Source organism: Suncus etruscus, chromosome X (genome assembly GCF_024139225.1).
Source record: "Suncus etruscus isolate mSunEtr1 chromosome X, mSunEtr1.pri.cur, whole genome shotgun sequence".
Taxonomy (NCBI): domain Eukaryota; kingdom Metazoa; phylum Chordata; class Mammalia; order Eulipotyphla; family Soricidae; genus Suncus; species Suncus etruscus.
Window position 1 is genome coordinate 101,544,822 of NC_064868.1, and position 144,179 is coordinate 101,689,000.

At 38.3% G+C, this 144,179-nt stretch overlaps 2 protein-coding genes and 1 non-coding gene across 3 annotated transcripts; 2 read left to right on the forward strand and 1 right to left on the reverse strand.

The window, feature by feature from the left end:
- Positions 1-8,961: 8,961 nt before the first annotated feature.
- On the forward strand, positions 8,962-63,765 carry FRMD7 (FERM domain containing 7). The gene is made up of 12 exons (XM_049766993.1): positions 8,962-9,045; positions 29,646-29,750; positions 30,657-30,699; positions 32,673-32,751; positions 36,293-36,390; positions 54,268-54,382; positions 54,956-55,103; positions 57,573-57,668; positions 58,997-59,160; positions 60,930-60,998; positions 61,103-61,178; positions 62,680-63,765. Exons 1-12 carry the CDS (start codon positions 8,962-8,964, stop codon positions 63,763-63,765), a joined length of 2,163 nt encoding a protein of 720 aa, XP_049622950.1.
- A 4,627-nt stretch (positions 63,766-68,392) lies between these two features.
- STK26 (serine/threonine kinase 26) lies at positions 68,393-100,864 on the reverse strand. Its single transcript, XM_049766994.1, has 11 exons — positions 100,682-100,864; positions 92,764-92,994; positions 83,300-83,356; positions 77,234-77,342; positions 76,980-77,137; positions 74,517-74,702; positions 72,666-72,814; positions 70,909-71,002; positions 70,173-70,235; positions 69,954-70,090; positions 68,393-68,508 (listed from the first exon to the last, which is right to left on the reverse strand). Exons 1-11 carry the CDS (start codon positions 100,862-100,864, stop codon positions 68,484-68,486), a joined length of 1,392 nt encoding a protein of 463 aa, XP_049622951.1. The 3' UTR covers positions 68,393-68,483.
- Positions 79,606-79,736, forward strand: LOC125999788 (small nucleolar RNA SNORA51). The gene has a single exon (XR_007492258.1). It is a non-coding gene; the product is annotated as a small nucleolar RNA SNORA51 (small nucleolar RNA).
- Positions 100,865-144,179: the final 43,315 nt, after the last annotated feature.

A 144,179-nucleotide genomic window follows, 5' to 3' on the forward strand; every position in this document is an offset into this window, starting at 1 on the left:
AACACTCTGCAAATAAAGAAATATGTTCATTTTTCCATCCATGCAGACCTTTTCCCCCCTACACTTTGCAAACCAACAAAGAATGGTCTTTCAGCTAGAGTTTTTATAGGCATTTCATTTTTTTTGTTTGTTTCAGCTAGAGTTTCTATAGGCATTTCATTTTTTTGTTTGCTTTCTCTACCTTAATGAACAAGGTTACCATCCAACCAGTCACCAAAGCCAGAAGTTTGAAGGTTACCTGTAGTCTTTCTCAGTCATCTCCTTCATCCAGACCAGCATCAAAAACAAGAGCAAAAAGGAACTGGAAGCTTGTGGAGATAGCTCGTGTTGTAGCATAAGCACACCAGATGATGCTTATAGGTTACTCATGGCTCTGCACTCAGAATCGCTCCTAGAGATGCTCAGGGGACCATATAGGATGTCAGGGATCAAATCCAGGTCAGCTATGTGCAAGGCAAGTGACCTACCCACTGAATTATCTCTCCAACCACTAGACATATAATTTTGCAGCCCACTTCCACATACTAGCTGTGTTTCTCAAAATCTGTCCTTCCTCTGGGTGTTGAGGGTTAATTTTCCCTGCTTTTCTGAACAGTTGTCCCTTTGCTTAGTCAGCATCCAAAGGGACTTGCTCTTCTCCTTGGAGTCATTAGTCCTGTGAGACCCCATTATAACTGTCTAAAGTTACCTAAAATAATGGAGAGCTTCCTTTACAAAAACAGATAGAAATAGCAAAACCCTTGCAATTACTCTGTAGCAAGTAATCCTCATATGTTAACATAATTAAGGATAACAATAGATACAGATTTATAGTAATTTTCCCCAGCCTATATTCTAGGTATATTTTGCAATCTCTGATATAATGTTCATACAGATAAAACAAATGATGGTCACTGTCTAGGCTAATTAAACTTTCTTGTGCCTTGGTTTCTCATGTATAAAGTGGGAATAATATCAGTAACCATTGTACAGGGTTGTTATTAATAAAATACTGAATGAATTAGGAATTAAACTATGTAAAATTTATAGAGTAGTGTCACAAAGCTCTGCTATAAAAGTATTTGTTACTAAAGTTTCATGTGATTCCGAATTTAATTATTGACTTCACATTATGATACTTAGGTTCAAATATAACAACACAGCTTTTAAGGCTATATTTTACTATCTATCTTATTTTATTATTGTTTGCCACAAGTAAGAGTGCACAGAGCTTACTCCTAGCTCTAGATTCAGAGATCATTCCTAGTGGTGCATAGATGACCCTACTTGATGCCAGGGATAGAATCTGGATCGGCCATGACAAAGACAAGAGCCCTACCTACTGTACTATTTCTCTAGGCCCCTGACATCTTATTTTTCTTTCCATTTTGCAGATAGCTAGACTTAAGGCCAGAGACATTGACAAACCAAAGGTCAGATTTCTATTTCAAATAAGAGGGAGGGGGTTTCAGTTCAGGGTTTGTCTAAATTGAAAACCAATGGTAATTGATTGGTTACAGGATAAGTTTCTGACTCATGCTGGGATGCTGTATGTGTTGAGAAGCTTCCTGGTTTTCAAGGAATTTGTGGTGTATCCTCTATTCTCCAGCAGCTTGCCCCACAAAGTGTTCCATCATGGTTTGTTGGCTTAACTCAAAAGGTTGACCATATGTAACTGGGCATCACGGCATGCCTATAAAGAACTCCAAGCTCTGCCAGAAAAATAGTACAAGAGGGAAATACACTTGCCTTGCAGGCAGCTGATCCCAACTGTGTCTCTGTCTTGTTCCCCAGCACAGCGCAGGACTGCATTTGGTCACACAGCAAGGTCAAGGCTCATTCCTGAGCACAAAGCCAGGAATAAACCCAAACACCATTGCTAGGTGTGGGCCCCGAACTCAAAATAATAATATAGTAAGGAACTCAAAGCCAACGAGCTTCTAAGCTAGCTTTGAAAAAATCATCCTGGAGTCATAAAGCTTCAGCCTAGCCAACACTGGCCATGTCTTCGCCAGGGATTTATTTGTCATGGAGTGTGTGTGGTGGTGGTAGGGCTGCCTGATGGATGCTTTTGTTTAAGCTTCTGTAGTTTGCTTGGCTCCTCTTTGCTTAAGATTTGTTAATCTAGAGACTAAATTGAACTATAAAAAAGAAAGAAGGTGCCTGTACTTTGTCTGGCTGGGGGCCAGGCTCTGCTGAGGGCCAAGTGTGGTTGAGGTGCTGCCTGTGTCCTTTCTCCAGGGCCAACTTGTCTTCTGCTGTTACCTGGAGATCCAAGAAGAGGCCTGGACTGAAGTCTTCTCCCACCACTTCCCTTCACTTTCTTGCCCCCACCCCAAACATTCCCCAGCTGAGAAGGAGGGGTAAATGCAAGAAACATTTGAAAGGCTGGGGGTGGGGCAAGTGCCTTTAGAGCTGAGTGGGTGGCACTAGGGTGTTTGTTCAAGTCTGCACCCGTCGGAATTTCTGTGAAGAGTTTCAGTGAGTTGGGGCCTTGCCACCCCTTCAGCTTTCATCACAGGGCAGGGCCCTTCTGCTGCCAGAGCACTGCAGAAGGCATGCTTTGGGCTCCAGGCTCTGTCTTCCACGGAGCTTCTCCCTTTGTTCAGAGCTTTCTATAAGGCAAGATGCCACTGGATTGTCTGGGCATTTCTCACTCTCCTTTAAAGACCATTTCCCCTGAATTTGCATAATTTTTTTCATCTGTCTCAACTCCAGATAGATGGCACTGATAGGAACTTGGCCTTCACCTTAAGACAAAGTTGTCATTGCAACCTGAGCGAGAAATTCTTGGAACAGACTGAGCTGTGTCCAATGTTTTGAGGTCAGTAAGGTATGGCCTGAGGGGCAGAACTTCCTGGCTGCTGGCCAGACTGGCCCAGGAGTTTCCTCAAAGGACTGCGATCCTGCCATATGGGCAGCAGAGAGCAGTGCTGGCCGCCTTGTCACTAGGTGTCAACAAACAGTTCTGTGCCAGACTGTCAGAACTGGAAAAACATTTAGTTAGACCAGTTCTACTGCTGAGAGAAGCCACTGTGAACAGATCTTTTGCACCCTAAGAGGTAATAAGAAATTGGCCAATGAGGTGGCCATGGGAAGGCACCACAGGGAAGATATTCTGAAGTCTGTGAAGCTCAGAAAGAATCGAAGGTCACAGGCATTTGGGAGGGCCCTTCTCTGGGGGTTGTGGAAATCTGTGATGTATAGCTTGTCTAGTTCTAAACACAGCTGCTGTGCAAAAGCTACAATTATTACCCCCACAGAATCTTATTCCAGTTCCCCTTTCTTTATTCCCTCCCTTCTTGCCTACTTCCTTTTTCTCTTCTGGGTTCAAGGTGTGGGGCCAAAGAAGGGAGGTCTGTCTGGGTGAACTGACCCCAGGCCCTGGAAATACTTAGGCATGGCGCCTTACCACTAATCGCTGGCCTTCCTTGCCTCAAACAAGAGGTCCTTTGTCCTCTCAGATTCTGTCTATGATGACGAAATTCACCTTTAAACAGACTGAAACAAAAGACAAAGGTTTTAGAGTATTTCATGCTCAGCATATCTTATGTGATGACAAGAGATCTACCGGAGAGTTATTGTCCATTACCTTTAAAACCATAGGCTACAATTTCCTGACCTCTGTTTTAGGAATTGACTCTCACACTGTTTTAATACAATTATTGTGCTATGAACTTTCTTCAATAGTTATGGTAATACCACTTCATTCATTCACCACTCATGTAACAGGCTCTTAGGAACTTAGTGCTTTAGTATTGAATGGTGAGGATGAAGGAATAAGTAGGAAATAATACCTAAGATTAAAAACCTCACAGTAGAGAAAGAAAAAAATTTTATTTATTATTTTATTGTATTTTTAATCTCTTATCTTTTTAAAATAATAGCTTTATTTAAACACCGTGATTACAAACATGATTATAGTTGGGTTTTAGTCATAAAAAAATACCTCCCTTCACCAATGCAACATACCCATCACCAATGCCCATATTTCCCTCCTCCCCTCCCCCTGCCTGTACTTGAGACAGGCTTTCTACTTCCCTTACTCATTGACATTGTTATGATAGTTCTCAGTGTAGTTATTTCTCTAACTGCATTCACCACTCTTTGTGGTGAGCTTCATATTGTGAGCTGGTCCTTCCGGCTCTCATCTCTGGGAATTATTTTAAACAGGTGATATAAACAAATGGCAGTAGCAGCTATCCTTTAGAAATTTTGAGTAACACTAGCAATACTCAAAGCTAACCCATGGCTCTATGCACAAGGATCACTCCTGGCAGTGCTCCGGGGACTATCTATGTTGTCAGGTATTAAAACCAGGTTGGCTGTATGGAAGACAAGAGTCCTACCCACTGCACTTTCGATCTTCAACCCTGCAAAGATAGATTTAAAAGGTACAACAGAAGATCTCCCTACCCAGAGTGAAATAGAGTGTGTGTGTGTCTGTGTGTGTGTGTCTGTGGTGTGTGTCTGTGTGTGTGTGTGTGTGTTCATGTAGGAAACAAAACAACTGTTCTGGGAGGGAGATGATGTCTAGCCAGAGCCTTAAATGATTAGCACTAATTATTTAGGTATTTGTTGGGGAGTTGGGAGAAGAGGAGGGAGCAGAGTTGAATCTGAGTCCAGACAAAGGTAGATATGAAAGGAAAGGTCTGTGGAAAATGCAATCTGATTGGATCTTAAAATGGAGCGCAGCGACTGCTAAGACAGTGATGAGAGACCTAGAGATGAGATAGGAGAGACAAGCATGGGCCAAGTAGTAAATGGGATTTTGTCAGATGAAGAAATTAAGGTTCACCAAAGTTAACTATGTGCTCAAGGTCATGCAACTACAAGTAAATACATGTAGTAAATTCTTGTAGTAAATACTTGACTCTGGCAATCCAACTCTTTCCCTTACAACCTGTGGCCTGCTAACTTGAATATCAGGATTTTGGGCACATAAATCCATTTGCTACTTTGCTAAGCAAGGGCAATAATGTAATGAATGCTTTTCAGAAGTTGTATTGAATTTCAATATTCAATGACAGTATTACACACAAATGGAAGAATTTTAGTATTTGAGCAGATAAAAAGTTTCATCAAAAATTTCAAAAATTGGGACCAGAGCAATAGCACAGCAGTAAGGCATTGCACGTGCCAACACAGGATGGATCCCCGTTCGAATTCTGGTATCCCATATGGTCCCCCGAGCCTGCCAGGAGTGATTTCTGAGCACAGAGTCAGGAGTAAACCCTGAGCGCTGCCGTGTGTGACCCAAAAACCAAAAAAAATTTTTTTTCAGAAACTATTGGGACTGGAGAGATAGCATAGTGATAGGACTTTTGCCTTGCATGCAGCAACTCAGAACAGACCTGGGTTCGGATCCCAACACTCCATATGGTCCCCCGAGCCAGGAGCGATTTCTGACTAGAGAGCCAGGAGTGCAGCTGGGTGTGTCCCCACCAAAAAATTTCAGAAATTCAAAGGGTAATTTCTTGTAAATGGCTAACCTGATTTTATCACCAGTATCCCATGTGGTCTCTTGAGCATCTAGGTGCAGAGTCAGGAATAACTGCTAAGCACCAATATGTGTGGCCCCAAAACAAATGCCCACAAAGTTTCAGAAATTTACTCTCAAACAAAACTAAGACAACCAATCAACAAATCAGCATACGTAAAATCGGGGATTTAATAACTGGGAAAAAAAAACCACTATTTCTAAGAAAATAATCTTGACTGTCACTTAAGATGGATATACATTTTTGTAAAAAATTTTATGATAGTGTAGTTTATTAAGGAGAACTATTCAAAAAGTTGATTTTTATGTACATTTTTAAAAAGCATCTACCACAAAGCATTATTATATTACAGGCATTGAGATGCCCTTGTCCTAAAGTCTTTTGGGTACTATTGATGTCTTCTTTGTGTTTTTCTGCTTCTTTTTAAGCCTATTAATTTGTATATTTTATTTTAGTTTATTTGAAGAGGGATTTGGGCACACCTGGAAATGGTGAAGAACTACTCTTGACTGCACTCTTAGGGTTATGCCCAGCTGTACTCAGGGGACCATGTAGTGCCCTGGATTAATCCTGGGCATGTACACATGCAAAGCATATGCTCAGCATTTTGAGTTACCTCTTTGTCCCTGACCTGGATTTGTGATTGGGGCCAATCTAGTGGTTCTCCAGGAGTTCCCAGGGAGTGACCCTCTGTATAATTCTTGACCAGTCTGGCATTGAGGGCCTGATGATTGCGGATTCAGTACTGATCTGGGGCACTGAGAGCCACCAACATCATACCCCTCATTGCTCAATGCCAGGCGAGGAATCAAACTGAGAATCTCACAGATGCTAAACATGTATTCTCCTGCTCATGCTACCTCTTGAGCTCCTTAGACTGGCATTTATTGTTAAATTTTACTTGAGGAAGGGTGTTTGGGGTCACAACCAGGGATCACTCCTGGCTCTGTGCTCAGGGAACTCCTTGCAGTGCTGGTTATCTAACTGAGGTCATCTGCATGAAAAGTAAGTAAGTACTTTGCCTGCTGTATAATTTCACCAGTCTCTCGTCCTGATTTTTAAATGAACACAGTTTGTTTTCTGATTGAGGGGGTCAGGTCTCAAGAAATAAAACAATAAAGGAAAGTTCATTTAAAATATGGCTGCTGAGTTAAGTTCCATTTCTTGCATAAGCAATCAAAAAGGAGACTCTTCTCTGAATGGCGGGGCCAAAGATTCTGATCTGCACACAATTAATTCCTCTGATAGGAGGAAGCTTAAGGCACTTGTATCTGATTATCAGCTCTATGGTCCACTAACTCAAAATTACCACTCAATTTCTGTCTGAATGAAATAGTGATAGAGCAAAAATTATTTTGTCTTATAAGCAAGGAAATATTGTAAGATTTGTCTCATTGGACTCATCAATAAAAAAGGTGGTATCAGGGGCCTGAACCGTGGCACAGTGGTAGGCATCCTAGGCTGACCTAGGATGGACTGTGGTTCGATCCCCCGGTGTCTCAAATGGTTCCCCAAGCCAGGATAGATTTCTGAATGCATAGCCACAAGTAATACATGAGCGTCACTGAGTGTGGCCCCAAAACAAAAACAAACAAAAAATGGGGAAAAAAGAAGGTGCTATCAATATCCCCATTTGACAGATGATCAAACCTGCCTGAGAGGTAAAAATAAGTTGGCCCAAATCACAGAATGTAAAGAAATAAAAAAAAATAGGTATGAAATGGATCAGCCTGAGTTATCATGGTCTTCATTCTCAAAGGTTTATCTTTCAAGAGCTGCTATGTGGAAGTTATCTTGGCAGCTTAAACAGAGAGAGAGAGAGAGAGAGAGAGAGAGAGAGAGAGAGAGAGAGATGAGAGAGGTGATGCAGAAAATAGGGTCTGCAGTTTCAAGGGAAGACTGATTTTGAATAAGCAGAAACTGCATGTGCTGTTACAGAGCTTGCATAGGCCAGAAAAAATAAGTAGAAACCATTCAGAGGAATAAACGGGAGTATATAAAGATAAGGTATAATGTGACTGAAGATTGCAAAAAAGAAAGCTCATTCTTTGGGGCTTAATGGGAGAAGTTATACATCCAAAAGGAGAGAGTGGATTCTGTTAATGAAGTGAAACCAATGATCAACGTTAGTATGGGCAACAGTTAATCTGAAATAATGTAGATACAAAGCCTCTTTTGCATCAATGGATAATTTTACCTTTTGTTGAGGATCAAAATCAGACCCTCACATATGCAAAATCTACCACTTAGTTACATTTCAGAACTCTGAAGCAATTAAAAGAACAAATTCTCTTTTTCCTTCCTCTTTCCCAGGTAGCTAATTCCCGATCCAGTGAGTAAGTTGATGTAATGCAATGTTCAATAGTGAAACAAAAGTCGTTTTAAGTCATGGGGAATGTGGCACAAATATTTCATATATTACATTAATGCATTTTCCCTATATCAGGCTTGCACCTAAGTAAAAATAATAAACAGCCAGAGCTGTGGCGCAAGCGGTAGGACATCTGCCTTGCCAGAGCTAGGCTAGGACGGACTGTGGTTTGATCCCCTACGTCCCATATGGTCCCCCAAGCCAGGAGCATTTTCTGAGTGCATAGTCAGGAGTAACCCCTGAGCGTCACCAGGTGTGGCCCCAAAACAAAACAAACAACAACAAAAAGTTCAACAAAGTATCCTCTATGGATACTCTACGGATTCCACTAGGAACATGTTTTATTCTGCATTTGGAGCAATATGGATTAGATCCCTCTAAGCTAGAACAAGACCATGTGAAATTTGGTGTTCAGAAGGGAAGAATATCTTTGGTTTTGGTTTATAAATAGCGATGAGTCAGCTTAACCATATCCTTCTGCACAAATAGTTCCACCTAAGCAATTAAAGGAGAAAGGTATTGGGAAAAATGCATTGGGAGTATGTAACTAATTTTAAGATGCAAAGGTTAGCGTCTCAGGAGACCCAGTTTCCCACTGAAGATTACTAAGAAGTAATCATTCTGCCACTAACCCCTTCTCAGGTTACCTCCATTTTTCAAGTTAAACTTTGCTTTCTCTGTCTTTCTTGGATCTTAGAATTTCAAATGCCTAGCATTTGGAAACAGATGAATTACATTTTTCTGGGCTTGACTATGCTTGTCCCTGAGTTTAGTTACTGAATTCCTGGCAACTGTTTTGAGTTATATTGCACAACTGAACATCTGCCATCATGAACTATCCTTGAGGAGGTGAGGATAGCAGAGGTCAGCAGACTCAGGGTCATCCCCAGAGTAAGCTAGACTGAAAAAAAAAAGATATAAGTCATAGGCTTTGAGGTGTAGACCCCACTTCAGCCCGTGGAGTGAGTACTTAGGTCTACCTGTTAGGGGTAAGCTAGGAAAAAAAGGATAGAAAGCTACCAGCAAGATCAGGAATTTTACCTACAAACTCAGCAAATCTTCATCAAGCACTTACTGTGTGCACAGCAGTGGCAGAGACCAGTTAAGAGAATGGATTTTGGTGAAGGCCTGCAAGCTGTCATTGCAGATCTGAGATCTCCTCCGACAGCAAGCGAAGAGATGGCAAGAGCAATGGTCAGGATCTTAGGCAAATGCCTGGGTAGGGCAAGAGGAATGAAAAAACTTGTTTGGGTGACTTCTGCAAGGGTGTAACTTGATAAGAAGCCAAGTAGAGACTGAGACGGGGCCCCTTCCAGTCTTTATGCTTCAGGTGTGGTCCACAGGCATTGGCAGCAAAGCATACCTGAGGCATCCTGGAGCTGTTGAGCGCTTGTGTGCAGGGGGGTGGAGGGAGATGCTCCATGACAGGGAAATGAACCTGAACGTTGGTGATAATTCACACAACCTTCTCCCTTTCCTAATTGCTTAGAAACCCTGAGGGTTTGTGTTTTTTTTTCAATTTTCCAAATGCACTTTGAAGCGTAACTGAAACAGAAATTCATTCTGCAAAGCCCAAAAAGTTCTGCGAGATGAAGAGAGGGAAATAAAATGCACATAGAACCTCATCATGCAGACTTCTTCATTGTGGTGGATATTTTATGTTTGGAAATAATGTATTGTTTTTGTGTCTTGTTTTTGTGGGTGTCAGGGATCACTACCGGGGATTCCCTTGTGCAAGGCAAATACCCTCTACTGCTGAGCCACATACCGGACTGGAATCATTGCTTTTGTGTGGATTCTTAAACTGCACATGCACCTTCTATTTCATTTTGTTGACAGCGTTCTTTTAATTTATTTTTAAAAGTTTTTCTGTTCATTCAGCACAGAAGGCCTAATTTATTAAGTTTCAGAGCTTCATTTGAAGGTATATGATTTTTTAAATATGTTTTATTTTATTGAAACAATTGTGATCTAGAGAGTCCTTTATAGTTGAGTTTCAGATATACAATGAGTGAGGGTCCATCTCCTCACCAGTGTCAACCTCCCTTCACCAATAGATCCAGAATGCACCCTACACCACCATCCTTTGCCACCTGGCCGGCCAGTATAACAGGCCACTTTGCGTTTAGATTGTTAAAGTTTAGGTTCCTTGATTCTATTATTGTTAATTTTGAATTGGATATTTAGTTCTGTCCTTATTTATTTCCTCACTGATGCATCCCAAACCACTTGGCCTCTGGCCCCAGCCTTTCTTTATTCCTTTTCTCTTAGTTTTATAGAAAAATGTGGAAATACGTGACAAAATAAAGTAATATGTGTTCTAAGGTTTTATGAAAATGGTGGGACCCCAATTTAAAAGATAAGAGATTAAAAAATTTACATAGATGTGTGGCAGAGTAATGTACCCTAATGCCCTTTTACCTAAGCTTTCTTCTGAGATGTTAATCCCATCTGGATGATCAGACCTGTCCATACTTGGGATAGGGTGGGCCATTTTAAAATAAAGAATAAAACGGGGGGCCAGAGAGATAGCATGGAGGTAAGGTATTTGCCCTGCATGCAGAAAGTCGGTGGTTCAAATCCTGGCATCCCATATGGTCCCCTGAGCCTGCGAGGAGTGATTTCTGAGCATAGAGCCAGGAGTAACCCCTGAGCGCTGCCGGGTGTGACCCCCAACCCCCCAAGAGAATAAAAATGTGCTGTCTTTTGGGGGAGACAGAGTTCATGAGGAGACAGGTGGGCTAGGCAGCACAGGGAGAGCTCGGCAAAAATGAGCACATGGCAGAGAGACTCATGGTGGAGAAAAAGCCTTGAGAAATAAAGAGAGCTAACTCTGATGAAACTTTAACTGACTGCTTGTGAATTATTTTTCTGATTCTACCCTTGTTTATCAGACCTGTCTGCCTAAGGCAGGGGTCTTCAAACTTTTTAAAGTGGGGGCCGGATTACGGTCCCTTAGAGAGCTGGAGGGCCGGACTATATGAGCTACTAATTCCTACTCACACTGCACATATCTTATATAAATAAAATGAAAACCATTTATAAATAAACAGATCACGCACCAGTATTTCAATGGGAACTGTGGGCCTGCTTTTGGCTAAAGAGAAGGTCAATGTCCGGTTCCATGTTTGTCACTGCCAGCCGTAACAAGTGATGCAAGTGGATATCAGTTAATCTTGATCTGGTTGGAGATTTCAGATGTTTCATTCTTGAAAAAGTCTGTTCACAGGCATAAGTGCTACCAAAGATTGTTACCATTTTGAGTGCATGGTTCCTGATATTTGGATATACACTGAGTGTATATGCTGGCAGGTATCTTGGCAACCAAACAGCGCTCACTGCCGGCGGCCGGATCAGACTCCTCTGCTGGCTGTATGTGGCCCGCGGGCCGTAGTTTGAAGACCCCTGGCCTAAGGGGTTAGAAAAAGTGCCTGGAGCTGCCTCACCCAATTCGTGGACTCATTATTTTATATTTTAAATCAACACGGCAGGTTTTTTTCTCTTTCTTTCTTTCTTTCTTTCTTTCTTTCTGTCTTTCTTTCTTTCTGTCTTGCTTTCTTTCTTTCTTTGTTTCTTTCTTTCTTTCTTTCTTTCTTTCTTTCTTTCTTTCTTTCTCTCTTTCTCTCTTTCTTTCTTTCTTTTTCTTTCTTTCTTTCTTTCTTTCTTTCTTTCTTTCTTTCTTTCTTTCTTTCTTTCTTTCTTTCTTTCTTTCTTTCTCTCTCTCTTTCTTTCTTTCTTTCTTTCTTTCTTTCTTTCTTTCTTTCTTTCTTTCTTTCTTTCTTTCTTTCTTTCTTTCTTTCTTTCTTTCTTTCTTTCTTTCTTTCTTTCTTTCTTTCTTTCTTTCTTTCTTTCTTTCTTTTTTTTTGCATAGGCACAGCAAATACAGGGAAAATAGAAGGAAAAAACCTTTGGTCTAAAAACAGGGAGACCTTAACCATGAAGCATCCTGGCAGAAGACCAACTACAGGCTCCGGAAATACTAAGTTGTCTAAACCCAAAGTCTTTCTCTGTGGTCCTAGTAATAGCTCTACGTTTTAAAGGAATTTATTCTTGATTAGTTACTCTCTCCGATTTCTATGAAAGTCAAAACCAGTCAGAGCAGGGTGCCTTCCATCCTCACAGGTCCACAGGGTGACATACTTCATATTCTTTAAAAGAGAAGTAAGACTGATTATCAGAAAGAAGAGACAGTTTTACAGAGCAAGTGAAGAAAAAAGAAAAAAGTGAGAGACAATTGAGTTTATGAGTCAAGGGATATTCAAATTTTTTTCCTTTTATTTAAATACTGTGGTTACAGAATTGTTCATGATTGAGTGTTAGTAAATGTAAATGTAAAGTGTAAAATGTACAACACCCTTCACCCACGAACATTTTTCACCACCAATATCTTCAGTTCCTCTCCACCCTCACCACTGTCTGCCTCTTGGGCACGTATTTTATTTTCCCCTCCCCTTGTCCTTTTAGAAAGTGTGGTTTGCACAATTATTAATGAAAGGATACCATGCATATCATTTTATCTCTGTTTCACACCCAATTATTGTCCAGATTGATCAGTTCCAACTATTCTTTACATAGTGGTCCCACTTCTACCCTAAAAGCATTGCTCCACTATTTGTGGCAAACTTTGTACCATGAACTGGTACTCCTGACTTCCTCTTTATTGTCACTGGATATTGTTAATCATACTATTTTTTATTATATCCTACAAATAAGTGAGATTATTTTATGTTTATCCCTCTCCTTCTGGTTCATTTAGCTCAGCATAATACTTTCTATAACCATTCATATATAAGCAAATTTCTTTGCTTTAGTTTTTCTAACAGCTACATAAAATTAAAAATTTTAATTAAATTAAATGCAGTTAAAATTTGAGAATAAAACTTAAAAGCTGAGTACTAGTACATTAAATAGGGCACTTGACTTGCATGTAGTCAATCCTGTTTGATCCCTGGCACCAAATATGGGCCTCTGAACCCACCAGGAGCAATCCCTGAGTACTGAGCCAAGAGCAACACTAAGCACTGGCAGGATTTAGTTTAAAAACATAGAAAAATGTTAAAGTTGGGAAACAAAATAGTGATTGCGGTAGAATAGAGAGAATCAAAGGAACATCTTTGATGTTGTTAGCTCTTTCTTTTCCTGTACTAGGGTTTTCTTCATATTTAAGAACAACTTGATGGCTGAAGATGAAGAACAGGGGTTAAGGAACTGGCCTTGCATATAGCTGAACCTGGTTTGATCCCCAGCACCAGATATGGTTCCCTGAGTCCCACCAGGAGTGACCATGGTACTCAAAGTAGGATCTGAGTAATTTCAGATGTGAGGTCAATTCCCCATCTAAAGGGACAATCTGATATAAGAAATAGAAAGCCCTCACTGGATTTCAAAAGATCTTGTTCTCCCATTAATCTCCTAATAATCTTGGCCAAGTTTTTTTCTAAACTCTGCACCTGAATGTTTCTGTGCATGGGAAGTAATACCCAAACTTCATGGTACCTAATGATCTCTTCTGTATTCCGAATGACTTATAGTTCAAGATATCTAGAGAATGCTTTTCCAACTTCCAGTTTAAAAGAAAATTCCAACAACCATTTTGAATCTAGCTGTGCATCACGCACACCATGGTTTTAGTGCTAAAGCATTACGTGGAAACAAACAATTATAATTGTTTTAATTACCCAGAGTAGCTAGTAATTTTAACAAGAGTTAGGAGCACTGTCTTGAGAATGCTATTATTACACTGTCACTTTTCAACAGCTTTTCCAATATAGGCATGGTAATTTCAGTGTCCCAGGAGTGGGGGCAAGATTGCTGTTAGGGTGATGAACGTGTTGGTTTTTATTTGCCTTTACACACACACCCTTGTATTAAGGGTGACTCTGAGCAATGAGAGACTCTTAGGTACCATCCTGCAAAGGAATGACTCAGAAGCCAATTGTCCAGATCCTTGCAAGACCTACAGAAAGCCTCACACAAGAGGTGTCTGGCAGAGAGTTTTATCTGGCACATACTACACTAGCTCTCTGATTGTGAACTGACTTTAGTCTCCTCTATCACGACAATTACGACAGAGAGGCTGGAGAGAACGGGGCTTTGTTGGATTTATCCCCTTCAGACCCTTTCTAGGACAACCACAGAGGCCAAAAATTATTTAGCGAAATTGATGCTAACCAACTCAAACCCTGCCATTTGTCATACAAGCAGTACTTTGAACTGCTTTCTATTTTCAGAAATAGAATCAAAACCATTTGCCATTTGGTGTGAATCTCACATGGATCCAGCAACCTAAGAGTTGTTCTCTCTGTAAACTTCCAGGAGAAAAGCTTCAGCTCTCACCCAGTTAAATCTTTCTCTTGCAGGGTCAACTATTTTGTGTTTCAGGGTTTATTGCTGAGGCCTCTGAGTTGGCGTGGGGGAGGGGGCGGCAAGGGCCTTGGTTGACGACCGACTTCTTTGTTCTTTGATGTGTAGAACTGCACCTCTCTAGCTAGCTCGCTCTCCACCAGATGCTGTAAGACTAGACTGCCTGCAGAGAGGGCTCCATTTGAGAAGCAACTGCTGCAACCTGGCAATTAGCCTCTCATCACTCAGCACTTCACTTTTCCTCAGGAGTTCAACCCTCCAAAAAGGTGACAGCTTCGCCAATGATTTCTTTAGCCCTGATGAAAAATATCCCTTGCCTTGCTTCCTGGGTTATATACTCAGCTTGATCTTTGAAATTAGGATTCAAGCTTTTGCTTGGAAAACTGGTTGCCTCCGTCGATGTTGGTAAATATGGAGATGTGTGCTGCTATTATGACTATTATCTATAATATCAGGCTTTCTGTGATTTCTTCCTCTTGGGGGTACTGCTCTGCACTGCTCAGGGGCTATTTCTGACTCTGCTCACACGTGACCTCTGGCGAGATCTCAAACTCCGGTAAGACGTGTGCCAGAGAAACACCTTCCTCTCTATTGTCTTTCTGCGTCCAGAGTAGTTGCATTGTTTGTGTTTTTGCATCACACCAGTGGTGCTCATGGCTTATTCCTGGCTGCACTCAAAGATAACTCCTAGAGTGGCTCAGGAGACCATATGGAGTGCTGAGATCAAACGCAGGCTGACGGTGTGTAGGGTAATACCAGCTTCACTATCTCTCCAGCCTCATATTTGTATTTAAATAAGAAGTAAAGTAACCTTTTAAAAGATCAGCCCAGATCAGAAAGATTGATATTCCTGGTGTAAAAAGGTGGATGATAAACAAAAATAAAAGGACTTGTCTTCAGAGAAAGTCCAAACTCTTTGTGAAAGGTAACAATATTTCAGGCATGACCAAAATTAAACCAGGGTCATCAAAAACATGCTTAGCTTGGAACTGAACCAAAAGTACCAACAGATATATCTAAGTTTCCTATTCTCCCTAGAAAACTAGATTCTTTTGCTAGAGTTCTCTGGTTCTGGGTTTGAAAATGATACCATTCAAAGTAAAAGGAGAGATAGAAATTAGCCAAACAGGATGACTAAGGGGACTAGTTTATAATAATTTCCATATAGATTCTAGGTACGAATGTCATTATACTGTTCAGGGTTGAACTAATTTCTGGGCTAATGATAGAGGTGGTGATTGGGCCACAATACAAAAGGTATAATACATGGGGAAGCTCTAAAAAGCACAGTATAAGGCCAGAAAGAAAATGCCACATGATACAGTGACTTTTTTAAAATCTTTATCCATGTACTGTTTATTACTAGTTGAAATGATAGACCCACGAGAAAAGAATCTGAGATACAAGACAATTTGATGATAAAAGTTAGAACTTGATTTTAACAATAAAATAAAAGTGTTGAAATGGATGTTTATATATATCATATAGATTTGCATGAGCTGATATTTTAAATAGTTAATGAATTTTATTCTCATCTGAATTAAGGTAAATAGGCCAACTCAGCTTCTTAACAGGTAAAGGCAAAAATTAACACATTTTTCTATACCCTCTCTTTAACATTTCTCAATGTCCTTATATATAATAAATAAAAATATGATCATTTTTAACAAAAGAGGTAGATTTGTATTAGCAACACAGTGATTAGAACTTATTATCTTAATCGCTGTAAGCATGTTGCTAATGATGTCAGACTCACATGTTTGATTACCAAAGTGAATATTTTTTTTAATTTTTTATTTTTAATTATGAGATCAAAGATGCAAAGAAAGAGGACAAGGTAAAGCTACAGTGGAAGGAAATCACCCCTTGCTGATATCTGAACTTTGAACTTTCAGCCAAAGAACATTAAGAAAAATAAAACAGAACCCATGTACAATTACTTTGTCCCTCAAGTCCCCAGATTGTAATACATAATATTTCTTAGCAGCACACAAAGCAATGTAAAGCCATAAAACTTATGTAACTCCTTAAATATTGAAGGCAAAGTACTTTTTTACACTTTCATGCACATGCATATTAGTTTAAGTTAACCTCAAAAGTTTAAGTGGGTTGTTTTTCTTAGGAATTAGAGTCAAAGGAGCACAGTAAAAACGGTGTTAGAGTGGCAATTATTGTTTGCAGAGGCCCACCAAAATATGAGGGACATGGAAAGGAAATGCTTTGGCCTAAATACAAGGAGACCCTACCCCTGATGTTTCCTGGCATAAGACCAACTCTAGGCTCCAGGCAAACTAGTTTGTCCAATCCAAGTCATTGTCTGTAGTGCCATTACACTTCTATTTTTCACACAGTCTCTGTCGTTGGTATCATGTTTCTGTATTAAAGATCCTGGAATCTGCATATCCTACATTGCAGTCAGAATGGTGCAGAGCGTCCTCTCATTTCACCTCACAACTAAAGGGCAATGCAGAGAGCCCTGTCCTGTAAGCAGGTCGTTGTTGTTGTCAAGTCTTCTGAGTTTTAAGGGAAGTCTCTTTTGATCAGGTCAATGTCAGAGCCATGGTAGTGTCTTCCCTGGTAGAGGATTGCTTCCAGGTGTTGTTATAAAAAACCTTTGATGTTTCATGGATGTCTTCCCTGGTTCAGGGGTGAATGGAGAATGCCCATTCTTCTGAGGCCTGTGCCACGTCATTTTGTCAATATTCAGGATGTAAGGTCCTGTTGCACTACAAGATTTGTGTATTCCAATCTCTATTAGATAAAATCTTATTTGTATGTATAGTATTTTCCCATTTTAATGTGCCTATGCAAACAAGGAACAATGCCAAGTGGCGTTATTGGCACATATGGGGGCCATAAGAACAAGTCCAACAATCACCAGGCCATGGTTCAATCATAAGCATTAAACTGAGGGACTCTTCCACCAAAATTCCTATTGAACAGCTCACAAAGAGAAGAAAAGATAAAAAGTGGGTAGAATCATCACTGTAAAAGAATATTTAGTAAGAGTATAACTGTCAAAGAAAATACACATAAAATATTCAAAAGACATATGTGTCCATTTTATGTCTTTTGAAATAGTTGGGGGTTGTTAAATCCAATGCACGACTTTGGTCTGTGAATAGGACTGTGCAGTACTGAAGTTAAAAAGAGTAAATGTGGGGCACTGATGGTTGGGGGTGAGAGAGTTAAGGAGTAATAATGAGCTGAGGGTAAAGAGGGTTAATTAAGGTGAAGATAACAAATCCGGATTGGGAGATGAGGGAGTAGAAGGGGCTCTGTGTGGAGGAGGGGAAATATATCAGAGGGGATATATACATTGTATAGATGAATTGTTTATAAATTGGCTTGGTAGTCAGAGAGGACCACTGTATAGGAAGTCATGTTTACATATACACTGATTTTAGAGACCTATTTGAATGTTATCCTCCAAATCTAGGGCATTCCATTTTTTTTTCTTAGAAACAGTCGCATTTGTGCCTGCGCGCTTTTGAAAATGAATATTAGTAAGAAAAGAATCCCTGAATGGGGGAGTTTCTCTCCCCCACCCTCCCCCAGGGCCTGATTTAGCAGGCCTGGCCCTGAAGACCAGTCTGGCGTGGGGGGATCTCAGTCCCCTGGACTAAATGGTCAGCCCAGGGGCTCTATGGCTAGCTGTCCTGCCCAGAGCCCCCAACATACCAGTCAAAGAGAATCAGAAGTCCTGGCATGTTGAGTCTTCTGAGCCCAGCCCCTGCCTTTGTAGTTTGTGTATGCATTGGGGAGGAGTTTCTCTCCCCCACCCTACCCCCAGGGCCCAATTCACCAGGCCTGGCCCTGAAGACCAGTCTGGTGGGGATCTCAGTCCCCTGGATTAAGTGGTCAGCCCAGGGGTCCTGTGGCTAGCTGTCCTGCCCAAAGCCCCCAACTACAGTGACTTTTTAAATATATATATATATATATGTTTTGGGGGCCACAGCTGGCATTGCTCAGGTGTTACTCCTGGTTCTGCACTCAGAAGTCACTCCTGTCAGGCTCAGGGGACCATATGGGATCAGGGAATTGAACTGGGGTCTGTCCAGGGTTGGCCTCATGCAGGACAAATACCCTTCTGCTGTGCTATTGCTTCAGTCCCTTTTTATTATATTTTTATTTCATTTGAGTTACACTCAGTGGTGCTCAGGACTTACTCTTGGCTCTATGCTCTGGGATCACACCTGATGGGGCTCAGGGGACCATATAGAATGCTGGGAATCAAACCCAGATCAACTGCATGCAAGATAAGCACATTACCCATTGTACTGTCATGGTGTCAGTCCTCATGGCATGGTGACTTCAAAAAAATCAATGGCCACAAGTGAATTGGATTTTGAGAAAGATTTTTCAGTTTATGTCAGCAGAAAGCTTTAGCTATGACAAGCTATGATTGTCTTTCCAGACAGGTACATAACACAGAGACATGCAGACATTGCTGTGGAATGTTCCAAGAATCCCCACTCCCCACTCCCAGATAGATAGGTATGGGAAGAATTCAGAAATAAGAAGTGGTGGAAAGGAAGTAGACAAGTTTCTTGGGTCATTGGGCCAAGTAAAAAATGTTAGTGTTGAGCAACATGATGCATAAAGGTAAATAAAAGGCAGAAACAAAGCTTAACCTCAACTCTGGTATATGAATTTAAGAAAAATATAAATTCTCAGGCCCCACTCACTTTCTCTGGAATTTGAACCTGCATTTTAGCAAGATTGTCAAGTGATTCATTTGCACTTTGCACTTTGAGAATCTCTGCCTTAGCTTTTCTGCCAGGATAGTGTTTTCTGTCGGACAATGTAGGTAACTTGATTTATAGCAAGACGGATGTCAGAGAAATACTAGTCATAGGGCTCGTGTGATTGTATAGTGGTTGCTTTGTACAGTACAAACTTGGTTCATATTCTAGCATGTCATTGGGATCTTGAACCCACCAGAAGTGATTTCTATGTGGAGAGCCAGGAATAACCTTTAAGCATTGCCAGGTGTGATATTACACACACACACACACACACACACACACACACACACACACACACACAAGTAGTAACTGGTTCACAGTCTTCAAATATGTGTTACCTTACTATAACCTCCAGAAAAATACCAATAACCCTCTTCTGCAATACTTTAGGTCTCCTGTTCCCTTTAATCTTAACCACTCAGACCTCAGTTCTATAGTCAGAATCCAAGGCTTGCCTTAACTTTGGATTTGCCAGTTCCTCTGCTTTATTTAGTTTTGACCTCCATATGAATGAATTTATCCAGTATTTGTCTTAATATTTCTGGAAAATGAACTACTTCTAGTCCTAGCCATGTTGAAGCAGGAGGCAACTTATTATCTTCTCATCACTGAGTTATTTTACATTGTGTTGTGTACCACCTAACTTTTTTATCCACTCATCTGTTATTGGGCCTTTGGGTATTTTCCAGAGCTTGGCTATTATAAATAGTGCTGTGATTAACATAGGTGGTTCACAGACCTTTTCAGATTTGTGTTTTTATGTTCTTGGAATAGAGATGAAAGAGTGGATTTGTATACGGTAGTTCTATTTTCAATTTCTAGTCACCTTGCAGATTTCCCTAAAGGGTAGAAGCTAAAAACAGCAGTTTACATCCCTTTCCACAGTGAGAAGGGGTTCATTTTATTCTACATTTACTCCAACACTTGTTTACAGCTTTTGTAATATAGAACATCCTCAGTGGTGTGTGGTGAGATCTCATTGTTGTTTTGATTTGCATTTCCGGGTAAATTGTTAGTGATGAACATTTCTTCATTGGCCTTCTTTAAAAGGCTTCTTTCTATTCAGTTATTTTTTTTTGCCTATTTTGACTTTTGTGTGTTATTTATACATTTTGGCTATCAATGTCTTGTTGGAAGTATGATGCAAAATATATATATTTTCTGTTCCAGTGAAATATCTTTACATGAAAATGGTAGTTTCTTTCACCACAAAAATTGGTGTTAGAACATTGTATGCCTAAAATTGCTATTAACAGAATTGTAAATTACTATGTCTCAATAAAAATTAGAGAAAAAAGAAATGTATATTACTATGTGAGACTTTTAAAATACACACCTGTATTTATAGCCACACTCAACACAATAGCCAATATGGGGAAATAACCCAAAATGCTAAACTTCAGATGGATAAAGAAGTCATGGTATATAAAGACAATGGAATCCAATGAAGCTCTAAGCAATAACAAAATCGAGCAATTTGCAGCAACCTGGATAGGATTAGAGAACATCATGCTGAGTGAAATCAATCAGAATGATGTCTCTCATATAGGAACGTAAAGATACACAGCAAGGCATCAACAAAGTTCCAAAGGCAACAAAAGGAGAGAATTGATTAAACAATTGAGTTGGAGTAATTTGGAGTTTTTATGGTCTTGGGAAAGGGACGCATTGATGAATGGGTATGATGTTGAAATTATGTGCATGAGAACCAATTATTAATAACATTATAAACCACTGAATATCAATAACAAAGTAAAATTAAAAAATTATACAAGGATGGCTACAAATTTGCCAGAAATTTTAGTTTTATTTAAGCCTATTCATCTTTTTTGGTTTCCTTTAAAACAACATGTTATCAGCTGGAGCAGTGGTGTGAGCAGTAGGGCATCTGCCTTGCACTCGCTAACCTAGGTCAGATAGTGGTTCGATCCCCTGGCATCCCATATGGTCCCCCAAGCCAGGAGTGATTTCTGAGTGCATAGCCAGGAGTAACCCCTGAGCATCACCGGGTGTGGCCAAAAACCAAAAACAAACAAAAAGGCCCAGCATGATATTTCTAAACTATAACTCTGACCATATCCATTCCCTGTTTAAAATCATTCAGCTGCCTTAAAGTTTCACTTGATACAAAAGCCCACTTGCCAAGGCATCAGCACACTTTTCTGGTTACTGCATGTCACTTGTGACTAGGAGTACCACATTGGTTTCAGTTTTATTGTTCATACCAAGTTTTCTCAACTCTTTTGCCTCTTACATCCTTCTCCAATTCTTTTCTTCATTAAAATAATTTCAACATTTGCTTTTTGTTTGTTATAAATCCATGTTCTATGCATTTGTTCATCTTCCTGGGCCAGGTGAACTATACTTTAGATCAGGGGTCTTCAAACTTTTTAAAGTGGGGGCCAGATTACGGTTCCTTAGAGAGCTGGAGGGCCGGACTATATGAGCTACTAATTCCTACTCACACTGCACATATCTTATATAAATAAAGTGAAAACCATTTATAAATAAACAGATCACGCACCAGTATTTCAATGGGAACTGTGGGCCTGCTTTTGGCTAATGAGATGGTCAATGTCGGGTTCCATACTTGTCACTGCCAGCCGTAACAAGTGATGCAAGTGGGCATCAGTTAATCTTGATCTGGTTGGAGATTTCAGATGTTTCATTCTTGAAAAAGTTTGTTCACAGGCATAAGTACTACCAAAGATTGTTACCATTTTGAGTGCATGGTTCCTGATATTTGGATATACACTGAGTGTATATGCTGGCAGGTATCTTGGCAACCAAACAGCATTCACTGCTGGCAGGCTGGATCAGACTCCTCTGCGGGCCACATGTGGCCCGCGGGCTGTAGTTTGAAGACCCCTGCTTTAGATAGTATCTCACATTATCTCATGCATATATGTTTCCACAAGAGCAAATAGCTCCATCTACTGCTATCTGGCCTCCCAGCCTTTTGATGTGTCTCCCAGCCTATGTATTCCTTGGTGGTATGGTAAGACATCCTGTGTTTTGTGGATATAGGAATCTCACTGTCCTTGGACACCAGGAATACACCTGACACAGAATAGATGCTCATTACTGTGGACTGAATAAAGGGAACAGTGAATGGGACCATTAAAGTGTAAAGGCATCGTAAGAAGGCCAAAAGTCAGCTGACAATTTGAGCAAGGAGAAATTTCAACAGAAAAAAATTTCATTGGAAAATGAGACCAAATAATAAGGGAAACATCCTAAAGAAGAGGTGAGAGGTTAGAGTCTAAAATGTGTATTAAGAGGTTTAGAGAGATGATACAGGTAGAAATGATCTTTGCCTTGCATGCAATTGACCTGGGTTTGATCACAGACACCACATATAGACCCCTGAACACTGCCAGGGGTCACACATAGCCAAAAATTACCTTGGAGCATTGCTGGATGTAACTTTTGTTCCCCAATAATCAAATTAAATATTTATTAAAGAGATTGATGAAGCCTTTCTCTGACCCTGTCTTTTTGTGTAGCTGGTGTAGTTGAGACTTTCCTATAAAAATGTCAACTCAGATATTAGCACAACTTCAAGATCACCAGACACTAGTTCTATCAGGGAAGATGTATATGTGTTTTCTTTAATTTTTTTAATGTTTGAATATTTAAATATACCTTTGTCTAAAGAGAATCTTTGAATGATCGTTATTGCAAAGCACTAGATAGTGATATACTAGGAGAATGCTTTTTAACAAATATGACAATATAATAAAGGATCCCAGAGAATCCTTAATAGTATTACAGTTTGGATGATAATTAATATTATCACCCTACATTCAGTACTTCATAAGCATTTTCTGTGGTCCACTGTATAAATAACTTGACATAAAGATACCAATTAGATAAATATGACCCTTTTTGAAAAGGAGATTAAAATGAGATAGTCACATGCCACCAGATTCATCTCTGTATAGTGTACATTTCAGAGGACAGAGATTAAATTGTTTTCCTTGCATAAGCTGACTCCAGTTCAATCTCCATTATTGCATATTGTTTGCCTAGCATCACAAAGAGTGACACCTGAGCAGAGTCAGAAGTAGCTCCCGAGCACCATGGGGTATGACTCTCTTCCTCCAAATAAGAATAAACTGTACAAATAAATGATTTTAGTATAACTTCTGTATTGTACAACCAACATAGCTATTCAACACCAGACTAATTTTAGTCTCCTTCAAAGAATGTGATTATTCATCTTTATTCCCCATCTCCTCTCTGCCCCTGCTCCTCAACTAATCCTATTTGCCTGTTTGGGACATTTAATATAAATGGAATTATGTGATACATGACCTCTGCACTTGGCTTCCAACAATCCTATTTTATAGTTGAGGAAATGAAATCTCAGAGAGATTGAACAGTTTATCCAATACCAAGCCTCTAGCCTGTTGAATAATGAGAAAGAGGAGCCATTGTGCCTGGTCCCATGCTCTAAACCATCTTGATGATCAGTCTGCACCTAATTTGTTGCAGGTACCCAGCACATTACTGAAACACTTTTTGGCTTTATGTAACTGGTAACATTTTTCCCCAAAATACCTCATCTATGATGATGTGAGAGTGGAGTTAATATTTAGAAAAATCAAAAAGCCTTAAAACCAAATATGGAAACTTAAGTGAACTATTACACTGGGTTCATGTTATTATTGATTTAATTGTGTGTCCACCAAATTCATATGTTGAATCTCTTGTGTGAACAGTATTTGGACATACATTTTAGGAAGCAATTAGGAATGGCCTTGATATGGTAGAGGGGGTGGCCTTATTAGACAAGGAAGAGAAAGACATAACTTTTTCTTCACCATCAGAGGACTCAATAGGAAGTGATTGCATAAGGCAATCCAATAAAAAAGGACTTAAAGGAGTCTACCCAATCTCTGTTTTTATTATGGAAATCTGAAATAATACCATCCTACTTAGATTAAATGATTAACCATCCAAAGTCAGGAGAATGAGCAATTGCTGGCTGTAACTACAAGAACAAATTCCTGTCATGGGAACAACTATAGGCTCTGGACATGTTCATTATCGAACCCTAATGTCTTTTTATGGTGCCACGAAACATTCTGTTTGGTTGTGGTTGACAAAATCATTCCTCTGTAATTAGAGATCTTGGTACTTGCACAGGTCATAGGAGATGAAGTCTAGGATAGTCTTTCCTTATGGTTCCAGAGGTTCGGCTCAGTCTCAGTTGTCAAAGTCAGAACTCTGGAATAGAAATCTTAGTTTTTGTATAAATCCTAGAGCCAAGTCTAGGCTAGGGTCTTTCTTATTGGTCCCAGGAAGAGTTCTGCCCAGTCATTGTTGTCAAAGTCAGTCTTCTGTAGTTAGCAGATTTTGATTTTTGCACAGATCAAAGGATGATGTGTCTTCTGGTTTCATCTTATTGTTAGGTGATGAGGTAGGGCAACCTGCTCTTAGATCAAATTATTGCTGTTTCCTCATCGATGTCAGGATGTCATATCAACTTGGCATAAGTTGGTGTCAGAGCGATATTAGGAACCCTGCTGGGAAATTTTGATTCCTGGTGCTGTTGCAGGGAACTATGTCAATTCTACGAGTTAGGATCTAGGGTTCGAGGTTGGATGGTCACTGCCCAATCACAAGGAGTCTATGTCGAGTCCCCATGTTACATGTCCAGGGTGGAAGGTGCCCCTATATTATAAAACTTATGGGTTCTTATCCTTAATAGATAAGAGCTTGTTTCTATACATAAGAGTTTCCCTTTTTTAGTATGCCTATGCAAAAGGGAATGGTGCCATGTTATATTGCTGGTGCATTTGGGGGTAAGAATGACAGGATATATAATCTCTATGACCTGGTTTTGACCTGAGCTTTTATCCCAAGCAAGACTTTTCTTCTAGAATTTCATAACAAGCAGAACCCAAACAAGCGAAATTAAAACTTATAGAGAGAGAAATTTAAAAAAATGAAAAAAAATTTAAAAAGGGATAGAGGAGGCTACTTTTACATTTAGAAATAAACACAGTAAGAGGTGTAACTATTAAAGCACAAAACCTTGCCACTTCAGCCTACCTTCCTTTTAAATTTTGTTCATTTTTTATTTTTTAAATTTCTCTCTATATAATGCTGGGAACAGGGGCAGAGGGGGGACAACACTGGTGGGCAGAATGGCCCTAATTTACTGTCACTATGTACCTTATATATAACTGTGAAAGACTTGTTATTCACATTGGTCACAATAAAAATTTAAAAAACCCGACTCAGACATAGATTCTGAAATATAAGTTCAAATGAAAAAATAAAACAAATTATGAGGCAAACATGAAAATGTTTTGAATGTAGGAATCACTATTGAAAATGGGAGAATTATCTATAAGTCTTTATTTTGTGGCTGGCGGTAGGAGGGAACAAAGGCCCCTAAGCTGTGGTCAGGGGGGTTTGGGGCTCAATTCAGGTGCTACTCAATAGCCAGAATGGATAGTTCAATGCCAGGGGAGGAAGTAGAGGAGGAAAAAGTAGAGGAGGAGGTGGAGGAGGAGTTGAAAGACTGTTAGTCATCAGTTTTCATGGTGATTTAGGTACTGGCAATGTCGTATTTATTTTTAAGAATACTTTTAATTAAGGTCCAATTGATTTACAAGATTGACTTATAACCACTTTAAATGTTTATACATTTTAGGAGTACATTACCACACTATGCTCAACACCAGAGTACCAATATACCTTCCACCACAGTCCATTGGAACAAAGAGAAAAAAAATTATGTACAATAGTGAGTGGAAAATTGGTTCAGATAGTTTCTCTACCTTAGCCATTTTTTTAAAAAGCCAGATATGTACTGAATAAAAAGTTCAAATTCTCTTTGATCTTTGTGCTTTTAGCTGTACACCCTTCCAAGCTCTCCTCTGCACTTATCTCTACAGGTGGATTGCTTAAATCATTGGATATGTTGGACACTGTACAAAAGCTTTGATGTGAATCATCCTGTTTAGTCTTCACAGTAAATATATGTGAATTCTATTATTTCCATTTTACAAATGATTAAAGTGAGGCTTAGGAAAGTCCAGTAATTTTCCCTGTGACACCATGGATAATTTGTTCTTCCTTCTCAGAGGACTATCTTACAAATAATATTCATGATTCATGGTAAATATTTATATCTGTTCATCTATGTGTTCTGTAAACAGTTGTTGAATTTCCACTCCATACCAGCAACTCTATAGAACTCCAGGTATCCAGACACATGGTTTCTGTCTTCAGATCACTGGAAAAGACAAGCCCATTTGAGAGCAGAGTGATATTACAAAGGTAGGGTGCTTGCCTTGCATGTGGCCCGTGGGTTAAATTCCCAGCACCACAAATCTTCCCAGGATTGATCCCTGAGCACAGAGTCAGGAGTAAGCCCTGAGTATCATTGAGTGTAGCCAAAAAATAATGTAACTAACTAACTAAATAAATAAAACAAACATTAAAAAAGATAGACAAGACTATATGTGAGCTAAGAAATTTATTCCAAATCAACCAGTTATTAAGTGCATACCATGAGTACAATATAGGATTGTTTGGACAAATTGTCATGTCTGGGGCATGAACGTTTTGGTGGGTTGATTTTTTTTCAGGTTGAATATTCTGAGAAGTGATGTGTTTGTAGTCTTTAGAAAGCAATAGCCAGTTTCTAAACTGGAGAGTCACACATTCGCATAAATACAAGGTCTGAAAAGATTAAAATAATATGCACAATATGTATAATATTGCATGTCTTTTTAGGCCCACACTACATTACCCTAGTGCACATGAGATGAATAAACATTAAATAGGTTCAGGTTGGAATTCCAATTTCTTGAACTCATAGTAAAGAATTTAGGTAGATGAACAAGCTTCATTAGTGTTGAAAATGTCAGCTTAAATAAGAACAAGCAGTTAGAGTGGATCACATGTATAGAAAAAGTTGTGTATAAGAAAATACAAGAAAAATAGTCAAAGATTTTATTGAGGATTTGGGGGAGCTAGAGGCAATACAGGGATTAAAGGGGCTTGCCTTGCAGGTTGCAGACCTGGATTCAACCCAAAAATGCCTACAATTTTCTGAGCAAGTCCGAGAGTGACTCTTGAGCACAAAACAAAGAGTAAACCCTGAGCATTCCTGGGTGTGCCCCCAAAACCAAAATAAAAATAAATATAATTGAGAACTTGGATCATAAGAGTTGAAAAATATGTAAGGCTATATGTAGAAATAAAACCTTACCTATTATCCAACACTTTCTACAAGGCTGGCCAAGTTCAATGTTCACAATGGAGGACTAAAGGGAAATGCTTCTCCCAGAGACTGGAGTGGAGCATGTGAGCGCCTCCAAATGCATGAATGCCAAGACATTTAAAGCCAAGTTGGCAACATTAATAGGGATAGAAGAATCAAGGGTTTATTCTTATAAACCTGGTATGGAATCTCATAGCAGAGTGCAAACGGGAAGCCTTGGTTGGAAGTCTTACAACAATGGTTATAATCTTTGTGACTGCAGACACATTTAAATATTCAAACCCATGGAATGTGGCAGTGACGATGGGAGGATTAAGCTCCAATGGAAAAAATAAAAGAGGAAAAAAGGGGGAGAGGAGCGAAAGAAAATCTTGAATTTCTAAAATTGTTTGCAAAGAAACTGAATTCGATGATGGAATTTGGTCCTCATGTCTAGGATGTTTCTTTGGTGTTGGAAAAAGTACTGCTGTCTTCTCTCTCTTCTCTCTTTGCTTCTCTCTCTCTCTTTCCTTTCTTTTCCTTTTTTCTTTTCTCTAGCTCAAAAAAAAAATCCCATGGCAGCTCCTTGTCTGGAGACTTTAAAAATAGTAGCGATTTCATCTGTCTGGAATGGTCTGTGTCAGCACTTGCCCTAGGCAAGATTGCCACATAGGCAAAAACTCCCCTTCCTTCCTTCCTTCCTATCAGACGCCCCTCTCCCAGAGGCCCCCAGTGACCTTCATGGCCCCTGGACAACCTCCACCTTCCCCCTGGCTCCCAAGAGGCTGGCCCTCTTCTAGGACCACAGCTCCAATGTGACCTCCCACAGAAAAGCAAACTCCCCTTTTCCTCCACTCTCCTTCCAGGTGTTAGGGATGCAGGAAATTTCACCCTTTGCAGCTAATTTGCATTTAAAAATAGGAGCCTGGTAAAGGCACCAGAAGCTTCCATCAGTGGAGCTTTGAACAGTGGAACTAAGTGGAGCTCAGGCTAGGGAGTATTTGTTGGAGGTTGGGGGAAGGAGGTGGGCTTGCCTGCCTTCCTGGAAGCTATTAAATGCCAGATGTGGGCTCTGTTCATTGTGGCACTGCCTGGAGGGGGAGGGCAGGTCCGCAGGAGGTGGGTGACTGGACACTCTGACCTCTCAGGGTTGCTTTGAATTCTATGGGTCGGTGACTTCCAACGACAATGCCTTGAACAGGGCTTCCTTTGCACAGCTCTAGACACCTCATGACTTGGATTTAACTAGGGGTTTTCAGGCGTGTCTTTGTGCCTAGCAGTCAGGGCCCAATTTTCCCATCACACTGCTCCCTGCAGCCAGAAGTCCTGGGCTTCAGCGATGGTGGCTGCAGAAGGCTCTTCCTAGCCATCCTTAGCTCAGAGATTTTTTTTTCCAGGCAGCTCCTTAAAGGTCCCTTCTCTGAGAAGCCAAAGAAAGGCTTTCTCTGGAGTTCACTGTGTGTGGGCTTTATGAAGAAATAAAATATTCTTTATGTGAATAGAGTCGACAAAATGTCGATTATGTGTGGGGGAGAGTGAGGTGAAAGTTGCAAAATTAAATCCATTCAAGCAGCTCCTATGAGTGATGTGATAAATCTCACAGGGGAATCAACCAAGTTTCAAGCACCCACACTCTAGGCCAGACTCTGAATGGAACCCAGTGAGTTGCCAGAAATATAAAGCAAGATCCTTCTAGAAAGGAATTCAGCCTCATAGAAAGAGACAGACAGCTGTCAGTTGTGGCCTGTTTGAGGTAAGGAAGGATTACTCTAGTCTCTTGCTAGGGATCAGAGACATATCTTCTGGAAGATGACATCTGAGAGGAAAGGGACCAGAAAAGGTGGGAATTGTAATGTAGTCTGTGTTGCAGGAATGACATTAGCAGAGGCTTCGATGCTTGACACTACTTGAGGCATGTGGGGTGCTACCAAACAGGTTGAGATGACTAGAGAGGAAAATGTCAGGAAGAGGGAGAAGCAAGCTGGGGGGGCTGGGGCAGTGTCCTGTGAAGGAAAGCAGGGCCCTGCCCCCAGAGCTGAGGAGAATAGATTTTCTCCTGAGGGAAGCCACTGGAGGACTTTATGCAGGTCAGATTTGCATCTTGATTAAACTATCTGTCAATTTGGGGAAAATCATTCAAATTGCTTCTGGGATGAATTGATTATACGATTCTATTGAAAGGGTACATTTGCAGATTGAGCCATAGTTAAGTGCTTGATGTGCTCTCTCTCTTTTTCCCCAAGGTTTGTCATTAGTTAGAGGCATTTGAAGGGGTGCCCCTAAACCAATCCACCTAGAGATGCTTACCCTTATCTGTGAAACGACATCATTTAGGGTGATCTCCATTTTTGAAGGAAATAATATGGTGTCGAGTCTTATGACTTCTACCTTTTGCTCTACATGGTAGTGAAGTATAAGGTTAAGTGTACAAACTGTGCTCTGATCTCTGTTTTGTTCAGCAAAAGTCATCGGGGAAGGCTCTGTTCAACCTGAGTTGCAGCCACCTAAATCTTGCTGAAAAGGAATATTTTGGATTAGAATTCTGTAGCCATTCTGGAAATAATGTAAGTTGGTTTTATTATAAGTTTCTTTGTGTCTCAAATTGCCTCTAAATGCAGTTTACAGCTGGATATATAGGACTCAAATACCTCACTGGAAAATAAAAATGCTTTGAAACCTTGCAAAGAGACTGCATTCAACAATTTTTTCTCTTCTCCCTTCATAAAAGTCACCTCAAATTTTCAAACACAAACTCTAAGTCTGTGCCCCTCTATTGTACTATGCGAATGATTATCTTTTCACTTCCTTTAGCTGAATTTTTAATATATAATTTTACTATGCCTTCAAGTTATCATCTTTATCTTAATTTTCAGTTGTGACTGGATCTTGGCTTCGGAAATTAAAACTCCTAAAGTCACCAACCAAAATTTTTCCCTCTTCCCTCCTTCAGAGACCTTCATTGTTGATGTTCTTCCTACAATGTCCTACCTTAGCATATCTGTAATTCAGCACTTATCCACAAAAGTCACTATGTCTATTAAGTGGAATATAGGGGCTGCAGGATTCAAATACGTAACCAAGTAATTTCATTCTATTTTATAGCAACTAATAAGTCTTTCATGTGGCACCTCTGTCATCCTACTTGTGTAGGGTACAGAGATTCCAATGTTAACACTGAAGATTAACAATAGTCATTGTCATTGGGAAAATAGATGTAGATTGAGTGAGTCAGTATCTCCTTGTCTTGTTGCTATGTCTCTGTTTAGAAGTCAAATCACCCTAGTATTCATTTCATATTGACTTTTACTCTAGAAAGAAAGAAAAAAGAAAAAGAAAAGACAAAGGGGTTGTTCAATTTATGACTAAAACCCAACTAAAATCATGCTTGTAATCATGATGCTTAAATAAATATTTTCTAAAAAAAATCTTCAAGGAAAACTTCACTCAGTGTCATATTAATGTTGTTCCAGGTCTGGTTGGAACTTCTGAAGTCTATTACAAAGCAAGTTAAAAGTAAGTATGGAAAATCATTTATAAAATGGAGTTCCCAGTTACAGTTTGAAAATATTATAACATCATACTATCCCTCACTTCAATGTAAGGCAGGAGAAAGTTGAACGAATCATAATATATATTATTTCATACACTTGCTGAATTGGACAATTAAAAATCATATTAATTTTACCCGAGACGAAGACAAGCATGCTGCTGGCTATTTGAGTATTATTAGAAAAATTTTGTTCATTCTTTAGATTTGAATCAAGCTCACTTTTCAGCACTGTAGATCAGAGCTTTACCCTTCTATGAAGTGAGTCTGCAGTGCCCTTCACCATCTGCCCAAAGATACCTTATCCTGTCATAAGCCTGGTTGATTTGCCTGATCTCATATGTGATTGCCTGTTATGTATTGCCATCTCCTCCCTATGCTTCATATTCTAATAATCTGCTTCTCAAATTTCTGTGTTGTATTTGTATCACTTCTGTTAAGTAAATTCCTGGGACTTGATTGCTAGGTTGGGGCCCAGGAATCTACATACTACGTAAGTTCCACAGTTGTATCAGAGGCAGGTAGTTTTCAAGCAATAGTCAAGAGAAATGTAGTTTTAGTGTTTTTTTTTTAATTTGGGGACCTTACACAAAGGTTCTCAGGGGTTACGCCTCACTCTGTGTGTAGGGATACTCCTGACAGTGCTCAGAGGACCATGTTGGCTCCCAGAGATTGAACCTGGGTTGGCCAGATGCAAGACAAGCACTCAACATACTGTACTATCTCTCCAGTCTCTGTTTCAGTGTTTCTCCTCTTACCTCTCTTTATGTCTTGGTACTTTGCACAGTTTGGTCTGTTTCCACCACAAAATATTCCACAAGTTTTCTAACAAAACCCCTTTCCTTCCCAATTCATGATGCATACTACTCCCAAGGGGAACTATTCAAGATATTAACCTGACCACATCACTTTTTCTGCTTCCAATGCAGCCATGGCTCCATTTCCCAATAGAATAAAGTCTAAACTCATTCACCTGACTCACAAAGCGCTTGATTCTGCCTTTCAGTCTTGGCTCTACCACTCAGTGCTCTACCACTTAGTATTCCTTTTGCTCCTGACTGTGACAAAACCTGCACTTCAGACTTCTGAGAAGAAAGAGGCTGCCCAACTAAATGGAAGTTTCAGATAAGCAAGAATAATTTCTTTGTATTATAGTGCCCTGAGCAATCACGGCTTTATCTGAAAATTAAAATTCAAGTGGGAATCTTGTATTTTTATTTGTGAACTCAGTTGACAACTCCTCTAGGAAATCTCTCTTGACCTCTTCCAAACACTTTTCTCCTTCTGTGCATTTTAATGCTCAGCTTGTAGCACTTCGTTGTATTATAAGAGTTTGTCTCTGTTTATACTGTCTCTTCCTGTAGACTATAAGCCCTTAATTGTTTACTCCCAATACCTGCCCAGTCCAATATTTGGCAGATAATAAGCACTCAATATTTACTGAAGAAATAATGTTAACAATACAAGTACATGTTTGCTTTGATGCAAAACTTTTTATATGCAAGTAGAAGTGAAGACATTATCTTAATGCCTAGACATCCATCTACACTGTTTCCAGTTTCTTTAATGACATCTTGGGCCAGGTGGTATTTATGCACCCCTAAAGCTAAGCCTATTTCTCAGTGAGACATAAAGGAGAAAATGACTTATTTTTCTAAACAGGAAGCTTCTTAAGAAAGACCACATTAGGCCCCATTAGGGTACATCCTTATAAAAGGAAAAATCAGAGGAACAGCAGGTAGGAAGAAAAGCGAGAAGTTTCTCTCTCTTTTATTTTAAATTACTTTATATCAGCACTGCGGTTACAGGGTGATGGGGAAAGGAGAAAAATAAAGAAGGGGAGTGTCTGTGTTTCTGTGTGTTTGTGTGTGAAATTAGAGCCCAGTAACTTTTGTAATGGAAATTTAAATAAAACTTATGAAGATAATTGTGTTTTAAGATCCTAAGGAGGTTGTTTTCAAATTTATGGTGAAATTTTTCCCAGTGGACCCTGGGCATCTGCGGGAAGAACTTACAAGGTATAGTATTCAACTATATGCATGCTTTTTTTTTAATCTATATTTAAGGACCATGATTACAATCATGTTTGTAGTTGGGTTTTAGTCATATATAAAAGAACACCCTATGTGCACGCTTTTTGTTAAGAATAATTTTTCTTCATTTTCAGTTAATGGGGTTTTAACCTTCTTTGAAAGGCTTGATTCTCATTCTCTCCTCTGATGGCTGTAAAAGCTGAAAAGAGAGCCCAACTTGTTTTCAACGTGATAATCTTCCCAAAAGGAGGCATTTCAGGGAGAAAAAGGTGGCAGTAGCTAGCCTGGACAATCACTTGGTGATTATGCCACGAATTGCTATGTCTCTAAGCAAATACTTGTGTTCTAATCTAAACACAATTTCATAGTCCAAGCATACTTCTACCGATATTGAAAAAACATTGTGTAGGTAGAAAGTGAAATATGAAGTATTGATAATTTGTAAAAGTAAAAGCTATAAAAATGTCTTTCACATATTATAAGGGATTGTAATAGTAGAGAATTTCATTACATAATTAATAATTTCATTAAGAGTGGGAACTTACTAATAATTCTCTATAAAATAAAATATTTTTCTCCCTGTAAACTTTTCATACAAAAACAAGACATTTTAGAAAATATTTTGAGAAAAATGCCTTTTAAAATTACATCCTGGGAGCTAGAGAGCACAGGGGTTAGGCTCTTGTCTTGGTTTTTATTTTGCTTTGTTTTGTTTTGGCCACACCCAGCGGTGCTCAGGGGTTACTCCTGGCTCTGTGCTCAGAAATTGCTTTTGGCAGGCTCGGGGACCATATGGAATGCCCGGGATCAAACCCTGGTCTGTCCCGGGTATTCAGCATGTAAGGCAAATGTCCTACCACTGAGGTACTTGTCTTTGAGGTGGACAATTTTTTTTGTTTTTATTTTTGGGGGCCACACCCATTTGAGGCTTAGGGGTTACTCCTGGCTAAGCACTCAGAAATTGCCCCTGGCTTGGGGGGATCATATGAGACACCGGGGGATCGAACCGCGGTCCTTCCTTGGCTAGCGCTTGCAAGGCAGACACCTTACCTCTACCGTGAGGTCCACAATTTTAGTTCAATTCCCCAGCACCACTTTCCTTAATATTGTTGGGTGTGGCCCAACCTCACAAAAATTACAATGTACACATAATCTACTTCTTACAAAATGTACTACCAACAAATCCTTTTCTTGCTTTGTAGATTTTACAGTCTAATTTGGAGATGGGCTAAAGAGAGAGGATTTAATCTATTTTTCAGATGAGGAGACAGATCAGGGAAGCAAAAGTGACTCAGTCAGATCACAATATTGAACAACTGTTCCCCTGAAGTTTTTCTCCTGACATGTTTGATGGCTAGTTATTCATGCATTTTGTTCAAGGGAATTTTTATTGAGGGCTTTTGACAGAAGTCACTTTTCACAAATCTGTCTTTCTCCCTCATTCCATCCACACATAAGAGATAATGGGCCAATTTCCCAAATAACTTGATATATTGGTGTCCATATAACTTCATTTATGTTAACCCACTTCAGCTGAGTCTCAAATTGTGACCAAGTTTGATAGAGATATATTTTCTCAAAAAAAGAGAAGAAGAAAATCAATGCAATGATAAATGATTCATCAGCTGTTCAGAGGAGGGATTTGGTATTTGTAGTGGGCAGCTGCCTTCTTTAAAGCAAGGGACGTGTCAAATGACAAGAGGCTTCCTTTCCTTCTTGCAATGAGTGAGCAAAATGAAATTCACTTTCCCTTGAGCAACCGACTAACTGTTCTCATTTACGTAGATGTTTGAAAGCAGGCACTGAATGCAAAGATTAGATTTCCTTTATGTTTTCACCACTGGTTCATTTAAGAATTGTTGACTGTTGATTTTGACCAAGATTCTGTTTGGAACTAATATATGAATTTCTGAGAGTGGTGTGCAAATATAATTTTTGTAATTTAATCACTTCTAATCCATTAGGGGAGCCCACAATTGATAGGATTATAGTGATTATTGCTTTTGCAAATTGAATAATTACCTACTAATTTATGTGGTTTCTTTTCTAATCTGGATTTTCATCTATCACCTGCAGTTCATTTTCTATCAAAACATGGCCTTCAAGACTTAACTGTATTTTAAAAATTACACAGAACTTTATGAGAAAAATTACAGCTTATGAAAAGAAATGCACACATGTAAATATTTAATATACAATACTCAGAGGTTTATTGTATAAAATAAAATATTGGGATCTATTTGGAACATGGGAGAAAGTAGTCATTGATTAAGCCTTTATTCTACATGTGATCAAAAGTTGTTCATTCTTTGCTAAGGTTTTTTTTGTTTGTTTGTTATTGATCATGCCCTGTGGCGCTCAGGGTTTACTCCTGACTCTGCTCAGAAACTACTCCTGGCAGGCTTGGGGGACCATACATGGGATGCCAGGGATCGAACCCACCTGTGTGCAATGCAAGTGCCCTACTTGCTATGCTATCACTCTAGACCCTTTGCTAAGGTGGGGTTTTTTGTTTGTTTGTTTGTTTGGTTTTTGGGTCAGATCCAGCAGTGCTCAGGGGTTACTCCTGGCTCTATACTCAGAAATCGCCCCTGGCAGGCACAGGGGATCATATGGGATGCCTGGATTCAAACCACCTTCCTGTATGAAAGGCAAATGCCTTACCTCCATACTATCTCTCTGGCCCCTTGCTAAAGTTTTTAAAGTGAGGGCCAAATGCTGTCTCTTGACAGTCTCTGGATACAAACTTAAACTTTATGGATCTCTAATGAGCCATTTTAACCTCATGGGTAAATTCTTTTCCCCATGCAATAATTCTCTCCCTGCTATGCAAATCCCTGGTCTGTCAGAAATATAGAGACAGTGCATGTGAAAGAAATAATATGAGCACAGAAGCCAGGTCTCAGTGCTCTAGATCTGAAGCACCATCTACTTAGGCAGCTTGGATTCAGTGCTGAGTTTGGGCCAGTTTCACTAGTTTGGGTTGACACGACTTTGCCCCAATCACCTAACTTCTGTCATTCCCTAACTGTAAAATAGGGTGATTGTTCCTGTCCTGCCAACTTTCTAAGTTGTTATGTTAGTGAGAACTTGATAGTATTTTGTAAACACAACCTGACAGTCTTCCTAACAGACTCATTCTTGCTGAATCTTCCTTTCTCTCTGGCTGAATGTGTGGCTCTGCTATGTGGCAGAAACCGCCAGAGGATGATTGGCCAACTCCTTCCAGTTGGCAAGAGGATTTGGCAATGATGTTTGCTAATGTCTGTAAGGCCTGCCAAAGTGCTGGGTCAGTCTAGTTGTGGTCTAGTGCTGGTTGAAGGGCTGAAACAAAACCTATGCGTTACTCAAACATAACCTACGAGTAACTCTCCATCCCTCAAAGGCATTTACTAACTGGGGACAGCATTTCTTTTATTTTTTTTTTTGGTTATTATCTTGAATCATCATAGATCTAGGAGAAGAGAAATGTTTTTTTTTCCTTGTCCCTCTTTGTATCTCAAGAGATACTCCAACTTCTCTGCAGGTATCTTTTTACTCTTCAAATAAAGAAAGATCTGGCTCAAGGAAGACTTCCATGCAGTGAGAACTGCACAGCATTGATTGTCTCTCACATCTTACAATGTAAGTAGCAATTATTGCCTTTGGATCTGTCAGCCAGGTAGAGCACCATGTAAGGGAGCTTGAGGACAGTTCACATTCCCATTCATTCTTCGGACTTAAAGAGGAAAATGTGCTTGGATAAGTGACATACAGACAACATGACCTACCTATAACAGAGAAGCTGTTATTGCATTTATCATATTTTATTTTCTTATATTATGTATTACTTATGTATTATTTATTGTATATTATTGTCATTGCAATTATTGGGGTTAGGATTCAGATCCCATTCTGCTTCATTTAAAAAAAAAGAATTATTGGGGCTGGAGAGATAGCATGGAGGTAAGGTTTTTGCCTTGCATGCGGAAGGATGGTGGTTCAAGTCTCCAGAGCACTGCCGGGTGTGACCTAAAAACCAAAAAAATAAAAAAAAGATTTATTTTTGGTTTGGTGGCCACAATTAGCAATGCTCAGGGGTTACTCATGGCTTTTTATTCAGGAATTATACCTGAAAGACCATTTGGGATGCAGGGAATTGAACCCAAGTTGTCTAGAAGCAAAGCAAGCATCTTATCCACTGTACTTCACTCCAGCCCTTATACTGCTTTTTAACTTTTAAAGGGTCTCTGAGTTTTCTTATTTTAAAATAGTGATGAGAAGACCTTCTTGGAGATATGAAAAGTAAATGTTGATTTTCTTCTATTGGTCTGACCTTGCTCTTCTGCTGTCTTGGGCTTTCTGTCCAGGAGCTGGCTTGGTCTAATCAGGGCATGGTTTGTCCAACCAGGCTCCCACTCTCTTTGTTGCCCCCAGGATATCCTTCTGTCGCATGTACATTTCTGTGCTTTGATGTGATTTCCATGTTGCTCTTTATCATATTCCAGAGAACAAAGCAGGGACCACAGCAGGTGGAGAGAAGCTAAGAGGGAAAAAGGCCCCGGGCCTTCATTAGCATTTCCCATAACCTAGCAGCCAGTAGTTGGACCAGGTTGAATAATGAAGGCAGGAAGAAGAAATTGGGAACAGTGGGACTGTGCCTGAGTGGAAGTAAAGCCAGGCAGGACAGCCGGCTACTGAATCCCTGAGTGTAGAATCTAGATAGCTGAATGAAGATAGTATCTGTTCTTCTAGGGACAGCTGGACTTTGTCTTCTAGACTAGGCCTTCCAGGAATAGACTGTTTCTTCCCATTCCTAAAGGAGAGTCAAGAATTTGGGGTTGTTTCATAAGTTTACTTCGGGCATTTATTCCTTACCTTCTCAACAGTGCAAAAATGGTAGACTTTAAAAATAAACAGTTTTTTCATTGAGGGTCTGTTATTTACAATACTGTTAATGATACTTTCAGGTGTGCATCATTTCAACAACACCACTTTCCTTCACCAACTTCCCAGAGGCCCCTCCTGTTCCTACTTCCCAGCCCCCTTCAGCTCAGTTTTGTGGACCAGCTCTCTAGTTTTGCTGCCTTTGGTCATTTGTTGCTCCTTTATTGTATTTTGTTTTGTTTTATTTGGGGGGGTCACATCGAGTGATGCTTTGGGGTTACTCCTGGCTATGCACTCAGAAATTGCTCCTGGCTTGGGGGACCATATGGGACGCTGGGATATCGAACCACAGTTTGTCCTGGATCAGCTGTGTGCAAGGCAAACGCCCTACTGTGTTATTACTCCAGCCCCTCCCTTATTATATTTTTAAAATTCCACATACGAGAGAGATCATTCTGTATTTATCTCCTTAAGGCTGGTGTCACTTAGCATAATATCCTCTTTAGCTTTATTCAAGTAGTGGAACATAGCATGATTATGTCCGTTCTTCTAGCTTCATAGCATCCTACTCTGTCTGTATAGCATAACTATTTGATTCATCTACTGTGGGCCATTTGGGTTGTTTCCATACTTAGCTACTATACTAAGCACTGCAGTCAGCATAGGTATGTTAAAGTTTTCATAATTCATGTCTTTGTGTTGGGGAGGGTTGGCCAAGTGTTACCACTAGGTTTTGGGGAATTCTATTCCTACTTATATTTGAGAAATCTCCATATTGCATCCGTAGAGGTTGAACCAGAATTTACTACTAACAGTAAATGAGGATTTCTTTCTCACCACATTCTCACCAGCTTGTTATTTCTTGGCTTTTTGATTCATGCCATTCTCACTAATGTGAGATGATATCTCATTGTTCCGATTAAAGTTTCCCTGAACAAAGTGACAAACAGGGATGAGTTTAGTTAGAGAAATAACTACGTTTTGAACTATCCTAATAATGAGAATGTACGAGGGAAATAGAAAGCCTGTCTAGAGTACAGGCGGGGTTGGGTGGGGAGGAGAAAGATTTGGGACATTGGTGATGGGAATGTTGCACTGGTGATGGGTGGTGTTCTTTACATGACTAAAACCCAAACACAATCATGTATGTAATAAAGTTGTTTAAATAAAAAAAGAATAGATTTAAAAAAAGAATAGATTTATTCTCCATATGCCTATAAATGTGTATGCATGTAATGTATGTATCCTTACATATATGTGTGTTTACCTATGTTTCTATGTATGTGAAAGTTATAGTATATTGATTAAAAATAAGAGAAGGACTAAAAAAAGTGACAATGAACACTTTTTCAGATGCCTATTCTATTGGTCAGATGTTTTCTTGGGGGAAAATGTTTACTGATTGCTTTTCCCCACTTTTGGTAGTGGTTGGATTTTTTGGGAGTTCTTTATACATCTTGGATATTAGTCCTTTATGTGATATGTTTTTCTATTTTTCTCCTATTCAGCAGGGTATCTTGATTTTAGCTTGTGTTTCTTTGGCTGTGCAGAAAGTTTGTAATTCAATATAGTCCCATTTGAGTTTTTTTTTGTTTTGTTATCTTTGCCTCTGTGATCATCTCATTAAAGATACCAATAAGATCCTTTAATGGTAGGATTCTGATCTCAGTGAGAACTCCAGAAGAAAGTGCTTAAATAGAGGCACTGTTTAAATTAATGTTCATGAAATGATTCCTAGCTGGGAGAGATGATGAGATTCCCAATATTTCAGAAAGGTCATAGACATTGAGGTGGTAGTAATCAAGGAAGGCTTATGGAGGAGGTAACATTTGTACTGTGAGCCTTAAAGGAGCACATAGGAAATGGATAAGCAGTGATAGGCAGAGGAAAGATCATACATAAAATGATGATGAAACAAGAATATATAAGGATACAATTTATGTCTATAGGGTCTGCATATAAGATGTGACAGAAAATAACATCAAGTTGAAGGATCTTGAATATAAAACACCCAAAGCCTATGTCCAGTACTGTGCTAGATTTGAGTGGGGGCCTAGTGTAAGACGTACAGAGAAACAATGTTGGAAGATTTATATTGCTCCACTAAACCCTGTCAAGCAACAATTAGGGACTTGGGGCTCTCCAAACAGCCTTTGAGAGGGGAGCCCAAGTTTTTCCTTCATGCTCATCAACATGGATTTGGGCATTCCCTAGTGGCCATTTCTAGCATAACACAGAGCCCTTCAGCTTTTCAGGAAGGTATGCTGTTTGCCAATAATATATATCTCGAATGCAGGCGGGGGCGGGGGAGGGGGAGATGGGGGCATTGGTGCTGCAAAAGTTTCACTGGTAAAGGGTTATTTTTTAATAACTGATACCCAACGACAAACATTGTTTGTAATCATGGTACTTAAATAGAGGTATTATTAAAAAATAACTATTTTCATAGCGAAAACACTAAAAGATTTCCCTAAGTACTCATAATCCATCTGGGTGATATGATTTCAGCAGAGGCAAAAGCTGTATGTAGAACACAACCAGGCTGCTCCTTCTTATTCCCTCATTCACTATTTAAATACTAAGTACTATCAATCTCCACATCCAAACTTTTCTCATTGGCTTAAATCTCCTATACACAGCCTTCTGCTTAAGCAGATATTCCCTCCTCCCTGCAAATGTGTACATTCCAAATGGGCCTCCCTCTTATGAATGCCCTCAGTAACTCTACTTTGGCATTCATTCAACAATTTTTTTGTATCCTCACACATGCCAAGTGCTACTGTGAGCACTGAGAAACAGCATTGCACTAAACAAAATTCCATGCTCATATTTTTTCCACAGGAGTAGAAGCAGTGATCCAAATCAGAAAATATATAGCCTAAGTTGGAAGAGTGTTCGAGTAATTAAAGAGTCTTCTAAGAATATTCATGACCCAGAAGATTATTTTTATTGTTTTCTTTCTTAACATGTAGCCCTCAAGATTCTAATTAATGTTTGGATTTAAGGACAAGCCTGATAGTACTCAGAGCTTACTCCTGACTCTAGGTTCAGGGAACAATCCTGGATCCTTAGACAGGGAACCATATTCAATGCATGAAATGGAACTGAGGTTGGTCAGTGCAAGGAAAGTGTCTTATCTCTATACTATCTCTCTGGACTCAATCACATTTCTTTTATTTTCCACATCATAAACGTTTAGTATGCTTTTCTAATTTTCAACTTTTTAAAACATAAAAACCATTTTCCCTCACAAACTGTACAAAAACAGGCAACAAACAGTTTCTGCCTGAAGTCTAACTCGCTGAGCTGAGCTAGATATAATAAGAAGCTTAGTGTTTACTAATATGCTTGCTTCCCCTTGGTAAAATAGGTTTATATTTCGTTCATCCTTGTATTGAATGTAAGGTTCTTTGAGCACAGTTCTTTATAACCTTTATCGGTTTAACAAGCTGTAGTTTCCCACCCTCAGTTGCCTGTTGTACAAAAATATCAGGGTTCAAATATTTTTTCACAAATTCTTAATGTGAAAAGCATGTTGAGTACTACTTAGTCTAGGTTTCCTTATTTATTTTGCTTCAGGCCCTTGAGTTTGCCAATTTTATTAATCATATGTTACCATTTCACTCTTAATTTTTTAATTTCTAAATGGGATGCTGCCTGAATTATGACTTGTTTTATGAAGTCAACTATAACTTTACATTTATTCAGTTGAACTTTTGCCTGTATTGCTTTTTTTAAACATCATGGTTTACATAAGTGCCCATAATACATGTTTCTCGCATTTCATGTTCCAACACCGGTCCCACTACCAGTGTTACATTTCCTCTATCAATGTCCCCAGATTTCCACCTACGCCCAAGCCTGCCGACTTGGCAGGCATTAAATAATTTACTACAAACTGTTAATGGAATTATTTAAAAAATTCGGCAAAATGCAACTTGGAAAATTTGTTATAGTTTATAATTGGGTCATGCAGTCATTGTTTGAAGCTGTTAGTTACTAAGCTATTTGTTGCTAGCTGATCAATATGTGTTATTGGTTTTGTTAACCTTATGTAACTTCTATGCTACTGTGACATCTAATTTGGTGCATTGCTTCTGAGGTGTCAGTATTGAAAAATTTGGAGGTGTCGCCTGGCTGCATATATGGCCGTACGCCCCATGAATTCCAAGTATGGTGGCTGATATGGCCTGACTATGTGGTTTTTAATATCATAACAATTCCTAAACTGCATGGTTTACATTATTTGTCATGAAATGGAGAGTCACTGAAACATTTTAAGCAAAGGAGTGAGATCATCTGAATTAGTGTCTAATGGTATCGTGTCATCAAGGTATAGGATAAAATCCAAATTTAGGTCCAGACTTACAAAATTTCTATCATTTGAAATGAGTTTTTTATGCCCAATTACAGATAGTCTCTGTTCCTTTTCACAGCTCCAATGACCACAAATTTATTTTCTCTCTTTATATATTTGTCTTCTCTGGATAGTTACCAGAATAGATAAAAACCGGTAATCTTTTATATTTATTTTCACTCAGAACAATGTTCTGAAATGGCTTAATATCCCATTATTAATCACAACAGTTTGGTCCTTTATAATGATCATTAATATTTCATTTTATAGGTATTCTATATTTGGTTGACTCTGTTTTCTGCTTTAGTATTTGGGCAACACCCAACTGTGATGATCTGGACATACTCATGGCTCTGCACCCAGGGATCATTTTCAGCAGTGCCTAGAACCATATAGGGTGCTGGGGATCAAATCCTGATCAGTTGCATGCAGGGTAAATACTTTACCTGCTCAGACAAATAAATAATATTTTTATATATTATCCTATACCTTGATGACATGATACCATTAGACACTCAGTAAATACTTTATCTCAGACCATGGATGGATTTATTTATCTGATCATCAACATTTGGATTATTTCCAGTTTAGCTGTATGAATAATGTTATGAGCATCCATGCATAAGTTTTTATGTTGATGCCTATTCATTTTCTTTGCCAGGCTTCCGATATTGTAATGGCATCAACTTAAGATAAATTTATATAAGTTTACCTTTTATTTTTTGTTTGTTTATTAATGCCTTTATTTAAGAACCATGGTAACAAACATGCTCATAGTTGGCTTTCAGTCATTAAAATGTACCTTTTAAATATTTTAAGAAACTTTTAAACTTTTGCAAATTTAACAAAATAACAGGGACTGGAGAGATAACACAGAGGGTAGGACATTTGCCCAATACATGGCCAATCTGAGTTTAATACTTGTCAATCTATATGATCCTCTTAGCCTACCACAGATGGAATAAACCTGAGCAGTGCCAGGTGTGGTCCACAAAACCAAACCAAACCAAAACATAAATATATTAAGTTTTACATTTTCCTCAACTTCAAGAGATGTCATTGTATTTATTATGGCCAAAATTTTGTTTACTACTATGATTCATAGAACATTCATAAACTTAAAAACAGGTTGAGTAAAATAAGTCATATACCATATGTCTTTCTACTGGGTATGAGGCAGTATGACACTGAAATTTTAATTAGTCCTCCATTTAACTTCATGCACAAAGGTAAAATTCAAATGGATTAAAGAAATTGATATCAGACTCGAACCATCAGGTATATAGAAGAACATGCAAGGTAGAACACTTCATGACATTAAGTCTAATGGCATCTTCAAGGAGGAAACACCACTGTCCAAACGAGTGGAAGCAGACATAAACTATTGGGACTATACTAAACTAAGAAGCTTCTGCATCTCAAAGTAAACAGTGACTAGGACACAAAGGCCACCCACAGAATGGGAGAGATTTCACATAATTTTATTGTATATCAAATACAGTATCAAATATTCAATATATCAAATATATTTCCACCCAATTATATCAGATAAGGGGATAATATCTAAGACTTACTAGGTACTGATAGAACTTAACAAAAAAGAAGTAAAACCCCATGAAAAAATGGGGAGAAGAAATGAACATATAGTTCCCAAAGAAGAAATACAAATGGCCAAAAGGCACATAAAAATGCTCCACATCACTAATCATCAGGGAGATGCAAATGAAAACAATGAGGTACCATCTTACGCCACAGAGACTGGCACACATCTCAAAGAACAAGAACAATCAGTGCTGGCAGGAATGTGGGGAGAAAGAAACTCTCATTCACTGCTGGTGGGAATGCCATCTAGTCCAGCCTTTATGGAAAGCAATCTAGAGATTTCTAAAAAAACTGGAAATTAAGCTCCCATATAATCCAGAAATAACACTCCTAGGGATATGCCCCAGGAACACAAAAACACAATACAAAGATGTCCTCTGTACTCCTAGATTCATTTACAATAGCTCGAATCTGGAAACAACCCAGTTACCCAATAACAAATGAGTGGCTAAAGAAATTGTGGTACATATACAGAATGAAATACTATGCAGCTGTCAAGGAAGATGAAGCCATGAAATTTCCTATACATGGAACTTGATATCAGACCCGGAATCATAGGGTATATAGAAGAACATGCAGGTAAAGCATTCCATGATATTGAGACTAAAGGAATCTTCAAGGAGGAAACACCAGTGTCCAATCAAGTGGAAGCAGAGATAAACATATGGGACTACATTAAACTGACTACATTAAACTCATCTTGAAATTGTAACAAACTTTTGTGGTTTAAAGATTGTACAACTCATCTTGAAATTCATCTTGACTGAAGTAAGTCAGAGGAAGAGAGATAGACACAGGATAGCCTCACTCAACTGTTAGATTTAAGAAAAATAAAAGACAGTATAGTAATAACATCCAGAGACTATAGAGAGAAGGATGAAACAACCAGCCCATGATATGAAGCTTACCACAATGAGTGGTGAATGCAGTTAGAGAAATAACCACACTGATAACTATCACGACAATAGTAGTGAATGAGAGAAATAGAATGCTTGTACCAAATACAGGCAGGGAGTGGGGGAGGAGATAAATGGGGCATTTGTGGCAGGAAGGTTGCATTGGTGAAGGGGGGGGTGTACTTTGTATGACTGAAAGCCAACTACAAGCATGTATGTAATAATTCTGCTTAAATAAAGATGCTATTTTAAAAATGGACATACCTCTATGTTCATTGCACCACTGTTAATAATATTTGAGACACGGAAATAACCATTTCAGATGTAAAAAGAAATTGTAATTAGCATTTTCTAATAACTAAGGATTTCAGTAACTTAATCTGCTTATTCACAATTCTCAAGTTTTCTTTGGTAAATGATGACTCAAATATTTTGCCCAGTTTTAAATGAGTTAGCATCTTCTTCCGGAATTTTAAGAGATTTTGATATATTCTGCCTTGAAATCTTTAAACACAACAACTCCCTTCTCCACAACTGTCACTTTACTTTGAAGCACTGTCTTTTGACTGGCAAAATTTTATGTGTTGGGGAAAGGAAACTGGGTAGGAAGAGAGGCTTATGGGTTTTTAAAGATACTGCTGGTTCCTTCCTGTGGATTATTACCAGAAGTACTCAGAGGACACTGAATGCTGGGGACTGAGCCGCCTACACTCAAAGGGTGCAGTCATCCTGTTGAACTATCCCTCCAGCCTTGAAGGCAATGATTTTAAATTCTAATGGAATTTCACTTTCTAAACTTCTTTTAGTGAAATATTCCTTTGATATTGGTTTTATCTAAAATATTTTCCTAGCCTTAGGTCACAAAGATTGTTTTTTTTAACCCCAAAGAGAATAATTTTATGAATTTTTTAATTTATTTTTTTATTTTTTACAAGTTTTTTATAGTTGTATTTAAGGTACATAGTGACAGTGAATCAGGGCCATTCCCACCACCACTATTGACCTCCCACCAACATAGTTCCCAGCATGCCTTCCATGTGCCTTTACCCTTAGCCCCCTGGACTGCTAGTGTAACAGGTCCTATTTGTATATAGCTTGCTGCAGTTTGGTTCTCTTGATTCTATTGTGATTGACTTTCAGTTGGGTATTTAGGTCTCAACATTTTTTATTTCCACCCAGTGCTCCTGAGACCGCTTGGCCCCTGGGTCCCATCCACTTTTTTTTCTCAATCTGTAGGATGAGGCAGAACAAGATGATTTATGTTCTATGTTTTTGTAAAAAAAAAAAAAGTGGGCAGGAGCCCTTGTCTAGAATCTATAAATATAAATAAAATTAGAAGAAGAAAAAGAAAAATAGGGGGTATAAATGGCAAAGGTCTTATAATATGAGTGTCCGAGTGTTCTCCCAAACTCACATTTTTAATTCCACAATTGGTTTGTAAGGCCAATAGCGATGCTTCTTTTGATCAAATTTGATTTTGGGAAAGATGGCAAGTCCTTAGTAATCATTTATCTGATCAAATCGAATTGTGGTCTCCAATTTCTCAAGCTGTTTATGGTAGTCTTCAATAGTGGCCTTTGAGAGAGAAAATAACTCAGCAAAACTTTCCATATCTTCTTTTTCTTTGGTATCCACCTGGCCAGTAAATTTACTTTCTGGCACAGGAAACTACAATGCATAAAAATTCTTCTCAAAATCATTCTTCGCCATGTTGGCCTTGTAGGAAAATTTGAAGTCTTCAAAGAACTAGTTTTTCCCAACTCTTTTCTTCTTTGTATAGATTGTTTTACTTATTTCTTGTAGTTACATATACACACATACCTTCTCCCATCCCTTCCCTTTGTTGTTTTTTGACATTATTGCAATATCTTGAAGTTACACACTTGTGGTCCTGGGCGCATATGCATTTGTGACACTGAAGGGTTACCACAGCAGTTTGGGGGATGATGTAGTAATGCTGGAATTGAATTCATGGCTTTACACTTGTAAGACATGTGCTCTGCTGCTGACACAAATCTTCTGCCCTCTCTGTAAACTTTGAGATTATTTTAAAATTTGTTTTTCTGCTTTGGTAGGGTACCTCCAAAGAGGTACTTCGTGGTGGAATATCCTGGAGCCTGGAGCCTCAGTGGTGATCATTGGCCAATTCAGGGGCTTTTCAATAGCAGGGCCAGTGGATGTTTTGCTGATTAGACTTTGTGGTGCTGAGGATGGCCTGGGCCACACTGTTGATGCTGGGGACTTCTAATATCACATCTGGTGGTAGTCAGAGACTCTAAATATACATTTGGTGATGTGCAGGGACCATGTAGTGCCTGTGTCAGTTGCATTTTAGGTATGTTCCTTCATTGCTATACGATCTCTAGGCCCAAAATATTAATTTCTATAAAAATGTCTATGGCATTTTTCTGAATTCACTTACAGGTTTTTTTCTTATTTGGGGGTCCAAGTCAGCTGTGGTCACATATTACTTCTCTGTGTGTCCTTGGTAAGTGCTGGAGAGACCAAATCTACTGCCAGGGATCAAACCTAGGTTGACCACAGGCAAGGCATATGCCCATCCCACTGTACATTCTCTCTAGCCCCCAGAATTACAATCTTAATAATCTGGAGTTCTTTAATTCTCACAAATAAAATGCCTCTGTATTTCTACATATATTAACTACTTTCAGCAATGTTTCTAAATTTTCAGTATAATAACCTTCCTTTATTATTTTTCCCTGTATCTTTTTAATTTGTAGAAACTTATGAATAAGTTTTTTTGCATTTATAAGAATAAACTAATTGTAAACTGTAAATTCACATTTGTTACTTACTGGTAATTATAAACTGTAAATTCACATTTGTTACTTACTGTAAATTAAAAATGTGATTATTTTTTGCAGGGGTGGGTGGGTGAGGATTTAGATCACACCCAGCAGTGCTCAAGGATTACTCCTGACTCTGTGCTCAGTGATCACTGCTACAGGTGGTTAGGAGTTCATATGTGGTGCTCAGCATTGAACCCAGGTTGGCTCACATTCAAGACAACTGCTAATCAATTGTGCCATTTTTCCAGCCTGTAGTTACTTTTAACATATTCTTCTGTCTTGCTATTTTGCTCAACACTTATATTAGTTCCAATAGCATTTTATGAATTGAACTATATTGACTACAAGTCATGAAAATTTCATCTTTTTTTTTGGAAAACAAGTTTATATTACTTGTATGTAGCCTTATTGCGCTGACTAGCACCACTAGTACAGTATTGGTCAGAAGTGGTAAGGAGAATGTGCCCTTTTCCCAGTCTTAAAGGAAAAACATGGTTTTTAACCAGTTAGCAGGTTTTGATTTTTGTCAAAATAGGTTTTTCAAAAACAGGCTTTAGCAGGTTTAAGCATTCTTTGTTCTTTTTTATTTCTTGTTATTTTATTGTAAATTGGCATTGGACTTGCCCATTTTTCTGCATTCATCAGGTCAATAGATGTTTTGTCCTTTATTCTATTAACATAGTGTATTACAGTAATTGATTTTCACATATGGAACTCATTTTGTAATCCTGAGATAAGTCCCACTTGTTCATAAGATATGATCCGTTAGGTAGATTTGGTTCACTAGTGTTTTGTTGAGGATTTTCCCCTCTGTATTCATGAACTATTTTGACCTTAAATTTTCTTTTTTTCTGTCTTGCTTTTAGTGATGTTCACCCCAGTTCAGTGCTTGGAGGGAGTGCGGGGGTGGAGTTGTGGGTGGGGCATGTATCACTCCTTGTGGCACTCCAGAGAGCCTGTGATGCTGAAAAGCAAACCTAGGCTAATGCATGCAGAGTATAAGCTCCAGCTTAGGATTTTCCTTTCTTGTCATCTTTCTCTTTCTTTGGTTTTAGTATTCAAGTAATAACAGTCTTCTTGAGTGAATTGGTAAATATTCAATTTTTTTTCTGAATGAGTTTGTGAAGAATTGGTATTATATCCTTTTTGAGTATTTGACAGATTTAATGAATAAAGCCATCTGGACCTGGTTGAGTTTTAATGAGATTTGTACATTTAACAGTTTGGGAAAGAAATAAATAAAAGAGCCATCACTTTCTTCTTTTAAAAGTTTGTGAAATGGGGTTGGAGAGATAGCATGGAGGTAAGGTCTCTGCCTTGCATGCAGAAGGTTGGTGGTTCGAATCCCGGCATCCCATATGGTCCCCCAGGCCTGCCAGGAGCAATTTCCGAGGATAGAGCCAGGAGTACCTCCTGAGCACTGCTGGTGTGACCCAAAAACCAAACCCAAAAACTCTCAAGGCCAGAAGACAGTGGTGAGATATTGTGACAAGACTGAATGAAATGAACGCCTCACCAGGAATATTGCACCCAGCCTGACTCATGTTCAGGTTTCAAGGAAGAATACATAGCTTTATGGATAAACAACAGCTCAGAAACATCACAGATGAAAAACCAGCCTTAAAGGAAAAACTGACAGGTCTACTCTAAGACAAGAGAGACCAACAAACACAGCAAACTTATCTACAAAGATGACATTAAATCCTATGACAATCATCTCCCTCAATGTCAATGGATTAAATTTACCAATTAAAAGACACAAAGTGGCAAAATGGGTCAAAAAGATGAATCCAACCTTCTGCTGCCTACAAGAAACACATCTGAATAGTCAGAACAAACATAGACTCAAAATCAAAGGCTGGAGGAAAATCATCCAAGCAAACAACACCCTCAAACAAGCTGGGGTGGCCATATTAATATGATGACACCAAGTTTATACTAAGAAAAGTGGTAAGGGACAAAGATGGACACTATGTACTAATCAAGGGATATATGCAACAGGAAGAAATCAGACTATTAAACATATATGCACCCAATGAGAGACCAGAAAATTATCTAACACAGTTACTGACAATTCTGAAAGAAGAAATCAATAATAACATAATAATTGTGGGAGACCTCAACACGGCCCTATCAAAACTTGATAGGTCAACCAGACTAAAACCCAACAAAAACATACTAGCCCTGAAAAGAGTAATGGAAGATATATATATATATATATATATATATATATATATATATATATATATATATGAGACACTCCATCCCAAAAAACCTGGATACACATTCTTCTCCAGTGGACACGGCTCGTTCTCTAGGATAAACTACATGCTAACACATAAAACATACCTCCATAAAATCAAGAGGATAGAAATCTTGCAGGAAATTGAAACTGTAATCAAACATCTGCCCAAAAAGAAAAGCCCAGGCCCAGATGGATTTCCTAATGAATTTTTTCAAATCTTTCAAGAGGAGCTACTACCAATCCTAGCCTGGCTTTTCCATGAAATTGAAAAAACGGGAACACTCCCAAACAGCTTTTATGAAGCCAACATCATCTTGCTACCAAAACCAGACAGAGATGTTGCCAAAAAAGAAAATTACAGACCAATATCCCTGATGAATGCTGATGCAAAGATCTTCAACAAAATCTTGGCAAATAGGATCCAATGCATCGTTAAGAAGATCATACACTACGACCAAGTAGGTTTCATCCCAGAAATGCAAGGATGGTTTAACATCCGTAAATCTATCAACATCATACACAACATCAACAACAAGAAAAATAAAAACCACATGATCATATCAATAGACTCAGAGAAAGCATTTGATAAGGTCCAACACCCATTCTTGATCAAAACTCTCAGCAAGATGGGAATAGAAGGAAACTTTCTCAATCTAGTTGAAGCCATCTACCACAAGCCAATGGCAAATATTATCCTCAATGGAGAAAAACTAAAAGCCTTTCCTCTAAACTCTGGTAGAAGACAAGGCTGTCCACTCTCACCACTCCTCTTCAACATAGTACTGGAAATTCTTGCTATAGTGATCAGGCAAGAAAAAGATATCAAGGGAATCTCGATAGGAAAGGAAGAAGTCAAGCTCTCATTGTTTGCAGATGACATGATACTCTACTTAGAAAACCCTAAAGACTCTACCAAAAAGCTTCTAGAAACAATAGACTCATATAGCAAGGTGGCAGGTACAAAATTAACACACAGAAATCAATGACCTTTTTATACACCAATAATGATAGGGAAGAGAAGGAAGTCAAGAACGCAATCCCATTCACATTAGTGCCACACAAACTCAAATATCTTGGAGTCAACTTGACCAAAGACGTGAAGGACCTATACAAAGAAAACTATAAAGCCCTGCTCCAAGAAATAAGAGAGGACACACGGAAATGGAAACACATACCCTGCTCATGGATTGGCAGGATTAACATCATTAAAATGGCAATACTCCCCAAAGCATTATACAGATTTAATGCGACCTCCTTAAAAATACCCATGACATTTTTCAAAGAAGTGGATCAAACACTTATGAAGTTCATCTGGAACAATAAACACCCTCGAATAGCTAAAGTACTCCTAGGGAAAAGGAAAATGGGAGGCATTACTTTTCCCAACTTTAAACTGTACTACAAAGCAATAGTTATCAAAAAACAGCATGGTATTGGAATAAAGACAGACCCTCAGATCAGTGGAATAGGCTTGAGTTCTCAGACAATGTTCCCCAGGCATACAATTACCTAATTTTTGACAAAGGAGCAAGAAATCCTAAGTGGAGCAGGGAAAACCTCTTCAACAAGTGATGCTACCAGAACTGGTTAGCCACTTGCAAAAAAGCGAACATAGACCCCCAGTTAACATCATGTACAAAGGTAAAATTCAAATGGATTAAAGACCTTGATATCAGACCTGATTTCATAAAATATATAGAACAACACGTAGGTAAAACACTCCATGACATTGAGACTAAAGGCATCTTCAAGGAGGAAACTGCACTTTCCAAACAAGTGGAAGCAGAGATCAACAGATGGGAATACATTAAGCTGAGAAGCTTCTGCACCTCAATAGAAATAGTGCCCAGGATACAAAGCCACCCTCCGAGTGGGAGAAACTATTCACCCAACACCCATCACATAAGGGGCTTATATCCAAAATATACAGGGCACTGACAGAACTTTATAAAAAAAAAATCTAATCCCATCAAAAAATGGGGAGAAGAAATGAACAGATGCTTTGATAAAAAAGAAATACAAATGGCCAAAAGGCACATGAAAAAATGCCCCTTATCTCTAATCATCAGGAAGATGCAAATCAAAACAATGATGAGATACCATCTCACACCACAGAGATTGGCATACATCACAAAGAATGAGGGGATATGCAGAGAAAGGAACTCTTATCCACTGCTGGTGGGAATGCCATCTAGTCCAACCTCTATGGAAAGCGATATGAAGATTCCTCCAAAATCTGGAAAGTGAGCTCCCATTCGACCCAGCTATTCCACTCCTAGGGATATACCCTAAGAACACAAGAATACAATACAAAAACCCCTTCCTCACACTTCTATTTATTGCAGCACTATTCACAATAGCCAGGCTCTGGAAACAACCAACATGCCCTTCAACAGACGAATGGCTAAAGAAACTGTGGTACATATACACAATGGAATATTATGCAGACGTCAGGAGAGATGGAGTCATGAAATTTTCCTATACATGGATGTACATGGAATTTATCATGCTGAATGAAATAAGACAAAGGGAGAAAGAGAGATTCAGAATAGTCTCACTCATCTATGGGTTTTAAGAAAAATAAATGTCATTTTTGTAACAATCCTCAGAGACAATGAGAGGAGGCCTGGAACTTCCAGCTCACTTCATGAAGCTCACCACAAAGAGTGGTGAGTGCAGTTATAGAAATAACTACACAGAGAACTACCATAATCATGTGAATGAATGGGGGACCTGGAAAGCCTGTCTGGAGTACAGGTGGGGGTGGGGTGGAATGGAGGGAGATTTGGGACATTGGTGGTGGGAATGTTGCACTGGTGAAGGGGGTGTTCTTTACATTACTGAAACCTAATCACAATCATTTATGTAATCAAGATGTTTAAATAAAGGAAAAAAGTTTGTGAAATGGAGATTTTAATTATAAGTGATTTTTAAATACATTTATGTAATATATATTAATAATTAATATAATATGTATTATATTATTATATATGTAATATACTATATGTAACATATAATATGTATTAATATAATACATACATATCTAATGTCTACAAAGTAGTATGCTATCTATATAGAATACAATACCAAGAGAAACGAGCACTGAAAATGAGTCTCCAATATCCATGTATTTTACTCCCTAGAAGAGCACTACAGCATTCTGTGGAGCCTCTATTTTTCATTTCAGTATATAAAATTTTGACAGCTTTGAATATCTAGTTTCTGAGTTTATGGTAGGTCACAACAATCACAACTTAAAATGAAGAGGAGACTTCTATAGGGCAAGTCAGTGACCAAAAGTGTGATTTGTCACATTAGTCCAACAAAGAAGGAGATGACATCAAAATGTTAAATAAGTCACAAGAATTCAAAATAGTTTTTGGCAATTTCGTGATAGGTCAGTAATTCTGTTCACATTGAATGCCTTTGAAAGCAACGTGTATAATGAATGTTGAGATAGTTCAAAAGGAGTTAAGTAAGATCAGTCAAACTATCAGCAATTTGGAAAATTGAGAATAATTTCCAGAATTACTCATTTATTGAAGATTTCAGGTAACAGTGGTTTTGCTAGATTCCTAGTAAGCAGAGGATTGAATGGCTGTAACTAGTTTGCACTGTGGTTAACATTTATATTCTTCTTGGTTGGTAATGCACAATTAGGGTACAGTGAAGTGAGGGGAGTACACACACTTGCTATGACTGCCATAGCAAACAGTATATAGGGGGGCTGCAATATGATACATTAATTTATCACATGGTGAAGGTGATAATTCCAATACTAAGGTGTTCGTTTCATTTTGTCTGGGATCTCTCCCCCTTAGCTTGGAGACCTGTTGCATCCTTACTTGGTCTTTTTTTTTTTTTTCATGCACCTGCATTGCTAGAACTTCTGTGTATCCAAAGATTTACTTCTTTGTCTTATTTTTTCTTTTCTGGCTATATCTAATGGTGCTCAGGGCTTACTCCTAGCTCTGTGCTCAGGAATTGTTCCTAAAAGGCTCAAGGAGCCATATAGGGTGGCATGGATTGAACCTGGAATGGCTGTGTGCAAGGAAAATATCCTGCCCAATGTACTGTCACTCTAGATTCCCAAGTGTTCACTTCTTATAATTATTTTTATTGGGTGGCAGAAGAGATAGTAAAGATATTAAGATACAAACTATGCATGTGACCAACCCTGAGTCAAACCACGATACCACATATTGTCCTCTGAGTCAGGAATAGCCCATGAGCACTGTTGCGTGTGACCCCCAAACCAAAATAAAGACACCAGTCAGATAGGATGAAGGTATCTCCTGTTGCCTCAGTTTATTCACTCCTTTATGTACCCTTATATCCAAATACAGTCAGATTTTGAAGTTCTTGGAGTTAAGGTTTCAGCATATTAATTTAGGAGAGAGGCAGAATTCAACTCATATGAGGAAGTGGTCAGAAGCAGAAGAGATTATAAATAGAAGGTGGGAGAAAAATATCTGCCCATAATTCTAGAACCTTTAAGATCTAGACTGTATTTACTTCACTGAGACTTCATACCAATCAACTACTTCACATTTGACAAAACATGGTGTAAAATCTCTCTTTCCAAAATTGCAAAACAGAAGCCGGGAAGCCTAGGACTGCATTAGCTGCAAGGAAAGGGTTGTCTGAAAGCAGAGAATCTGTAAGGTACACCATCATCTCCCTCCCCCAGGGAAATGTGAAACATGTCACTTTTCTGTCATGCAGCAGAACTGGGAGATTTTCATGAAGAAACAGTTAGAAAACATCTGGCACAGACCAGGTACTTGCCAAACCAAGAATCTTTAGAGAACAAGATCACGCACTTTCATCAGAAGCACATGTAAGTATCTGATTGGCACCTACTCCCACCAGCAGGGAACACTAAAGCTGGGGAACCAACTCTTTTTGCCCCTTTTTCTGTTTTTGGACAACACCTGTCAGTGCTACTGCGTCTGTATTCAGGGAGTATTCCTGGCTGGCTCAGGGGACTATGAGGTGCTAGGGTTGAACCCAGGTCTGCTTCCTGCAAAACAAGCATCCTACCCACTGTAGTATCTCTACAATTCCTGAGGACAAAATTTTAAGCAGTTTTATTGATTGATTGATTGATTGGTTTTTGGGCCACACCTGGTGATGCTCAGGGGTTATCCCTGGCTCTGTGCTCAGAAATTGCTCCTGGCATGCTCATGGAAGCATATGGGATGCTGGGAATTGAACTGGGTCTGTCCCGGGTCGGCCACCTACAAGGCAAATGCCTTACCTCTGTGCTATCTCTCCAGCCCAGACTTAAAAGCAAGCTCTTAAGTCAGAGAAGCTTCTGGTCCAAAAAAGCATTGCATTTCTTGTGGAGCTCTTTGGGTGAAAATGCCATTTTTCTGCATTAATTAGACTTATGAATTATTTTGCTCTGCAGTGGCCGAAGCCCCGCTGAATCTGACATACTTCTACTGGACATAGCAAGAAAGTTGGATATGTATGGCATCCGGCCACACCCTGCCAGTGATGGGGAAGGGATGCAGATTCACTTGGCTGTCGCCCATATGGGAGTACTAGTGTTACGGGTAAAACTATTTTCTTTAACACCCTTCAGCTTAGGGCATTGAGATGCTACTTGGAAAGTTTCTGGGGAAGCTCAACCCTTCAACATGCTCTGCTTCCATTTGCAGGCTGCAGCTGACTGTTTTCTATGGAGTTCATGCATTAGTGTAGGCAGGCTTGGCAGAAAGAGAAGTCATGAGACTCTTTGGAAATTTCAAATTTTAAACAGGAATTTGAAACTTGGTACCTGAAAATGTAGGTAGTGACATAAGCTGCATTAGCCTGGTCCAGATGGACCAGAAAATGATGGAGGGCACAAAATATTGTGTCTTCCTGCAGTTACTGGTTTAAATGGAGGTTCCCAGTGCCAGTTGACAAGGATTTAGTAGCTATTACTGTTTACTATTGCATGCCTTTCTTTTAAAAACTTAATTTTCAGTTTAGAAAACAACCCAGGACTTTCTGACCCCTCCCCCATATTTAAGCTTACTTGAGGGAACATAACCAATTTTTTGCATTTTTTTCTTTTTTAAAAACTTTATTGATTGATTGATTGGTTTGGGGGCCACACCCATGCTCAGAGGTTACTCCTGGCTCTGCACTCAGAAATCACCCCTGGCTGGCTGGGGGACCATATGGGATGCCAGGAATCAAACCGGGTGCCTCCAGATTGGCCACAGGCAAGGCAAACGCCTTACTGCTGTGCTATCTCTCTGGCCCCTTGCAGTTTTTTCTTGGAATTTTTTTAATCTATCAGGTCTCCTCAAGTCTGTAAAGAGGTAACAAATTTGGGGGCTGGAATGGGCCACACTCTACTGTGCTCAGGGCTTATTTCTTGCTGTGGGTTTAGGGATCACTCCCGGTGGTGACCAGATTGGGTATAGGCAAGGCAAGTACTTTAACTACTGTAGTATCGTTTTGGCCTCCAGGCAATAAATCTGGAGTCAAGTTCAGGTTCAATAATACTTGACTAATATTCACAATGATAGGTAGTTTGGGAATGAATGAGTTGTGAGAAGGAAGTGGTGACCTCAAACCCACCTGGCCCCTAGGACTGAATTTGAGCTCAAAAATAAGTTGCAAAGTAAATAAGGTGCGGTGAAAGCAAGTCTGTTAAAGCAATATTGTGAGGTTATTTGATTGTTAACTTTATAGAATGAGAGAAAAATCAGGAGGCAAATGGCCTAATGGATCACTGTCATACCTGCTCTCCTAAGAGGAAATTTTCACCCATTCCACTTTGATGGCAGATCCTTGCCAATTCTCACTTCCTAGAAAAAGATGAGGTGGGTGAAGCGGAGTGAGGCTGTCATATTGGTTGTAATATTTTTTGATGTAAATAACTATGTGAACATTTGGGGACAATTTAACTGGTCTATTATCTCTTACACAAGTCTTATTTAGTAATACTGGGCTGTAGAGACAGTAAACTGGCAGTGTTTGCATAGCAGACCACTGACTCAGATTCAATCCCTGGCACCTCCAAGAGTGATCCCTGAGCACAGAACCAAGGTTTAAGTTCTGAGACTGCTGGGTGTGCCCCTACAAAACTCAAACTAGTATATTGAATATATTTTGTGTATACTTCATTGTATTATTTAAGAAAAACAACAGTATTGTTGAGAGATCATATGCAAACATTATAATTCATGCATGTAGTTTCAGGGATGTGATTCAGTGGTAGAGCACCAGTCTTGTATATGTGTGACCCTGCATTCTATTCCAGAAACTTTAATGATCTTCTGAGCAACATTAGGAACATCAATGACTACTGAGGCAGGAATAGATCTTAAGCCCCCAAACCAAGAAAATATTCCTACATTCTAATGGTCCAGTTCAATGAGAGTTAATATACTTTCAGAACTAGGCATCGGTCTATTCATATAGACATATACTAGTATATTTCTTGTGCATATACTTTGTACCAGGTAATAGAGGTAAATAGAAATTAAGAGGGGGAGGGAAGGAGAAATAAAGAGGAGTGATTTATATGGCTGCTGAGGTAAAGGGCAATGATCCTGACTTCAGAGAATTTAACTTCAAACTGGGAGAGACAATTAAACAAATAATTATGAACACTTGGGAAGTGCTTTGTGGCAGAGAAGATGCTAAAGTACTACATGAAAGGGGCTTATCTTATAAGCTAAGGTATAAGGAAGGATGATATCAATATCAAGATGATGAGGGTGATAAGGTGAGGGGCTGATTCCAAGAAATGGTGCACAGGCAACCATGTGTATATGCCATGGCATAAACAGATAAACAGGAAGCCAACATTGATCAGGAAATAGAGTTCCTGTCTTTCAGATATATTCCATCTGACTTATTTGACGGCACCGCCTGCCTAGTACAACAGGACCAAATAATACAGTGAACAAGATAGGTAAAAGACAGTCGCAAATTTATGACAGAAATTTTCTAGCAGGGTTGCCTTGTCTTATAAACTAGCCTGTGCTGACATTTATATCAAAACCTGCTGTGTTTTATTATAGGGAAATACAAAGATTAATACATTCAACTGGGCTAAAATTCGAAAGTTGAGTTTTAAGAGAAAGCATTTTCTTATCAAACTTCATGCCAACATCTTGGTAAGTCACTTTCTAATGAATTCTTTTACTTTCTGTTTGCTTGGAGTTTCTTGGTTGTTTCTGCAGATGGTATGAGAGGGTCATGTGATCTCTTTTCTGCCTATATACAAAAATCAAGATCTTTAGTTATGTTTTTCATAAAGGCAAATGACTAAGAACTCTCAGTGACAGTTTAGAATGAATGCATAAGTAAGTAGGGTGCTTGGCATGAAAGAAATGTCAGCTTAGCGGTTATTATTCTGAGAGTTGATGATTCAATTGGAAATGGCCTTATCTATGAGGGTGACAAATTTATTCCATGTAATGTAGCCCTTTTTATAAGTATTTTAGTTCTGTTTTCTTAAGCAAAAATAAATGAACACCTACTATATGCCAGAGCAGGATGTGGTGGGTGGATGGATATGGGATGTCAGCAAAAGAATCAATCACTGATCTAGGCTGCATTGTTCTTGGTGAGAAAAGATGCTGGAAAGGATTCTATAACTGAATACATAGAAGGCTATAGAGGTGGGTAGAAAGGAAATAAAATGTGTATTAGTAAGTTTTTCAATAGTTTTCAGCTTTGTTCTCTGGATGCTAACCCTATGAATGTGTTTGAGCAGTTCAGAATATGTATTCAGTGTGAAGCTTAAAGAGAGTCCCAGTGCTGCACTTAGAAGCCTACAGAAGAGTGAGAGAAAGGGAGGTTAACAGAGTCAATTAGTGGGAATTTTAAAAGCAGGGCTAAATAAATGACATGTAATCAAGGGGCTATTGGGGGTGGATATATAGTGATTGAAGAAGAGTTGGATTTAATGCCTGGAAGACTAAGCTCCTCTACATTCATGATGATATGCCAAGTGACGATAAAGTATATCATAAACTAACCAGCATAGAGAGGATGAAGAGTTCTAAAGGGTATATGAATTAGATTTATGTTCATGTAATTATCCCCCCGAAACTTGGCCATCTATCAGGAAGTCAATCTCCTCACTCCCCTTTCCTGTTGGTCACTTATAAATTATTATCACCTTGAAAAATGCCCTTTGATGTTCATTTTCATCAAATATACAACTTCATAAAAATGTTCTTGGCAGAGAAGGGGTAAAAAGTAAAACACTTAAGGAAAGTGTGCAAAGCAAGGATCGTTTCTTAGAGAGGGCTCCGCTCTTGAGCAGGGACAAGTTTGTTTCTCAGAAGGTGGCCAATCATTTGGTTTCAGTGTGTGTGGAACCTGCTGGGATTCAAGTGGATGAGAAGCTGTCTGGGCCCATGGATGGTAATTTACAATGCTCTAATATTTTAAGATCTTTGCTACTCACAAAGCATGTTTTACTTGGTTTATACAGGTATTGTGTAAAGATACTTTGGAGTTCACGATGGCCAGTCGAGATGCTTGCAAGGCTTTCTGGAAGACTTGCGTGGAGTATCATGCTTTCTTCAGACTTTCTGAAGAACCCAAATCAAAGCCCAAAACCCTACTCTGCAGCAAAGGTTCCAGTTTCCGCTATAGGTAATGAAATATTGTACACAGGCAGTTGATGCACACCAAATTTTCCATTTCATAGACAAGAGAAGGAAGAACTTGAGTTCTAGAAGCAATAAATAATCCACATTACCCACGTCAGAGAGTAAAGCCTTTCTGACCAGTTTTCTGTGTGACACATTGAAGAACTAGTTCCATCTGTAAGGCCTGGGAGAGGATTACCCTATTCAAGTAGTTCTATCAGAATCTCAAAAATAATGGGGAAAAAGAAGTGGCATATGCAGTTGGAGAAAAATGGCTCAGTGAGTCTGTTGTTTTCCTCAGATGAAAGTTGTAAAATAGTGCAAGAAGAGGCTTGGGCAGTGATGGCATTTGGTTAGGCAGAACCAGGTATTTTGAGAAAGTCTTGGAGGGACCTTTGAGATTTAAAGGGTTGAGCAATGTTGCAAGAGAGGCTCCTTAATACAGATTTGACTTTAGAGGACTGGAAGTTAGTTGCAAAAAGATCATTTTTTTAATTTAACTCATCAATTTAAGAGTTCTTTTGGAGAAGCTTTGAAACTCTTAGCTAAGATAAAAACAAAACATACTAATGTATCCATAAGAATCGAATTGAATGCTTCCCAGAAATGATTTTCTCCAAAGGTGGCAACCTGCCCCAGTTAGAACTAATATTTTTTTTCCTTTGTGTAATGTGTGTATTTTTATGGAAACTTTCCAAAATGTATTCTGCAAACCCTGTATTTAAAAAAATAGTTGTTTTGCCCTTTTCTTAATGACCCAAGTTATTGTAAACATCACTTAGCCTCTATAGGAAGCTGTAGAGTCGTGATGGCCTCAGGATGGGGGAGGTATGTCAATCTCTACATCTCAGTGATGAATAGTTTACATTTGGGGGGTTATTACTCTTCTGATTTCTATTTTCTCTTGTGTTTCTCCAAGCAGTCTGATGGCTTCTTTGCTAATGTATGGCTGACTGGAGGAACCCTCTTCTGTTTAGTTAGTTCTCCCTTCTGTACCTCTTTTCTCCCTCTCATTCTCTCCTTTCCCCCGTTTTCCCCTTTCCCTTCTCCATTGCCCACTCAGTCAGGAACTGGAAAACCAAATGAATAGCTTTCTTAGAAACTGTTTACAATAGGATGTGAAAAAGTCTTTAAAGGAGAGTATTAGCCTTCCAGACAAGAATTTTATGTTAAGATATAGCTATAGATAGAATACATATAATATATACAGACATTTGGACCACATACAGTTGTGTCCAGTGGTTAATCCTAACTCTGTTCTCAGGGATCACTTCTGGCAGGTCAAGAGACCAAATCGGGTTTGGGAATTGAACCTGAGTTAGCTGCAAACAAAGGAAGTGGCTTACCCTTGGTACTAATTCTCTGGCCCCTTGACTTCTAAGGGGCCAGAGAGATAGCACAGTGGTGAAGCACTTGCCTTGCATGCAGCCGATCTGGACGGACAATGGTTCGAATTTCGGCATCTCATGTGGTACCCTCAGTTTGCCAGGGGTATTTCTGAGTGCAGAGCCAGGAGTAGCCCCTGAGCACTACCAGATGTGACTCCAAAAACAAAACAAAACAAAACAAAACAAAACAAAACAAAACAAAAGTATGGGTTCTGAGTAGCTGAAGGTTCTCCATCCCTGACTCTTGGACCATTGTGAGCTTCAAAGATTCAAGGAACATATTATTCATCCAGATGCTTTTGATCTAAACAATACATGTTTTGAGGATTACTAGCAATTGGTGCATGACTAGCATTCTTATCATGTTGATCTTGTTTTAAAATAGTGGGAGAACCCAATGGCAACTTTTGGAATATGGGAAAAAGGGGAGGTTGAAGAGCTTGCCCTTTGAAAGGTACCGTTTCCTCTTTCTGTTTACTTTTTCTCCTAATGATTTTGAAGTTGAACTTAATGATTTTGATGTATTCTGCAACACTTTGTTCTGTTTGGAAATTTCAGGAAACATTACCCTTCTCAGTACCATGAACGACAGTGCAGGTCATCACCAGACATTCTCTCTGATGTGTCAAAACAAGTAAGGCTTCTGGAAATCCCTGTTCCTTTAGATAAATATGTAATATATCCATATTTTCAAATGCCTCCAAAAAGTGATTCTGGTGTGGGAAGAGGTTTATCAACATGTGTAGGTTAGTCTCCTTGAGAGGTCTCTCAGGTTTGTCTTTCTAGTCAATAGGAAGTCAATAGACTAGTGAACATCATTGGTGTGCATAATTTAAAGATTGCAAATAGGTAAGAGCAATAGCACAGTGGGTAAGCTGCTTGCCTTGCACAAGACCTATCCAGTTTTGATCTTTGACATCCCATATAACCCCCTGAGTTTTCTAGGAGTGATTCCTAAGTGCAGAGCCAGGAGTAAACCCTAAACATTGCCGGATGTGACCTCCCAAAGCAAAACAAGGCTAGAAATGAACTGACAGATCTACAAAGGCAAGTGCTATAGCTAAAGTCTTGCAAAACACAAATTCTAATTCCATTTTCTGATTTTGTACTTTTTATGAGTTCTATTTTTTTTACTTATTGAAATTTTAATTCTTAGAGAGACTCTAAAGTCTGGGACTAAGGTTTTAAAGTACTTTTGCTGAATAATTCTATAACTTAATTTAAGGACAAAGTGCAATTCTCTTGGAACTACGAGAGCTAACTTCATTGAAATTTTCTATTATGAAGTGTTATTTTTTGCACCCCCTAAAAGAAAAAAATAATCATTATGTCTTTGGTCAAACAACAGGTGGTTTTTACCTGAAACGCATTACAGATATATAAAGCTAAATGGTATCACCTAAAGTATGAACCTCTTGCTATTCAAAAGCCTTCTTGTTACCATTTTTAGATTCTTGTGCCACACCAAGTGGCCTTCAGGGTCTATTTCTGGCCATGTGCTTGGGAGACTCTATGCGGTGTTCAGGATGGAACCAGGCTGTATGCAAGGATGTCACCCTTAAAGTCTGTACTATCTCTCTGGCCATTTTCTACTGTCTTAAAGAAAATAGAGAGGAAACTGGAGCAGGAAGGTTGATAGACTTGTCAGGTCACACAGCAAAACCAAGGCAGAGCCAGAACCATAACCACATTTATGTAGCTGCTGCATTACACAGTGGGACATACACTACTGGATCAATACATAAAAGGACTCAGGTCTGGGACTGGGGTGACAGTGAGTGAAAGAGAAAGTTGTGTAGTGCAGGGAAAGGGGATTTAAGCCACACCTGCTGGTGCTCAGGGCTCATTCATGTTGCTGTTCATAGAACTGTCAGTACTATTGCAGATCAAATCAGAGTTAACTGCATGCAAAGCAATGTGTCCAGCCAGAGTTGTATATTTTTAAGTACATGAATTAGGGTATAATATCAATTATTATCCATTCAGTCAATCTTTGATCAACCCTGCGATAGAACATGGATTGAACTAGCTTGCAGGGAAAATTACCTTTGTAAAATTCAAGGCTACATTAAACCCTGCCCTCACCCAAACCAAATGTTTTTTTTTCTTTAGTTAATATGTTCTTTATTCTACAGGTAGAAGATTTGAGACTAACATATGGTGGCGGGTACTACCGCATGGTCAATGGAGTGCATGCGTCTGAGCCAGTGCTAGACAGCAGGAGGAGGAACTCTGCAGTGGAAGTGACATTTGCAGCAGAGCTGGAACGATCCAAACCAGAGGCAGATCCCCTATCATTCCATCAGTCCCAGAGCAGTTCCTCTTTCTCTTTTCTTTATACAGATCCTGTTTTTAACATTGACCCTGACCCTGATGTGGATCCCAGAGACTACTTTGAGGAAAGGAGTCCACTAAGCTCCTTTCAAACAAGCTATAAGTTTATGGATAGTCACATGAGCACATCTTCTGGCCTCCCAAAGAAAGTGAGCCCTGCAAGGCAACTAACATACACGGATGTGCCCTATATTCCTTGTACCAGTCAGCAGGTGGACATTATGCCTCCTCAAGTGTTTTTTTATGTGGATAGGCCCCCACAGGTCCCCAGACGTTCTCCAATCATGGCAGAGGAAAGGGAAAGGTCAGGCAGATGTCTAGAGCTTGTTGCCACGAAACCAGCCAAAAGAAGCCCAAGGAATAGCAGAATGCAGCGATTTCAGCCAGACTTTCAAGACCTCCAAGGAGCTACAGCTAGAACGAGTGGTAGGAGTATCAATGTAGATCAAAAAGAAGACACTAATTTAGAAGATGTCTTTGCATACAGCATTCAGGAGCAAACCCCTAAACGGTCTCAGAGTCAATCAGACATGAAAATGATTCGATTTCCTTTCGGGTCTGAATTTAGACCTTTGGGGCCTTGTCCTGCTTTAAGTCGGAAAGCTGACCTGTTTACATATATGTTTAATGAGCAGGAGTTTCCACCAGTTGTTATGGATCAGGGCCTAGCAGAGAGGTATGTAGATAGTGAATCCAGTGATTCTGAGTCAGAGATTCTTAAAACAGACTACTACTCTTTGTATAGCAAAGGAACAAGGTCACCCAGGACCCGAATTCGCTTGTCCTCTGGTAGTCTACAGCTAGAAGAGGAAGATGAAGATGTTTCTTTTAATACACCAGCTGAAGACAGGACTTTGTTAAAACCATGTAATTACTTTTTAGCTTAAACATGTTAACTTGGTGAACGTTTGGGACTAGTACCATATTGCCAACTTGGGTAAAAATAAGGAACATTTTTAGAGACATCATTTTTTTTTAGTTACCCCATACTGGTATTAAGATACCCTTCCAAATTTGAGCACCTTGTTTAAAAGAGTCAGCTGCCATCTTGCACACCAAGCTCCATTATTCTTCTCTTCTGAAATGTGTCTTCTTCTCACCAGAAATGTGGGGGGAGTGAAGTGGGTACTAACAAGGTCCATTATACATTTCTCCATAGAGACATTAACACAAATGCTTGGTTTAACACCGAAGATGGGGGACAGTATGCTTGGACATAGACTTGGCTTTTTTTTTTTTACCCCTACCCCGAGACTTGGCTTTTGATCTTATTTAGTGATTCAGTACATTGTGACCATGCTGGTAATTTTATTCTTGAACAATGCTATGAGTAAAGGTGTTGGTTTTTATAATTTTTGTGGGTTCATATCATGGATGCTAATTTTTGTCAGATGTAGTAAGGGCATGGACCTCAGGAACAAAATATATCCTCACGAAAGCAATTCATAGATGATATATCTAACACTTGGCCAAACCCTAAATCTGGGAAATATATAAATTAATCAATTTATAAATCTAGATTATGCCTCATGAGGATATAAAAATGTGAGATATTACCTGTCTGTTCTTAACTGTTATTACATTTAGTGAAAGATCAGTTAACACATGGTTTGCTTAATCTAGTATCTTCTTCGCGGTATTGTCATAGCTGATTGCATGTATAGACAAGGAAATGAAACAAATGGTATTTTAATAAAGAGTGATGGAAATCAATTTATTAAACAAAGCAAGTGGTACATCTGACCTTCCTTTTGTTTAAATCAATGGCAGAAGTGGTTGTTTCTGGCATAAGGGAAGAGACAGAGAAAAAGAAATAGGAGGAAGGTGAAAATGCAATCAGAGAGGAAGAAGTGTTAGTACTGAAGTAGCTAAGTAGAAAAAAGATATGGAACCAAAGTGACTTAATGGACCAAACCTTTTGTTTTGGGTGGGAAAGTGGGGGGTGGTGGGGACAAGGGACTCCCGAGTGGTACTCAGGAGGTCCAAGAATCACACCTGTGTTTCTTGGCCAACCAGGCAGTAAGTTCAATGCAAGGGCCCAAAGATGTGAGGCTGCTCAGGCCCTGGGTGTTATGAATACCTAGGTCATGGCTATGATTCTGGAGGCATCTAGTGCCATAGTCATTGGTTCTTATGGTGGTGCTCTAGGGTTACACTGGGTGATACTTGGTAATCATGTGGTGCTGGTAACCAACCCCAGGTCAAATACATGTACTATCTGCTATACTATCTCTTGACCCACAATTTCTACTGTTAGCCTCTTCTAATTTTCTCTACTGTTCTTACTGGAGAGTATAGCACTCCATTTGAGAAATTTGTTTCATTAATTAATTTTAAGATTAAGCACAATACATTTTAAACAATTTTAGGTACTAGCTTTAAAGAAATGATTAAGCAAGGTTTTTATTTTTATTTTTTTGGGGGGCACACCCAGTAATGCTTAGTACTCCTAGCTCTGTGCCCAGGGATTTTTTTTTGCCAGGGCTCAAGGAACCCTGGAGTGCTGGGGATCAAACCTGGGTTGGCTGGATGAAAGACAAATGCCCCACCCTGATGTATTATTATGTATTATGGCTCTGTCACCTACAAATTTTTTAAAATGACTTAGCCAAGAAATTGATTCCCTATTCGTCCTTACTCCTTATGTTATGAATGTTCTTATATCATAAAAATCCTTTGTAACTATTTTGCTTTGCCTCTTTCCCATGTTTTAATATTTTCTTCCTGCTCTTGGACTCATATCCAGTAACTCACTAATTTAGAATAGTTATTTAATAAGAATATATTTCAGTTCAATCACCTCTACAGTAATCCTATAGATCAATATTTCCCAATGGTTGATACTACCTTCATTTCCCCATTAGAGTTATAGAACAATGTGGGAGGTACTATTATAGCCTTACTGCAATTGAGGGGGCTGCTTTCTATTTGTTTAAAGAAGTTAAATTTCCAAAGGGAAACCTGAAAAGGGGTGATAAGCCAGGCACATTTGGGATTCTCTGGTAAAGATTCTCAAAGCTAAATTATGTTCATTTTTTATCTAGGAAAATCTAAAATTCCTCTCTGCAGTTTGCAGTGTTTTGCCTCTATTTCAAAACATCTCTGTGAAATTTGCTTTCCACCCGAGAATTAGGAGATGGAAATGTGCATGACAGTTCCTAATACAACTATATATAAATTATCTAATCCACAGTGTAATCTAGAACATTTTTGTTTGAAAGGAGACTTATTCACTTTATTGAGACAGGAGGCAGAATTGAAACTGATGTTCCGTAAAGCTCTAATTCATATGTTGTTTTAGTTTGAAGAGAGGGGTTGGTCCCTAGCACATTGAGAGTTAGTTTGGTGATACATGGCTTGACTTGGCTACACAGTTCAGTGGTTAGACCAGAAAATATGGTATTGATCGGACACCATGATGCGAAGGGGTCACCACCTAGCTGTGCATAGGAGACCATCTGGAGCTAGGACTGAACCCAGGGCTTCTGGGTACAAGGTATACAGTCTAGTTCTTTGAGAAATCTCTGTGGCTCTTAATCATCTTTAAGTGTAAACCTTACCTTTTAGTTTTCAATAAAAATATTGGTGGTAATGTCCCAATAATACAGAAAAGGTAAAGTGTAAAAAAACAAAATGAGACAATGAAATACCAGAGTATATTCCCACTCCTGCTCCCAAGAAATAAAAACACATTAAGGACCACAAAATTTAAATATTTATTTTACCCCCCCACAAACACTGCAGTATACTTTTTCTAGGAACTTTTCACAAGACTAATAACAATAACGAATAGCAATACAATTTCTATTTGTGATGTGGTTTGTTGTAGAAGCTTAGATATTCAATGTACAAATTTGTTGTCGTTTACGTTTACAAAAATATCCATTTCATCCATGGTATGTGCTGAAAAGTTAATTCCAGATCTCTATCCAATTAATTATAAACTAATTTAAATTTTGGTCACATAGCAGGTGAAAATTTTAACTGAATGATTACTTCAAAGCACAATGTGTTAGAATTGTTATGGTATAAACACCAATTTTTTTCTTTTTTCTTTTTTGGCCACACTTGGTGATGCTCAGGGGTTACTTCTGGCTATGCACTCAGAAATCGCTCCTGACTTGGGGTCCATATGGGACAGTGGGGATTGAACCGAGGTCCATCCTGGGTCAGCTACATGCAAGGCAAGTGCCCTACCGCTGTACTATCATTCCAGTCCCATAGGCACCAATACCTATAGCTTTCTTGACATATGGCACAACTGACTCAAGGGTCTTTCATATTAGAAAATAATAATATAATGGTCATTTTGATTAAAATGGTTTAAAGAACATCTTTAACATTTGGCAATTACTGATATTTTTAAAATGACTTTTGTGCAAAGACCAAACTGCAGATCCCAACAGCAAAATATTAGCTATCAAAACTAATATCAATAATTCTACAACTACATAAAGAGAGCCTCAGTTTAGAACTTAGGCAGGCATAATATATATACTAAGTTTAAGAGGGAACAAAAAGGGATTACCCACATAACAGTACCATAAATATAACTGTAAACCAATTGTACAGACTAACTCACCTTTCTACAGACAGAAGTCACCCTGTACTATGGTTATTTTCACATGAACTACAAAATACTCACTTAAATATCCTTGCAAAAATGAACAAATTATTATGTACTAATAATTATGAAGAACTGAAAGTCCATAAATAGTTTATAGGACATTTTACTACCATGACAAACATATGATGGCGTAAATTATACTCATACCTGCTAATCAGGTAATTAATCACATGATCAACTGTTTAGGCTTCTCAAATTTAATCATATAATACATAAATTGAATTGAAGATTTTAAAAATGAAGCCTGATATAGTTCTTGTCATATTACCAAAAATCCATCTTTGGATACGTGGTATTTAAGATAAAATTTCAACCATATTAGGCATAGGGTTAGTTGTCTCTTCTAAATACTTCACAGCAAGATGTATCTTTGTTGTTACATGGTCCTCAAAAATGCTTCAACCAAACACTAAGATCTCAAATGTCATCATCATTGAGATGCCAAGAATAAAATAGTAGAAGAGACATTACTTTTCCAGGTTTCATTTCCAAAAGCTTGTACAAATCTATTTTAAGAAGGTATGAATTGTTTCCATCTTCCCACCAATAGTCATTTAAAAATATGCTTGCTCTAAAACAAAAAAAAGCATTTTGAAGCATAGTGATTTATGAAAGTTGGAAATTTAGGATGGCTTTGAAAGACCTGTATGCTTTATGAATCTGCAGATAAGGAAAGGGCAAACATAAAAGGAACTCAATTCTAGTAATAATGATAATTTAAAAGCAAAATTGAACCTCAGCATTTTCTAGAATACAAGCAAAACTATAGTATTAAAAGATATTTCTTACAAAATAATTTCTTAAAAATAGAAAATGATAACACCATCACAAAATAGTTGAATAACTTTGTCCAAAACTTCAATGTTGCAGAGAGCTAAAAGGCACATGGAACTCATGAATTAAGCACTGTTAAGCTTGAAGTAGCTTTGGTGGGTTTCTCTCAAATCATATGAAACACAAGTGATGAATAAGACCTTCTTAAGAGGATTCATCTGCAGAACACCTATAAAATTCAGAAAAATTTACATCAATAAAATATGCATGCTTTTATTTCTCATGTATATAAACTGTCATAAAAACACTGGGCAAACAAGCCTACTTCTACTGAATCTCATTATAATGATGTTTCATAGAAATAAGTTCAGAAATACTTTCTGTATCCAATTCCACAACTTCCAATTGACTAATGTATACAGTGGAAAAGAGGGTAACGTTTTTCATTCACATCTAAGAGACATAGAAGCATTTTTGTTTATTAGCATAAGTAGATTTTATCTGATAGATCTATCAGTGGTTCTTCCTTCCTTCCTTCCTTCCTTCCTTCCTTCCTTCCTTCCTTCCTTCCTTCCTTCCTTCCTTCCTTCCTTCCTTCCTTCCTTCCTTCCTTCCTTCCTTCCTTCCTTCCTTCCTTCCTTCCTTCCTTCCTTCTTTCTTTCTTTCGTTTTCTTTTTGGGTCACACCTGGTGGCGGCACTCAGGGCTTACTCCTGGCTCTGCACAGAGAAATCGCTCGTGGAAGGCTCAGGGGACCATATGGGATACTGGGATTCGAACCACTGTCGGTCCTGGATTGACTTTGCACAGGCAAACGCCCTACGGCTGTGCTATCTCTCTGACCCCTCCATCAGTGTTTTTAATAGATTTTGTAGTTGCTCCAACTCCATTTCACACAAAGAAATAAAAAGATTCACTTCAAATAGTGAATAGGATTAAGATAAAAATTAGTATTGCCTTAAAAGTTGCTTTTGCTAAGGAGTTTTGTTTGAGAAAGTGTATGGATTCTCAAAGTTTTATTTAAGAACAAAATTATTAAAACAAATGTAATCATCGCATCGACTGACAAAAAATATAAACCTACATTTTATGAGACAGTATAGACACAAGTCAAACATACTGAATTCTGCTAATTTAAACTCTTTCCTTACATTTTAAATGGGGGTGAAACTTAGGAAGTTTAGCACTGGAAACTATGTGACTGGTGAATGGCGAGCATAGTGGCAAGAAAAAGCACTCATAAAAATAAGGATAGGCTCAGTGAACTTTTGCCTATACTTCTTATTCGCAGGAAAAAGAAATTAAAAGCCCATTTAATTTAGGACATACTATCTGGCAATGCATGAATATAATAGTTTCAAAATTAACGTTAAAGATGGGTACAAATGGGGGCCGGAGTGACAGCACAATGGGTAGGGCATTTGCCTTGCATGCAGGTGACTCGGGTTTGATCCCAGCATTCTGAGCTGGCCAGGAGTAATTTCTGAGTACAGAGACAGGAGTAACCTCAGTGCGACTGGGTGTGGCCCCAAAACAAAACAAAAAGATGGGCATATTTCAAGAAAAGTACTCTAGAGATAAGTTAAATGACCCAACAAAGAAATTACAGTTGATTCATAAATTAACATGCAACAGGAAATGATAGAGTACTTTTAAAATGACATTGCAAACTTACTTTTGGAATTTTTCAATTAATTTCTTCACCATTTTGTCAGTGATGCCAGGACAGGCAGCTTCGGCCACAGCAATACTTTTCTCAAGCTCTTCAATTGCCTGGTTCCTGCTAGCATTGTTCTCATCCTGCTGTTTAAGCTGAAAAAGATCAATAGCTATAGCATTGAAGATTACTACGTCCTTCGGAATAGCTATCCAAAGCTAATGAATCTGCACTTACTTCTGCAAATGCAGGTGTGATTATCATAGATAAGCAGCTCAGGGTTTGCACAAGATCTTTCTCCTTGAAGAAAACAATATAGATTACTTTACGCATGAAATGAGGATCATGGGTTTTCTTTTTAGCTCTTCTATGAGAAATTTGCACTGATGAATCTCCCCAAGACCAATTATAAAGTATTTCTTGTGATTTCTTCCTATCATTAATTTCTACCCATCACTCAGAAGGCTTCTCACTTCTAGGACTCCCATCAATATCCCTGATTCCACTGGGTTTAGATATCACCAGGTAAACAGACTTAAATATGTTATCAATGGCTTCTTAAGTAATGCCCTTGATACACACACACACACACACACACACACACACACACACACACACACACTTTTTTGTTTTGTTTGGGTCACACCTGGTGGTGCTCAGGGGTTACTCCTGGCTCTGCACTCAGAAATCACTCCTGGCTCAGGGGACCAGAGGGGATGCCAGGGATTGAACCCAAGTCCATCTTGCGTCAGCTGCATGGAAGGCAAATACCCTACCACTGTGCTACCACTCCGAACCCCATGATATAGTCTTAATGGACTCTAAGTGAAAGACAAACGTTGAGCATGCAATGGATGTAGTCTGGTAGACAGGCATCTGGAGGTAGCAAATTCTAACAATTCATGGCCATCCCAATCTTAGTATATAATGTGACAAAAAATCTCTCAAGAAGTGCTCATCTCTGTGTACATACTGCCCCATTCTGTAGTTTCTTCGGATCAGGCTTCTTCCTCACAGTTGTAAAGCTCCATTCAGGATGAGCATTATTCTCCCTGCTGGTGGATTCCCTAAAGAGATAGGCAAAGACACTTTGATAAGTTCCTAAATTATTCAGCCTGGTGAAAGTGCCAACTAATGCAGTCGGACTTCTGAAGAGACATTTGTCCCAATGTAGAATTAAAAAAAAACCTTACACTTTCCAAAAGCTATTGAATTCAGTGCCAAATAGGACAGTATACTGAATAGCTGTAATAGTTCTTAACTCTCAAGTATGCCTCAGAATCACATAGACAGTCCTTCTTCCCACTTCCCTCTGACTATCTCAAACTCTCCTCTACGTGGTTTTTGTGAAGATTTCACAGATCACTTTGATGGGCAACCAAGGCCAACAACCATTAGATTGAGGAAACAAAAACTATCCTACTGTATTTTTAATCATTTTCAAAGGTTGAGGAATTTCTCCTAAATGAAGAAATGCTAGAATATTATCAAAAGAAATCTGGTATTGCTTTTGTGCAAACATGCACATTAGTAAAGCACTAAAACCTGGTTAGTGTAGGCTAACATTTTCATCTAACTTGAGCTGCATACTTGAAGGCTAAAATATGCATGAAGGGTCAAAGTGGTAGTATATTAAATAGCATGCTTGTCATTCACACAGATGGCCCAGGTTGGAACCTTGGCACCACCTATGGTCCCTTGAGCTCCACTAAAAGTGATCCCTGAGCACAGATCCAAGAGTAAGCCCTGAGAACTGCCGAGGTATGCCTCCAGACCCCAAATTAAACAAAATAAAATGTTAATGTAAAAACTCCCAGTTAGAAAATGACATCTTTTAGAGGGGGTACAAATTGTATATAAAAAAATTCTTAAAGTTGATTCATGTTTTATGGTTCTGTTAAAAAAAATAGCGGGTGAGGAGCCCCTGTCAAGAAGCTATGAATATAAATTTAAAAGAAGAAAGAATAAGAAAAAAACAAAACAATATAAATTATCTTGTTCTGCCTCATAAATTAAGAAAAAAAAGTGGATAGTAGGTACCAGGGGCACAGAATCCCATGAACACTGAGTGAAAATAAAAAATGATCAGACCTAAATACCTAATCCAAAGTCAGAGGCAACGACAACAGAATCAAGAGACACAAACTACAAGCTATACAAAAAAGGAACCTGTTACACTAGCAGTTCAGGGGGCTATGGGTGGAGGTAGGGGAACAAGGGTGGAGGGAGATCAACACTGGTGGTGGGACTCGCCCTGATTTATTGTCATTATGAACCTTAAATATAACTGTGAGAAACTTGTAATACACATTGGTCTCAATAAAAATGAAAAAACAACAACAACAACAACTTAAATTTACTAATATGACCATGGTATGTATTTCTATTAGTTAGGAAAGGCCAGGAAGTCCGTTCTCCACCAAGATTTTGCACGTTTCAAAAAAAGTATGAGGACAAATTTCTACCACTTGCAGTGAACTATGTTGCATCATCAATCTAACCTAGTTCCCAAATTTTTGTAATATACTCTCGTATCCACTAGGGGTTAGACCAAGACCATTTAAAACTTGAGCAATCTACTTTTTTAGAATAATATGTTTCCCAATTCATTGTACTCCAAACTGCTATTTTTTTTCAAGATCCATTTCTAAAGTAAAGCCTTACACCGACTTACATGTGATGCTAGAAGAACCTGGCTATCTACAAGAAAACTAAGTCAACTGTACATACGAATCAGAGCCGTCAGAATCAGATTCATCATCGCTGTGTCCCTCTGCCTTCCATCTCTTGAATCGGTCTATCAGTTCCGTCAGATAAGAAGTCTTCTTCGAATTTTTTACAATGAATTTGTGTTTCAGAAGTTCCTTAGCTGTAGGACGCTAATAGATAAAAAAAAAAGGTACATGACTATTTCTAATCTCCTTAGGATGGTGCTTATGGTGGTAAGAAATCATTATGATTTTAAGTTGAAAGGTAGAAAAGCATATAGACATAAAGACAACTAAAATGTCGCAGATCACTGAAAACTATATTTTTGGAATGGACCTGAGAAACCAAATTAAATTGCCTATGTTCAGACCAATTTCATAAAGCCCAATGAATAAAAGACGACCAACCTACCAGAAAACTGGAAAGCTGGACCTTCTCAATGACAGAAAAAGACAAAGTAGAATTTAAAATATAAAGTGAAATTGTTTTAAGAGTCATATACTTTAATCACATTTAGCATAAGCTGAAAAAAATATGAAAGCTAGCAAGTGGCAATGTTTCTATTACCTATACATATATTGTGATGCTTCTCCCCCAGTTGAAACCATTAAATATCATTTCACACTTCATCCAAATACAAGTATGTGGTGTTTCTGAGGATATTTTCCCTTACAATTTTATTATATCAAAGTATTCATTGTTAATTTAAAAAATAGTCACGTGTACCACAAAGCACGGTAGCAACAAACATCAGAGGCAACATAATGGAAGAACTGATTCAAACAAATGAATTGGGGGGATGAGAGGGAGGGTTTTGAGGTCCCTGGGGGAAGGAGATAGGTACAAAGGTATATGAGTATATAGGTATAGATTTGGAATGTGTATGAAAATTATTATTAATAGTACTATATACCATAGTTTTAATTATAAATAAAATAAAAATATAAACGACAAAATATAGTTAAACTTAGTTCTTCTATAGTTTTAGTTTCTGAGAGTCACCAGTCAACTTTATTTTTAAAATACCAAAATTGTGATTACATTTGTCAAGTAAATGAGGGAGGTCTCACTAGTCGTCAGGAAAAGTCTGTAACTTCAAGTTGGTGTTTTAAACATTAAATTTAAAAAAGTGGGGTTCACATATTTCTTATGAAAAATTAAAATAGCTAAATAACACTCTCATGAGTACTTCAATGATGACATCTTGCTAAATGAATTTATTTCTCAAATATTTTTACATGTGAAATAGCAAATGATAAAAGAGCATAAGGAAGATGGTAGGGGCCTGAAAAAAGAAAGTGAAGGGTAGGGAAAAATATAACAAGTATCTTGTTAAGAAATGGAACAGAGAAAGGGTCTGAGTGATAGCACAGCATTAAAGCATTTGCCTTGCAAGTGGCCAACCGGGACAGAGCTGGGCTCAATACTGGGCATCCCACATGGTCTCATGAGCCTGCCAGCAGCAATTTCTGAGTGAAGTGCCAGGAGTGGCCCCTGAGTGCTAGTGGGTGTGGCCCCCAAACCAAAGTAAATAAATAAATGTTTAAAAAAAGAAATGGAACAGGGGCCAGAGTGATTGTACAATGGGTAGGGCATTTGCCTTGTACACACTGATCCAGGTTTGATCTCCAGGATCCTATATGGCCCCCATATCCAGCCTGCCAGGAGTAATTTCTGAGCACAGAGCCAGGAGTAACCCCTGAGCACCACCAGAAATAACCTCCAAAATGGAACAAAATTACTAACTTTAAAGGATAAAGCCATTTCCTGGATAGGTCTCAGATAACATTCACATGCCCAATACTTGACACTGTAGCAAAAAAACTACATCTGCTTTATATATGGTATACAAATATAGGAACATATACTCACAAATGATGGGTCTTTGTTCAGGCAAGCATCAATGAATTCCTTGAAGGATTTACTAAAGTCTCCGATAAGAGTTGGAGGGTTGTTCTTTGGAATAAGAAACAGAACTCGCATTGGATGCATGTCGGAGTTGGGCGGTTCCCCTTTGGCTAGTTCAATAGCAGTAATTCCCAGCGACCAAATGTCAGCCTGAAGTGAAAAAACAAGAATGATTACCTTGATACTGCATTTTAGACACACTGTCACAAAATACCTAATGGAACTTAATGGTCATATAGCATTAAATTCTTTTTGTTAGAGGATGTGGTTTAGCTGTACAACATAAGCCTCACAGATATTCAATCCTGAGTCCAATTCCTAGCACTACAATGAAAAAAAAAATAAAGTGCTTTGAGAGTATTGGAAACATAATACAGAGATTAAGGTGCTGGCCTTTCAGTCTACAGTCTTGGGTTCAAATCTCTGGCACAACAGAGAGTTCCTCAAGTACCACCAGGGGTTACTCTTGAGCATGGAAAAAGGAATAAACCCCTAAGCACCAAAGGGTATAACCCCAAATTAAAAAATAACACACACACCAAAAAAGCAATAAAATAGTTAAAGGAACTTGATTTGAATCTATTTTTATTGATAATCTACTTTTATTTGTCTGACATCACACATAATGAGGGTTGAGGTGGTGAATAAACCACATAAAATAGGTATTCTTGAGAGGTGTGTGTTCTCTGCAAGACAGATATATAAATCATATGTTATATGGTCACATGGTACAAAGTTCTGGGAAGAAAACAAGGAAGGAGGTTTTGGGAGTTATGAATAATGGGGTAAAGAGGTAAATAAATGGGGGATCAGAGTTAGTATAGCTGTATAGTGCTTGCCTTGCATGCATCCAACCTGGATTTCATTCCTGGTTCCCCATATGGTTTCCAGAGTTCAGGTGTGATTCCTGATTGCAGAGTCAGAAATAGTCCCTGAGTACTATTTAGTGTTGCCCCAAACAAAACAAATAACAAGAGGCTACACGGGGGCTGGAGAGTTGACAAAGTGCATAAAGCACTTGCCATGCATACAGCTGACATAGGTTTGATCCCAGGTACTACATATGGTTCTCCAAGCAGTACCAGGTGTGATCCCTGAGCACAGAGCCAGGAATAAGCACTGAGGAGGAGCAACAACAACAAAAAGAGGCTACAAATATATAAACGATGGCTGGATAAAGAATACTTTGTGTAGGGAATGCTTAAGTAGACAAATCACTGGAAGGTTCTTCCAAGAGAAGGGAAGGGCAAGTGCAAAGGTTCTAAGGGTAGAATGCACTTGTTATATTTGTAGCTCAGCAATGATCCTGCTGTGGCTAAAGCAGAAAGAACACGGAAGAGGGTGATTGTGGATGAGACTGTAGAGGCAAAAGCTAGAGAGTGGAAAGTTTTATGTGAGACAGAATGAAAGGCGACTAAAGAGAGCAGGGTCCAAGTTGTATCATCATTAAGGGACAAATATAACTTAGAGCTAAGTAGCAATGTTAAGAAAACTTTTTGAGATTCAGTTATACAACATTCCAAATACGCATCCTTCACTAGTTTAAGCTTCCTGCCATCAGTGTCATTAGTTTTTCCCTCATCCCAGTCTGCCACTATGACAGATACTTCTCTCTCTCTCTCTCTCTCTCTCTCTCTCTCTCTCTCTCTCTTTTGCTCCCTTTTTCCTTTAGGCATGGTGATTTGCAATACTGTTACTGAAGGGGTATCATGCATATCATCTTATCTCTGTTCGGTATCCAGTTCTTGTTCAGATAATCATTTCCAACTAGTATTGTCATAATGTTCCATTCTGTGCCAATATTTAAAAAATGAAAACAAAAGAGTGATTGGAAAGGGGAAAGAGAGAAGGAAGAGAGAGGTAAAGAAGAAGGGAGATAAAGGAGGAAAAGCATGATATAGACAAAAAGTAAAGGAAGAAAACATTACAACTGAAGAGCAGGCAACTCCACGAAGGCGTGTGCATCTAATTTAGCACCAATAGTGGAAATAAATGGCTTCTGGAACACTTTCAAAGAAAGGAGAATTAGAACATTTGTTAGCCTGAAGCCCTAGCTAGCACTCAACCCACATAATCACCATGCCTGTTGGTGGGAGTGGCCTCTGGATTCCCTCGGCACTTTTGGGAATCCCGTTTTAAAAAAGGACCATTTATTAGAAGATAATGAGAAACAATAATACAAATTCGGTGTTAAAAAAGAATTTGTGGGCCCGGAGAGATAGCACAGCAGTGTTTGCCTTGCAAGCAGCCAATCCAGGACCTACGGTGGTTGGTTCGAATCCCGGTGTCCCATTTGGTCCCCCGTGCCTGCCAGGAGCTGTTTCTGAGTAGACAGCCAGGAGTAACTCCTGAGCACTGCTGGGTGTGGCCCAAAAACAAAAACAAAAAGAAAAAGAAAAAAAAGAATATGTACTAGTAACACTTTACCTTTGAGTCATAGGCTGACTGTTGAATCACTTCAGGAGCCATCCAAAATGGTGTTCCCACAAAAGTATTTCTCTTAATCTGGGTGTCTGTCAGTTGACCAGCAACTCCAAAGTCAGCAAGTTTTACGTCTCCTTGTTCTGACAGCAAGACATTGGCAGCTAGGAGGGAAAAAGAGAAATGGGAAAAGCTACCTCTCAGGTTTCCTAGAATACATTTATTTTTTTTTCTCAAGACCATCTCAGACTCTTGCATACCTTTTATATCTCGGTGAATTTTCTTCTCAGAATGCAGATAGTCCAGACCTTTCAAAATCTCCTTGAGCATAGTAGCAATCTGGAACTCATCAAAGGGGCCAGCTCGGAGCTTAGGAAGAAAAGCAATACAAATACACATGTAAAAGTCTACGACAATAAACTTCACAGTTGCCCTCACCTTTGAAATAAAGAAATCACTTTGATATGTGAAGTACTTTTGCTTAATAAGATCAATATTTAAACAAAGGTAGAGAAAGTAGAAAAGGCTGGGAAACAAGTAAAAATTAAGTGTAAGGGATGAAAGCATTTTGAAATCATTAGATTAATCTTAAAAGATAATACAAGCAGTGCTATACTTACTGCAAGTGCTGACATTCTTAAATATTTACACAGAGGATAGACAATATGCTTAAATCACAATAGAACTAGCCTTATTTTTCAGATAGAAAACAAAAGAAGCCAGCTAATTACAATTTGGCATTTTCTGTTGAGAAATTATTAAATATTTATGCTGAACTGAGTCTAGATCAGACAGATCATAAGATTTCCACAGCAACCCAATCTGATCTCATTATATAGATAAAACTATAACACAGTTCTTGGTATTTGGTATTTATGTGATTCAAGAGTATCATCAAGTATAATGCTGTTTGAGAATCAAATTAAAGCTTTTTGCCAGGAATATAATAACTAAACTCAAACTTTCATTGTAGAAAAGTGATCAAATCACAGAGGTTTTCCACATAAATGTAACACATTCCCCTTTCTTTCCCCATCCCTGTATGAAAGCCAACAGTTCCAACTGAAATACAAGGAAAGCAATGATTAGGTTTCAGGAGAACCTGTAATGGAATATCTGAAAATCTCTCTTTAAAATAAATGGTTATTTAAAAATGCTGGTACCGCCTCATAAAGCACAAACAGTGGGCTGTACAATATTATTACAGGAAAGGGTGGAGATCCAAAGGCAGAGCTGAGGTAGAGTTCTGTTTGCTGGAAGGAGGAAAGAGGTGGTGGTGAAAATCAAACACCACCCATTCTGCCTCACACTGGGAGGGATTCACAGCTCTTTGGCACCTTGTGTATTTCATCTTTCATGAATGCCATATTTATTCGGAATAAAGAGCACTTTCATGTAGGAATTTAGCAGCTTAAAATAGAACCCATACTTCTGCCTCACTATTGAATATAAACTGTGGTTTGGATACACAGTATACTCCTGGGACGTCTTTAGTTCAATGGGTGCCTTTCCTAGGAATGTTAGCTATTTACTTTCAGATCTATGAACTTCCACCCCAAGAGATTCTATTTAAGCTGCAATGACGAAAGTAATTCTAAAAGGCCAAACATAGCTATTATTTTATTGATTGCACAGAAATGAAATTATGAGATACTACCAACCAAATAAACCAAAGATGAATGTCATAATAAGATTAATACTATCACTGATCTCTTTCGTCATGAAAACGTTGACAAACTCAGAAAAATACTCACACTTAATAGGCTAAGGCTCATTTTTAAAAAAGAAGGGTACTTACTAGTTATCACTCTGAAGAACTTCTTAAAATATTCTGGCTAAGCCAAGTATATTCCTGATATGGAATTTTTTTTTTGGGTCATACCCGGCAGCGCTCAGAGGTTACTCCTGGCTCTATGCTCAGAAAGTGCTCCTGGCAGGCTCGGGGGACCATATGGGATGCTGGGATTCAATCCACAGTCCTTCTGTATGCAAGGCAAATGCCCTACCTCCATGCTATCTCTCCGGCCCAATATAGATCTTTTTTCTATTTAAAGATAAACAAATGTTTATCCTTCTGTAGGCCCATTCAGATTCTTTCCTCAAAATGTTTGAACTCTCTTAACTTATATTTTTACATTTTTTTGGATTTATCTATTTCAGGTAAATCTTAAAATGTATTAGCATTGGGACCAGACCAGTGGTGCAAGTGGGTAGGGCGTTTGCCTTGCACATGCTAACTTAGGACAAACCGTGATTCGCTCCCCCAGTGACCCATATGCTCTCCCAAGCCAGAAGCGATCTCTGACTGCATAGTAGCCCAAGCATCACCGGGTGTGCCCCCACAAATGTATTAGCATAGAATTATTTATAGCATTAATTTTAATATTTATATAACTACACAATACTTAAACTTCTATTGTACTTTATCCGTTAATCGATGCTTTACAATTTTGTGAAATTATAGGTAGATCAGCTCCCTTCACCTATGTGTGTAGGTGTCACCATGTTCACACACACAGAAAAATCCAAACTTGACAAAAAAAAGTATAGTAAGAGAGTGATAAATGGTCAATGTAATCAGAATGGAAGATTTTTGTCTCTATATATTAAAAAATAAAAAAAGAAAAGATAAGGCCTCTCAATTCTTACCATAGACTGTGTTCTTTACACTGACTGTACAGAAAGAGGAGGTACAGTAAATGCACCCCATATACACCTCAACCCAGGCCTTTCCTGGTCTGTATTGTGAATTGGGGGACAAAAAAGTGAGCCTCCTTGGGATGGGGAAGGTCCTTAGAAAACTGGGGGACGCATGAAACTAAAATAATGTATCCATTAAAAGGATGAATAATGGGACTATAGATTTCAGTACAACAATCAAAATGTGTTTATTTTTTAAAGAAAAACAAATGGAAAGGTGATTTTTAGGATTCATTTTACCTCTCACAGTATTTTATGCTCAGTTTTGAATTTAGTAAAATATTGGTGACATGGATGCTAGAGAAAGAAGGGGAGGAGGAGACTACAACAAGAAAACAGGAATGGGGGCCAGATCACTCCTGGTGAGATTTGGAAGATCAGATGGGGTGCTGGAGATCGAACCTGGACTAATTATATGCAGGGTAAGTACCCTACCCACTGTACTACCTAAAGAGGATAACCTCTCTAAATAGCACAGTAGAACCCTAAATACAACATAACCCCGTCTCTGTTTGGGGACCACATTAAGTGGTAATCAGAAGGCTACTCCTACCTCCATGTTCTAGGCAGGTAACAATAGGGATTAGAAGATATATATGAAAGAACATCATTTGTCTTTCAAAATCTATATATGCTTGTGAACTGGGGGTTTCCCACACACTCTTTTGACTAATAGCTGGTTCCTAAGATGAAATCTCTTACAGGTTAGTACATTTATTTCAACTTTTTAATTGATGGTCATGTTTCATTCTAGACATTATACTATATTTGTTTTCATTATAGGCCACAGAAGTTTCTTTAGGGATGTAGGTATAAAATCAAACTAAATAATATGCAGTATGTTCAAGAATTTTACATGCAATCATCTTCTTTCAAGAATGCAAGGGTGGGACTGGAGCTATGGTGCAGTGGGTAAGGCACTTGCTTTGCATGCTGCCAACTTGGGTTCGATCCTCAGCATTCTATATGGTCCCCCAAGCCTGTCAGGAGTGATCCCTGAGTGCAGAGCCAGGAGTAAGCCACAAGCAAGTCTGGGTGTGGGCACAAAACAAAAGAAAACAAAAGAATGTGGGAGAATCTTTAATGGGATGGAATCTTGAAGAAATACTATAATGTTGACACAAATAATAATTCATAATCATAGTCTTATTGTACATCACTTTGTTCTGTTTTATTATTTTAGGTGGCATCCAACTAGTGCCGGTGGCCCCTCCTAACTTGATAAATCAGAGTTGCTTTTGGCAGTACTTGAAGGACCATGTGGTGCTGGGAATAGAACCTGTGACCTCATCTATGCAAGGCCAGTGATCTACCACTGAGTCCCAGCCCCAGCCAGGGGTACTATTTTAAAGTGCTTAATTCTCTCTACTCAGTATTCCTCTTGTGTTTTTTTTCTCATTTTGTTTTCTGGTAGCAATTGTCACCCTTAAGCCTTCCTCCCTGTCATCTTTTCATTGACTTATTAAATGATAGCATTCATTTGTAAGGACTACACCTGGAGGAGAAATAGCACTATTTCCCCATCATTTTCTCTCTTGAAAAAGTCCAGTTAAATGAGGCTCGTAATTAAATCACAATATTATTGAATTTTCTAGCTAGAAAAAAACTAGACAGATTACGAATCCAATTGCTTTAATTAACATCTGAAGAAATTAAGGCACAGTTAAGTGGTCTGCCAAACATCAACCAGTCAACCAGGACAATGACCTCGGTGCGTCTTTTTAGTTTCTAGATTTTGTCTTATTTGGATTTTGGGGGGCCACATTCAGAAAAGCTTGGGGATTACTCCAGGTAGTGCTTGGGTGATCATGTGGAGCCAGATATCAAATGAGGGCCAGTGGCTGCAAAAGAAGTGACTTAACCATGGTACTATCTTTCCAGCCCAGACCTCTTGATATTTTAGTTTCTAGTGCTTGCAATATTTTAAGGTTCTTGAATTTATACTCATTGGTATATGATCTCTTGGAGATCAGCAGTGTGACTAAGGTTAGATCTTGCAATTGTTTTATTCAGAGATTTTTATAATACCGACCAAAGCACTGCTTGTGGATATAAATTGCATTAATTAGGATTAGAACCTTGTTCACTGCTTTTTTTTTTTAACATTTCTTTCAGGTATTCTAAAGAAAGGAGTGGGACAGCTTTGCCAATTCATACAAAACAGGGAAGAGACATAGTCAGCACCTTGGGGGACCAGATATGGTAACTATGATACATTTGTAAAGGACTCCAAATATTTTAAAAGTAAAAGGAGGATCATAGAAACAATTGTGAGGCTTCTTGTGGTGCTAATGAACAAACTATTGTGTAATAAAACTATGTGACAGGACAAATAGAAATGAGATCATTTAACTTCATGTAGAGAATGGGATAGGATTTTATATTCAGGAAGAAACACCAATTGTGTTCACTCACTAGAGAGGGAAAACAAAGAAAAAAAAATGAACTCACGCTTTAAAATAGAAGAATTTGATTAGACACAAGGAAGGATTACCTAATTCAGCAACAGATTAAAACGAGATAAATTCTTAGAAGGAGATAAAGCTCTCCCATCAAGTTTAATTACCAATTCTTTAGAATGGCCTGGCTCACTCTAAAAGAAAAATAATCAACAGAGGTTCTCTCTGTTCATATAATTATTTGAAATTTTGGAGTAATTGGCAGGATGAAATGTCTTAAAAATATTTAATCACTTCTCAGTTAGGAAAACTTTGCTCCACTATAAAAATGAATTAAAACATTACTGGATGATCTTGATCATAAAAGATCTTATTTTTAGAACTAGAAAGCTATAATTTCAAGGGCAGAAGCATACTAACAATGTAAGAACACTTAAAATAATTTACTGCAACTTTATTGTCATATAAGAAGTCCAAGTTAAAGGAATTATTTATTGTATTGAGAGTCACAAATTTAGTTGCAAAAGAAGTTGTAAATAGAGCCTGCTGTTATCTCAATCATCCAAAAGCCAGCCCAAGGTTCATCATTAAAAAAGTTACCTCTAGCAGTCATATTTAACTTTATGTTTGTTTTGGGGGCACACCTGACAGTCTTAAGCAGGATTACTCCTGCTTTATCCTCTAGGGACTGCGGACTATATGCAGTTCTGGGGATCAAATTGGGTTCAACATGCTTAAGGCAAGAACCATAGCCTCTTTATTATCTGTGGACCGATTTTTCATCTAAATACAATTCCATACTGATAAAGTTTTACAGGTTAAAAAAATTGATTGACTCACTAAGGTGAGGAAAACAACCTGTGTTTCTCATCAAAAGCATATTTTATAGGAACACATCTTCATTGGGTGGAACATTTCCTATATACTGCAAAAAACATTTCCTATATACTTCAGTTTCCTGATCCTAGTTGACCAAAATTTGTAGCATTAACAAATCACTGAGATAATAATCATAAATATGTTATATTCTCAACTGAAATAAGAACTGAGTTAGCAAGTCAAGTTGGTCGGAATCCAAACATCAATTTCAGTGACAGTTACCTGAGTTGTTTTTGTTCAAGTCAGTGGTAACACTGCCTTGTCCCAAACTCACTGCTTACTACAATTAAAAGATAAAAGTAAAACTATAGGTTTTCTGTGTGGAAATAAATATCTTAAAATACTTACGAGATCCAGTGCTGAGCCACCACCCAGGTATTCCATTATAATCCATAATTTGGAACCCTACAAAAGCCACAAAATATTACAAATTTGAGCCATATAGAACATCATAATAAAGAGGTAAATTTAACATTAATGTACTATTTGTACAATAAAGATTTAAATTTGTATATTTGGTACCAAAAATATAAAAGAAATTACAAATAAAAAGTACTGAATCTCAACCCAGCCACAAGTTATTTAGCTGATAACATAAATGATTACTTCTTACTATTGAATCATTTATAAAAGCCCCCAAATCCAGTTTTAAGTGACACTCTTAAATGATAATACTGGATGGAAAGGACAAGTAAAGAATGAGGTAATGGAGTCTTGGACAAATTTGGTATAGGGCTTCTAGTTACTTCCCATATGATTTGAGAGTTTGAGGATTTTTGACTTATTTATTTTTAGCTTTGCTTAAATAAATTTTACTCCTTTTTTCAATCATGATTACTGAACATTTTGGCATACATATAAACCCTAGAAAGATTATTATTTTCCCCTTGAGGTAATTGTATAGAGAAAAATGCATGGATATCTTAAAGTATTATGATTACTCCAGAAAAGTTAATTATACTGTGAGTTATATAAAACACGGTGCTCGTAGAACAGTAAATTTGTATGAAACATCTAAGTGTACATACATAGGAACACTCCATAGCTTTATCAGATAAATATTGAAAAAACCATGAGAAAGATGGTAAACCCATCTTTTTTCATTCAGCTATGGCTTTAAAAACTAATGATTCTTATTTATGGATCATTTCATGAGAAAGATTTTCTGAATTTTTGTGGGCCTTTAGTGTTGATTGGAAATGGAATTAAAGAGTGTACTGTACTGACAAGTAGCCAACTTGGGACCAGATTGTGTTCCAAAGGTCAATTTTCAATTATGATGGTTGGAATGTTGAAAAGTAAACATTTCCCCCAATAAAAATAATGTCTAGCTTATTTTTGTGTATGCCTGGAGTGGTACCCTGGAAAGACAATTTAATGAGAAGGTACTCAACGTATAGAAAGAAGAGGACCAGAGAAACTACTTATTTCATGTTTCCAGGAAAAGCTATTTGCTAAGGAAAATTTGTTGTGATTCAACTTGGGATTCCAGGAACACATTTCCAATCTTTATAGCCCCAGCTGTGGCATGATGATACTCAAGCTACTACTGGTGTCCCTAAACTTTAGAAATTCCTAGCAAGTATTCAGAAGACCCATTCAAATTTTTCAAGTGCCTCTGTGGGGACAGAGGCTTTATCATGGTAGAGAATAGCCTCTGTAAATAGGATGATGAATGTTTAGGTGGCAATGCAGCATGGCACCTGGGATATGGAATATGACTAAGAACTACAGGGAAAGGACTCATTAGATTACCATAAAAATTATTATTATTATTATTTTTTGGTTTTTGGGTCTCACCCGGCAGTGCTCAGGAGTTACTCCTGGCTCCATGCTCAGAAGTTGCTCCTGGCGAGCACGGGGGACCATATGGGACGCCGGGATTCGAACCGATGACCTTTTGCATGAGAGGCAAACGCCTTACCTCCATGCTATCTCTCCGGCCCCCATAAAAATTATTTTCTAGTGGTTGATGCTATAGAGCAAAAGTTTCCAAACTTATTTGACCTACTGCCTTCTTTCTCAGGAAATATCACTTTGAATCTGAGACTACTGTGACCTCCCAACCACCTCCATTGTTCTAGCACCTCTAAAAACACTGCCATATAGGAGACTTTAGTGGGCCGCACTCATTTGCAGCGTATGAAAAAACAGAGTAGGAGACAAGAGAAAGGAAGGGCAGACAACTAGCCCTTAGTAGGAAGCTTGCTACAGTGGGGTGATGAGAGTTAGGACACGGAAAGGCCCACTATGACAATATTATGGGGAAGTGATCTCTAGATGAGAACTGGGTGCTGAAGGGAGGTAAAGTAGTATGATTGATACCGTTTTAGTAACAGTATTGCAAACTACAGTGCCTAAAAGGAAAGTCAGAAAAAGGGAAAAGTGTCTGCCACAGAAGCAAGCTGGAGGGTGAGAGGAAACAGGGTACATTAGCTGAGGGAAGTGGACAGTAGTAATGGAGAGTTCTTGAACATTGTTACCTAAAATTTAATCATAAATAACTTTGTAATTCATGGTGATTCACTAGATGAAAAAACCCACAAAGATAAGAAAGAAAAAATGAGGGGGGAAATGCCTGCTTTCCATCACAGTGAGAAGTCTGAACTGAAGAAAGAAAAGAGCTAAGTTTTTGCTAGCAGAAGTGTTGACTTAGGCAAAGGGAAACAAAAACAAAAATTGAGTTAAGAAGAGGAGTTACAAAATCAATTAATGTAAATTTGTTTTTGTAAGTAGAAATTCAGTACTCAGAACCTAATTTTAAACGTGCTTTGTAATCTGAGTATTCTCTTTTTCCATACGTTTGTTTGTAATAAGTACTATTACCTTTCTTATGAGTTCAGAATGTTCCCCACTCACATGACGTCGAAAAGAACAATTTAAAAAATCTAATACAACTGGTTTATCCCAATTGCACGTCATACATCAAAGAGCCACAATCCAAAATATTTATAGAACTCACACAACTCAACCACAAAATAGCAAACAACTTAGTAGGAAAAAAAAGGGCAAATGACATCCATTGGTACTTCTCCAAGGAAGGCACATGAAAAGCTTACTCACTCTCACTCATTTCAAGGAAGGGAATGAAGAAAAGCAACTATTTTCCGAGTATAAAATGATATCTGTCTTTCGGGGATATCAATTAAGGACAGATAAAAACTTACCAACTCTCAGTTCTTCACTTAAAGTTATTCATAGAAAGCTTTCAGTGCTGTTCAAGTTATGAGTAAGTGACTTCTCAATTGAAAACAAACCTTCCTCCTAGCAAATGACCTATTTAGTGGAACTAGGACTTTTCTGAGATTCAAGCAGGGAACCAGAAGTGCTTGATAAAGATTTTCTGGCCACTTCTGTCTGACAGCCACTTCTGTAGACAAGACTCAGAGATGGCTAACAGTCTGGACTTTCAAAAGATTGCTATGTTGGGCCTGGAGGGACAGCTCAAAGTGCTGAGTGCAGCATTGCATGTGGTAGTGGAGGTGGTGGTTGCAGGTTTCATCCTAGCACCTATGGTCCCCTACAGGCTCCTTGGAAGGACCCTTAAGCACAGAGCCAGGAGTAGCCCCAGAGTACCATCTGAATACTGAAACAAGGGTGAAGTGGGCATAGACTAGCAGTAAGTAAACTGGAAAGGATCCTCCCTTCATAATGGAAATGAACCCCCAGACATTCCTCTTTTGGAAGCTGTTTCAGGACCAATCACAAAGACAAAAACCCCAAACTTAAGACACACTATTATATCCATATGAGAATACAATTTCTATTTCTGATTTAAAGCTCTTTGGGTTGAAAAATGAAAATAAGCATCTTTGGTTGCAAATAGGACAGCTGAGAGATAGTACAGAAAGGAAGGTACTTGCCTAACAAGTGGTCATACCCGGGGTCAATCCCTGGCATCACTGGATAATCCCTGGGTTTTGTAACTCCTCTCCTCACTCAATTATGGACCCTGAACATCATGAAGAGTGATTCCTGAATGCAGAGCCAGGAGTAACTCCTGAGCATTGCTAGGTGTGAGCCCCAAATAAGCATTATAAATAATTGAAAAGATGACTATAGTATTATTTTCTGGCTTATAATACCCCCAAAGTGTTTAGCGACTGTAAACCATAGCTATACTTATAGTGTATTTAAATTATCAAAGAAAAAAACAGAACTTCTCTAGTTACAAAATAATTTACATATATGAATAATGTGTTAGATGAGTAGAATCATAGTCTTCCATGAGTATGGATGGCCAGTTTGGGGCTAATAAATGACTCTGTTTCAGCATTCAAAAGGACTAATGAAGTTAGTACACAGAAAAATGACCCCCCCCATTCTGGTGCTAGGAACTTGACGTGGCCATAGCCCCAATAAAGCAAGAGAGGTGTGTTTCAAAGAACAGGGGAGTGCTGCTCTGGAAAAAAAAGGACCAATGAATTAAGTATTCAAGAGTCACACTATTTATGAACGAGAAATTGGAGCTTCATGTTAACAAATTAATGGTATCCACAGGATCCACTCTGTCACCTCTAACGTCTTTGAACCTTACTCTTTGCAATTAAGAAAGACATCTGTTGGGGCCGGTGAGGTGGTGCTAGAGTAAAGTGCCTGCCTTGCAAAGCGCTAGCCAAGGAATGACCGCGGTTTGATCATCCAGCGTCCCATTTGGTCCCCCCAAGCCAGGGGCAATTTCTGAGCGCTTAGCCAGGAGTAACCCCTGAGCATCAAATGGGTGTGGCCCCAAAAAACAAAAAATAAATAAATAAAAAGAAAAACATCTGGCTAAAGAACAAGGGGAAAGTTGCCGTGGAACTTCAGAATTCATTCACAGAAAATATATTTCAAATACTCATTTTAGAGATTAGTATCAAAATTAAGTGGCCTATGACTCTAATAAGCAACCAATCAAGTGACATAAGCCAGTCACCAAAGGTCAAATGTGTAATGCCACTTATAAGAGGAACTGAGTGTAGTAATACTCGAAGACAGAAAGTTAAATGGTAAATACCAAGGACTGTGTTGAGAGGACAATGGGAAAGTTTTCAAGTGTACACAGTTTTAGTTGAGGATTACGAAAAATTTTGCAGATGGATGGTGGCAATGATACAACAATGTACAGGGACCTAAAATAACAAAATGCTACACTAAAAATAGTAAAATGGTAATATTAGGGTGGCTATCCACAGCAGAAGAGAACACAAAAAAGAATTTGGATGTTTTGGCCAATCTGGTGTGTTCAGGGCTTACTCTTGGCTCTGCACTCAGGGATTACTCCTGGCAGCGCTCAAGGAAACATTTGATATGCCAGGGAACAAATCCAGGTTTGCCACGTGCAAGGTAACCACCTGACTCATTTTACTATCTCTCTGGCTCCAACATGTAAAATTCTATAGAAGAGCAAGGGATATTAGAAGTGATCCTGCCAAGATAATAAATAACCACATACTGTATTGCTTTTGACCTGCTCTCTTTCAATCTGAAATAGCCTCGCTCTCACTGCCCAATTGCCACCAAAATCATACTCAAGACCTAGTTAAAATACTACTCCTGGGGCCGGTGCAATATCATATTAGGTAGGGCATTTGTCTTGCAGATAGCCAACCCAGCTCTGATTCCCTGCATCCCTTATGTCCCTCAAGCAATGTCAAGAGAAATATTTGAGTGCAGAGTCAGGAGTAATCCTTGAGCACCATCAAAACAAAAACAAATAAAAAATGTAACTCCTCAGTTTGAAGATACTTGTACTTGATATGTTCACAGACAAATGGATAAAATAAGGCAAGTTAGGTATACCTTTCTTGGATGGGGAGAGAGGCTGGAACCAGTTTAGAAGTTGATTATACTAAAGTGGTTGAGACTAACCAAAGCAAATGCACAGTATAAAAGAATCGCATATAATAGTAGGTACTCCTGAAAAAGTGTTTGCTCAATTGAATTTAATATAAAGATTCTTAAAGGTTCATTATAAAAATTGAAAGTTTTTAAAAGAATTTACTATAGCTTTAACTATACAATTTTTCTTTGTTTAGAGAAAAATGATATAAGGAAAATTTTTCTTTCTTTGATTTCAAGTTTAAGAAAAATATTTTAATTGAAGAATATTCTAGAAATGTTCATGATACAGTACTGTAGGCACACACAAAATCTTAGGAATAGTGTGATGGCTATAAAATAAAGCTCAATTCTAAATTTCAATATTTGAATTTCTATGCCAATGGTACTGTTATGGGAGGATAGAGTTCCTTAATAGAAACACAAATGTAAAGGTAATTTTTAATAGTGAATGAAGGCATGATTCAAATTCTATTTAATACCTGAATGAGCTCCATTCTAAGAGCTCTACCAAATTAAAAAATATGCAAAAATTATAAGAGATTTTTGCAAAATTATGAGATCAAAAGGGAAAAGACTGCTTATTTTAGCATCCTTCATAAATATTATCTTTATCTTTGAAGAAAATTGCTACTGGATCAAAATTAAATAAAAATATTGTGGTCATATGAATGTGTCTGGGTTTTTCTTTTCTTTCTAAAAATAAAGGTATACAGTGTGCTCAATCGAAATGAATATCTGCTATATTATTGCCAGTTTCTAGGAAATGTCCACATGTGATTACAATTTCAGAGAGCCTATGATTTTATGCATGTTTAATATATTAATTAAATTGAAGGAATACTGAATTCTGTAAATGTAATAATTTTTCTTCCAGCTTATGGCAAGGTTCTGGTTATGTATGATATTCTATATAAGGACACCCACCCCAACTTTTTGTTTTGTTTTTGGGCCACACCCAGCAGTGCTCAGGGATTAGTATTGGCCCTGCACTCCTGGCAATTTGAGAGACCATATAAGATGCCAGTATGCCGCATGCAAGGCAAACACCCTACTTATTGCTCTTATCTCTTATATGATGTTAGTTTTTAAAAACTAGAAACTCCACCAAATCATGCCACTCTTTAGTAGAGGTGAGAATAAACATACTGGTCAATTTGTAAGATGTAACTTAAACAATATGTAAAAAGATGATAAAATCTTAATATATTTTAACTATAAATATCTGTATCTATAAATAGAGAACATGTACATCTACATGCATTTGCTTTCATGTAAATAGATTGAGGATACAAATCATATCAACTAGTTTTGAACATCTATAATATATACTTAATATGTCCTTCAAACTAGTTTTTCACATGAACTTTCAACAGTAATGGGTAAAGGAGATTAAAATTAATTTGGGTGAATTATTAAAAAATTAAAATGGTATAAGTTATATTTCATGATAACTGTAATAATTTAAAGTTCCATTGAATGATGGTTTTATATCACTGGCCTAACAACAGTTTATAGTCAAGATTTAGATGAAACAATTTTATCTGCTTACAAAATAAAGTATATAAAATATAGTGTGTTTACTGGGTGGCGGGCATATTGTTCATGTCAATCTTTGGAATAAATATACTAAAAACATTAACAGCAATAATTATAGTGCCTCAGGAATGAATAGACAATACTGCCTCAATACCCATTTTCAATGTAATTCAGAACAGTCTATTTTAAACATAAGGGCTTATTTCATATTTTAAGTCTGTTACCAAAAATAGCTAAAATCTATTACAAATGCATAAAAATAGCAAGGGTTCAGGTTTGCTTTAGACTTTGCCTGGACGTACCAGGATTCCTTCCAGAAAGATTAAACCAGAATGAGCAAAATCACCAGGACTTACCACCATGACTTGGATCACCACCAAATTCCTGGAGCTACCTACAATGAAGCCTGCTATGAGAATTAGGAGGGAAACCTAAAACTTACTGACAAAAAATGACCACTCATAGACCTCTTACCTAAGAATCTGAGCCACTGAAGTAGTATGTTTTTTATCTTTATTTAAATACCGTGATTACAAACATGACTGTAGTTGGGTTTGAAGAAGTTTTTGAAGAAAGACTACTATGGCAAAATAAACACACAGCAGTTTAAAACTGCGCATATAGTAAGAGAGTACTGAGCAATATGCTGCAATAAATTGGATAGACATTACTGCCTCAGTTTAAAAGAATCTTCCTTCATTCAACTCCAAAACTGACAGAGGTGATTATCTGTTTATTTATGCCTCATTTGTTCCAAGTTAATACTTAATCATATAATCTGCACCTTTTCAGTGTAATATGTGTTTGTTAGCTCTTTAAGGGCAGGAGAGATGTTCATTTTTATATCACCAGCACCTAGTATGGTTACTATATGACACACAATGACTAAATGGCTAATTATTCATTTTGCAATACCTTCATCTAATTCATGTGATCTTACAATAATTTTTGTAAAATGGTGGTGGCAAAATTGAAAATGAAGTTCTATATCAGTATTAACTACTATAAATTATCGTAGATTGATTCGGTCAAAAAGAACACTAATTTTCCAATCTTTTTGGAGATTGAACCCCGCGTGCAATGCTCAGGAGTCCAGAGAGCCACCAATGTTTCTTGGCTAACTGAGCCAGTGATTACATGAAAGCGCCTGAGAATGCCAAGCTACTTGGGCCCTGCAGTGCTGATGATGCTCAGGCCACATCCATAGTGTAGACGAGTAGTGGGGTGTCTCTAGAACTAACTTGGTGGTGCTTGTGGACCTTCAGGGTTGCACCTGGAGGTGCTTCAGGGACTTCACAGTGCCAGGAATTGAATCAATGTTGGGCACATGCCAGGCAAGTGCTGTAACCACTGCATTACTTCCCGGTGCAGAGTGCATTCATTTATATAGGTCAACAATAGTTTGATGAGTTATAAATACCTCACTTTAAACTTTTTGAGGAACAAAAAACCCCCAAAACCAAAAAACACTGGAAACACTGGTAGAGGGAAGTTAATGTGGTAGGATTGGTGCTGGAACACTGTCTAAAATTCACCTGTAAATAACATGAATAACATGGTGCATTAACAAAATTAAAAAAATTAAAGACACCAAAAAAAAACAATAATCCTTCCTCCCACAATTATAAAACCTGAATAGAAAAATGTCTAATAAATACTGCCTATCTTTGAAAATTTTCAAAGGCAATAAAATATTTGAAAACAGTTTTAAACTCTAACATAAGTTCAATCTTCTAGTCATTTTATTCTTAACATTTCAATAGAAATGTATCGTGACATGTAACTCAAGAATCTAAGAACTCTTGAGTTTTAAGCAAACAAGTTTTCTGTTGTGCAGTAAATATCTCCATCTGCTGGAACTCTTGGCATTTGTAATCATGGAAACTAAAAATCCAACTTCGTAGGGTGAGTGATGGTATAACAGACTTTTCCATTTAATTTTAACAAATGTCAATCATGTACCCAATATCCTGTGCTAAATGATATCCAACTCAAGAACAGCTGAGCTACACTTGGTCACAATGTGTCTTAACCTGGTGAGAGAGATGCATAAACAAACATAACTCCATGGAATGTGGCATACTTCTATAACCCATTGATTCAGAGGTAGAGATGGATTGTACTGTGGAGAATAATGTGTACAAGCTCATGAGGATAGCTCTTTCCTGACAAAGGATACGACTCAAGGACCAGCTGCATTTCTGTTCCTCTATCAACCCAAAAGTTTAGGTGTGGAAAAAATGGTGCAACTGAGTATGGGGATACATTCAGGATACAGCTGCTAAATCTAAAAACAGTCTCTTTGGCAAAATAAATGGAGCTGGAGTCTGCCTGGAGGCCAAAGACTGCCAAATTCTAATTTAAGACAGTGCCTTCAAAAAAAACAGAATTTTTGAAAAGGGAAAACATAATGAAAATACCTTATGACTTAAACAACATAGCATACACATTACCTTTAAATATGATCCATAGTATTTTGTTACATATGAGCTGTCACACTGACTCAAAACAGTTATTTCTTGTTGAATGTCTTCAATTTCATCTTCCGCTTCCTCTAGATCTATGATTTTAATAGCAACCACTTGCTGGGTACGATTATCAATTCCTTTGAAAACCTCTCCAAAGGATCCTTTCCCGATGCGTTCTAATTTTGTGAACAATTCTTCTGGATCAGCTCTATTATTCTAAGGTAGTGGGGAGAGAGAAAATAAGGATAGAAGATGAATGGCTGGCATCAATTTTTAAATAAAGGAAAACAAATCAAATAAGACAAGCTATTTTCAAGAATATAGAAACTTCCTAGATTCTGCACATGTGTTTGCTTAGAACAACTGTAATCCCAAATGACTAGCCACTTCAGACTTTACTGTTATCACCCAGAGAAACTAATCCCATATAAAAAATGTCTCTGACCCTTCAAAGGATTGGGTGCTTTTTTAGAAAACAGCAGCTATTTAATCAAGGGAGACCAAGTTGGAGAAAGAAAAGGAGAAAAACTTTTATTAATTCTAGTTTGCACTTACAGTGATCTGTTGTGGGACTGAAATATCTCTTATAAAAGCACAACTTTCTAAATGGACAGAAGCATGAAAACAGGATTTTTTATTGGTATAAATTAACCATCTCCCTGACTACCCGAGAACTTGATATTTCTGCTGTGTTTATTAATTTCTGAACCTTGGATAGATAACACCAAATTTCTGGCATTCCCTTGATTATCTCACCAAATTCTTAGATCAAAGTAAGGATCCCAAGTTTTTATTGAGACAAATTTCCTTTCATTATTATTTTGGTTTGATATAACACCTGGTGGTGTTCAGGGAATATTTTGTGGCACAAGGAATCCAAACTAGGGTCAGTCACATGCAAGGGCAGTGGCTTACCTCCTATATTTTTCTGGCTCTCCTTTCAGCAAGAGGAAAGTCAAAGAAATAAATGGCAAACATAAAAAGTAATGGAATGGGAAAAAAACCCTACTGAACCTAAATAAAGGAATGGGCTTGCTCGATTTTTCACATCTCTCTTCTTTGTAACTTTCAGGCAGGCTGAGGGTGGAGTAATTGGTGGCAGGAAATGAACAGTGGTGAAAGGAGGGGTGTTGGAACATTGTACGACTGAAACTCAACTATCAACAACTTTTTAACTCTGTATCTCATGGTGATTTAATGAAAAAGAAAATGAACATCAAGTCAAGCCTGTTTCCTCTCTGCCTAAATCAAAGTTTTTTGGGTTTTTTTTTCTAAATCAAAGTTTTTTTTTTAAACACAGTAAAGGGCCACACCAGCCCTTTGTTTTTTCCCCCTTTTATTCTTTTCTTTCTTGTGGTTGTTTTGGTGATGATTTTTTGTTGCTGCTACTGTGGGGTTTATTTGTCATTGCTTGTTTTTCATTTTCAGTTTGTTTTGTTTTTGTTTTCCTTCATTCTTTTGAATTGATATTTATAGTCTCTAGATGGATTCCTCCCAGCTTTTTTATTCTTTCTTTTATTTTTACAACAGAACCACAGATCTCGAATCATCTTGTTATCCCTCATAAATTTAGAAGAAATGGATGGTACCAGGAGCAACCAGTCATATGAACATTGAGTGTACATAAAAAATGATCAGATTTAAGCATCAAACCCAAAGTCAACAATACCAGAATTGATACCCAATCTATAACAAGCTATACACACAGGAGACCTGTTACACTAGCAGTCCATGGGGCAAAGTGGGGGAGGTATGGGATGCATGCTGGGAACAGGGGTGGAGGGAGGACAACTCTGGTGGTGGGAATGGCCCCAATTCACAGAAAATATGTACCTTACATATTACTGTGAATGACCTGTAATTCACTTTGATCACAATAAAAATCATTTAAAAAACACAGTAAAGTTTTCAAGCCTTTTTTCTCTCCACTACAAAATTACATTTTGCTTCTATATCAATATTAATGCTCTTGTCTCAAAACGATAGCCCATTCACTTTCGTCACAATAAAAATTATTAAAAAAAACTATTGCCCAAAAAGAAGCTCAAAGATCTGTAGTAGCATATGGGAGGAATAGCTAAACTTAATTTCATACTGATTTTCAATAAATGGTTTTTGGTTTGTACATGCCCCCGCAAAAATGAGTCTGTACAAATCAAGCATTACAAATTCACCAGTATATTCCTGTCATTCTTTGACCTACTTTTCCTGTTCTCCGAGTTGCAACTATTAAACTCTAAGCATATTATTCAAATATGAGCCTTAGACAGACTAAAATAATGAAAGCAATCATAGATAGTCCAAAGTGGATAAAATTAAAGATGACCAACTTACTTATCTCCGATGGAAAGTCAGGGGCAGACAGGTTTCTTACATACTTAAATCAGAGCATCAGAGGACTGGAAGTTACTAAGGACTAAGTCTTGAGTGTATATTAGGATCACCTGTACACCATCAAAAGTTGAAGGCACTTCAACTCATTCCCTCCTCCCTTGCACTTGTACAATGCAGAATCATTAAGACTGGGTCTCAACAAGCAACTTATTTTACAATTCTTCAAACTCTGCTTTATGTAGTCATTTTGGCATTAATCTTGGGATTATCATTTGGGAAGAACTGAAAAGACAGATCTGAAATTTCTATTCTTGGTTACCAGAAAATCTTTGCCTCTCTTTTTCACAAACAAGCAAACATGCTTGCACATTGAAAGTGGAGACTTCAACAAAAGAAAATCAAGAGGGTTCTGGTATTTGTTTATATATACTTCTATTTTAAAATTTAGCTCTGTAGTATCATCTTCTAAAGAGGACACGTCTCTAAAATTAGTGGTTACTCTCTTAATAAGCCTCAGAATAAATTTACCAAAGAGCACTTACCATAATCCTTTCTGTATAGTTATTCTTAAAACTTTTCAAATCCAATATAGTCTCTAGGTAATAAGAATTTATATAATAGGCTACACTTTAGTTGATGCCAGTTTTTAGTCAGCATCGACCAAGATGGAAAATTTAGCTCAAGTAGAAAATGGGTACAAATTGTGGAGCGAGGGGATTGGGAATTGGGGAGAAGTTTCCCTTGACATACTGACTGGGTCTCAAATTAAACTGACTTAATGGATTGGCGATATAATACAGCAGGTAGGCTGCTTGTCTAGTGTGCAACAGGCCTAGGTTTGATCCCTGGCACCGCCAGAAGTGATCACTGAGCACAGAGCCAGAAGTAAATTCTGAGCATGGCAAAGTGTAGCCCCAAACCAAAAAAAATAGTGACATGACAGATTAATGGGAAAGAAGCACATATACTTATTCAAAATGAACCTTGTATGAATTGGTGCCTCCACTAGCGAATGAAAATTTGAAGAAATGCTTCAACTTGTCTTTATGCTTGGTTTGCAAAGATGCCATTTGCTTCATGTTCTTCTTGGCATTCCCTTATCTTTGAGGAACCTTTTATATGAATGCCATACTGCACAGGAGATGAGAAGTGGAGTGGGAGGATCAGGGTGAGATTTCAGGGTGATCTACCCATTTGGGCCACTTACAATGTCAAGTTGCCCTGTTTTGGGGTAGCATATTTGGAAACTCACTGAGGTCATAAGGAACAAGTGATCAAAAGAAACAAGTACATTGTAGGCAGAATCAGAATTAACCTTGGGGTTCTTAAAGAATGAAGACATGAGAGAAGTAGTTGGAACAGAACCAAATACACAGTATTGTTTAGGGCCCAGGAATGTGGCTTAGTGTAGAGAGTCTGCTTTGCATGCATGAGGCCTTGAATTTGACCTCAGCACCACCCCACATTTCTATCACGTTGAATTCCTGGTTCTACCAGTGTGATCTTCGGTGCCACAACCAAGTGCGTGTGACCTCCTGTATACTCAACAGCACAAACAAAAACAGCAAAGGGGAAGTGGGAAAAAGAAGTATTTTCTTTGCCTTTGAGGTAGCTAAATATGTACTCTTGTCTGGAGCTGAGAGTGAAAAAAACATTAATAGATTTAGGGAAGAGAAAGAGTACTTCTCAAAAGATTCAACCAAGAAGGTTGAGCTTGGGGATTCTGAAAGAACCTTCACAAGCCAAGAACTAAGCCAAGCAAGGCTGACCTCAGACTAGATATTGTATATGCTTCCGGTATGCTAACGAAATGCATGTCTGCTCTTGAGCTCTTAGATAGTTTCACTTTACAAGGAAAGATCTGTGTATGGGCCTGTCGGTAAGCCACTGATGCAGAGCACATACAGGAAATAACGAACCAAGATGGTGATAATAATATCAAGGCTTCAAAATGAAGACTTGTTGCTGCCTTAAAATCTTGGGTAGTCACAACAGGAGTGACCTCCTGCTAAATTAAGGATGGTATAACAACCAGAGAGAATAAAAAAATTTGCCTACTAATGTCCTAAATAATAGTTAGTAACCTATTTAAATAGCTCTGATTAGTTATCTCAAGCTAGAGAGGAAATGCTATTCTGGGTTTCTTCCACAATTACTGGACATCAAATAAGCATAATGGTTCTAGCAACTAGTTTCATGAACCTTGAATGAACTTAACTGTGATTGTTAAGGTTTTTGTCCACTGTCCTATAAATATTGTCAAAATGTTTTCTAAGTGCTTCCTTATGTAGAGACTTTGAGACACAAGCTGGGGTTGTTAGGCCCTGGGATCAATTCCTGTCATGGGAGAAAAAGAAAACTGATGGTAGAAGAAAACATGATTTAAATCCAATAAACATAAACCGTTTGATGCTATTTGAGTCTAAGATCATTGACCACTATATTTTCAGGGCTATATATTATGCCAGCACAGTGGACTTTTCCCTGAATAAAACATGTTAAAAGTTATGGGCTTCTAGAACCAGAAGGAAATGAGTAGATTTTCTAATTCAACCTCTTATCACCATCATCACCCACAAAAACTTACTGTATGCCTTTTGTATCTTATCCCTTGACTAACACCAATAAATGATACTGAAATTAATTTATTATTTAAATAAGACATAATTAATATATGTTAGAATTATGGTGGAGGTGAGGAGAGGGTAAGGAGGCAAGTAAGGACCAGAAAGAGGATACGGGAGCGAGTAGGGTGTCTGCCTTGCACGTGGTCAACCAGGGTTCAATTCTTAGTCTGTGGTTATGCCATCCTGAATGTGTCTTATCTTATCAATCTCCGGCACCTTGTATGGTCCCCCAAGCATCACCAGAAAGGATCTATGAACACAGAGCCAGGAATAAGCCCTGAGCACAGCCAGATGTGGCCTTAAAGACCTCAAATTCAAAGAACTATAGAATGAATGAGGTAAATAGAATCTAAGCAAGCATCTGATCACAAACCAACGTTTAGAGGGGGAAAAGAACTTGGAGCCAACAGAAGTTAAACATTTTTTAAAGATTAGTATAGTTAAATAGTGCAAAGCTCAAATCCTGAGTCTTAAGTCTAAGGTTCTTTCAATACAGTTTGAATTAAATTGTAATTTTAGCGACACTCTTTTGCTGTAAAACCAACATTAGTTCCTATTATGAACAGGTCACACAACTGCCCTATGTCTACTTATTAATATCTCTAGCATTTAAAGACTTTGAAAACACACAAAGTTTAAAAAATCTGAAAGTTTTAAAATAGGTCTTTCCTATTCGTTAAAAGAAATTTCTTACCACCTTTGAACCACTATAAAATTAACTGATCCTGATGTATGTGTACAATTGCCAAATGGTTCATGTTATAATTTACAGAGAGGGGATCTTGACGTTCTGGCCAAGTTACTATACTCAGCTCATTTTTCCCATGTCAATAACTAGACTGGAATGGGTCAGCCTCCAGCATATGGGAGGCAAGGGAGGGGGGTATTCAATACCATGATTCCCATAGGATCCAGTGTCCGGAAGCCGACAACTCCAATTGCAGCTTTATCAGTGATTTATTGTAGACTTCAGTAACCCTTAACACGAAGATTTTCAGTTCTGTTCATTTAAAAAAAAACACCACCTCAACTTGATGACATTTTGCAAGAATAAAAATACTTGTGTGTATTAACTTTTATACAGACAGGGACTTGTTCAAATAGCCATGTGCATACTCAGATTACTTTAATATAGAGAGAAATAAAACAAACTCCTCATACAGTTTGTAAACTTTCAAATCAGATGATGTAAGCCCAGCATTGCTCCACTTTATATTACCTTAGTCTCATCTTACAAGGCTCTCAGAACATTTTATGCACTTCTTAAGAGGTCTCTGATTTATATTTCTGAGATAAACTATTTAGAGTTGCTATATTTTGCACTTGACAAAATAAGAAGAGAACAATTAAGTAGGTCTGTAAAGGTATCAAATTGAATGGGAGGAATGAGGCTTGAGGTCAAGTTCCTTAGACGGTCAGTCCTTGTCTGTCCATGATCATGAGAGTTCAAAAGGTTTATCCATGTGCAATAAGAAAATGTTACTTTGCTGGATTTTATAGCACATCCATAGTGCGTGTCTCTCTAGAAGGCAATAACCTGACTTACCTTCTGAAAATAAACAAAAAGCCAAACTGCCCAATAATATGTATATGCGAAAGAAATGAAATGTGCGTCACACATATAATTACAACTCTTGGTTTCCATATAGACAACAGATGACATTTTATCATCTCACAGTTGAGCCCCTGTCTTTACTATCCCGCTTAAAAAGCAGCTTTGAGATGGATGAGGTTGCAGCAACATATCCCTGATATTAATGACAAGGCCTGAAGTCAAAGGTTGTACACAGCATTATTTTGTACTCCTACACCAACAATTAAAACTTTCAGCAATATTGTGCATAGCAACAAGAAAAATGTGTTCATAAGGCAGAAATAAAATTAAATGTATAAGTACTTTTTCATCTTCCCTTGATTTTATTATTCCTATTTTTAAATGCATCTCATTAGCAAAAATACTTAGAATGCAAATATTTTAGTAAAGGATAACTTTGTTAAGATTATTACAAAAGGTTTTGACATAGCTGTATGAATAACATAACAGTTTGAGGAGTTTCTCCTGATTAATAATTTTGAGTCTGCTTCATCTTTCAGAACAAAAGAATAACTGATCATATTCTTTCCTCTTAATTCCTCCTACTCAAAAATATAAAATGAGAGCTTCCTCTGCTTCCAAACTTACATTCTTTTCTTTACACAGCATAGAGTTGAGAAAGGAATGATGAAAGAAGTGGGATATATTCTAGGGTGTCAAGAATATGGTTCTTTACATGTTTGTAAAGACAGTTCCCTCTATAAAAATGCAAAATAATTACTTTGATTCTATTTTTCCTTTACCACAGCACATTTTTAGAAAGAAAAATGAAATATAGAAATAATGAGAAGGCAATTAACCATAATTTTGCCCATCTTATAAATCCTCAAGCACAAATACAGAGTCATAATAAGAGGCATTTTTATTAACAACTCCACTTCCCAGAAAGCTTCTTAAATATTCGTTATTTTAACTGAGAGTGCACCATCCAATTATTCTGTTCAGCCAGTTACACAGTCTTTAGAACTCAAATCTCTTTAAGTAAAAGGAAATAAACAATTTCTTATTTTTTGGCTACCTTTCTGGGATCTGAAGGTTTTATTTAAGAAAAAAGCACCTTTAATTATACCAATTTAGAAGGAAATACTCTGCAATCACAGTCTTCTCTCAAAAGTTCGGGCAATCATCACAATAAATGTTGGATGAAAATTCCATGGCATCATTTTGTTCATTTCTTTCTGACCTTAGAGCCTTCCAGTGGGGGAAAATTGTGGGGAGGTCTGTTTCCTTCTTAGTATTACAGAGGGTTTAAAAAAAGAGAGAAAAGAGCAGAGAGGTCAGGCAAAATTGGCTTCATTTTGCTTATCCTGAAAATGACAAGAAATCAGCAATTAAATCTCAGCTTCACCATCTGTATATGAGGGCGAGAGGTGCGTACGATGATTTCTAAAACCCAGTTCTGCATCCCGTGAGTTTGTAAAGTATCAGAAGCCCTTTGTTCCCTGTTTCTATCACTAAGAGTTGTCAACTTCAGTTTTTGAGCAATCACTAAGGGTTCGATTGTCAGTGGCCGCAAAGCCATCATAGACATTTTGCAATGGTATATGTGAAATGGCTCATGTGAAATATCCCATCTCTCATTTTTTCTAATACCAAATTCAGTATCACTAATAGCTGGAATTTGAGTCCCAACTCTCTGATACTATAATGGGTCAGGCTTAGTCGCCAATGATGAATAAAAGGACAGCAGACTGAGTTACTTGCCCCCCAAGCTCACACTGGCTATGTCCCATTATATAAGTGACTACCATCTCAAAAAAATCAAGACAAATCAGTAGTGAAGTTTGTAAAAAAAACTCTCAGGTTATATTATTCTTCCTCTCCTTTTGTCATAACAAATTCATTACAAAAGTAAAGTAGCATTCAGAAGTAGCACAGATTTACTTGTCTAGAAACAGAATAGAAGGGCAAAAAAATTAAACAAAAGGATAATTTCAGGGGTATTTTACCATAATATCTCAAGCCTAATGCTTCAGTAGCTGGTAGCTTAGGCCTACAAACTTATTTTACTTTCTTACATTTAAGCTTTGATTCCTGATTATTTTTTAAGTTAGCAATACTGTCCTTCCTATCTCTGGAAATACTACATTGCTAACTTAAAGAATAAAAACAAAACATAGCCACTACCCTAATTCCCAGGGGGATGTGATCACCCAGAAACACAATTACTAGCGTTTACCTCTTCGCTCCTTTTTCAGGACTGCTTTACTTTTCACAGTAAGCTCATTAAGGATGTTGCACTGAATCTCAAAGTACCAGGTACCCACAGAGCACCCAATATAGTGCTTTGTGTATTGTGTGGTCTTGCGATGTTTTCTGGGACCCCTCTTAAAAGAAAGTCTTTAGAATGAGGCTAGTTCCTTCATTTGTAGCTTGATTTCATATGGGGAAAGGGAAAGAACATTCGATAAATTCAAGCATGTTAAAATTCTCTGTCAATCCCTATTCTCACCTGAGATTCATTGAATAGAAAATTTCCAAAGTGATAACTTGGGAGTTTTTTTTTCTCTTTTTTTTTCTGGAGAGTTCTCTAGGTTACAAAAAAGCTGTTCTTGAAATAATACGGTGCTATCCCCACACGAAAGTTGGTAGTAGCTGTACATGAGAGATGAATATCAGTGCTAAATGCATCTGATTCAGAACGCACATCTGCGATCACTATTAGCCAGAGTCTGGGGCTTCATGAATGTCCCAGGAAGTCCGGGACGATTTCATATTTGAATGCAAAGATTAGAGAGCTCCAAGAGCTACTTGTCAGCATAGTATCCTGCTCTATATTTATTTAAATTTAGTTGGACTAAACATATATAGAAATGCATGATTCAATCACAGATCGGGCTTAAACATATGCATTAATGTTAAAATTAAAGAGATTATTACTGACTAGATCGAAGGTTTCATAAATATGGACTGGGATTAATTATAAGCCCGAACTATAAAATATTCATTTGGAAAAAGGAGAAAGCCATATCGTGAAAGGAAGACAATGATGTAGCTAACATATAAATGACAAAACAGGTACCCTAATTTATTCAGGTCATTATTTAATCAAACCCATATAGAGCACTTTACCATGATCGACACTTGAGGGGCTCATTTAATGCCATCCATAGAGGATGTGACATAAAAGGATAGCATTCGAGTACTTTCAAAAACAAACACCTTTGGGAAGAATCTAAGGCAAAGACCCCTTATAGCAAATATCGAACTATCACGAGTAATGTTATGGTGAATCTTTAGCCCACTTATTAAAATGCATTGGATTAAAACAGAATTGATTTGCTCACTGCCTATCTTCCTTCTAGATGTGGAACTCCAATTAAAATCAATAGGTTTGAAGCTTGTAAGCACAGCACTAAATTATTAACGCCATGAGTTCTTTCAGAAAATTAACACTGATTGAAAAAGTGGAATTTTACATAGACTTACTTTTCATTCTTAATGAGAAAGTGGCTGCAGAATAATTTCTGCCTAACATTTTCCTCTTTAGTCAAATCTATACTTTGAGTGAATTTAATCAAATAGATTCTGCTAGGAGCTGCACATCGGAATCTTAGGACGAAAGAAAATAATATCTCAGGTCCTGCTGGCATTTTAAGAAAATGATAAAATAATAGTGAAGAACTGTAACCTTGGTAAAAAACAAGAATGAAGGAACGAGGTGATTTTAGAATTCTAAAAAAAGCATTTTAACATTTTAAAAAAATCCACTTTTCATTTACTACAACTGTATGTGTGTCTGGTAGTGGTGGGGGGAGTGTTTTTATGTGTGTCTACAGGGACAGAACTAAAGGTGCCATGTTTATTGTTATTATATGCTGTTTCTTTAAATATTTGGAGTAGGTAATTAATAAATAAGAATCCACCTCAAATCTAAGGAAATGGGACATTGCATATGTTATATCTAAATTTGTAAGCTAAGAACGACTGTGAATGAACATTAATGTTAGCGTAGCACTTAACATCAAGATGCACTCATCACATGAGACATTAGCGTGCAGAAACAAATTGGCTACATTAACAAACAGGGAATGGATTATAGTATCCTCACGGGTGATTTTATTATTATTCCCTTTGCCTTGCACAGGGGGCTACCATTAATTTGAAGGGGGTATCCTTAAATATTGTGGTGTTTCTATTTCCCCCAAGAATGACAGCTTAAATTCTTCTTCTTTTTTTTGCTATTGCAAATGAATCCTTCTCAAAATTCACCAACTTTCCGTGAACAGAAATTTGAAAAGAAAGTAGTCAAACCAATCCCCTTTCTCTCCTCTGCAGCACTGTTGAAAGGCACCTGTGAAAATCCTAATCTCTTTCCCTAAAATACAGATCCACCTGCTTTCACTCCTACTGCTCTGTGCTGACATTGCTGAGATCTGTTTATGTTACCAAAAGCACAATTAACAAATTTAATGTTCAAACAATTATTTTTAATAAATACCGTTAGAAACACAAGGCTGTTCACAAGTTCTTCACACTCGTACATTATTAGTTGACATTTATAATACTGTTTAGCAGTCAACTTAACAAATTTCAATGAGAATAATCAACATCCAATGCCAAATCTGAAACCATGTACAAAAACCCAATTTTGTTTTCACAAAGAATCTTATATAGTATTCTAAGGGCTTTAAAGTGTCACTAAATTTTAGAACTAGAAGTGTTTCTAAAAATATATATATTCATTTTAAATTTTAAAATGAGTGATTTGTACTTGAATGTGGGGTAGGGAAGGCAGTAACAAACACGGAGAAACCTCAGGGTGAGAACAAATGACAAAGTTCCTTAATGAGTCCTTGAATTGCGATAGCCAAAATCAGCTTAATGAGCAATTCACAGTCATTAAAATGCTTTGAACAGTACGGTACCCAAAAAGATGTGATCTACAACTTGCTGCAATGTGTACTCTCTCATATTATAGCTCTTCCCAGAAAGTACCATTCACCAAATTTCCACTGCCCACCCAAAAGACCCACTAGATATTTTGAAAAAAAAAAAAAAAAACACAACCTTTGCAAATCCAACCTATTGTTCTTTTTTGCCTTAGGTACTTTTCTTCTTTTCTTCTTAGTTTGTCTTAAAGTCACCCTCAGCTACCCAGTGCTGCCTTTCAGGCTTTCTTAGCTGCCTGGCTTAACTCATCTTTCCTAAGAATTTCTGTTCAGACTAGCAGGGAGCCATTGAAAGCTTTTAACAGATGAGTGGCAAAATAAAGTCTGTGTTTTAGGTACCTCCATCAAGTCTGCATGTTGCCTAGAGTCTACTTAGTGACAAATGCCAGAGAGGCATGATAAAAGCAGGGATGGTGTTTGACATTTCCAAGAAAAAGCAGCACGAGAACTCAAGGACACACTAAAAAAGAAAATCAGCAGCAAATTTTCAATAATGTTCACTGTTTTTTCTCCTTCCTTGTTAATTCTCTGATATACCAATATATGCTTTATAGCTGAGGGTGCCTCCCCCTCTAAAGCAAGTAGTGAAGTGGCATTTGGTAGAGTCTGATTATTTCATACGCTATGATCTAATAATTTTAATGCATTTTTGATTAAGTACTATTCTCCTTACTGCTGACAAGGTACCTGAGATGTTAATTGTAGGGTGAAGACACTTATTCAGTACAAGGAGGAAACAAATGTGATTATATCTGACACTTAGCATGCTATTCACTTTCCTTCTTTAATAGATATGGTCCTTTAATTTAAAATAGTAATAAAGGCAATCAAAAGCCCTCCCTTATATTTCTGTATAAAACTCGCCCACTTTTTTTTGCTCTAGAAAGAAAAAAATCATTAAAATGTATATTTTATATACACAACTTATCATTAACATTCCCAAAACAACATTCCATACAATTTGTTAAAATTTATGTGTAAAAACACAAGAAGTATGCATAATCACTATAATCAGGAATCTCTCCTTAAAAGAAACATTTCAATAATAGGATTGTCTGTTACCTCAAGAAAGAGAACATCCCCTATTAGGACACAGTATTCCCCAGCCTCAGAGAAAATACTAGAAAATTCTTCACTTCTTTAGATCAGAAATTCTCAATGGGTTTCCTTACAGGCAGTGGTTAAATACTGTGTGTAAAGGGCCACATCTCTTAGGCTGTCATCCAGATTCAGTGTGGTTTTCTGTCCACATGTTCTAGTTTAAACAACTCTTTAACATGTAAAAAAATTTTTTAGACTGCTAGCTATACAGAGACTATAGGCAAGATTTGGTCCTGTATATACTAACATCCTCTCCAGGGCATTTCAAATGATTTTAACCATGTCCTTTTTGGAAGATTTGAGAAAACATTAAAGATTTTACTCTGTTTTGTGGTTCAGATAAAACTAGTGATCACAAAAAATGTTAAAAAAAATTAAAAACTACTGATCAAGAAAGGCTGTATTAAATGACTCACACTCTAAAAATATTACTTGAAGGAAATGGCATTACTACTTTAAAAAAATACAGGCATTCAAAATTATTTACTAGTGAATAAGTTAAAATGAAAAATATATAGGAAATTTTTGTCTTAAACAGAAGTCAAACATTATAGCCTGACCACCTATTAGTAGAAAATTAATTACATGTAGTAGAAAAGAAGTCAGACATTAATTGCTTCATTAGAAAATTAATTACTTTAATTCAAAATTTTCTTGGCACGTGTACCAGATAGATCTCTTCTTCCTATAAACAGTCATGTGTGCCTTATCTTTTAGAAACATAATCCAAACTCCTGAGCAGAGAAACCCCATAATTTATAGTCTTAGACCTTACAGGTTACCTATACAATCTCCCCACTTTATATTTGAGTAGCTCCACATAAGCATAATTTCATAGAGAAACAAAATACACTATATTCTTCATTCAATTAGAAGGAAGTGCTTTAGGCTTATAAGCCTCCACCCGACACACACACACAAATCATTAAGTTTTCAAGCTCAGCAATGACACGGCTGGCCGTATTAAATAAGAATATTGTTTCACAATATACAGATCATTTTCAGTTAAATATTTAAAAGTCATCTGAACTGTGTTAATATTTCCATTAGAAGCATACTTATACTGTAACTGCACAGCAATATGCTGTCACTGAAATTATACACACAAGTCACCAAAATTAAAATGATCCAAATTAGACAGAGAGATGTTCACTATGAATCTAGGCAGTTGATAGATAATGGAAAAAATAATAGCAGTCTATTCTGGAACACGAGGAGAAGGCTACAATTCCGGCAGAAAACAATTTTTGTTTTTTAAGAAGGAAACATACACCTTTAAATTACTGGAAAGTTTCAAGTTAACAATAGACAAATATAGCCATGGTATCCATACACATTCTTAAAAAAAATAGGAGATTGGACTACATACTGCTGAGGACTTTTCTTTCAGCTAAACTGTAAATCAAGGGGTGTAAAAAAAGTCATTAAGAAAACTTATTTTAAAGTAAATCTGAGACGCTGCTCAGCCTTCACACACAGCCAAGAACTGTTTAATCATTCCCTGAGGGAGACTTTAAAAGGCCAGAAACTATTGGCAAAGAAACAATAATATTAAGTTTAGTCATTTAAAAGAGTCTTCCTTTTTAAAGCTTCCCCATTCAGCCCCAAATCACAATTCAAATAAGCTCAAATATAAGCCAGAGATTATCTGGCATTTTTCCTTGTTAATAAAAAGTATTTATTTTGCCTAGAGAGAGAAAAAATGTCATTCAAAATAACTCAAAGTATCCAGAAACAATATTTTGGTCCAGTAACCCCCTCCTCAAATTGCACATTTTAAGAGAAAAAACAGATAAAAATCACCATCCCTCTGATACCAACTTTTCCTCCCAATATTTCTCAAGCTTTCTCCCCCCCAAAGAACTCTTTACATATATTTTCATATCATCAATAATCAATTATGCAAACAGAACTTTTATAACAGAAGTCATAAGCAACAAGAAAGAAAGAAATTACTATTACCTCCTCATTTTCATTCTCTGATAGCCTTCTCGCCTCTCTGCAGAAAGTAGAGAAATTTCCCATCATAAAAATAAGAGAATTCTCAAGCTTTAGAGAAAAAGACTACTTTTTCCCTTTCCTTGGAAATATTGTCTTTTTCTTCTTCCAGAGTCCAACACCTAGATTTACTGTTTGCTCATGAGGCAGCAGTAATCCTCTGGTATTATGAAATTCTACCTTCTCTAAGCAGGGTTTACACAGCAGCCTCCAAAACGATGCCTGAACCTCAAGCAGATAGAAGAGCCATAGCAACAGCGGTAATAGTTTTTTTTTTTTTTCACTTGCTATTACCAGAAATCACAGTCCAAAAAGACGACCACGGAGGTGACACCTATGCTAAACCCTTGAAATTGATTCATTATTTAACTACTTAAAGCCCACATTTTTTGATTATGTGCCCTTTGGGAGGCATATGACAGAGGAAAAATGATCTTTCAGTGACAGTCATCATCTTTCATGAAGAGATAGATAATTAAACAAAATAAAGCAGCTCTCTGGATACAAGATGCTGTTTGTGACAGAAACATAATCTAATGCCCTGTCTCTTTTGCTCCCTATTACCTTTGAATGTATACTGTGAAGTACCTATCACAATTTTAGCTGCAAAATAAAAGCAGATGATCATAAGTTCCTGTTAACTAGTAGTCATTTATACATGGCTCATAAGCCTGAGCTTTTGCTGCCAGATAAACCAATGTGTGTATATATATGTATATACATATATGTATAAATATATGTATATATAAGAGGCTGCTCCTTTGATGTATAGGTTCTCTGCAAGACTATTCTATAGAATAAATTAGTAGAGAATTGTGACTCTTGACTAAGATGATCTTATAATGTTGAATTCTACTTCACTAAAACAGCTTAATAACTATATAGAACTGCATTTAAAAGTCAGTTCTCATGATCCTGTATGAAAGATTATTCAAAATCCAATTCCCTTAATAATAATGGCAATATTTGGATATTGAAGGCAGAAAGATGAATAAAAGTGAGATGTGTAAAATCCTGATAATACTAGCATATATTTCAACACACGTACATACTACATATATGTATTTGCACTAGAGTAATTTTTGGGGTTTTTTTTGGGGGGGCTACACCTTAAGGTTTTCAGGGTTTATTTCTAGCTCTCTATTCAGAAGACTGACCCCTGGGGGCGCTCAGGGGACAGACCATTCATTTGTGTGCTGGAAGGCTAAACCCAAGTTAGGGGAACCAGCTGCATGCAAGTGTCTTACATCCTGTTTTATCTCTCTAGAGTAAATCTTTTCAAATGAGATCATCTACATATTTTTTTTAATTTTCTTGGTAATTTAAATAACACAAAAGAAGTGAAAAAATCCTGGATATTTATTTTATATACTTGACTAGATTCCTGTTATATGCAAAGCATAAATGTCATAAAATCATCATTTTCTGTTTCTTGAGCTAAATGATCATCCCATATTTTCTTCCTTTTTTTTAAACAAGTTATCTGTATAGGGGGTGACTTCTGGTGGTGCTGAAGCCACTAGGGTCATACCTGATGGTGGTCAGGGACACTTCAGCTGCACCTAGTGGTGTTGGGGGTGCCACAGGTGCCATATCAAAACCTGGGCTTTGCACATGCAAGACCCATGTTCTACCACTAGTTATCTCTTCTGATACCTGTTTTAACCATAAGCTTTGTTACTTCTAAAAATCAGTTATCTAAAATTGGTACAGCTAGTTAAAACCTCTATAGGTAAATGTTGAGCCTTGTTTTACTGACTAGATCAAAATAGTCTTCAGATATAACTTTTCATGCAGCATGACACTGATTATACACACAGACATCTATCTGCCAACTGTCCTCCCAAGAAAAACTGAAGTCTACTTAATTTAAAATAAAAAGGAGTTACAAGAGTAATTGAACAGCCTAAAAAGATAGCCGCCACATAAAAAGTGAGATATAAGATAAATACATTTGCATATTGACACGGAAACTGATTTTTTTTTATTTCGGGCCACACACGGTGATGCTCAGGGATTACTCCTGGCTCTGCGCTCAGAAATCGCTCCTGGCTTGGGGGACCATATGGGACACCGGGGGATCGAACCGCGTCCGTCCTGGGTCAGCCGTGTGCAAGGCAAACGCCCTTACCACTGTGCCATTGCTCCGGCCCTCAAAACTGATTTTATTCCTGAAAAAGGGAAAAAGTCATGTAGGGACTCAATGGATTTATTCTAAAGCTAAATAAACATCACTTAAAGTGTGCTGAGAAATACTTTTTTGTACATGAATTTAAAGACACTCAGTGTTGGCAAATCTTTGTTTCTGAAATATAATTTTAATTTAATTATAGATATTTAAACATGAGTTAGGGCCAATGCTGGTGACGGAGTTTATTCATGTTGTCTGGTGTTGTTTTCATTAAAGGAGGACCTATTTGCTTCTCTTTCTTTTCATTTTAATCCTTTGTTTGAACTAAGCATGCTCTAAGCTTTTCTACATGTTGGCAAACAGCAAATATATTAATGTGACAGGTAGAGAGAAATACTCTTGAGACAGAGGTTGGAGTCAGAAAGACCATTTAGGAAGTGGTTTGATATTTCCTTAATGGTTGAAAAGTAACTTCCTCTCCCCTCCAGGAATTTATATGTACAAACACAAGTTGTCTTGGGATATGATGGGGATGAATAATGAGTATTAATCTATATAATAGCCCAGAATTATTAATTCCAGGGAATTGAGGTGAGGAGGTGTGAAAGGTGTAAAAGGATCCTGAACAATACAAATTGGTGAGAGGCATTAAAATTCAAAACCAAGTCTTTCAAATGTGTGACTTTAAGGGAAACTGCCATTTACTGTCATTTAGGAGACAAGAATTTTACTTTGCTTTAGTGAAGTTATTTTTATAATTAAAAGTATAAATAGAATTCATGTCCTTATAATAAAAGTATGAAGTATCAAAAATATTCAAAGATAAGAAGATTTACTGAATAATCAAACCTATCTGGAGTAGGGAAAACAAGAAGCATCATGGGTGACCATGGAAATTTGTAAGTCATAAAACTGAACCTAAAGTTGAGTTCCAGGGTCAGAGAGATAACAGTCAGCAGAGTGCACATTTTGCAAGAAGCTGACCTGGGTTCAGTTCCCAGCATTGCATATGGTCCTCCCAGCAGACTAGTGTGATTCCTGAGTTCATTAGAGCCAGGAACAATCCCTTAGTACCTCCAGTTGTGGCCCCCCCCCCACCAAAATAAAGTTCAGTTTATCTTCTCAAGAGGATAATCAGAAATCATATACTTTTAAGGTGTCACAATTTCATCTATGGCCTCCACATAGGGCTTTGATCCCTGTATTTACTTCCTTATTTTGTTTTTATTTGGGGGAGGGCTACCTGGTGGTGCCCAGGGCTTACTCCTGATTCTCCTGCTCAGGAATCACTTGTGGAGGGAATCAAGGAACCACATAGAGTGGATACCAGAAACGGACTCTAGATAGGCATTGTGCAAAGCCTTTTGCCCCCGCCCCCCTTACTTCGTGCTAGCTCTGCTACACCAACATCATTACTATTTCACAACTCTGCTACTAACTGTTTCTACTTGCAAGTGTTTTCCATTTAACATTTTGAAAAACAAACTATTTTCCCTCTTATACTGAGATACACCTTTGACTATTCTCCCTTCATACTTCTCTACTGGGGCCGGAGGTAGGGTGTTTGCCTTGCACGCAGAAGGTCGGTGGTTCGAATCCCGACATCCCATATGATCCCCTGAGTCTGCCAGGAGCGATTTCTGAGCGTAGAGCCAGGAGTAACCCCTGAGCACTGCCGGGTGTGACCCAAAACCAACCAAACATATTTCTCTCCCTTTTCCTATTTCTCACATTTCCTGTGTGCCCCTTTCTTATAACCAATTAGTCACCAGGATCTGCTATTCTTCCTTGAGTGGTGCTCAGCTGAGGACTCATTAGAAATGTAAGTCCACAGACCACCACAGAACTTACTGACTCAAACTCTGGAGACAAGAACCAGCAGTCTGTGTTTTTTAACATGCCAGATGGTTCTGATGTATGTTCAGGTTTGACTATCACTGCCCTAGATCAAACCCTTATCAACTAAAGCCCGGATATTACAATATCTTATTATTATATCCAGCCTTTCACCTCCAATCTAGCCTGTTGGGTCAGATGCCTAATGCCATTTGCTGAAAATAAACAAACAAAAACATTACTTTTAGGGGTTCACTTTTCTGCTGAAAAGTTCTTACTTGTGGGCTAGATGTAAGAGTATACATCACAGACTGGCATTTTATAATTTGGCCTTAATGTAATTCAGGCCAATCAGCACCCACTTTAAATCTCCACCATGGGGCCCGGAGAGATAGCACAGCAGCGTTTGCCTTGCAAGCAGCCGATCCAGGACCAAAGGTGGTTGGTTCTAATCCCGGTGTCCCATATGGTCCCCCGTGCCTGCCAGGAGCTATTTCTGAGCAGACAGCCAGGAGTAGCCCCTGAGCACCGCTGGGTGTGACCCAAAAACCAAAAAAAAAAAAATATCTCCACCATGGAAGATTCTTGGGGTTCTTTCCCCTTTGCCTTTTTTGCTGTTTCCTGTTGTCTTTTAAGGGTCTGCTAAACAGGACTTAGACCTTCAAGCCCTGTCTAGAAACAATGTGCTGACTGATAGAAGCAGTAGCACCTGGCCTCAAGGTATTTACCCACCATTCTCTTCCTCAGTTTACTCTTTCATGCAATGGTTCTGTCTTCCTTGGAAAGGGTCTATCTCCACTAGGACTCATCACTATTGTTTTGATTACTAGATTGTCTAAAGGGCTAGATGGCTTTCTTTGCAGATACAACATAAATTCTCTCTCCTTTTTTTGTTTTTGGGTCACACCAGGCAGTGCTCAGGAGTTACTCCTGGCTCTTCTCAGAAATCACTCCTGGCAGGCTCAGGGGACAATATGAGATGCCAGGATTCAAACTACCATCTGTTCTGGGACGGCTGCATGCAAGGCTAAAGCCTGACCGCTGTGCTGCGCTCTCTCTCCAGCCCCAACTCTCTTATCCTTTTGTATCTCAAAAACTGGGAAGCAAGCACTATATCTTACAAAAATGCTGCCTTCCAAACTGTGAAGAATATCCAGTTGACCCCCCCCCCCATCCAGTTCTTTCGTGAAGACTATGTAAAATTATCAAATCTAAATAAGCAGTGGTGTCCAACTTGGGTAGGTTCAACCTGTGGCCCTTTATGGGGACTGGCACATAGGAAGTATCAGTTCAACAGATTTGAACTAAAACTCCAGAAACAAACAGGACCCTAATTAATGAGTTCACAAACTCTTCTTCCCATGGGGTCAGCAACACTTAAAAAACACGCACATTTGAAATATGCTTCTTTCTCCGGAGGCTGCCAGACACATTGAAGCCCGCTTAACCGCAGAGGTCAAAGTTCTATTTTCTATCACCATACTTCGTTGCAAGTGTGTGTGCTTTGCTGATTGGTTTCCTTTGTGCTTCTGCTTCAAGTTAAGACAGGCAGCAGGAAAGTGAGACCAGGGAGTTTAGAAACTTTCCCAGCTCTAGTGGGCAGCAATAACTACAAGGCAGAGACTTTGGGAAGAAAGGATGATTTTCTGGTTTCTCGGAGCTCAGATCCCCCAAATTTTCTTGCATTAACCACAGTTGATGCCCCGCCTGATTGTGTGTCACCCATTCTTTCCCCAATCACACGCTGCTATGTTATTTATACGATACAGCATCATGCAGTTAAAATCCTAGTGTAATGTAACATACTGTAAAGTGATATGTCCCAAAGCCAATGGTTTAATGGTAAGCCGGGAGAAGGGGATAAAAGGCACTAAGAGAGCAACTCAAAACTGCATTTTCAAAGAGAAACCTTGATGCGACTAGATGTCCTTAAAGTATTTTCTCCACCTGCCAAAAATTCTCTCCTAGGATTGAGTTACCTAGCATTACTGAAACCTGGTAGGGTAATTCACTACTACGCTGAGAAATTCCCTAATATGTAATGTGGGATGAATTTCAAATCCAGTAAAACTTCATTAAGTCAATACTGGGAAGCTGTTAGTATAATTCAAAGCAACTGTTACCCTTTGTCTGGCCACTCCCTTGTTTTGTAATAAACAAACTGAAAACTCCAATGAGGGTTTAATTGGAACCCCTTTTTCAGTCTTGTGCATTTAAAATCCAGAGTGCTTGAACAGCTTTTTCTTTCCCTCACTTTGTTCAAAACAGGTTAAAGGGTAGGAGAGGAATTTGTTTCCAATACCACTAAGAACACACAAACTCTACTACAAGAAACACAAAACAGGTTGAAAACTTATTTCTCTAAGCATTTTTCCCCATGAAGAAATAAACAAAAATCAGTGTGTCTTAGGTATCCTCAGAAGCACATATTTGAAGCTACATTCACACTTGGAAAAGAGGTAAGAGGGTATAATATACATATAAATATGTATATAACTATATATACACATATATATGATATATGTATGTGTGTATGTATTGTATATGTATGTATTTATGCTTTGACCACACATGGTGGTGCTCGGGGCTTACTACTGGCTCTGCAAGCAAGGATCACTTCTGACAAGGATCAGGTGGGGGACCATTTGGAATGCTGGGAATTAAACCCAGGTCAAGCTCACGCAATTCATGTGTCCTACCCACTGTACTATCTTTCTGGCCCCTTGAAATGATCTTTTTGATGAATACAGCATTTTCAACACTTTCACCTGTCTACAATTTTTTCTCTAGTCCCCAGAAAGTAGGAGTCACAGTTTTGTCCAGATTTGCTGGACAATTCAAAATTATGGCACATCTGATGTTTTAGAATCCATGTTCAGATAATACATTAAGAAAAAGATCAGGGGGCTGTTTTCAAGGGAATGCTGAAAGAAGTCCAGAAAGGAGTAGAGTGAATTCTCAGCAGCAGCCTGTCTGTCTGCCTCCCATAAGGTAACTGCTGGTGAGATTCAGGATCTGCATTACACTAAGTCCCCCAGTTTCTCTGAGTTGTACACCAGGCCATCTATTTCAATCATCTGGGGGTTGAGAGGGAACAAAATGAAGAAGACTATGAGAAAGGTTAACCAGAACTATGCTTTTTGTTTCAATGGGGTTTTGGGACTTTGAGGGTTAGGCCACACCCTGCAGTGTTCAGAGCTCAATCCTGAAGCTGCGCTCCGGGATCACTTCTGGCAGGGCTGGGGAGTCAAACCCGGGTTGGTCACGAGTTGGCATCCTACCTAATGTACTAATGTATTATATGTATGTATATATACATGTATGTACATATATTTGTATTATATTTCTTATGGACTATAATAGCGCTGGCCCCTGGTTTTTTCAATTTAATACACATTTAAGGTATTTTCCCATTAGATCACTCATTTCTTAGGAGTTTAAGATGAGTATTTCTTTCTGCTTTTTTGGGCCATACTGGGCAGTGCTCAAGGATGTACACAGGAATTACTCCTGGTGGTGCACGAAGGAATATGAAAGATGCTAGGTTCAAACCCAGGTCAGCTTTATAACAAAAGCAAGCACCCTACCCTCGGTGCTATCTACCTTTCTGGCCCAGAGATGAATGCACCCTTTCAAAGAGTTGACTTCTATAGACATTAATTCAAAGATGTCAACTGCACCTTAGTTCATAATAAAAAAGGAACAAAATGTCCAAGTAAGAAATGTACCCATTTTCAGATGTGTATGTTAATTTTTGGGTCTGAATTACAAGAAACAAAAAGGACTTGGCTGCATCATTTCTAGTTATGATGTTAAATTTTCTCTCTTACCTCTATTTCTTCGCAATAAAGTCACCACTTTTCCATAAGACATAACTCAATCAATATTAGTGTTGACTGCCTGGAATTCTATGACTAAATTTTCATTCTTTGTTATGAAGATTTGATAACATATAAAATGTGAGCCTCCCTTGGGAGATGACACACTGAGCCATTAATCAAAAACCTCTTCCTATGAATATAATTCTAATGAGGCACCTAATAGTAAAGTTCCTTTTATTTGTTTGTTTTCTTCATGTCATTGAATTAATAAGGCAAATTCCAGGACAGTAATATCTTTAAGAGACTGATGTATCAAATAAAAATATAACAGAGTCCTTTCTTTATTTCTTTATTTCTCTCAGTATGTTGTCCTTTTTAAATGTAGAGAACTTGCTAATGTTTTGCTAGATTGGTTCTGTGATCATTAATGGGTTTTTGTTTGTTTGTTTTTAGGGATAGGTAGGTAGGAACAGATGGAAAGAACAAGAGGTCATTTCTCCCAAAGACACAAATTTGTTTGAAATAAGTCCTAGTTACTACAAAAGTAATGAGGTTCCTTTTCCTTTTAAGGGTCTTGCTAGGCAAGGGAATGAGAGCATCAGTATGTGGACAGCTGATTAGTTACAAGTATGTTCTGTTAAATCTTTTCAGCAAGTCTAAAAAGTCTACATGTGCACACATTAATTAGCCTTCATGAACTACAAGAATTCAAGCATTACATAATATATTTGAAGGAACAGAAACAGAATTGAGAAATGTTAGAAAAGTCTATTCTGTACGGCACTCATTAGCTAACGCTGTTACATAAAATGTATGCCTAATGGTACAAAGAAAAGTAAAATACAGGGACCTTGCCTTCAAGAAATGTATAGCCTAGTTTTGGAGACAAAGTATAACATGCATAATTGGGGAGACATTTAAAGTAGTGTATTAATTTAGGCCTGGGCTCTCTGCTACCGATGGTAGACATACCAGGCACTCAAAGAGAAGGAAGACTTCAGTGGCCTAAAATAAATAGTTTTCAAGTTACAAGGGGAGTAATATGCAGTCCTTGGAAATCAGGTAGGATCTGATCAATCAGCAATGACTGAAATGTAACTGGCATGGTAGAACAAAAGGGATTTCTGGCTGGGAAATGATCATGATAACTAAGTGTGCTTCCAAGGAAGGGAGTTAGATAACAAAGTCTGGAAAGCTAAGCTAAGCAAAGGACTTTGAATCTAGCAGTGGTGGTGTGGGGAGGGGGGTTGGAAAGAAGACAGGATTTCAATAGAAAAATGTGGGTTATCAAGCAGGAGAGAGATGAGATAATGACATGTTTTCATGTGATTAGCCAAGCATTGTTTTGCAGGATGAACTGTCCATATACATCATAACACCTATTATAAAGGAGCTCAAAATATACTTCACAGATGATAGTTAATTCATCCTAATAACATCTCATTGAGGCAAAGGAAATGCAGCTTTTATTATTCCCCATTTTGTAAGATGATTTGCTCAAGGTCACTGAATAAATGAAAGGCAGAATAAAAAAAAGTATGACAATGTTCAATGGTTCCTAAGTACCAACTAAATTATATTCCCTCATTTTCTGTGACTCAAGCATAGGAGGTACATGATAGACCTTTGTCCAGAAGTGCCATTTCAGGACCCTCATTAATGTTCAAGGCACACGTCCTATCGTGCCCAATTCCTGTTTACTCTCCCTACAGCCCCTAGACCTTAACCCATACCTTCCAATTACTTCCAATTCTCCCTGCTAAGAGTTGTCTTTGATTATTCTCTTCCAGCTAGTCTTCTGCCATTATCATTAGCATATTCAACATCTCTATATCAACTACTCATCCTCAAGGATAATGGTTTCAGCTTATCAATGCAAAACAAGTCTTCCCACCTCAAATTGAGAAGTTGATTAGTTCCATCAGAATGAGTAAGTGAGGTAAGAATTCACATACCAGATTCTGGCACCAAACAGAATTCCTTTCTAATTCAAGTTTCAGGATAAGAGTTAGTTAACCAATTTCCTACCATTAATTCCAGTTCAATCCTAATACATTTTCTTATCCTACCATGCTTCTTCTCATGAGGGGCTATACTCTCACAATCTCTAATTTTTGGAAACTTTTATTCCTTCAGTTTCAAGAAAAAGGACTGGCATATAGTAAATACTTAATAAATGTCTAACGTATGACTGACACTCCAGATCTACAGCAGTCCTTGCTGGACATTAAAAAATGTTCACAAAATTACAGTAAGACAAAAATGTACATATGTATATAATGTGATAAATTTGGGACATAAAAATACATCTGTGAAACCCACAGTCAAGCTACTTGGCATATTAGTCTCTAGTTTTGATGCTATAGTTTTGCAGAGCTAGGGCTCAAGCTCGGTGCCTCACATGTGTGAGGACCAAACTCTACCACCTAGCTACTGATTGTTCTACATTTTTATTTTGTTATCCCATTGTTTCTTCCACTTTCACTAGTCAAGGACAGAAATTATTAACTTCAAACACGGTTATTTCCCTTGAATTTCCGATGTTTTTCAGATGTACTATTATTTTTCCATATTCTACACTACAAAAAGGCTTTGCTTCCTTCTTCTATAACTAGGTAGTTGTTAACTGTTTTTTTCTCCACAGTACTAAGCACACTGAATGCAATACCTTAAGTTCCTCCACTTGTCTAGAACCAAACATTACGCCATATAACTTTATTCATTGAGTCTCCCTTACACAAAAATGTTTAATTATCCCAAGGCCTGGAATTCTTACTTAACACTCTAGTACAACCTGAACCCAATCATATTTTCTGATTTTTTGGGGGGGGGCACAACCGGCGGCACTCCGTGGTTACTCCTGGCTCTGCACTCAGAAATCGCTCTTGGCAGGCTTAGGGGACCATATGGGTTGCCTGGACTCGAACCCGGGTCCATTCCAGGTCGTCAGCATGCAAGGCAAATGACCTACTGCTATGTTATCACTCTGGCCCCCAATCATGTTTTTTATTCATGTTCCTATTACTTCTTTAGAGGATTTTTAAAATCATAGTCCACGTGATTTGTAACCCACTTTTAGAGACTGTGTGTGCACCAACACTTGTGGATTTGCACTTCCATACCTTTGCTCAAGTTATTTCCCTGCCTGGAAATGCCCTCTCAAATATGGACCCTAACATTCGCTGGTGGTCAGTAGTAAGCCTTCATTTCTATCAGGAAAGAAAGTTCCATAAAGGACAAGTATAGAATTCATATTATCTAGCAGTTCATATTTTAACTCATAAGAATATCTGAAGAACTTAAGGAAAGTAAGCAAGTAATATATTTCTGTAGCCTTCCCAGAGAATAGTACCAACTTTCTACTTCTTAGATAAAAAAGTCTTCAATAAAGTGTTCATTAATCCCTAAAGTTTCTTTTCATTACACATCTCAAATAACCACTTAAAATTGCACCACCCTGATCATGTTTAAAGATACACGAGGCTAATTTAAATTCTTTAGCAGGAACTTAAAAGACTTCTTTCACAAGAATCATCACATAAAGACTAATATAATAACACTTGTTTTTAAATTTAACATTTGACTTTATTTTCTCACCTCGACTTTATAAAAAATTATAAAACAATACATTAGACTACTAGCCATTTTTTTTCACTCTTTAAGGGGGACTATCTTAACCTTAGATATGACATATAACTGAAAACTTCAAAGAAAAAGAACTTAAAATCAGTAGAGAATAAATATTTGAGTGGAAAGAAACAGATTTATTGGTTTCTTTCTTGTTTTTCTTGAAGTTGTGCTTTAAGTATTTCTCAAGAGTTTAGCACCTGGTATGGAAAATTCCTTTAGTTATAAACTTAAAAAGCAAGCACAAATTAAATGCAAAGCATTCAGACCTTTAACATTTGATGTAATATGGCAAAAATATTCACTGCTAACGTCTTAAGAAATATCAACAATATGAGTTTGAATAACTAATTCATAAGGAAGAGAGAGTTTTAGCTGACCAAATCCTGGATTTTCTTTCATCACTCCAACTTTCTTTTCTATTTTAAACTAGAGGCAACAGAAAATTCTTTGTTTGAAAGTCAGGAATGCTGGAATTCTTAAGTGATAGAGCAGGTAGCTTGGTTCCTACTTCATGTCTCTCCTTAGGGAGAGAAAAACACTGTGGGGAAAGTCAAAATTTTCCTGGAAAAATATTTTTCCATCAATATTCATAATTCTCTAAAAACAAACTCTTAAAAAATTTAGGCCAGTCAACCACTTTACCCTGATTTGTGGAAATACTAAATAGTAATTTCCAGAACACATGGAGAAGTCAAGTTTTCTTACTACCAGGACTTAAAGTCACTTAAACTCTAACAAAACTCCAGGAGAAAATTTCAAGCTCATAATATATGTTGGCATCTCCTGATAATTTTTTGAATAAAAGAATAGTAAACAGAATCTAGGCTCAAGAGTCACACCACATGTCATCCAATTCATTTTTAGGGAGCTGTACCATTTTCAATTGTGGAAAACTTCTGTGTCATACCAAATGTTGAAAAAGAGCATCTGCCCAGAAATGTGAATAAGAAGTTAAGACTGTACCATTCCAATAAGACCCGTGAAAAGGACAAATAGTCTTCTCTCTTGTTAACACTAAGATGATTCCCCTATCCAAATTAGATGAGGCAAAGTTATCCCAGCTTTGGAGAGGCAAAAGTCAAAGACAGACTGAGAATTTCAAATTCACTCCCTTTCAAAGCCACCTTCACTAAGATATAAACAGTCAACAGAGGTAACTCAGATAATGAAACACAGCAGGGGGTATAAGAAATACTGACCAGCAAGCAGTTTTAAGCCATATAACAATGAAATGAAGAGCAGAAATCAGATCCATTCAAGTCACAACAAATGAAATAAAGGCCAGAAGGCATTCTTTTCCCCATTTTTGGCTCAGAGCCCCATCAGAATCACAAACTAGAGAAAAGAGAGACACTTTCCCCCCTTAGAATCACAAACTTGGTGAAAGAGAGGCAGGCCTGGAGGCCCATGCATACAATGGAGAGGAAAGCATGGAGCTTGCTTGCTCGGAGGCAAACTTCTCAGCTAGAACTTTCAACTCTCTCTAGAAGGAAAGGGAGCGCACCTTTGGCCATTTCTCACACTTTCTAACACATCAAACAGAAAACAGTAGTCAGGAACGCCCGCTATTAATTCTCTGGATACAATAAAAGCCACAGCTGAATGAATGGGGTATGGGGCAGGGTGGATGGGGGGGGGCAGGGTGAGAAGTGGGGTTTGACTTAAAAAGTTTGAGGCATTTTGTGAAGCTTGAATGAATTAACCTTTTAAAAATAGTTTCAATATATCTCATTCTCCCTCGTCTTCCTCTCTTTTTTTTTTTTTTTATTAAACACATATGTGCTTCCTAGGACTCGCCACAAACTTGCCCTAAGTTCAGTTAAAGGCCTGGTATTTCAGGCACAGGAGAGTTTTCGCATAAAGATAAATGACACAAATAGTCCTTTTTAGGGAAAGTATTTTTAAAGTCACTGTGGTGTGTTTGTGTGTGTGTGTGTGTGTGTGTGTGTGTGTGTGTGTGAGAGAGAGAGAGAGAGAGAGAGAGAGAGAGAGACCAAGACGAATTCCATGCTGCAATTAGTAAACCGAGACCCCATTCCCTAGCACTTCTGCTAGAAACATAAGCTGTCGATTTACTGCTGCAAACATTTTAGCTAAACTTGAACAACTGTTGGATTTCGCAGTTTTCTTAGGAAAAAAAAACCCATGTATGGTTGAAGCTTGATTATTTCTGGTCTCTGACCTATTCCCAGATGGGTTGTTTAGGCTATCTAGCAAAGGAAAGAAAACAAAGAAAACGTAAATGCGTTCAAAGTTTATAGACTTGGAGGCTATTTTGTAGCTCAAGTTGAAGTCAGCGCAGGGCTTTGAAATAGAAAGAGCAAAAAGAAAAGGGTGGGGGAAGGATAAGGATATAACTTACTAATTTTGTGTTTAATGACATGAAAATGCAATGGTGGGGGGATAGATGAAAAGGCAGAGAAATCCCCTAGGTCTGAAGGAAAAAGTTGAGTCGGAAGCAACTTTGGCCTGGACAAAAAGCTGCCTTGAGCCGCATGCAAAAGTCTGTATGTGTGTGTGTGGGGGGGGGTAGGCTGTGGGAGGGAACGGGGGAGTCCCCCCTCCCTCCCCTCCATAGACCCTGCATTTTCTCACGCTCCACTCTGGGCTGAACCAGGTGGGGGAGCAAGACACAAGTTGGCCCGTCAGCAGCTGCACCCAAATGGGGAAAACTTGTCACCTCGCTCTTGCTCTTTGGTCGGCGCACACAGGAAGAGCCCAAATTCAAAACCGCCACCGACAACCTCCCCCCTTCCACCTCCAAGCCCGATCTTGCTCCGCCCCAACTTCTGTGTGTGTGTGTGCGTGCGTGTGTGTGTGTGTGTGTGTGTGTGTGTACGCGCGCGCGCGTGTGCGTGCGTGTTTGTGCCTGGCGGCGGGAGGAGGCAGCTCTAAGGGAGTTGGTGTACCCCTGAAATTCTGAGCCCCCTTCACCTCTCCCAAGTCCTCCCACTTTTCAAGCCTGCCCTTACAAGGCTCAGGCGGCACAGGTGTCTCGCTCTGGCCTATTTTTATACTGCCGCCCCCATCCCTTACCCCCATCCTTCTCTCGCCACGCGCCCCAAGAACTCGTTGCTTTCCCAGGACAGGGCACCGCTCAAGCCTAGAAGCCAGGAAACTCTTGGAGACCCTTGGCCCCCGTTACCTGGCCGCAGAGCCGGGCCCTGCCTTCCGGGGCGCCCCGTGGCCCGCGCCCAGCCCGCACCCCGCTCCCCGCGGTCACGTGGGCGGGGAGCCGGGCTGCCTCACCTGCATCCCGGGCACCTGGACCGCCACCGGTGAGTGGGCCATGAAGGCGGCTGCGGCTCCGTGCAGCGGTGGCGGCTGCAGCTCCGGCAGGCTCCTCCTCCAGGGGTGGCTGGGCGGCCCTCCCAGGCTTTTCGACCCGGGCCTGGAAGGACACACAGAAGTGGGTTTGACGGGCGGGTGGCGCGGCGCTGGGGGGCGGAGAGGTGGGCGCTGGGCGCGAGGGCAGCGCCCGGGCCTCAGTTTACCTGTCTGGCACCCGCCAGCCTGGGTAGATGCCTCTGCTTTGGCTCTGCTTCCTGGATGCGGGCTTCGGGGTGTGGCGGGGGCTGGGACCCGAGCTCGAGTGATGCCGCTCGGCTGCGCCTCGCCGCTTTTGGAAGACGAGGTGGAAGCGCCCCAGCAACCCGGCAGCCGGCTTGGGCCGGGAGGAGTTTGGGGGCGGTCCCGCCGTTGGCCCTGCCCCCGTCCCATAGCCGGGCGGTGTCTGGAGCACCCCAGCTCGCTCTTGAGAAGGGGTTCGACTGGGCTTCCAGGAGTCGGAGCCCTGCGTGGCTCTCTTGACATCTGGAAGGGACCTGGCGAGCCTCCTGGGAATGGGGAAGTCGCTCGGCCTGGAGAGAGAAAAGAAGAGTTTGGGTGTCTCAAAAAGGAGGGCGTCCCCGACGAGGCCACGTTGCAGGCAGCCTTACGAGGCTGGGGCAAACTAGGCTGAAAGTTTGGGAGTGGTGATAAAGTCCTCGTGGACTCCCCAACTTGGTCGCGCGGGAGGGCACGGGCAGCTGCCGGCTCTTGGGCTCATTCCCACGTGCCATTGAGTGGATGCGACTCCGCTCCACTTCCTTGGGCTCCCCGCCCCCAGATCAGGTTCAGGGGACTTTCAGCAAAGGCGCCCCTGTCTCGGATCTTAGTAGCGGGGGGTGGGGGCGATGGCGGTCACACTGAGACTTCTCTTCACCCTAGGAGCAGCAAAGTGAGAGAGGCTAAAGGCGACGTGGGGAACGAACGCGGGTGGCTGGTGACTTCTGCATGTTACTGAATCCAGCCTTGGCGGTGCTTTGCAAAAAACTCTGCCTCCTTCCCTTTCAGGGTCCGCTTCAGGACTGAGACAAGTTTCTCCAGGGAGTACCTCAAATAAGAGCTAGTAACAGTCGAGTGATAGCCATTACTGGGATTGCACGCTAAAGTTTCCTTGGGGAATGCACCTGGTCTTAATTACATTTTCAAAATGTCGCTACCAAATGGGTGTACAGAAAAGAAGACATTCCCTACCTTGAAAATTGTTCCAGGTCTGTACCCGCCGTTGCTGGGGGCTCTAGTACCCACTCAATAAATGTTTCTCTTGTTCAATTGAACTCCCCCAAAGATAATGGCTGTTGGGCTGGAGACTTTATTCAGCAGAGAAGGTGCTTCCCTTACACACATCTGACACAGGTTTGATCCCCAGGACCACACAAATCCCCCCAGCTCTGCTAGGATTGACCACCGAGCACCCTGAGTGTAGCCAATCCTCCTAAAGCAGGAGAGGGTATCCTGTTGCCAGGAACTGCTAAATGCTATCTTCTTGCTGAATTTTGGCAAGGACCCTCTAAGGTCATGTTGCTGTACTCCCACGTTACAGTGGGGGTGGGGAAGGGCTTAGTGAGTTGGAGTAATTTTATGTAAATCACCCAAAATCAAGATGCAGTGGAGGGTCAGAGATAATAAAGTGGCTAGGGCACCTGCCTGGCACATACAGACCTGAGTTCCATTCCTGACACTCATAAGGTCGCCCAGTATCACCAAGAGTGATTCCATCTAAGAGTCCTAGTAAGAACTAGGTGTAATGGGCTGGAAAGATAGCATGGAGATAAGAGGCTTGCCTTCCATCCAGAAAGACGGTGGTTCTAATCCCAGCATCCTATATGGTCCCGTTAGCCTGCCAGGAGCGATTTCTGAGTGTAGAGCCAGGAGTAACCCCTGAGCGCTGTGACAGCCCCCAGAAAAACAAAAACAGAAAAAAAAAAAACTAGGCGTAAAGGTGTAAGCCCAGAGCTCTGTCGAGGGTGGCTTCAAAACAAACACAAAAGTAGTGGGACAGGGAATTCAAACCTATTCTATACATAGAGCAGAAATAAACTACACAGTAGAGCACTGATAAACCATAGATCTCTGCTGTACCTCCTAATACCAGAACCAGTCACCTCATACCCCTTTCACAAATTTCCAGCAACTCTGTCCCTCCACTGCATTTTAAGTGCCAGTTCAGGACAAAGAAAAATTCTGAAGTACCCTACAAAAAGAACGACAATAAACATCTAGTAACAGTAGTTATTGGAATATCACCTGCCCTCGATAATTACCAATTCGATTCTGTTTTTATAAGCTTGGTCATTTTTTCTATAGGTGACATCCTATAGCATTTGTTGGCTGACTTTCTTCACTCACCATAAAGCCTGTAAGGTTATTGCAGCTGGCAAAATTTCCTTTCTTAGAGTAAAATAAGATGACTTTATGTGTATAGAAAATCGACTTTTTAATAATGCACTTACTTTATCCATTCAGAGGATAAAGGGCATGATTTTGCCCTTTTTATACCTACTCCCCACCCTAACCTGATGATAGACCCCAATTTGCTCTATTTCCTGTTCAGAATTAACAATGCTGATCTTAAAGCCTAACTGAAAAACTGCTGTGCTCCCTAGATTCTAATGCCCATAGAAATTCCCAAGGTTTTTGTTTGGGGAAGGACTGTGTGCTCAGGGGCTATTCTTGGCTCTGAGCTCAGGAGTGACTCCCAGTGGTGAGGGACCATATGAGATTTCGAACCAGAGTTTGTGGAATGCAAGGCAAGCATCTTGACCCTTTGACTATCCCGCCTAGCAACAATATGTTTTCAAGTGCATTTAGGAAGTCTGGAGCTCTTTAAGGTTGTGTATTAGTGACTCTCTCCCAGTTGGTGCCATAACCACTGATTTTTAGTGCACAGTTTGAGTAGCACAACTCTAAATCGAATACCATCATTTCAGCTTTAGCTCAAGTCCCTTATGCTCTGAATTTTCCTGTTGCTCCAAATCCTCCTTCAAACTCTACCATGTTGGTGGGAACAGTGCTCATAGATTTGTTTTTTATTCTCACAAATTCATTAGACTCATTTTGATATTTTGGGGGCTATACCCAGCAATGCTCAGGGGTGACTCCTGACTCTGAAAACAGGAATGACCCTGGGGGTACTCAGAAGACAATAGAGGACAACATGCTTCAAACCTTGGTCAGTTGCATGCAAGGGAAGTGCCTTATTTGTTGTACTATCAATCTTGCCTATGAAGTAATTAGACCTTCGATATGAGACATCTAGTTACTCTTACGTACAAGTGCAATGTCAACACTCAGAGAGCAGGATTCTTTTATGTACTGAAATGTCTTAGAACACTGTGTGGCACATTACAAAACTTCAATAGATATATATAGAATGAGTGGATTTCCTTTGAAAGGTCAGCCATGGTATAGTGCTAGGATTGTAATGGGTATTTTGTATAGTTTTCAGTTTCAAATTTTTTGTTTGTGGGTCATAGCTAGTGGTGCTCAGGCCTTATTCCTGGATCTGTGTTAAGGAACACCTATATGGGGTGCTGGGGATTAAACCAAGTTCAGCAAGGCACTATACTATCACTGCAGTCCCTGTATATTTTCTTGATACCTGGTTATTCTCCTGAGTGGCAGCTCCACAACTCCATTGTGGAGTTGACCTGAAACCTAGCTAGCTCTTGAAGTGCATAAACATTTACCCTGCAAGGATCTATTGATGTGTACATCTCTTCCATATTTCTAAACAAAAACATAGGCATATAACTAGATGCTTCAACATCATTGGATCTTACTCCTTTCCACTTGTGTCCCCTAAATTCTTTCCAGTTACTTTGTTTCACAACTACCTAAGAACTGATTGTATGATTTTAATAAATTAGAAAGCTAGTGCTATTAAAAAAGTGACTGTGAAATCTTTATGGGCCAGAGTTCTGTAAGTATGTGGTCTACTGAAAGCTAATTTGAGACTTGAGCAGTTGAGACATGGCCTTAAAAAACATTGCTTTGGAGATATCATTGTTATCTTAATTTTTCCTTTAAATATTTATTATTATTTTAGTTGAGGGGCACACCTTGGGTGCTAGAAGTTATTCTTAGTTTCATGCTTAATATTGACCCCTGGTGATGCTCAGGGAACCATATATGGCATTTGAGGGGTTGAAGTAGGGTCAGCCATATGCAAGTCAAGTGCCTTGCTCCCTATACTGTCTCTCCAGCTCCCTGTTGCTATTGATAGAGATCATTTGAGTTTTCACATGAACTTACATATGAGTTGTTTATTCTATAAATTTTCAAACGTATTTAATTTACCATCCTATTTTCAGAAAAAAGTAACCAGTCCCTTCCCATTGCTTAATTTATTTTTATAAGGTATATAAATAAAAACACTTATTAATTTCACCTGACATTACCACCACCCCTATGGTTGTTTCTAGTGTCAGGGACAATATTGTCCACTTTGTAAAATGTTGGCTTATAATTTTATATGTATAAAAGTATAATCCCATAGATAGATACGCATATATTTATTTTTGAATCTTTCCTTTCTTTGTTGCTATTAGTGTTTTAACTGGGAGCTTAACCCTTTATTTGGGGCCCAGTGGGTCTCATATACAGTTGTCTGTTCTTACACTTGGCAGTAGTACTCACTTAAGGTTACAATCCTTTCATAGTAGTAATGTTTTGAGGGTTTTTTGTGACTGTTTCTTTGTTTTGGTTTTGGTTTGGTTACACCTGATGATGCTCAGAGCTTACTACTGGCTCTGTGCTCAGGGATCTTTTCCAGTGGGACTCAGTGGATGACATATGGTGCCAAGGATTGAGCCAGAGTTAAGTAAATGTAAGGTTTTTTTAAACTATAGCTCCATCCCTAATTGTGGTCCTCTTGCACATTTTGGTTGTAATGCTTCCAATGAGTTCCCTAAAAGTCATAATCCTGGCCATGGTGTTCATATATTTTTGGTTGTCATCATTGTTGAACGTGGGGGGTGTTACAAACTTGAGTTTTGGTTCTCACACAACACCCAAGTATGTATGAGATATATCATTCTTTATTGTGACAATGGAGATTTGAGACAGCAGAATTGCTTGGACTGTGATTGGCTCTGTGGGTTACACCAGAGGCAGAATAATGACTTCATTTTTGTGAGATATTTCTTTGAAAAATGACACACACCCATATATGTATTACATATATATTTGAGGCCACATCTGGCAGTGCTCGAGGGCCACTTTCAATGTGCAGTGATGCTCAGGGGACTATGTGGTACAGGGGAATCACACCTGGGTGCCATGCATACAAAACTTATGTTTAGTCCATTGAGCCATCTTTCTGGCACTTAATGACAAGAAATTTAATTATGTTTTTGTTACTCCCCATAAAAAAGGGACACTTAGATATTTGACCACAAAAGATTAGCCAAGACTCTAGTAATAGCTCACAGCTTTCTGAAAAAAAAAAAAAAAAAAAGGTTCCTGAAGATCCCATGTCAATGGTGTTTGCTGGCTCCATAAGGGAGAATATGTGACCTGTGATGATAAATACTTAATAAAAAATAAATGAGGTAGGAGTGTTGGAAGATTAAGTAAGTCTTCCATTTCCAAGTTAAATAGTGTTCTTGAGCCCAGGAATAGTGAAGCATTGAAATGTAAATTTTTGTTTTGATATCCTGACATCTGTTGTAAACTAATTACACAACCAAAGAGTAAAGTTTTACATTATCCAAGTTTATAAAAATATACTGAATGAATTGGTTCATAGCTAATGCATAGGTAGACCGAAGTGGCCAAACTATAATGTAGGTAAGAGTACAGGAGTACATTAGGGCCAGGGCACAAAAGTATGGTCAAGTTTGAGAAACCATGCTCTAACTATGGCCCGCAGGCCACATATTGTATTTGTATCTGTTTTATTTCTTCATTGCAAAATGAGATATATGCAGTGTGCATAAGAATTCATAAGTTTTGTTTTTACTATAGTCAGATCCGCCAATGGTCTGAGGGACAGTGAACTGGCCCCCTGTTTAAAAAGTTTGAGGACCCCTGCGTCTAAGGTCTTTGTATTGAAAATTATTAGCTGAAATATCACTCCTCGGGATATGCTCTTAGAACACAAAAACACAATACAAAAATGCCCTCTGCACTCCTATGTTCATTGCAGCTCTATTTACAGTAGCCATAATCTGGAAGCAACCCAAGTATCTGACAACAGATGAGTGGCTAAAGATATTGTGGTATATCTATACAATAGAACACTAAACAACTGTTAGGGAAAATGAAGTCATGAAATTTGCTTCTATATTGGTGATCATGGAGAGTATTACATTGAGTGAAATGAGTCAGAGGGAGAGGGGTAAACAAAATAATCTCACTCATCTGTGGGATATCAGGAAAATAAAAGACAGTGTGGGCATGAAATCCAGAGAGAATAGAGATGAAGATTAGGAGGGCCAGTCATGGTATGAAGCTTGCCACGAAAAACGGAGAGTGCAGTTAGAATAAAGAAGGGTCTATTATGAAAGGGGCATTCATGGGACCCCATTCATTAACAGTAGTGCAAGCCACAATGTAAAAAAATAAAACGAGGAGAGAGAAGTAAATTGCCTGCCCTGTGGCAGGTAAGGGAGGGTGGAGGGAGGGAAGAGTCATCAGGAAGAGTGAGAGGGAAACTGTTGACATTGGTGGTGGGAAATGTGCACTGGTGAAGGCTGCTATACATTGTATGAATATAACTCAATCATGAATAACTTTATCTGTGGAAAAAATCTGTAGTATGAACAACCTTGTGACCATGGTACTTAAATTAAATAAATAAAACTCAAACTATTAGCTGAGAAACAGATTAGGAAATCACTATTTCCTGAGGATTTCAGTTCAATGAGCTGAATGTGGCCCAAATTAATAAATTATTGGGCCATATTGAAGGCATAGTAGAAATAAAGACACAATACAGTTACTTTATTTTTAATATCTTATTTAAACACCATTATTACAAACATGACTATAGATAGGTTTCAGTCATAAAAAGAACACCCCCCTTCACCAGTGCAACACCTCACCAATGCCCCCATCTTCCTCCTCCACCATCCTCTGCCTGTATACCAGACAGGCATTTTACTTCTCTTACTCAGTAACATTGTCATGATAGTTGTTAGTGTATTATTTTTCTAACTGTACTCACCCCTCTTTGTGGTGAGCTTCATATTATGAGCCAATCCTTCTGACCCTTCATCTCTGGGCATTATTACAATAATGTCTTTTATTTATATAAAAACATAGATAAGTGATAATATTCTGTTTCTCTCTCTGACTTATTTCACTCAGCATAATAGTTTCTATGTCCATCCATGTATAGGAAAATGTCATAACTTCATCTCTCCTAATGGCTGCATAATATTCCACTGTATATATATATATACATATATATATGTGTGTGTGTGTGTATATATACCAGTTTCTTTAGCCCTTAATCTGTTGAAGGGCATCTTGGTTGTTTCCAGAGTCTGGCTATTGTAAATAGTGCTGCAATGAATGTAGGTGTAAGGAAGAGATTTTTGTATTGGGTTTTTATGTTCCTAGGATATATCCCTAGGAGTGGTATAACTGGATCATATGTGAGCTCAATTTCCAGTTTTTTTGAGGAATCTCCATAGTTTTTTCCATAAGGGCTGGACTAGACACCATTCCTACCAGCAATGAATGAGAGTTCCTTTCTCCCCACATTGCCACCAGCACTGATTGTTCTTGTTCTTTTTGATGTGTGCCAGTCTCTGTGGCATGAAGTGGTACCTCACAATGCAGTTACTTTAGTCCTCAACCATAGATTATCTGATTCCAAAGAGCAATACCTACTTCTTAATAAAACCATATTAAACAAAAAATAATTTGGGTTTATGTTGTTCTTTTTAGGGTCACACCTGGTGGCGCTGAGTGGTTACTCCTGGCTCTGCACTCAGAAATTGTTCCTGACAGGCTCAGGGGACCATATGGGCTGCCAGGATTAAACCTGGGTCTGCCCAGGTCAGCCAAATGCAAGGCAAACACCCTACTTCTGTGCTCTTTCTCCAGCCTTAACAGAAAATGTTTTAAGAAAATTATTTTTAAAATACTCATGAAGTATATATATTTGGATGCATCAAGCATTACCCAGGAGCCTTTAGTCAAGTTGTACCTCATTGAGATAAGTTTTTTAGCTGTTGAGACACACCTACAGGTACTCAGGATTTACTCCTGGCTCTATGCTCAGGGATCATTTTTTTCTGATTCTCTGAGGACCATATGCAGTGCCAGAGATAGAATAGCATTCAAATTCATGCAAGGCAAGCAAGTTAACCCTTAAACTATATCTCTGGGCTCACATTGAGATGAAATTGCCTAATTTCTTTTTTGTTATTTCTTTTCTTTTTATTAATTGCTTTATTTAAGCACCATGGTTACAAAATTCTTATTTCTTGGATTTCAGTCAAAGAATATATTCTATCTTTCAGTAGTGTACCTTAACCTTTAATTTCACTTTACCAAGTGTAAAGTTAGGATTCAGCCAGCTCTATAGATTCACTTTGTTCTCAAAAGAGGAATAAACAAAGCCATGAAAACATACGGGTACACTGGCCACACAGTGAAAGCTGGCAATCTTGAGAGGAGAGGGTGAGTCAAGCCCTTGCCCTGCCAAAAGTGTGTCTATTGCACCTATCACCTAAAATCGCTGCTTCTCCAATGGCCCTGCTTCACCACTCATCTATGGCTCTCTGCAGAGTCACCAATCAGACCAAAACAACAGATATGAGTGTGGCTATCCTCCTCCTGCCTTCTTGTACTTCTGTGAGCTCTAGCAGTTGAAAATACATCCCACAAAAGCCTTAGTATAAGAAATAGTGCTTAGAATTCCTGGACCACGCAGCTACATTCTCAGCTATGTGGCAAATCCATTTTTATTATTGTCATTCCCAAAGGAACACACCAATTTAGATGCCAATGTGTATCAGAAGCAACCCAATGTTCAGAAACAAACGAAGTAACAGAACTATCAACTAGCAACAAGAGCTTACTAAATCTTCTGATGACATAATAACCTCATTGCAAAATACAACAATTTTCACAAATTTTTTTGCTGCTGTGTTCTTTTTCTGCACCACTATTTTCATAGAAGTTCTGTTTAGAATAGCCAGAATCTGGGAACAACCCAGGTTCCCGACAACAGATGAGTGGCTAAAGAAACTGTGTTACATCTATCTACACAATGGAATACTACACAGCTGTTAGAGAAAATGAAGTCATGTAATTTGCCTATACATGGATGTACATGCATTATGTTGAGTGAAATGAGTTAGAGGGAGAAAGATAGACATAGAATAGTCTCACTCATCTGTGGGATTTGAGAAAAATAAGAGAGTGCGAGCGATTATACAGCAGGGCACCTGCCTTGCATACTGCTGACCCGGGAAGACCTGGGTTCAGTCCTCAGCATCCTGTACATCCCTCAAGCCTGCCAGGAGCAATTTCTGAGTGCAGATACAGGAGTAACCCCTGAGCACCATTGGGTGTGACTCAAAACCCTCACAAAAGAAAACAAAGAGACAGTATGGTAATAATACCCAGAGACAAAAGAAATGAGGGCTCAACGGACCAGCCTATGATATGAAACATGCCACAAGAGTAGTGAGTGCAGTTAGAGAAATAACAACTACCATGACAATGATAGAGAGAGATAGAATTCCTTCCCCAAAGACAGGCAGGGGTTGGAGGAGGAAGGAAATGAAGGACATTGATGGCTGCTAAGTTGCACTGGTGAAAGGCATGTACATCTTATGGCTGAAACCAAGCTATGAACATATTTGTAACCATGGTGGTTATAAAAGAAATTATTTGAAAAAAATGTAACGCTAGGCTTTGACATATTGCACATAAGCAGTTTGGACTTCATAACTAAATTGGAATGTATCAAGTGTCTAATATATGAAGTCTAAGGGAAATATATGTGATTATATGAATCCCTTTTAATTATCTGCCTATTTGATGTTTTTGTTTGGGGGGGACACACCCAGTGTTATACAAGGGTTATTCCTGGCTGTACAATAAGGAATCACTGTGGCAGTGCTCAGGGGACCAGATGGAATGCCAAGCATTGAACCCAAGTTGGATGTGTGCTAGGCAAGCACCCTACCCACTCACAGGCCTCATTTATAATTGTCTGATTATTGGATTTGAAACTAAAAGAAAATTCTAGGTACTCATTCTCCTGTGATAGAAATATGCTTGATTCAAAATAAGCAATTATACTGATCTGAAAGGAATGATGAAAAGGTTCTTTAAAAAAAAAAGATACAAGATTTTCATGATACCTAAAATCTCTTTTCTTTCTGTGCATATCCAATTAAAATACAAGATATAATAATTCTTGCAAATTTTGTAACCTCACTATTGTTACAGCAAGCCATCCCAAGGAAAAGCCTGTCTTGGTCAAGGAGCATTAAACCTGTCTAATTATTTACTTCTTCTAAAGCACCCCACACCCTTGGGGGCTGGTGCAGTTCTCTACAGTAACATCATTTATCTCCCAAACAAGTAGCGAAGACACACCACAGCGGAATTTTCTTGCTAGCTCTACTTCCTGACACCACCAAGGGGAATACAGCAACAGAGGTGGGTGGAAGCAGATGCTCTGAAACGATTTTCTGCTTAAAACACTACTTTACATATATGCTTACTCACTTGGAAACATTTGCACTTAGGTAGCAAAGATTTGGATTAATAACTTCTTGCTTTCACTAAAGGGTTGCAGAACTGAGGTAAATATGTTGTAGTTACAGTCACACTTGAGGCAGGTAGAAGAAAAAAAGAAAGAAAAGGAAAAAAGAAAGAAAAAGAAAGAGAAAGAAAAAGAAAAAGAGAAAGAAAGAAAAAGAGAGAAAGAAAGAATGAAAGAAAGAAAAAAGAAAGAGAGAAAGAGAAAAGAAATAAAAATAGAAAAGGAAAGAAATATTTCTGGGTTCCAGGTTTGTTCCCTCCCTAAGGTCTCACAGAATTGCAGTGATGATCTTTAGATGGCTTCAACTCAAGAAGAATGACTCTGGATGAGTACAGTAGGGAGGAGGGTGCCTACTTCATGTGGCTGAACTGGGTTTGAACCCCAGCACCCTATATGGGATCCAGAGCCTGCCAGAAGAAATCAATCCCTAATCACCTCTAGATGTGGTCCCCCAGAAAAAAAAGACATAAAAGAATGACCCTACAAGCCTAGATTGGTTCACTCAGAGTCTTGTCAAGTGGTGCTTGCTACACCACCCATCTCTCTATAACCATGGCTTTGTGTGGCCAGCAGGGCACAGAGGCGTTTCTGAGGAGAGCTTTTTTGGGGAGACTGGGCTCTTTGTAATGAAGTCAGGTAACCTCTTTTTACTCTTCACTGTGCAATTTGGGGCACAGAAGAACCCTTTATGTGTTGCCATAAAATGATGCTAAACAACCACTTTGGGTGGTATTTTCACCGCTGAATCAACTTTTTAAAAGTGTATTGAATTGACTACTTGTTCTTTAATTCAGAGGTTTCTCAAGAAAACAGTTCTAGTCAAAGGTGGCAGTTAAAAAACAGAAAAAAAAACTGGCAGTTGAGACCAAATAGGAAGTGACTCTGCCATCAGCTCATACAGAGGAAAAGGAAGTTGTTGCCAGGACCTCTAAGAAAGGCAGTTGTGTAAAATTACCACCCTTCAACTTGCCTGCTAAAGTTCTGTCACCTTGTGGTAAAAGCTCCCATCGTTTCAAGAGAACATGAGCATAGCAGGGAAAGAACAAGCACCCCTTGCAACATTGTTATCGGGGCTACCAGAAGTTTCTGAGGCAGAAACTCCATTGTAGACAAGCAAAGCTCCCACCCACCTCATTTTTCTCTGGTGACAAAGCCATATTTTAAGATTCATTATATTTTAGTTTGTTAGGCCATGAAGTCATGTAGAAGGAGCTCCTATAACTTATAAGAGGGGATTTTTGTTGAGAAATAGAAAGTTGTTTTGTACTTTTCTTGGGCCCCAGAGCCAACCTCGGTCACATCACTTTCCTCTTTCCTTTGTCCATATATATGTATATATATGAAATTTATATACAAATTTATAATATGTGTATATATACATGTATACATATACATGTATATACATATATATGAAAAGGTTTTAATTTTTTGAAAAAAATCATAGGACCCTACAACAAACATAGGACCATAAAACAAGGGCCTTACAACTTAGGAGCTTAGGAATGACCTCCTGACATTATTTGTGTTCAGAATATATGAGTATATATGTTTTTGGCCACACTTGCAATCCTCAGGGCTTACTCCTAGCTCTGTGTTCAGAATCATTGCTGGTGGTGCTCAGGCCACCATATGTAGTGCCAAGGATAGAATCTAGGTCATCTGTGTACAAGGCAATTGCCCTACCCACTGTACCCACTCAAGCACCCTCACGTATTTCTTGAGCACCAAATAGAACTGTTTTAAGTAAACAAAGAAATGCAAGGATTTGGTTTTCGCACAAGACACTCTAACGAGCAAGAAGTACCCAAAATAGTGCATGATACTAAGAGCAGTGTGTTTGAAAATGCTACAGTGACAGGCACCATCAAGTACTTTGTTTTCTCTTGTATAGACAGACCCTGGAAGACTTCTCAGAGGAAGTGATAACAGAACACATCCCTGAAAAGTGAACTAAGTGCTGGTCAGATAGAGAGCTGGAAGAGAGGTTGTATAGAAACAGAGGTATATGTATGCCCCATCATCTGATAATGGGTTCAAAATAGAGATATTGTATTCTGTTTGGACAGATTCTAATTTTATAGGGCTGAGGTGGATAAAGCCATTTGTATTTGATTTTTGAAAAAAAATAGCACCAGATGATTATCATTTGTCTCCTTGGTTATAACACACTCATTTGGAGATGTGATGAGCTTTCCTCGAGGTCTAACGGATAGTTTGATTTAACAGGCAGGGACCAGGCAGCCTAGCTATGAGGCTATAGGAGAAATGAGGGGCAGATAGTGAGTCTGCATACCATTCTCTATTGAATTTAACTCTGAAGGTTCCTAAGAGCTGGGAGTGGTTTTAAAGCAGAAAGGAATTTGATTCCAATTAGCATTTTGAAAAATAAACTCAAAAGCCCAACCTTCTCTATTTCTTTTTTTAAAAAAGTGCATAAAGGGTAGATTGGGTATGGGAGAGAATCCGGGAAACAAGGGTCTTTAAAAGCCAATCAGAAGCCAATGTGAAAGTTCAAGAGAGGCTGAATTAAATAAATGACTGTGAGAATGAAGACCAGGAGATAGATTCCAGATCCAAATCAGAGATAGAATCAGCAGCATTCAGCTGATAGGATGTGGACAGGATCAGAACAAGAGATTTAAAATAGTAGATACATCTTGCTTTGGGAAATGAGTGAATGATGATGCCTAGAATTGAGCCAGGTAGTACAGATGGAAGGCCAGGTTTGAGGGGAAGATTAAGGAGTTCGGTCTGGGTATCCTGAGTTTGAGGTGCCTAAATGAAATGTGTCTAGATCCCCAGAAGTTAGTTGAAAATAACTAGAGGTCAGACTGCTTTTATAAATTTGACAGTTACAGAAAGAGACACTTTGTTGTTGTTCTGTTTTGTTTTGTTTTGGGGTCACACCCAGCAGTGCTCAGGGGCTACTGTTGGCTCTACACTCAGAAATTGCTCCTGGCAGGCTCAGGATCAAATGAGATGCCAGGAATCAAACCAGTGTCTATCAGGGGGTCAGAAGCTTGCAAGGTAAAAGTCCTACTGCTGTGCTATTGCTCCAGCCTCAGAAAGAGATACTTTTTGACTTCCTGTTAAAGGTGTCCACAAAAGCGATGGTAAACAGGAACCAAGTTGGAACTACTCTATTCATTTTTCTAAATCACTTATAGAGGGCCTAGAAAGACAGTACCAATGGTGGGAACACTGCATGTGGCCAATCCTGACATCCCTGTACCCCGCCAGGTGTGATCTCTGAGCAAAACGCTAAGAGTCAACCTTAAATACCACCAGGTGTGGCTCAAAAAGAAACAAAAATTCACTTCTTGAATAATTGTTCTATGGTTTGGTCTGGTCAAATGTTCCCCACTTCTATACTGTCATGAAATCTAACTGCAGAAAGCATATTATTTTCTTGAAAGTAATGATTGTTATCTCACTAAATATTTGTTTCACTAAGTATTTCTACTTGCTCCTTCATTCATAGACTGCCCTTTATATGTGTGATAATGACAGTAAAGAAATGGAGTAAAAGGTAGTGAAGAAAGGAGTGGAGTAAGGACAGAAATAATGTGAAGAGTCCTGAATTCTGTATTTCCAGGCTTGCTGGGATGGTTTTCTTTCATGCAACTGTAAAATAGATTATTGTGCACCAGAACAATTTGTATCATATTTCCCTCCTACACTGAAAAGAAAATGAGGTGGGAGATGACATACATGCCTGGTTTCATGAAGCCAAGTTAGTGTCTTCTACAATGGAAAGAAACACAGCAACAATTTATTGCAATCTAAAGTACAGATTACTGGCAAAACCTTGATATTTGTCTGCCGTGAAAGTATGCAGCAACTTTAGGTAATATTTCTCCCATTTTTCAGAATCAAACATACCATTCTGGTTCTTCTATACTTTCTGTCCTACTGGCCTTCTATGAAACTTCACACATCCCTCTAGTTTACCATATGTGAAGGTAAGCATTCAAATGGCTCAATGCCAACTTGAAATTAACATAGATAAATCATGGTTTTCATATAAATTACAAAAATAGTAGTAGACGTTTACAATCTGAGATCATGAAAGCAGATGCAAATAGATTATATTTTAAATGTTTGGTACAATGCATTTTATTATGTGTTTGGGATTTTCTCAGGTGTTATACGAAACTGAAATATACCAGCTCTTAAATTTTAATGTTACTTTCGCATCTGACAACATACAGATTGCTCCTATGCAAATATAGAGAAATGAGCGCTTATTATACCTCAGAGGATAAATTTAGTTCATGAAATGTATACTAGAAAAATGATTTTTAAATTTTTTCCAGACTCTAAAAGCATAAAAAGGTTATTGCTATATGGAAAGGTCATTTATCTGAACAATAACAGAAGAAACTGTGTCTGGATTGTAAAACTCTAAGTTATTGAATATGTTTCCTAGTTTAAAAAAGGTGTTCCATGTGAATATGTGTTATTCTTCTCCATTGGTTCTACCATAGTAAGCAAGTATAAAGTTATTCTTTCGTTGTCATTTGGGCAAAATTTCTCAAAACTCATACTAATGAAAATAAGCTTTATAAAAGCTGTTGTGCATATTATGCTTACTCTATGTCAAGCATGACTGTGATTTACATATTTTCCCACGTAATAAAGGTAATTCCCATTTTACAGGTAATGAAACTGAGGCACAGAGAGACTGAGGAACTTATCCAAGGTAGGGGCTGCCAGATGAAATGTAGTATGCTATGGTATTTTAGGCAAATGATGAGTAAATCACATGACACAATCAATTGAAATGTATATATAAATCATCATTTATATGAAATTCAAATTGAACTATAGGTACTTTATTTTTATTTGCTAAATCTGGTAAACTTACAACTCAAGATCATAGTTATTAAAGAGTAGAGTCAGAATTTGGAGGCAGAGCAAGAGACGCCAAAATTCTTTTTTTTTTAAATATAACATATTTAAGCACCATGATTACAAGCATGATTGTAGTTGGGTTTCAGTCATAAACAGAACACCCCCCTCCACCAGTGCTACATTCTTTTATATATATATATATTCTTTATATTTTTTATATTTTTCTTTTTTATATGATGATTAAATATTATAACAATTCTAAAGTCTTGATAGCAGAAAGGTACTCACAGATACTGTCTACTTTGTGTGATTTTTGTTGCTGAAGATGCAGGTGAATGATTAGGATCAGTTGATAAATTGGGAGAGTCGATTCTCTCCCTAATCACAAGAAAATCTCAAGATGTTGCTATTAAGGGTGTGGTATGTGGAACATCTCCAAGGCTTCTATACAGGCTTGGCCTTCTTTCCTTTGGGTGTTTTTATTTGGGTACATTTTAGCTGGTGCTCTTTGGGTATTTAGGATATCAGTGCACATGTTCTCCAGCCCTGGTAACTTCTCAGCAATGATGTCTTTGACTGTTGCTCCTCCATAGGGGTTTTCTTCCTGATTCTCTGAGACTCCAATGTTCACATGTTGTTTCTGTTGAATTTATCCCAAAGGTCTCTTGTTGTCTATTTACTTTTTTTTTCATCTTCTGTTGTTGTTATAGGTTTCCTGCACTCTATCTTTGAGCTCACTGATTTGGCCCTCAGCAGCTGTTATTCTGCTGATGAAGCCTTTCAATGACTTTTTCATTTCACTGACCAAGTTTCTCAGTTCTGATACCTCTGTTTGTATTTTTCACATTTCTACCTTCAGGGATAACTGTACTTTATTGGCAGTATGTTCTATTGTTTCTTAATTATTTATTTATTTTTATATTCATTATTTTATTTATTGTTATAATATCTTTATTTAATATTAATGCATATATAAATAATTAATTAAAATATATTTATTTATTGTTTGTATTTTTCTCATTTCTACCTTCAGAGATAACTGTATTTTATTGGCAGTATGCTCGATTTTTACTTATTTTTATATTTATTATTTTATTTATTTTTATAAATATTTAATATTAATATTAATACATACATAAATAATTAATAAAGATTTATTTATTTTCTATACATATATATAAATATATCTAAATATAAAATATATTTTATATTTATTATTTTATTTATTTTTATAATATCTTTATTTAAGCACTATGATTACAAAAATGTTTGTAGCTGGGTTTCAATTATAAAAAATATACCGCCCCCACATAACAAGCCCATGGCAAATATTATTTTCAGTGGAGATAAACTAAAAGCCTTTCCTCTAAAATCTGGTGCAAGACAAGGCTGCTCCCTCTCACCACTCCTATTTAATATAGTACTAGAAGAATTTGCCATAGCAAAAATTCTTATTTTAGAGACCAGAGATATCGTATGGTTGGTAGGTCATTTGCCACGCATGCACTGATCCAGGTTTCATCCCCAGCACCTAAATATGGTCACTCGAATCCCAACAGAACTGATCCTTGAGCATACTGCCAAGGGTATGTGGTGAGTACAGCTGGCTGTGGCCCAAAACAAAACATACCAAAATTCATACTTTCAATCATTCTTCTAGGGTTGAATGTTTTATTGTCTATGTGTTAAATGTTGAAAAAAAAAGTCATGACTAATGAGTACTTCATTGGCAGGATGATAAGTCTATACTTTCAATTTATTTTTACTTACTCTAATTGTTAATATAATTTTCTCATAGTATTTTTTATAGTTTTTGTTCTAACTGTGATTTAAAAAATAATGATAACATTTATCAAACAATTTCCCCAGTTGCATTCCAAGGAGGGCAATTGAGGGAAAAGTGTGATTTGCATTTGGGAGACACAGGTTTGATCCACAGAGTTGAGAGGTCCCCTGAACATCATATATGTGTGTGTGTGTATACACACATATATGTGTATGTGTAACTCACTGTAATTTTGAAATTGAATCGATACTGCTGTTCAGAACCCTGATCCTTTCATCAAACAGCTCTAAAGAATACAAACTTTGTTTTAAGCAAATACCTTTAACAATGAAAACTAAGTCAAGGCTAGGGGTAGTATTCAATGGCAAAGCTCCTACCTTACATGTGTAAGGTGCTAGATATGATTCCTGGCACTTCAAAGATAAAAACAATTATCTTGGTACCAGAGAGATAATATAATAGTTAAGACACATGCCTGACATGCTTGTGACCTGGGTTCTATCCTAATAGAGGTGGCTCTGGAACCTCTGAGCACTGTTGACCCAGGAAATACTCAGCATGGTATGACAGGGAATTCTTGTGCATTCCTATTTTGTACCATCGCCCAAATTTCTTCTAAAGGGGCCTCCAGATCTCCTTAGAATCTCTTGAGAGTTCCTGCACCCCCAAATAAAAGAAATAAATATAAGATAAATTTACTCACACCATTTTCTTTTCTCTCCCTATTACATTTTTACTTTAAAACAGGTAAAGTAGCCTTTACTTTTATTTATTCTTTTTGTTTTGTTTTGTTTTTGTGTCACATCTGGCAGCACTCAGAGGTTACTCCTAGCTCTTCGCTCAGAAGTCACTCCGGGCAGGCTTCGGGAACACTATGGGAGGGATGCTGGGATTCAAACTGTGTCCGTCTGTACTGGCCATGTGCAAGATACTTACTGCTGAGCTATCGCTCCAGCCTCTAGCCTTTTAAAAAGAATACAATTTAATGGGGGAAGGAGATACAGACAATGACTACACTCACCTCCACCAAAATACCCACAACCCATCACTACTGTTTCTGTGCTTCTTCTAGTCTGTTCTTTTCTCCTTTCCTCTCCTCTGTATTCCAGTGCCGAGGGTCTGTCATATAGTATTATCTATTCTAATGTGATAGTAAGTACACAACTGACCCTTCACAAATGGGAGTTCTTTTTTTTTCAGATGTTTAGAAGTATTTTATCTTATTAAATAAATTTTTATTTTAGCCCCTTGGATACAGAAATGTTCATAGTTGAATTTCAGTCATAGCCTGAACATGTGTGTGTTCCTTGAGTGTCCATGATATCATGAGTCTTTTTTAATTTTCACCCTTATAGATGCATTTTGATTTACCAAGAAGTTACATGACAGTCAGGGTGAGAATTCACTTGAAACCTGTAATGCTGAAAATGTTTTCTTTTTTATGATTTTTTAAAAAAAAATCTGTAAAACATCTAGGTTAGAACAAAGGTGTGATTTCTCTTGTGGAGATTAGTTGCAAGAATTTGGGTGTACAATTTTATGGAGAAGTTTCAGGTTAGGACTTGTACAGTTTAGTTGCTTTGGGGAAAACACATCATGGATCGCCCCAAGGGAGATTTATACACAGAGAGGCATAAAATAAGAGAATGCAAAGGTTGAGAAATTATGTTCCTGAAGTATATTTTCTGTGTGTATGTTGTACATGTTTAAGCGTGTCAAAGCAAGGAGGTGATGATATTATAATGAACAAAATAGCAGACTAAAATACTGTTAGAATAAAATGAAAAGTTGTTATAAAATTAGAAAGTAAAGAGCCTTTTATTGAAAAAATTTAACTCTGTGAGATGGTATGTCAGTGTGGCTTAATATATATGGACTGTAGAGCCAGATTGCTTCAGTTCCAATCCCAGTCTTGGTCATAGTATACTCTGTGCCCTTTTTAGTCTTTTCATTCTCCATACATCGTTTTCTTACATGTCAGACGTGTGAAATAAGTATATCTGTACCTATGCAACTTGATATAAAGGGCTAAATGTGTCAAGGATGATACACATAAAGAACGTTGTCCAAATCACAAGTCTAAATAATTCAATGAATTCGTACCAAATCAATATACATATCTGTCACCTTGATCAGGAAACAACACTCCCTGCATCACAGAAGTCATCTTGATGTCCTCATCTGCTCAATGCCTACTCCACTGCAAAATATTCATTTTCTTGTCTGATAAAATTGTGGATGCATATTAGCTACTCTTGAACTTTAAATGATATCTTTAGAATAGTGCAGTACTCATAATAAACATGATAGAATCATGACAGTGTGAATTAGTAACAGGAAGCAGGTATACTTTGGAAGGTGAAATTCTTTTTTCGTTTGTTTGTTTTTGTTTTTGGGCCACACCCGTCAGTGCTCAGGGGTTACTCCTGGCTGTCTGCTCAGAAATAGCTCCTGGCAGGCACGGGGGACCATATGGGACACTGGGATTCGAACCAACCACCTTTGGTCCTGGATCTGCTGCTTGCAAGGCAAACACCACTGTGCTATCTCTCCAGACCCCGGAAGGTGGAATTCTTAATAGGAATTGCAAAATAAAAAGAAGGCTTGTGAGTTAAAACATGTGACAATAAGGATGAATGTAAAAAGACTATTTTAAAACAGCTTCCATGAGGGGCCGGAGTGATGGCGCAAGTGGTAAGGCATCTGTCTGCCTTGCACGAGCTGGCCTAGGACGGACCAAGGTTCCACCCTACCCCACCCCCAGCATCCCGTATGGTTCCCCTCGCCAGGAGCGATTGCTGAGCGCATAACCAGGAGTAACTAGGTGTGCCCCCCCCAAAACAAACAAACAAAAAATAGATAAAATAGCTTCCATGAAAAATATTTTGTTTCTAAATATTTTATTTATTGTCTATTTTATGGTAAGGAAAACACATTCTACCTAAAGTATCAGAGAAAAATTATACCCAAACATTTTTTGCATAATCCAGACTAAGAATTTTACTTAAATCACTAGAGGACAAATCTTTTAAAAAAAAAAAGTTTAGCAGAAGCCATTTTAGGACTCAATTTCCTCACTCTAAAATGCAGAGAATTGGCTCATCTTTAAGTTCTCCCACAGTGACAGTTAATGATTATGTGAAAAAGAATTCCCCAAAACAGAGAGATCAGGAAATCTCTATGCCATTGTTTTATAGCCAAATAAAGATCCAGAGTCATAGTCAAACATGACTTTTCAGAAAAAAAAAAAAAAGAAAGAAAGCAGGGCTTTTTTTTTTTGGTTATGGAAAGTCATGTCTGACTTACCTATTAGGGCTCCTCTACAGAATATCTGGCAGATGGACAAGTAGAAACCAGGAGATTGAATTTACACAGACTTAAAAAAAATCCTTGCCAAGTTTCCATACTAGAGAGTTTTTGTTTGTTTGTTTGTTTTGCTATTTCAAATGAGTTCCCCGGGGATTTAGGGAACTGTTTAGTCAAAGAAGGTGAGTTCACTTACAAATTGAAATGAAGAATGTGGGAGAAAGTGGATTATTTTCTGGATGGAGAAGTAGCAGTATCAAAATTCCAAGTCCCAGAATTAGAAGTGTTAATGTGGCATTAACATTAAAATGCCAAGTTTTATAGGATAAATGGCAAGAATGTCTGTCAAAACTGTTGGAGTTCGGGAGGAAAGAACAATAGATCATCCTGGCAATGTAAATATTATGGAAAAGGCATTTAGCTTCACCATACAAGTAGTTAGATCAGTTGTTACTTATGTCTCTGGAAAGGGATCTAGAAGTTGGAGATGTGCATTGATTAAAAATAAACAAAAAGCAGAAAAACACATTATTCAATGCTTGAAAAAAATGAATTAAGACCTGTTGCTGCCATGTCTGAAATGTAATGTTTGACTCAGGGGGTCATACATCAAGAAAGATAAAATTGAACCTAAGGTGGAAGGGAGAGGGCAAGAGTGAAGCCATAACAAGGAAATATACTAAAACAGACCATGGATGAAAAAAAATGCAGATAGAAGCAAAAATATGGTTCATATTAATATGCTAACAGTACTTTTTTTAGTACTCATTCTTACCTAGAACAAGTCAAAACACTTGACCTGTATTGAATCATTCAATACTTATTATTAACCTTGTAAGGTAAATCCCACTATTATTCGTATTATAAAAACATCATAAAGGGTATGTACTGAGTAAATAGTGATCAAAACTATTTATTGGCTTGAGCTCAGCAACAGACCTGAAAATTCAAGAGTCAAATCCAAAACAAACAAAAGGAAGTGAGACTTTACACAATGGGCAGTAAAATCTATGGAACTCACCACCTCAAGCAACTGTGTAAGTTAAGCTTTAAAAAGAGTAAAGAAAGATTTCAATGGTATTTGTAGAAGACAAAACAATAACTTACTAAGAGAGTCTTGTAAAATGTCTTTAATCTTTTAGGTTGTCATTAGAGAGGAGCCCCCTTCCAATACTGCTGCCTATATGTTTCTGAGACCCTGTGTCAAAAATCTGGGCTGAATGGATAAGAAATTTGGTCCACTATGACTTTCCCTTCTTAATTATGGCTTAAGTAATGAAATAGTATATGAATTCCTGGTGGGTCTTATAAGATGGTTGAAAATCATACTGCACTGGAATCTGTTTTTTGTTGATAACACAGGCTCCTATTTAAAGCTAGTTTTTGTCCTGCAGAAATGAACTCTTAACAATAAAACACTTGCAGAAGAATG

Excerpts from the sequence above, each read along its gene's own strand:
- FRMD7 (XM_049766993.1), top strand. The coding sequence starts at position 8,962 with ATGGATTTTGGTGAAGGCCTGCAAGCTGTCATTGCAGATCTGAGATCT. Across the intron at positions 9,046-29,645 it reads AAGAGATGGCAAGAGCAATG|CAAAAGTCATCGGGGAAGGC; the intron begins GTCAGGATCTTA and ends TGTTTTGTTCAG. Across the intron at positions 55,104-57,572 it reads TGGGAGTACTAGTGTTACGG|GGAAATACAAAGATTAATAC; the intron begins GTAAAACTATTT and ends GTTTTATTATAG.
- STK26 (XM_049766994.1), bottom strand. The coding sequence starts at position 100,864 with ATGTCTATGATGGCTTTGCGGCCACTGACAATCGAACCCTTAGTGATT. Across the intron at positions 71,003-72,665 it reads GATTCTGACGGCTCTGATTC|GGAATCCACCAGCAGGGAGA; the intron begins GTATGTACAGTT and ends CTATCTCTTTAG. Across the intron at positions 70,236-70,908 it reads AGAAACTACAGAATGGGGCA|GAGAAAGATCTTGTGCAAAC; the intron begins GTATGTACACAG and ends GTTTTCTTCAAG.